The sequence below is a fragment of the Vigna unguiculata genome, chromosome 4 (assembly GCF_004118075.2).
Source record: "Vigna unguiculata cultivar IT97K-499-35 chromosome 4, ASM411807v1, whole genome shotgun sequence".
Classification (NCBI taxonomy): Eukaryota; Viridiplantae; Streptophyta; class Magnoliopsida; order Fabales; family Fabaceae; genus Vigna; species Vigna unguiculata.
The window spans coordinates 28,564,043-28,708,221 of NC_040282.1; the positions used below are offsets into that span (position 1 = coordinate 28,564,043).

At 31.9% G+C, this 144,179-nt stretch overlaps 6 protein-coding genes and 8 non-coding genes across 14 annotated transcripts; 7 read left to right on the plus strand and 7 right to left on the minus strand.

The window, feature by feature from the left end:
• Window positions 1–11,673: 11,673 nt before the first annotated feature.
• On the plus strand, window positions 11,674–11,746 carry TRNAR-UCU. The gene has a single exon. It is a non-coding gene; the product is annotated as a tRNA-Arg (tRNA).
• A 327-nt stretch (window positions 11,747–12,073) lies between these two features.
• Window positions 12,074–12,146, plus strand: TRNAR-UCU. Its single transcript has one exon. It is a non-coding gene; the product is annotated as a tRNA-Arg (tRNA).
• Window positions 12,147–12,281: 135 nt separating this feature from the next.
• TRNAR-UCU lies at window positions 12,282–12,354 on the plus strand. Its single transcript has one exon. It is a non-coding gene; the product is annotated as a tRNA-Arg (tRNA).
• Window positions 12,355–12,531: 177 nt separating this feature from the next.
• Window positions 12,532–12,604, plus strand: TRNAR-UCU. The gene has a single exon. It is a non-coding gene; the product is annotated as a tRNA-Arg (tRNA).
• A 5,444-nt stretch (window positions 12,605–18,048) lies between these two features.
• Window positions 18,049–18,573, minus strand: LOC114180678 (uncharacterized protein At1g43920, Chloroplastic-like). Its single transcript, XM_028066980.1, has 2 exons — window positions 18,403–18,573; window positions 18,049–18,318 (listed from the first exon to the last, which is right to left on the minus strand). The coding sequence occupies exons 1-2, from the start codon at window positions 18,571–18,573 to the stop codon at window positions 18,049–18,051; spliced, it is 441 nt and encodes a 146-aa protein (XP_027922781.1).
• A 12,438-nt stretch (window positions 18,574–31,011) lies between these two features.
• On the minus strand, window positions 31,012–34,537 carry LOC114182176 (aquaporin PIP2-2-like). The gene is made up of 4 exons (XM_028068973.1): window positions 34,024–34,537; window positions 33,504–33,799; window positions 31,691–31,831; window positions 31,012–31,560 (listed from the first exon to the last, which is right to left on the minus strand). The coding sequence occupies exons 1-4, from the start codon at window positions 34,322–34,324 to the stop codon at window positions 31,441–31,443; spliced, it is 858 nt and encodes a 285-aa protein (XP_027924774.1). The 5' UTR covers window positions 34,325–34,537; the 3' UTR covers window positions 31,012–31,440.
• Window positions 34,538–45,573: 11,036 nt separating this feature from the next.
• On the plus strand, window positions 45,574–45,646 carry TRNAR-UCU. The gene has a single exon. It is a non-coding gene; the product is annotated as a tRNA-Arg (tRNA).
• A 5,158-nt stretch (window positions 45,647–50,804) lies between these two features.
• Window positions 50,805–52,771, minus strand: LOC114182219 (aquaporin PIP2-2-like). Its single transcript, XM_028069036.1, has 4 exons — window positions 52,380–52,771; window positions 51,902–52,197; window positions 51,446–51,586; window positions 50,805–51,303 (listed from the first exon to the last, which is right to left on the minus strand). The coding sequence occupies exons 1-4, from the start codon at window positions 52,678–52,680 to the stop codon at window positions 51,184–51,186; spliced, it is 858 nt and encodes a 285-aa protein (XP_027924837.1). The 5' UTR covers window positions 52,681–52,771; the 3' UTR covers window positions 50,805–51,183.
• A 25,089-nt stretch (window positions 52,772–77,860) lies between these two features.
• On the plus strand, window positions 77,861–77,933 carry TRNAR-UCU. The gene has a single exon. It is a non-coding gene; the product is annotated as a tRNA-Arg (tRNA).
• Window positions 77,934–78,095: 162 nt separating this feature from the next.
• Window positions 78,096–78,168, plus strand: TRNAR-UCU. Its single transcript has one exon. It is a non-coding gene; the product is annotated as a tRNA-Arg (tRNA).
• A 7,318-nt stretch (window positions 78,169–85,486) lies between these two features.
• On the minus strand, window positions 85,487–87,989 carry LOC114182101 (aquaporin PIP2-2-like). Its single transcript, XM_028068858.1, has 4 exons — window positions 87,589–87,989; window positions 87,111–87,406; window positions 86,185–86,325; window positions 85,487–86,038 (listed from the first exon to the last, which is right to left on the minus strand). Exons 1-4 carry the CDS (start codon window positions 87,887–87,889, stop codon window positions 85,919–85,921), a joined length of 858 nt encoding a protein of 285 aa, XP_027924659.1. The 5' UTR covers window positions 87,890–87,989; the 3' UTR covers window positions 85,487–85,918.
• Window positions 87,990–119,489: 31,500 nt separating this feature from the next.
• TRNAI-AAU lies at window positions 119,490–119,563 on the minus strand. The gene has a single exon. It is a non-coding gene; the product is annotated as a tRNA-Ile (tRNA).
• A 2,245-nt stretch (window positions 119,564–121,808) lies between these two features.
• On the minus strand, window positions 121,809–122,522 carry LOC114180679 (vinorine synthase-like). The gene has a single exon (XM_028066982.1). It carries the CDS (start codon window positions 122,520–122,522, stop codon window positions 121,809–121,811), a length of 714 nt encoding a protein of 237 aa, XP_027922783.1.
• A 5,444-nt stretch (window positions 122,523–127,966) lies between these two features.
• LOC114180680 (vinorine synthase-like) lies at window positions 127,967–129,280 on the minus strand. Its single transcript, XM_028066983.1, has one exon. It carries the CDS (start codon window positions 129,278–129,280, stop codon window positions 127,967–127,969), a length of 1,314 nt encoding a protein of 437 aa, XP_027922784.1.
• Window positions 129,281–144,179: the final 14,899 nt, after the last annotated feature.

The following is a 144,179-nucleotide window of genomic DNA, read 5'->3' on the forward strand; positions in this document are numbered from 1 at the left end:
AGAGGTTAAAAGCTTTATCATGTTTTTCTTTTCATTATTCAGAGACCCTTGACTTAGGGGAGAATGACCTGAACGAGTATGAGAGTATCTTGAGGCCTTTGAAAGGTTAGTTGTGATTAACATTTGATAGCATTTTATATTTAAACAAGATATGATTGTATGCATGCTCCTTATTCATAATTAGTGAGTACTAATCTGTTGATGTTCTCAATTTTGTCATTATCAGAGAAAGACGAATTTAAATGGCCAACCAATTTGATCTCAAATAGTTTAAGCAAAAGATTTGTTTCATCTATCACTACAAAATAACATGTTTTTATTAGCAGTTAAATTTTGCTGGTTAGTTTACCCCGTTAAAAAATTATCATTTGTGTTGGTTTATTTTAACCGCAACAATTACTTATGTATTATTTGGATATTTTTAACTTTTTATAAGTAGAATGAACATAACTCTTCAACCCAATCTTTGTCCCTTATAAAGACTTTGTTGTTGTTGTTGAAATCTTAATACGTAGCTTCTACATATTCCAGAGTAGCAGCAAATGAATATAGATTTGCATTATAATGCATTGCATGTTTCATGTTATGAACCCCTTTCTTTTTGGTTTTTCAGCCTAAATTTCTTCAGTTTTGAGATCCCTTCTTTCAATTCTATCAATGTCTTCCATCTTAATGAAATCTTTGTTTACAAAATAGAAGTTATCTTGTATGTTTAAGTGTTTATGATTGATATTTTATTCTTTTTATAACTTTTCTTCATTTAGAAAAGTCAGAGTGTTGCTGAACTTGTTTAGGTTGTATCTTCTATGCTAGGAAGCTAGAAATTTGGAGCAACTTTGCTGTGATCCATCACGAAGGTTAGTTGCTGATTGCATTTCTATTAAATATTTTGCTTGCTCATGTAATATACAAAGTGGTCTTCCTAATTAATGGTGGAATCAATGCATTTTCATTTGAAAATACTAAATGCAACATGACACTAAGTTGTGTTTATTTCATGGCTGAGATTGGCTTGAGCGTCCAGAAGGTATATCCTTTAAATGTCATGGATGAATTTTGTTAAGTTGTGGTTAGAAATCCAAATGCAGATTTAGCACATTATTTTGATGTGATAGGATGAAATAGCATTGGTGGAGTCATAATAGCTATGTTAGCCATACTGAATTGGTCAAGCACGAATTGGTTAGGTCCAGGAATTGGTTTCATTGGTAGTGCTTCTACAACCATACTGCATAATGATTGGAAACTTTCTCGTGGTGTATATATCTTTGTTTTAATTGGTCTTGTGCTTCTGCTTGGTGTTATTTCAGCTTTGATAGTTGTTGTCAAGCCATGGACTGTAAGTGCAATTCAATTCTGTGTTGAATTCAATGTCTCTTTAACTGGACCTTACTTCTGTGTTGAATTCTTATTGTTGGCAAAATAAGAATTTTGTGGATGATTTATGACTTGTTTTTGGTATTAAAATCAATAAGAAAGGCCTTACTATATTTGGATCTTAGTTGATATGTGAGGTCTTCATTTGGATTTTAATTATAACATCATCAAACTGTTCATTCTTATAAATGAGATTCTGATTTTATTGTCATTCCCCAGGCTGATGAAAATTTGAGATTGATAAGATCGTCTCTTCCTGAGGCAGTTGAAGCTTGCGTTGATGCTGCAGGTCATGAATTTGACGTTTCACGCCAGCGAACTCTCTTAAGGGCAGCCAGTTATGGGTAGGCCTTTTGTAGGTGAGTTTGATCTGGATATACTAGTGATATTTATTTAAAAATGTTTTGTTGTGGATAGTGAATGTCTCAAGACTACAAAGGGACACACATTTTCTGATATTTGCTCTCGGTAATGATATCCAGTTGACTTTGACATCAATTTTCAACGTGATCGTATCCAAGAGATGTGTAAAATTCTGCGGGTCTTGAATGCAGTGCGCAGCCCTGAGATTGGCATTCCTCTTAGTATTCAGCAATACAAGGTTTTTAAGGCTTACTTGTCTATCTCAGTGCTGAAATTGTCTGTAGTGACACTGTACTGAATTAGCTTATTGCCATCAGTTGCTTACACCATCTGTTCTGATCGGTCGCTTAATTACTGCTCACCAACATCTGCTTGCACTGAAAATATCAGAATATCTTGGAATGAATCAAGTAAGTTTGTGTGTATTGTACGAATTACTGTATAGTTTGGCATTTTGTTTGTTGGCTGTGCAGCCATTGATTTTCCTTTTGATCCATCCAATAGCTCCTTACATCCCTCCATTCCCTTCATATTCACATTCCCTTCTGTGCTGCCAAGTGTCCAGTCTGTCAGTGCCACCTTTCTCTTTCATAACAACCTCCTCTACTACACTTTCCAAATTGTTCTCTATTCTATCGATGTGGATCGTCCTTTCTACATTATATGCAATTGGATGGAGGATGAGGTCCATTACCTTGGGTGGAGGGATGCATCTGAAGACACAGGCCCCGATTTCCCTATAACTGAACCTGGACCTAACTAATGAACCTGAACACTGAACTGACCTAAATTAATTACCATTAGACATTTCAATAACTCCATGACACTATTAATCACTCTTGAGGCATATTTTTAACCATTACTGCCACTACTATTGATAATTGTATTCAATCACATTCATTTACTCTTAACCACTTGTCACAAAATTAACTACTACATTTCTTCAATAACCTCATGATGCAATTAACCTCTTATGAGACATATTTAACTGTTAGTGCCACAAGCACAAATTGACTTATATATAATCACATTTTTTCCCCTAAACCTTTGTGAGAAAAAGTTAAACATATTTATATTTGTCCAAAGCATATAAAATAACCATGCTGTCATTTTCAACGACATGTTATGGGTGGACGCTGGGAGGAACATTCTCAGCAGTATGATAGTCACTACTCTACTTTACATGCGTGTGTTTAGTATAGGAGTACAACTGAACTTGTGTGAAAATAATAATGGGATCTAACAACTGCAGCAACTAAATAGATTGCTTTATTCTATTTCTCTCCCCCTCTTGCCATTAATATCATCAACACATTAGCAGTCTTCTTTAAGCATATATGTATTTTTTGATCTTCCTTTAAGTATACACGTGAGTTTGATATTTTGGCCACTGCTTTTGTTTAGGAGGTGGTGATAAAGCACTGGGCATGTTCAAAGATAACTGCTTCATTGGCAATTCCTGATGCAACTCTTTTGGAGATTCTGCTGGATAAGGTTATCCTCCCCCAACTTCAAACACTGATCATTCTATTTATTTTTTTGCAATAAGGCTTGAAATTTCTGTTTTTTTACTCAATTAAAACTGTGCAAAGGCATATCCTATGCAGCTGTTGCGGCTCATGCAGACAAAAGCGGCAGACGAAAGTTAGCTGCCTTACTTGTTGAACACGAGCCTCGATCACCAAAACAGGTGCTATTCTGATTCTCTTGTATTTATAGATACATGTTGAAATTATTGGCTTTTAATTCACACCTCACCTCCCATGCATCTTTCTACCCATTTTGTTGGCTTGTATCTCCTCACCTCCCAAGGTCAAACTTCTTTGGCTGAAACTCTTTGTACCGTAGATTAGGGTAGCATTTCTTTTGATTATTCTCCTTATGGTGTTAGTAAAGTGTCGTAGTTAGGAATGAAATATTATTAGAAGACAGTTGTATACTGAATTAATGGGATAGAAGGGGTGTCAAGGTATAGGGATTCATGTTCTTATTTAGCTTCTTTAAGACGAGGGTTCACTTTATAGGGTATAATGCAACCTCTGATTGAGGTGCAGAAAACTTCCATAGTGCACTTTATGGATGCACTTTAGAGGGTAAAAATTGTCAAAATGATAGCCAAATAGTATTAAATAGTAGTTTGGTGAAACTTTTTATCAACATGAAGTTTGTTGTGTCGACCGTAGGTGTAACCTTTTATTTAAGAAATGATATTTTTCATAGTTTAAAAATAAATTCACTTTTATTTTTCATGTATTTTTACTTTATTAAACAATTAATATTTAATGTTCAATTTTTTAAATTATTTTTTGCTAAAAATCAACCGCTTTGGTAACTGGGGTCTTTAAACCAAAATGCATGAATATTTAATATTACTACTTGTTTTTGTAGTTCCATTAGTTATTGGGCCCCACACTATGGTAACATGTGTATGATGCTCACGCAGATTGTGGAAAGAATGTCAGGTTTATCACCACACTCTAAACATGATTCAATTATTTTTAATTATGCAGTTAATGTTTTCTTTGATTGTATATGTTATCTAATTTATTACTTAATGTATTTACAGCATTTATCTGCTATGTACATTGTGTCCTTTCTCATTCTTTATGGAATTGCCCTCGCAACTGAAGGCTGGGAGTTGATGCAAGTTTAAAGATTTATCCGTCCTTTGCTGGTGCGGCTGTATCAGCAATTACTCTAGTTGTTTCATTTGGGTTTGCTGTATCTCGTCCTTGCCTAACTCTTAAGGTTTGTGAACTCATTGGAATAAGTACTGACTTTTTAAACTACTTTAAAATTGGATGAATGGATTCACAAGAATGAAACTGTGCCAAACTTTGTTCGACTTGAAGTTCTAACCTTTGTATATAATGTATAGATGATGGAAGATGCTGTACATTTTCTCGGTAAAGAAACTGTTATTCAAGCAGTTGCTAGATCGACTACAAAGGTGAGTACATTTACAGATAAGATTACATGGCCCTATTTTGCCAATATGTTTATTTTATTCTTGTGATCCTAGCTTTGTTTGGAGTAGTAGGCATACTAATATTCACAACAGTTATTTTATGCATGTGCATATAGCTAAAACATTTAATCCTTCACAGAAACAATTATTGTTAACCTTTAGTTTACTTCTCTGAAGTTAAATACTTTTGCTATCATTCTGAGAAATTTTTATACTGATTATAGTCGTGTCATGTGAGTATATTTATTTGATAGTATTTTATACATCATCACTCTGTTTCAGCATTTGGAACCTCAAACTTGAGCACGATCTTGATTCCTGTTACTGAATACTTTTCTTATTATTCTTGGGATTGAGTGAATTTTGATGTATCTTCAATATAGATCATCTTGTGGTTGTGTGTTGGGCTCATTTGATGATTCTTAATTAATTGATTGTTACAGGAGGTCAACAACGCTTCATGACAAAAATAGGGATAGTGATAAGGATGATTATCAAGACTGAGACTATGATGTTGCGACATTAGAAAATAACCTAGGTCAAGCCTTCCGTTATGGAATTTACAATAATGATGACATTGAAGAGGTACAATGCATTTATTTCAGGGGATCCTCGTGTTTGCATTTCGTAGTGTAATTTATTATATAGCTCTGAATGGAAGAACCAAAATATGTGGAATTTTTGTGAGATTATTAAGAATCACTTTCTGATATAGTGTTGGTTTATCCTCACAAAGCCCTTAGAATTGTTTTCTTCAAATGGTTTTGTGAACTATGATTCAAATGTTGTCCATTTTGTTGTTGCAAATTTGTGAACTATGATTGAACTTTAGAACACAGTAGATGTTTCTAAATGAATTATATATATATATATATATATATATATATATATATATATATATATATATATATATATATATATATATATATATATATAAAATCTTCTAAAGTCTAATATTAGGAATTCTGGGTTGGATGCTTCTATGATCAAAGGAGAGAAATAGGATGACAGGGTAGAGATATGTCTACTGATTTCATGTTATATATGCATAGAGGTGGTCATCAATGATATTATATGAATTTAACTTGTAGTGCTCACGTCAACCGGAAAACTATGAGTGTGGATATTATACCATGAGGCACATGCATAGAATTATATCCGCAAACATTGTTGACTCATGGGATATCGTAATATGTACAATTTATAAATCACATCTTAAGTATTTATCACTAAAAGATTGTTGACTCAACTATTCATTGTGTAGATTTTCAATGACACATCTCCAATGGATCAAGGAGTCTTGAAGGAAGTTCATGAGCAGTGGGTTTCGTTTCTTTTAAGTGTTTATATAAGATGATGTTAGGTGTTTTATGACTTATATAGTAATTCGTTTTGGAGTAGTATTATATTTCATATAAACATTAGATTCTATTTCATGTAAATATTAGATTGAATGAGATTTGTTTTTTGGATGTTTTGGGTAATTATATACAGTATATGATGTTAGGTGTTTTATGATTTATATAGTAATTCGTTTTGGAGTAGTATTATATTTCATATAAACATTAGATTCTATTTCATGTAAATATTAAATTGAATGAGATTTGTTTTCTAGATGTTTTTGGTAATTATATACAGGTTTGGTATGTGGTAAGAAGCATAAACGAATTTTTCATAAAAAAATAATAAATCACTTTTTATACCGGTTGAGGTCATACTTGGTGTAAAATGTGTAATTTTTTATACCGGTTGGAACTATAATCGGTATAGTAAGTCATTTTTTCTTACATAACTTTCCATTTCCAAGAGGGCTTTCTATACCGGTTCTAGAAATGGTATAAGAAATAATTTTTTTATACCTGTCATGAAACCGATGTAGAAAGGTCAAATCTTCTATACCACCTGCATCTATACCGATGCTAGAACCGGTATAAAAAACCTTTTTTAACCGGTATAAAAAGCCTATTTTACACTAGTGCGTTGTTTATTTGTTAGAAAACAAATCCAATAAAAACAACAATACTTAAAAATATTATCATTTATATTATATTATAACATTTATAAATGATACTATAATAATAATAATAATTATTAAATAAATTTTTTTCCTTCCACCTGTGACTTTACGATGTGAGCTTAGTTATCTAACACTAGGAACCAAACTAAAAAGAAAAGGAAAAGCAATCATATAAAGTAGATCATGTTGCTCAATGAGATGGTCATTCTCTCTTATACGAAATTTTGTTTACCAGAATAGCTGGCAAAGAGAAAAAAAATGTGTAGTGAAAATGAATATGGCAGCAATGTTAAGCTATAGGGTATATATTATTTAATGTCCTCACCAAGGAATTTGGAAGTTGGGGTCTTGAACAAAAAATTATATTTAATTGTAGAATTTAATAGTTTTGTATGGTAACGAGAAGTTGGTGGTTGTAGAGAGATTATACACTAACATAAAAAACCCTTATAACATAACACCATAATTTGAAAAAACCAATGCTAAAAATGATATTGGTCTCCTTTGTAACTGATGTCAAAAGGCTTTATGACATCGGGCACAACCCCGTTCGATGTTAAACTCGTTTTAAAAAACATAAAAGAAACAAGTGAGACAATTTGAGCAAAATCTCTACAGTGTTCTTTCTCTTTCTCGTTTGTGTGAAAGCTCTCCCAATAATGGAGCTTCATCTTCACTACAAGAAAAATGACTATTATCTACGAAAAATTATCTATGAAATTTTTTTCGTAGATAATTTATTTTTATCTACCATATAATTTCGTAGATAACATCAATTTCTATAAATCACAAGAAAAAAAATTATCTACGAAAATGATTTCATAGATAAATATGATATACTTTGATGAAAAATTTTTATACGAAAATTTATCTATGAAGATAAATGTAAAAAATATATATCGTAAAAAAAATATAAAAATTATTTTAAAAAACTTTACCTACGAAAATGTTTCGTATATAAAAATTATATAATTTGTTTAAATAAAAATAATATGGTATTTTAAAAAATGTTAACCTTAGGTCTCATTTCTCACTCCCACTTTCACATGCTCTCCCTTCCAGATATTTACTGTAGAGACGAAACACTATGTTCTTCATCAGAAGCTTCGTTGGCACAACGCCGACCATCATGAGAAGTTTCGTTAACAGCAACGCGTCCCTTTTTGTCTCGACCCTTCCGCTCCCGCCAATGCTCAACGCTCAACGCTCACGCTCACGTCGATGCTCAAAGCTCACATTCGAGAATGTGGTTGTCAGGCTCCTCTGCGGTTCTCTCCCAGAAGGGGAGGAGGATTCCGGCCATTGGACGAGGAAGGTCTTGGGTGATTCGGATTCAACGACCACTAGCCGCTGTCGCTGCTGGGTCGCCAGAAATTAGGGTTTTTATCGCTGGACACGGAGGCGGTTTATGTGGTGTGTTTTCTTTTCGCTACTTCTCTTTGTCGTGTTTGGTTACTTAATATTGATTGTGTGGGTGTAGGATTATGCAAATTATGGATTGGCATATCTTATTGACTTTATAGGCCATAAAATGCCTAAAATTTTGACAAAACAAAATGCATTGTGAGAGAATTCGTGGGTTGCCCTGCCTTGCTTCGCTATCATTTTGCCGACCAAAGACACAACAATTATTGTCGTTTCACTGTCTGCTTTGGACATCTCTTTCTTCTCTCTAACAGTTTTATTTGACAATTCACGATGAACGACCTTCTCACTGTAAGTTGATATCTGTAATTCCCTCTTTCGATTCCAAATTTCAATTTTGATAACTGGGTCTTGTAGTTTTTTTGCTAAACTTATTGTTTTTATGTTCTAATTTTCTGCCATCACAGTGTCAGATTCATACTCTGTTTCATTTCATTTTATTTTATCTTTTTTTTTAAATGACATTAAGAGGTGCCCAAATTTTTGCCTTGGATTCTAGTGGGATACGAATAGGAATCAACGTGTGTTCTGACATTGTAAGCCGTAAAATTCAGTTCATCGCTGAATCACTATATGGCTAGTGGAAAATTTCCGAAAGGCAGTGTCTTGCTTTAACTAAGATCATAGTTAATCCCCAATTAGATTTCAGGTGGCTATTTTGTTTGTGGCATGATTTTGGTTTTGGATTTATTCTAATAGTGATTTTGGTGTTTTTGTTTTGTTACTGTTAATTAATTAATTGGAAGTGGGTTATATTTAGTACAATGTTGTTGTGTTATAAGATCAAAATCTAAGGATATTGCAACCATTTTGATGGGATACAATCTCTTTTTTTTTTTTCATTCCCAAGTACAAACAAATGGACCCAATTTTAATGGTTGGGCATTTGGCAATAATCAATTTCAATGATTAGTTACTCCACTCCCTTGGTACCTTTATGTTATTCTTCATTTGGAATTAAAACTACATGTATAATAGGAATTTTAAAAATTAAAACTACCAGTTTCTATATACCTTTTATAATTTTTATCGATGGCTAGTAAGGTTTTGCAAATATGAGATTACAATCTCAGGTTTGTTTTTGGCATGCACTGTTTTGCATGAAATCAAGCTTGATAGGTAACATACGAAAACATTAGATGCTTAAACAATTTTAACGATGAAATTTCCGTAGTGTTTGTGGTAACTAGAAGTTAACTTATCACTATGTTCACTGCTTTTTCTTTATGATATTTTTTCGTTTCATCACTTTTTATTTCCAAGAAGTTATAATATAATATTAAGCTAAGTCCATTGATGAAGTTGTTGCCAGCTAGAGGCAAAGAAAGTTATATTCCCTAAAATGTTAGTATATCCTTCATTTTCTTGTCCTTTAATCTTTTCACTTTATTTATTTCTGCCAAAAGAAATGTTTTTGTCACTATTTGTTTCTTTTTAGGGTCGAAAGTTTTCAGTTCAAGATCTTTTGGGAAAGATATATGTTCTAGCGCTTTTGTTGATGGAACAATGGTGATTTTCTGTTTGGCACCACAGGTATTTGTTGCTTTCTTTCCAAGTTATTTTAAATTTTTATATAATTTGATTTCAAATTTTAATTCTAATATGTATTTATTACAGGATTATCACCGTTTCCACTTTCCAGTATCAAGAACTGTTAAGCAATTTGTACACACACATTGATGGTGGTTTTTTATGGGTTGACAACTTGATAATATAGATTTCTTTAATACTGTAAGTGTATAAATAACCACTAAATTCTCTCTCGATATACACACACATATATATACTCTCTTTTTTTTAATTCATACTTTATTTTTCCTGATAGTGTCGTACTCTTCCGGTCAATCCCATTGTTGTAAATAACAAGTACTGTAATGTTGTCTTTGTTTATAAGTGGCATTTGTGTGCTTAACTTATAGTTTGGATATTTCTCATTCGATGGGAGCACTGTCATTTGCGTTTTTGAAAAGGTTGGTATTTTTATTGTGAGAATGTGTGCTCCTTGGCATTTATATTATATATACAGGCCAAAATTAGTGTAATATTCAGATTGAAGGAGGATGCCATAATTGATTTTTTTAAGTTTAAGTTTTTATAGGATTGTACAAATGATGATGGAGATTGATGCGTTCTCACTTGCTATGGATGTCAAGTGAGTAGGATTTTTTTATTTTATTTTGAATTTGCAATATTATTAGTAATTTGTGAGTAGTAATTATCAGGTTCAGGATAATGATTGAAATGATTATTAAAGAAGAGAATCCACTACACTCAATCTTAATCAGGTTTTTTATTTTATTTTTATTTTTTGAAATTAAATTAAATTTAATTGTTCTCTTGTTGATGCTTGAATTATGGAATGGTGATTTCTCTGTTTCTCTCTTCAGCTTCAGAAGATAACAAGTCTCCTCCACAGTTAGGTGCTTTTAAGGACTATAATATCAATATGAACCCTATGGTCTTATTTATTTGTATTCTAGTTTACTAAATCATTATGGACATGAATATTGTGAGATTCACTTGTGGTTTAGTTACTAGATAAAATTTGTTTAGTTCTAGCAATTAATATCATGGTTTGTGGCAGATTTTTGTAGGGAAACGAAATGCTCTCTTTTTCAAGTTATATACTTTTTTTACCCTTTTATATTTTTCTAAGTCTACTTATTTTGTTGGTGATTTTTTCATACGGTGATTTTGAACCTGTTATTTTATTTTGGTTGTTGTTAAGCTATATGTTCAAAGATTTATTTTTGATTTTTTTATATTTAAGTTATCTACGAAAATTTTCGTAGGTAAATTATCTACGAAATTTTCGTAGATAAGTTATCTATAAAATTTTTCATAGGTAATCTACGAAATATTTTGTAGGTAACTCGACTCCTGGATGAGAAACTTTTCGACGAATATTTTCGTAGATAATTATGGACATCCCGATTTCGTAGATAATGGTTGTAGGTAAGTTATCTACGAAACTCATATTCGTAGATAAAGTTACCTACCAACTTAATACCTACGAAATTTACTTCGTAGGTAATTCGTAGATAAATTCAAATTACCTACGAAAAATGTTCATTATCTACAAAATATTAATATTGATTATTACCATGTGTGAAGAAAAGATGAAAATGAGCATTAGTCCATATTATGTGAGAAATCATATCTTGTGGTTATAGTCCATCACATATAGAACATATAATATGTATTTACAGTCCTTCTCTAAAACTTAATGATATGTTTTGTCAGAAAGATAAAATGTTTTTCAACAAATGGAGGATCTATATCATAATTGTAAAACATAAAATTATTAATGATTAAGCGCTTTTGGCCTAATGGATAAGGCGTTTGACTTCTAATCATACGATTGTGGGTTCGAGTCCCACCAGGCATGTTCTTCTTTTTGTATTTATAGTCCATCCAATCGAACATATAATATGTATTTACATTTTGTCAGAAAGATATAATGTTTTTCAACAAATGGAGGATCTATATCATATTTGTAAAACATAAAATTATTAATGATTAAGCGCTTTTGGCCTAATGGATAAGGCGTTTGACTTCTAATCATACGATTGTGGGTTCGAGTCCCACCAGGCGTGTTCTTCTTTTTGTATTTATAGTCCATCCAATCGAACATATAATATGTATTTACATTTTGTCAGAAAGATATAATGGTTTTCAACAAATGGAGGATCTATATCATATTTGTAAAACATAAAATTATGGGTGTGTTCTTATTTTTAGATTTAATAACTTTTTTATTATAATACTTTATTAATGAAGCAATAGACCATCACATTAAAATATATTATGTAGTACAATTCTTCTCTAAAAACTCAATGATACATTTTTCAAAAATATATAATCTTTTCAACAAATGGAGGATCTATATCATAATTGTAAAACATAAAATTATTAATGATTAAGCGCTTGTGGCCTAATGGATAAGGCGTTTGACTTCTAATCAAACGATTTTGGGTTCGAGTCCCATCAGGCGTGTTCTTCTTTTTATATTTATAGTCCATCAAATCGAACATATAATATGTATTTACATTTTGTCAGAAAGATATAATGTTTTTCAACAAATGGAGGATCTATATCATATTTGTAAAACATAAAATTATTAATGATTAAGCACTTGTGGTCTAATGGATAAGGCGTTTGACTTCTAATCAAACGATTGTGGGTTCGAGTCCCACCAGGTGTGTTCTTATTTTTAGATTTAATAACTTTTTTATTATAATACTTTATTAATGAAGCAATAGACCATCACATTAAAATATATAATGTAGTACAATTCTTCTCTAAAAACTCAATGATACATTTTTCAAAAATATATAATCTTTTCAACAAATGGAGGATCTCTAAAATTATTAATGATTAAGCACCTGTGGCCTAATAGATAAGGCGTTTGACTTCTAATCAAACGATTGTGGGTTCGAGTCCCACCAGGTGTGTCTTTGTTTTTTATATTTAGTAACTTTTTTTTTTGTAATTTTATCTATTAACTTTTAGCTTTTATACAATACAAAACTATATACATATACAACAACTATACTCATTCGATCATAAACCATTATGTAGACAAACTTCAATAACTACCTCTAGAAGATTTTGTGTATTGAATCAAACCTCATAGATTCTACACCTATCATAAAGATCCCAATAGCATTTTGGCTTATAAAATCATGGCTCTACCTAGCCTTCTTGTATGATAAGTCAATTCACCTATGGTAACCAAAAAAGGCCCATTTAGAACTAATTCCTGTCACGGAAACTCCATTGACTCTAACTAATTAGATATCTTACTCTATGTGAGTTAGAATACCAAATAAAGTTTGAATAATCTCCCATGAGTCCCTACTCAATACACCTAATACTAGAGTAAAATTCTTTCTCTCTTGAAACACATTCCACACTCATCACATCACAACCCAATCTTATCATTTCATTCAACATTAAACATCACAAACATTCATTCACATATATACATCTAATTCACAATAAACATTACCAAGATACTAAACACACTCACAAGAAAATAGCCACAGAACAACATATCACATATAACTCATTCATCACATTCTCATATAATCTTAAATCATCACACCATATCATACATATAATTTATCTTAATCTAAACTCATCTCATTACATCAATCACCTATTATTTATTTCAATTTAAATGTTAATAATTCATCATTTATTTTTTATTGCATTAGCATAATTAGAGCCGGCTCAAAGGTAAAACAAGTAAAATACTCGTTTTAGGCCTCCAAAGAAAGAAGGCCTCAAATTTTTTTTGCTAGTGGTATCTCTCTATTGAATTAATTATAATATTATATTTAAGAAAAAGGCCTCAAAAAAGTTTTTTAGTATTAATATACCTTTATTAAATTAATTATAAAATCATGTCTAAGAAAAAAAGCCTAAAAAGGAATATTTTACTACTAATATAGCTCTATTAAATTAATTATAGGTTTATGTTTGAGAAATAAATTAAATTATTATTAGTGTCTGTTAATTTTTATTGGTAATGAAAATGATATTTAATAAGTTAAAACCTTTTTTTAGTAAATTTTAATTTTGTTTACAAAAAAAAAGAATAATTAGTTATCTTTATTTTCTTATAATCGGTCTTTATTCTATTTTCTTCTTTTATCTCTATGTGCCTTCTCTTGTCTCTCCCTTGCTTTCTTCTATTCTAGAGTCCTTTTGATAGGGTTTTGGCATATTACATTCCTTGAATCACATGTTGCGCATATGTACCAATCTTTTCATCCTCATTTCTGGTTAGTATAATTTTTCTTTCTATTTGTGTTGCTTTTGTTGGATTTGTATTAGAATTAGGAATGTGTTTCTTTTACATAGTTTTGTTTTTTCGTACTTTTAAATTTACAGATTTCGAGAGTTTTTTTTTTGCATATATCTTGACGAGAAACTAAAACTTTTCTACAAAACTATTAATTAGATAAAGGTTTAGTATTTTTTTTTGGTGGATAACCTATTAGTTTGAGAATAATTCAAAGTTGAGTTTTATGTAGAAAGATTATTCAAATTTAGGGAAAAAAAGACTTACTATGAGATGAGAAGAACAATAATTTTTTGGGAAAAATATGTTTTTGGTCCCTGAAGTTTGACCAAAAATTGCAAATGGTCCCTCACCGAAACTTTCTCACCGTATGGTCCTCATAGTTTTAAAATGAGTGTTATTGGTCCTTCTGTTAGGACGGCGTTACAAAAAATGGTGAGTGGCAAACGGCGTTCCACCTCAGCATGTCAGATGTTGACACGTCTTCACGTAGATCGTTGACACGTGTCATTTAAATTTTTTTTTTTAAATCACTGATATATCAAAACGCACGTTTAACTTGAATGAGTGAAGTAAAAGTGAAAATCTGGAGCAGCACAGTGGCGACCTAAGTTAAACGCGAGCAACACTTTACCTAAGTAAAAATTGGAGCACCACAGTCGCGACGACCACCGTGAGGGAGAAGAATCTTCAACGCGCTCGAGAGAAATTGGTTCTAGGTTGTAGAGAAAGGGGGTTTCGTGTGGTTCTTGAGTCGAAGTGGGAAAGGTTGTTGTCGAAGGGCATTTCGTCCCTTATCCCGTGGTGAAGACGAAGTCGAAGGTATGGGTTTATTCATTTGAGCGATGTGTTTTCTTTGGTTTTATTTGATTCATGAACGTTGTTGTTTTCTGATTTAGCTATGGTTTGTGTTGGTTGCCATTTCTGTTTATTTTCGTGCATTTAGGGTTTTTATTTCTTTCATTTTTCAGAGATGGGTTTTTCGATTGCGTTTTACCACATGGGGAAATTCGAGGCATTTAAAGGAAGGTTTCTGAGATACAAGGGAGGGGAAGAACATGTGGTCCATGGCCTGGATGCTGATAGGTGGTCATATTTCGAGGCACTGTCCATCTTAAAGGATGAATTTAAATATGACGGAATGGTGAAATTGTGGTGGAAGCTTAAAAGAGGTAGGATGGACAGAGATTTGAGGCCTCTGGTAACAGATAAAGATGCATTGGATTTGTCTGGCTATGCTGAAAGCAGAAAAGAAGAGGTCCAGATTTACGTAGAACATGTTGTTAGTACTGCTGAGCCAATTGAGTTTATTGAAGCTGTTGTTGTTGATGATAAGGGTGGTCAGGATGAAGCTGTTGTTGTTGATGATAATGGTGGTCAGGATGAAGCTACTGCTAATGATAATGGTGGGCATGGTGGAGCTGCTACTGCTGCTGTTAATGATAATGGTGGACATGGTGGAGCTGCTGCTGCTGTTAATGATAATGGTGGGCATGGTGGAGCTGCTGTTGATGCTCACGGACAAGCTGAGTCAAATGTTGCTGCTGTGGATGATGGAAATGTGGCTGCTGCTGCTGTGGATGATGGAAATGTGGTTGCTGCTGAGCATGAGGCAAGTGTAGCTGCAGATGTGGATGTGCAAAGTGGTGATGATAGTGCAGTTGATAATGGATATGAAGTGTTGGACGAAAGTGAAGAAGAACTTCATAGAGACAGTGATGATGGTTTTGGATGCAGTGATACACCACGCAGGAACATAACATATGTTCTTCAAAGGTGGTCTAATATGAGAAAGAGTAGGAGAAAAAGGAAGCATTCAGCTAGTGCAAGTGCTGGTGGTTTTGAAACACCCCAATTTGGTGGAAATCATGACATGGATGCAACATATAGCACAGATGAATTACAAAGCGATGTGGACTGTGAAGGGGAGCAAGTGCATAAGTACCCAATGTTCAAAGTTGATGACGTGGGAAGAGATTTCAAATTCTGTCTAGGAATGGAGTTTTGTTCCCTTAAAGAGTTTAAACAAGCTTTAAAGGAGTATTCTGTATTGAATGGGAGAGAGGTAATATTTCTTAAAAATGATGATGTTAGAGTTAGGGCTATTTGTAAGAAGAAATGTGGTTTTTTGATCCTGTGTAGTAAAGTTGGAGGCAGCCACACATTTCGGGTCAAAACATTGGTTGATTCACATAGTTGTGGGAGGGTATTTGCGAATAGGAATGCGAACAAAGATTGGGTTTCAAAAGTTGTTGCTGACAAGTACAGAAATGTGGGCAAGATGACTGCAAATGAAATTGTAGATGACATAAAGAAGACTTACAGTGTTGGGATTAGTAGGTGGAGGGCTATGAAAGGAAAACAAATTGCCATGGACATTGTAGAAGGGGATGGGGAGAAGCAATATAGCTTGCTGTATGACTATGTTGCAGAGTTGAAAAGAGTGTCTACTGGTACAACATGCAAGATAAAAATTAATCATCCCCTACCCACCCTGCAGCCACGTTTTGGGTCTTTTTATATGTGTTTAGAGGGGTGCCAGAAAGGTTTCATTAATGGAAGAGTTGAAGAAGGTCAACCTTGCTGCATATGAGTGGTTAGTTGCTATTCCACGACATTCCTGGTGTAAGCATGCATTTAGTGTATACCCTAGGTGTGATGTGCTTATGAACAACTTATCAGAATCTTTTAACAGCACAATACTTTTAGCTAGGGATAAACCTATTATTACCATGATGGAATGGATTAGATCATACTTGATGACTAGATTTGCTACTTTAAGAGAAAAGTTTGCTGCATATCCTGGGGCTGTTATGCCTAAACCAAGTAAAAGGCTAGATAGGGAAGTGGAGAAGAGTGGCAATTGGATTGCTGTTTGGAGTGGTGATGCAATTTTTGAAGTTACTCAAGGATTTACTATGGAGAAGTTTGTTGTTGATCTTACAAATCATAGGTGTTCTTGTTATTTTTGGGACTTAGTAGGCATTCCATGTAGACATGCCATTGCTGCTATTAACTACAAGTTAGAACAGCCTGAAGACTATGTCCATCGATTTTATAAAAGAGAGGCATATGAAGCTTGTTATGGGCCTCATATTTCACCTATTAATGGACAACAATTATGGCCAAAGACAAATGCAACTCCACTACTTCCTCCTACATACAAGGCTCCTCCAGGAAGGCCCAAGAAACTAAGAAGAAGAGAGGCTGATGAAAATGTTAGTCACTCTAAAGCAGGGAAAAAACCAGTGAAGATGAAGTGCAGTAAGTGTAACCAATACGGCCACAATATCAGAGGTTGTAGAACTACAAAAAAACAGAAGGTAATCTCTGCACCATAATTTACAAAAATTTAGAGTTAAATTACAACCATTTAACTTCATTCTTGCATCTTACTTACAGGGGAAAGGACATCAAAAGAAGAGCAATGCTGGAAGTGAAAGTACCCCCAGTGCATCTGCAGCGAGACGAAGCAACAAGTTCAGATCTACCACAGGGAGCACATCACAACCACCAACTACAAGGGGAGGGCGAAGGCCTAATAAAGGAGTGGCAGCCACTGTGGTTTTAGGTTCCCAAGCAAGTTCTAGCAACCCAAGTTGACAGCGCATGTGACAAACATTCAGAAGTGTGTGCTTTTGTTGTTTCAATGACAGTGCTGGTTAATTTTAATTGTATTTTTGGAAGCTGTGTTTTGGGGCAAGTATTATTATGTTATAGCCAGCTATGAATCAGCTTTTGTGTGCACTTTATCAGACAAATATGGTCAAGTTGTTTGGACCACTTGTTACCTTTATGACTAAATTACTTGTTTTGTAATATCTTTATCTTTATGACTACTGATGTTGTTTCGAATTGCAAAAAAATATAGTTAGTTCATTCTGTAAGCGTTTTCATGTATTAATCTCTATACATGAGATTTATACCACAGGTTCAAATAACACACAGGTTCATAACAATTAACTACTAATAATCTCTAAAAAGAACTACTAATAACGGTCTAGTAACAATTTTAAGTTATATCACAATGCCTGCAGACATCTTAATTTAACAGCAAATGACCAATACTTCATAACATCTTCCTACACACTACCCGTACCCGTTACAGTTGATCTTCATCACAAAAAAAACACAAAACATAACAGTGAATGCCCATGATACAAGGAATGCACACATCTTCAATTGACCCATTTTTCTCTCTTCGATCAACTTCTTCTTCAACTTAGCATTCTTCTGTAACACATCTACAAGCATTCTTTCATTAACACAAACACTGTCCTCCTCGTTTTTCTCTATTGTTACTTCCTTTTCAGGTTCAACTTCATCAGCCCATTGGAAGAACCTACAATTTCTGTCATTCTGCAGTGAAAAAAAAAATCAATTCAACAAAAATATTTATCCCAAATCAAAACCCTGAACACTCAAAATGACTTTCTTACTTACAGCCCAGTTTTTACATCTCCAAAAAAATCTCCCATTGTTTTTCTGGGTAGTTGCTTTCAAAAGCAACAAAGTTTCCCCACATCCGCAAATTCTTGGCACAGATTCAGAACTTCGAATTTGAGAAGATGAAGATGAAGTTGTCGAACACTTGGATCCATAACTCCTCTTCATATTGGGAAAGCTTAAACAAAAAATATACAAACCCTAATCCCACCTTTCACTTCCACTGCAACTTCGAATCTCTATTCCACTTCACGGTTAATCAATTACGATTTGGATCCTGTCGCACGCTGGTCATCGTGATTCTCTCTTCTGGTGCTGGTCTTCCAATTCAAGCAGGGAGGTAAAACAAGGGGAAAGAAATATAGGTTAAAAATTCAAGTTAAACGTGCGTTTTGATATATCAGTGATTTAAAAAAAAAAAATTTAAATGACACGTGTCAACGATCTACGTGAAGACGTGTCAACATCTGACATGCTGAGGTGGAACGCCGTTTGCCACTCACCATTTTTTGTAACGCCGTCCTAACAGAAGGACCAATAACACTCATTTTAAAACTATGAGGACCATACGGTGAGAAAGTTTCGGTGAGGGACCATTTGCAATTTTTGGTCAAACTTCAGGGACCAAAAACATATTTTTCCCTAATTTTTTTCAGGTTTGTGAAAAAGTTGAGACTTAAGAAGGAGAAAGAGACTTGAGACTTTAAGACACTACAATTCGACTATCTATCAAGTTTAATTTCCTGACAACCATAACCATGTTTTATTGTATTAACTCATTCGTTTTATATAGTTGTCTTTAGTAATGTTTTATATATTATAATTTTTTATTTTATATAAAAATATAAACATATGTCAATTAGAAAATTTGAATCAGACTATTCAAAAATTGAGAAGAAGAGAAGAATTGAGACTTTAATTACATCATGAAAGGATCTATGAATAAATTTACAAAAATAGATAAAAAAATGAATTAGATAATACAGGTGAGTGCTCTTTGAATGAAAAAGATGATAACAATATAGGTATATGTGAAAGCAACAATAGACAAAAAAGCAGTTAGTGATGAGGATAATTTTGATTCTTAAATCCATGATCACGAGGAGGAGATTGATTATACTCTTTATATATATATATATATATATATATATATATATATATATATATATATATATATATATATATATATATATATATATATATATATATATATATATATATATATATATATATATAAGATCCAAACAAATGGAAGAATATTGATATATGTTTGGGAGATTGGTAGAAAAGGGTTCTATTAATATCAATGATATAGATTTTCCTAACGATATATATTCTAGGAACTTTCCTTCATCAAATTATGTTCAAAGGCCTCATTTTTTGCATAGAAAAAAGTTTGAAAAATAAATTTTAAATAAAAGACCTCATTTTTTAAGTTTGCATAATATTCAAATACAACATTTACATTAAGTACACCTAAATGGCGAAAAGTGAAGAATGATGTGTCTAGGACGAGTTGTCAAAATATTAGTTTGATCCATCGGTTAACAAAATGGGTATCTCAACTTTCCCAATATGACTCAACATAGAAAAACATAATGGCTCCCGACGTTGGGTACCCTCTTGTCCATGTTCATTTTTGTTTATGAAAAAAAAAGGAAGTTAAACACAAATTTATTATTTTTTCTCTCATTTCTTACATGTTCTATTCGACTTAAAATAAAAACTTAATATTATGCGTCTTTTCATAATCTGATTTTAATTGTGAGTTGATTATCGTAAATTTTTATTTTAATAATTACGTCTATAAATATTTAATTAGACTGCAATAGTTTATGTTTTATCTTGAAATTTTTTTTAAAAATACGTATACTTATGAAAAAAAATAGATTCATTTTTTAAAAGTGATAAAAAGGAAGTTACATGTGAAGATTAATACAACACAAATTCAACTTCTTTACTTAGCATGATGTGAATGATTCAATTATTTATTTTTGCTTTATTAATGATTGATTGAATATATATATATATATATATATATATATATATATATATATATATATATATATATATTGAGTATATTATTTTTGTTTCTCCAAAATTATTGATAAAAATCTGCCATTGTGCCTAACGCAATTAAGTCGATGAAGAATTGTTTGATTGGCGCCCAATGATACAACATGGGCACCCGACGCAATAATAGATATTTAAAATTTTTCTATGCGTGTTAAGTGTTCAATTTTACTCTTCCTTAGCTATTCATCACTTAATATACTTTATAATATCATAACATAACTCTATCTTAGCTCAAGAGGCACTAGTTTGAACCATTAATTGTCTCACATAGAGAAATCCCTTGTCAACAGCTAAAACATCGTAAAGAACCATTTCAAACACATATTGTCAGTTGCTAACCTATAATACCAATTTGTTAATATGATATACTTAAATGTCAACCATCTCTATGGCGTATGTTAGAAAAATATTAATCAAAATAAATAATAACAATTATATAACAATAAAATAAGGCATAGATATGGTTAACAAAAGATTCATAAAGTCAAACCCGTCAGATCGATTGAGTGCAGCGAAGATCTCTGAACCTTATGAACACTACTATTTTAAAAGAAAATATAGAGAAACACAAAACACTTTTGTACGAGGGGTAGTGTTTTTTTGTTGTTTTTTTACCATGCATATAAGTGGTATTTATAGGTAGAAAAGAGAGACTAAAGAGTCAATGATAATAAATCTGATTTAAACAAAATAAATATAATAAAGTTAAAAATTGTTTACCCATAAATAGCATTTGTCCGTAAAATTAATAGTCTATTAAAACATGAGTAATAGTTTAATTTCATTTTATTTATTTATTTTTTAAAACTATGGTAAATATTTTCAACATGACATACTCCGTTTAAATAGATGAAGTATGGAGTTCAAGATCTAGAGATAAGACATAGAGAAATGTTTGAGAAAAAGTGTTAAAAAAATATGATTCTTATAACATGAAACTCGATTAATAAAATTATTAACGACAAATAGCATGATGCCATAAAATTATACTTTGTTACAAGAGAAGGTGAAAGCAACCCAGTTTTCATTGTTTAATTGAAAGAAGAAATAAGAAAGAAGGATTTTTTTTGTGGCTTTTATAATCAAGTTGCCGAGAAATAGCTGTTGGAATAACCACAAACAAAATTTACGTTGAAATCGTTTTAGTACTATTATTGAAATAATGACAAATAATTTCAGACTGTTAACTCTCATTATTTCTTCTATTTTCTACTTTACTAGCTAGGCTAAGTTTTGTGGGAAAAAACAGTTTCATTGGTACATAGCTCCTGAATGTGACAAACATCATCGATCATAGATCCACAAAATGTGCATCAAACTCCAAAACCATCACTTCACTTCCACTGTCACTGTTGGTTATTATATGTTTTTTTGTCCCCCCAATTCTTGTCGGTGCCTATTTATTCACTCACTTCCATAACTTTTGGAACTCTTCTCAGTTCATTTCTTTTTTACTGATACCCTATAACTTTAAACAGAAGGAAGAGTTAAAAAAGATAAATGAATTAGAAAGGATGTTTTCTTATGAAAAGATGTATTTGGAAAAGGTCCGAGCATGGATAAGATGTATTTGGAAAAGGTCCGAGCATGGATCGAATTAAATTTAAATTTGAGTTCATGAATATGTGTCATCTTTTAGATATATTTAGAAGATAAAATTAAAAATAAATTTTATGGAAGTTAGTAGTGATTTGAGTGATATTATAAATTAAAAAAAGAAATTTGAATAAATAGAACTTAAAGATTACTAAAACATATTTAATGATAAAAGAAATTTAAATGATTATTGGATGAATTAAAAATATTAAAATTTAATAATTATTATTTAATAAATTGTAAAAGAAATTAATAAAATTAGAAAATTAACAGTTATAATGAAAGTTTTTTTATGAGTGGAATTAAAATTTTAATTATTTTTTGGTTTTCATGTGGAAAATATGTTAACATGCACTATTTATTTTTCTTTTCCAAATTAATTAAAAAGTTATTGATTTATTGTAATAAAAATTGAAATTTTTATTAAAGATTCAAATTAGAATATAATTAATTAAGTTATACGTGATTAATTTTAAAAGTTTGCTCAGCGGTAAAGACAACGTAAAATGTATAAAAGTGTGAAAAAAATTGGTAAATTGAAGAAGAAAGAGAATTTTGTTTCTGGTATATAATGAATAAAGTAAACTCGAAATAGTGAAACACATATCATGTCGGTACATGAAAAGAGAGGACATCATAAAACATATATGAAAGTTAACCTCTTTTATTGATATAAGAAAGTAACCTATTCATATGATATTGTATCGGTATCTTCATAATATGTCTAGTATGTCTAGTATGTAATGGGTGTGAACAAAGAAAGTCGTAACATTGTCTAAATAAGTTGTCATCTTGAATGTTCATACTTGATAACTTCTCAAAAATATGCTCTTTCGTGTATTAAAATGAAGGGTTTTGATGAATCATGTTATTTGACTAAGTAATGAGATCATTTCTCATTTGAAGAGCTACCTGTTAGTGGTAAAGAATGGCAACTAATATTCTATTCAAATTATTTGCTTCCTTTAGTAAATCCCTTATTGTTGAGTTCATCTAAATTGAACACATAGACATGAAAAGTTTTCAGTTACCTTGATGAAAAAACTATACTATAAAATATACTGAAAATGAACTTGTAAATTAACTTGTAATTGTTGGACTCCGCCCCTATTTTAGTTAAAAGTTCATGCTTTGTTGATTGGGGAGATTGTTGCAAAATGTCATTATAATAGTGGTCTCCTTCATCAGTGTCTTCATCAATGGGACTTTCAGCTATTGGTTGTGGGTCATCATCATTTGGGAGACGATGGTATTGCCATACACCATTCACATGAACTATATTCAACTTCTTCAAATAATTTACATAAAAATGATGTCTTAATGATATACTCGTGCTACATCCACAGAAAGGTCTACTACAACACATTGCATGATTGTAGTGATCAAAATTTGGTATGGAAGACCCAATTCAGTAGCCCTGCACTTAAACATGTTTTGCATGATGACATGTGGCCAATTAACTAAGATGTCATCTTGTAGAGTCCATATCATGAATATGTCATCTTGTAAAACGTCTGTTGAATTAGTAAGTTATGGTGTCAAAAAATCATTAACACATATTATAGTAGTCTATCATTTATGTTTAAAGCACCGAAGGTTTTAACAAGTTTAAAAAGACTGCCCTGTTTGAGCATGGAAGCCAATGCCATGTCATGGTCATAGTGAAGGTCTTCTGGTACCTCTAACAATGATAACTTTCGACCTTGATATTTCAGATGACATATTTAAACAAATCAATAGGTTTGAGCCTAATTTTTTTTTATCCACTTCATTTATTAGATAACCATTGATCGAGATTTGTAGGTTTGAGTAGAAGACATTAATTAGATCCAGAAAGTATAGATAGGATAAGGCGACATAGTTTGATAGTCCTTGAAAGAGAATGTGTTGATGGAAATAAAGACCGAAATCGATAAATGATTCAAAGTTCATTATTTTAGGCTCTATAATTCTTCTATGATAATAGTGTGCTCCATATTGTTCCATTTGATGAATACTGCTAAAGAATTGTGTTTGATTTAGGACGTCTTCCACTAAAGGTTTCTTTGGTTGGAGAGGATCTTCATCTACTGCGACCTGTTTTCCCTTGCGAACTTTATCTCTATACTTTCATGATGAAGATGCCATTAGGATGAAACTTCAAATTCATTAACAAAATAATTAGTCACAAACTATAAAGATAAAGCCAAACAAAACAATAAGCTTAAACATACAATGCAAATGTTTTTCGTAAGATAATTAAGTTCCAAATATTGTTCCATACAAATATACAACAAAATTGTTTAACACAAACAACCTAATCAACGCAACCAACCATCATACTATATAATTTATTAAGGCAAAGATGTGATGACATTCACATAAATCGCTTTGTGTTGATCGAATTTGAACAAAGGTAATCATGAATAATGGTGAGACCGATATGAAAATGTACTATAACATGGTTTCCCTTATGTTTTTAAATTACCTTGATGAGCTCATCTCAAACTTCATCCTCTGCTTCAAAAACCTTTGAAATGTTGTTCCATGCAAATCCACTAATGGAACAAAATAAGTTGTGCACTTCACGCCACTTCTCTTTCTAGACTTTTTGCCTATTCCTAACATTATTTTAGCTAAGACCGATAAACCCATATTGATGAAGATTATTCACTATATTATTGTATGCCTGTGTTATCCAACTGCTATCAACTTTGTCTCCCACTAGAGCTTCATCTATCATTGAATTCAAAATTCGTTCATCCATCTCGTTTGTCCATTTCGTGAATTCACGTCAAACTTCAAAGGCTGCTAGTCCCTTTCCCCTATTCATTTAGTACCCATGGCAAAGAAAACTTATTATGACATTTCAATAAACCACTAATTCAATACATGGACTTATTTATTTTCATAATCTGCCGACATATGATTTACTATTTGATCCCTAATATTACAATCAAGCCTATTGGCATACTTATTTTGTTGTGTATTCCTCGTATTGTCATGTTGTTCGGTCAACTCTCTATCCATCTTATCAAGTAATGATTCGTCATTATCCACAACGTGAAGGAATTTTTGTAGGATATAACATGTTAAAACTATATTTGTCATCGTTTCCAAGAAGTAATGAGGTTCAGTTCCACTTGCTATAATAGGAAATCATTTTTTAATCATAACAAATGTTCTTTCAATGACATTTCTCAGTGACAAATGATGATGATTAAACAATTCACGCAAATTTTGTGGTCTTTTACAAGCATATTCTTTAAGGTGATATCACACACCTCTGTATGTATCAACACCCAATTTCGTCTAGATAAGAAATAAAAGAATTTTGATATAGAAAATAATTAGGAAAAGGAGGGAACAATAAAAAAAGATAAACATTGATTTGAGTATGGATATATTCCTTTTTTTACATCCATCTTATTTTAACTATTTTTATTTTTATTTTTTATCTTGATTATTTTATTTTATTTATTTTAACTTTAATTTTAATCTTATTTTGTGTATTTTTTTATTTTATTTTGTCTTATTCCTTTTTAAAAAAATAAATATAAAGAAATTAAAAAAAGTGAAAACAGAGTCAACTAACAAAATCGTGACGGTATGGAGTTTAATTGATCTTTTTAGAATAAATCCAACTTTCCAAAGATATTATTTTCCTACAATATTATCCAAACATCGCTTATCAGTGACTTATAACCATCAAATAAAATGAAATAGAGAAAAAGCTAACCTTCCGATATGACTAGTGAATCATCTCTAACAAGAGCATATTTTAAAATTCTTGAATCAGATGATATTTGTAAGACCCGAGAAATTTAAATAATTAAATAAATAATTATTTAATAAATGCGGTTAGTAGAAGCCTTTATAGCATTTAATGTTAATTGTGGTAAATTACTAGCTCAAATGGTTGAGAGTACTTGGTTGCCTTGAAAGGACTTGGGTTTAAGTCCTATGTGTGTCAATTGTATGATATTTTGTTTTGTGCATTGTTTTAAGGTTACCATTGAATGTGAGTAGTGATAATGTAATCCTAAAATTATAGGAATTATCATGAAACATGTTTGGTTGAATTGGTTGTGCACTTGCTTTGTGAATTAGAGGGTGTAAGTTCAAACCTTGGTATGGATAAAATTAACTTCTTTATTTTTGCTAATATAATTGTGGCCTGAATGTGAAAGGGTAGGGAAACCCTAGTGACAATGAATAAAATTTAAGATCAATAATAAATATATAATTTAAAAAAAATTTAAGATCAATAATAAAAATAATTTTAACAAAAATAAGATATGTAAAAAGAAAAATTAAATAATAATTTAAAACAAAAGAGAATTGTAAAAAAATGATTAACAGTAAATTATTTATAAAATAATTAATTTTTAAAATAACTAAGGGTAAAATGGGTATTATGAAATGTGGACACAAAAAGAGGAATCCCCTTTATTATTATAGAATAGATATAGATTATAGATAGATGCTTTGAGAGTGTGATCGAAATTGTGAGAGCATTGAGGGAAGCCAATTTGGGTCAAGAAGAACTATCACCCTTCATTTTTTTTAAGCAAATTAAACCAGGTAAAGGGAGCTTTTCGTGTATTATGAATTGCATGTGCATGAATGTGTTTTGGCCATGACTTTTCGTGTGATTCTGAGGGTTGATTGTTTTGATGTTGTTTGAGCAATCCCTTATGTGTTTGTATGTATATGATGGGGAGTTTTGTGTGGTAATGTGATTCATGATTCCATCTCTTGTTTTAAGGGTACAACTGGGTTTAAATCATGCTCATGAATCGTGATCACTGTCACGGATTGATTGGTAATGTTTAAATTGTGTTTTGGACATGGTTTTCTGGTGTTTGCGTGCGTGAACAGGGAGGACATCTGTTATTCTCGCTTAAGCGAGCAAGGCTCGTCAAGGCAAAAATAGCGGAGCCTCGAACCTGGTTCTGCTTGAGCATCTCGCTCAAGCGAAGAGCCATTGTTTTGGGCAACATGTCATCTCGCTCAGGCGAGCATGCCTTGCCTAAGCGAGAAATCGTGAGGGTTTTGGAGTTTTGCTCGAGTATCTCGCTCAGACGGAGAGCCCTGTTTTGGGCGACTAAGCATCTCGCTCAGGCGAGAGGTCTTCGCCTAAGCAAGAAATCATGGAAGGTCTTGTGTTTCTACTTGACTCACCGCCTAAGCGAGGGACTTCGTATCGAGGCGATGGGCAATCTCGCCCAAGCGAGAAGGTCTCGCCTAAGCGAGACTTTGCATTAAGCCACTATAATGCGCTCGCTCAAGAGAGAGAGCTTATCTTAAGCGAGACAGGCCTGGTCGCTTGAGCTAAGACTTCTAGCTTAAGCGAGATTAGTGTAGTTTGGCGTGTGTTGTTTGTATGCAGTGATGCAGACTTGGATTAGGAGATGTTGTGCCATGAGCGGGTAGGTTCATGGATGGTGGTGAACACGTGATGATATGAGCAGCGAGGTTCATATCCAGTTACTCTAGTGTGAGGATACGAGCGAGGTAGGTTAGTATGTTCCGTGCTCACACTTGAGAGATGTTGCGTGCGGGGAGGTACGTAGCTGGTGAATCACGTGGGTTGGACTACGGGTTGGTAGGTTCGTAGAGTAGGACTACGAGTAGGGAGGTTCGTAGAGGTAAGACTACGAGCAGGCAGGTTCGTGTGAGCATCATAAATCATGAGTCCATGGCTAATTATGTTATGTGTTGTGAAGGTTGAAAAGCCTTGGGGATTAAGGTCTTGGCCAAGAACTAACTAGAATGAATCAGATGGTGTATTGCTTTTATTCTGTCATATTATATGTTAATTAATTATTTATAAGTTCACCCTTTCTGTTTGTGCTTGGCGATGATCATGTAATTCGTTACACAGGAGCAGATGATGCTACAGGTGATGTCGGTAATGCATAGAGACGAAGAGAGGGCTAGCTTGGGGGCTCTTGATATAGGGATTTGATGATGTTATTTCCTTATGTTGGATTTTAAGAACTTGTAAAAAAAATTATTATTTAGTTATGTTTAAATTATGGCGCTTTGAAAAATAATTTGAATATTTCCCGCGTTTGGGAATAATAAAATTTATGTCGATTGATTTTCTATATTTTAATTATTTATTTAATTAAGTAAAATCCAGTAGGGATGTTTCAATATTCCCTCGCATCCGGCCAACACATATGTAAATTTCATATCAAAATCGCAAACAACAAATATGTTTTGAGTTGATCAGTCCTTTCTCCCTCAAAACCTGGGAGCATCTACTCTTGGGACCTTTACTCAAACATGAGTTTTGTCAATAGCCCCTAATTATATTTTTTTAAAAATTAAATATGAACATTTTATCATTCATGTCACTGTATAAAATATCAATGTGGTTGATGACATTGTTAGTTAAAATATGGTAAAATCAACTATTATTTTGGACATGGGGATAAACCTTTGTGTATGATTATTGAATTAAAAATTTAAACTCAAAAGTTAAAAATGCATCCAACACATAGTGAAAATGCCTACTAACTGTCGACCTAGAATGGTGGAAAAAAAATGACACACTTCAATTCTTCACATTATGCCCAATAACGTGTAGAAATTTGGCAACTTGTTCCTCAACCGTTGACCTTATTACATCGTTCACAAACCTCATTGCCCTTAGTTGGTGACATAAGTTAATAAATGTCTTTGGTCTCATGCATATTATGTCACGACATAAGTCAGTGACATAAGTTAATAATTGTCTCTACGACGGTCTTTGTTTGGCAAATACTCATTAAGACTATTTGTTGTGCTTGAGTGCATATTCAAGATATTCAACGCATGCACAATGATATATAACATTGTTAGTGCAGCTAATACGATGCACAATTGTAATTGTCGATGTGAGTGTATAACTATATTAAAGTTCACACCCATAACGTCATTGACTACATCTTTACCATCCAAATATGTCATATCTAATTCTTCTATCTAAAATACCATAAATAATCAAAATAACTATTACATATACTTAAATAAGGCCACAATGTAAATTCATCAACAATTTCTACAAAATAAGAACATAATAATCAACACATTGAATTATTATATTTCACTTTAAAACATTACTTAAAATTCTTATCAATAGGGATTAACAAAATGGCAAAACAACAACTTAAGAAAATATATTTCATTCAATATTCTTTTCTATCAATAATAAATTAAAGAAAAAAAATAAACAACAAATTAAATAACACCCATTATTTATTACAAGCATTTACAACCTATTCAAAATTCGTTTACACATATACAACCAATTAGAGAAACATAAAAGACTTACCTTGTAGAAGTTGTTTATAGAAAACGAGTTTAGACTTACCAACCAGCAACAAGAAAAAGCACCAAAGATAGTAGGAAGAAGCACCAAAGATAGTAGGAAGAAGCACCAAAACAATGAAACCAACACAGCTTCCATAGATCTACCACCTACATCACACAATAATTAAAAGTAGATCATAGATATGTAAATCATAAAAACACAACAAAACATGCCAAGCACCAACACCTCAAACCAAGTCCACCAAAAGCCCCTAACGATACTTCTGTACAATGCAAAAGCCCTACACTAAAGCTCCAAGTACCCCTTCACACACAAATTCTAAGTACCCTTTCACAGTGGCAAACAACAGTAAAACTTCTTACCTATGCATGCAAATAACTTCACCAAATCAACCACCACATATGAATCATGAAGACACACCTTACAAAAACAAAGAGGAAGAACTTCAACTCCACTACCAACAACACACCACGACTTCAAACATTGCAAATCCACTCCACCACATGTAGGAACCTAGAAGTCCATGAATCAGCTCTTGTAACAGGAAAATGAAGCTCAGACCCAACCACGCCCAAACACTATCCGTTACACACACACACACACACCATCGATTACCTAACAGGTTATGCTATTGTAGACAAAACACGACATAAATTACATAATCGATACACTACACATGCAACACAGACTCAACCCAGCAACATGCACACACACATAAGCTTGAGCACTCACACACACATAGAGCTCGCACCTCAAATTACATGGACCACGAAAGGATTTTCGTTTACCACCATCCCATTTAGAAGAAAAATCACCTACAAAGCTTTCGAAAAGCTTGAACCATAAAACACAACACTTCAATACATGTACTCCCTCACCTCCAAAATTCACAACCATTCCACCAACATGCACAGACCCGCAAAAGGTGATATTTAATGGCAATTCAAAGATTTGTTCAATGAAAATTCAAAATCACAACTGTTTCATTCAAAAACTTTTACCGTATATAGCCTTTGTTAGGAATCATGACTGTGTTCAGCATGCTTTTTAAGGAATCTTTACCAACAAAGCAAAAGCAAAACAATATATAAGAGAGTTATAATTGTAAAATGGCACACCATCTCCACAAATCTTCTCAACCTTTGCATGATGGAAGAATTTATCAATCCCATATTTTTGCTCTCGCATTTCTTCACAAATCACCCTAAAAGAACACGCTTCATTTTCATAATCCGTTGTCCTTAACTCCTTTCAACGGTACAATTACACCAAACGAACATAGCAAAGGAGTTAAAATAAAATAAATTAAAAATTTAAAGAGACATTCCAGCTTTTCTTTTACCATTATCTTCTTCCTAAGAAATTTTAGCCTTTTAACCTTTGTCATAAGTTATTTCCACAAATGATGTAATTATCCATTACTTAAATAAGTTACTGTGGTTTCTAGCATTAGGAAGAAGGAAAAGAACACTTGCACTACAATAACTACTTATGATATTTTAGGTGATATTCTCCAATCATTTTGAAAGTTTCATATGTTTGTAAAATACAAAATATTTAATAAAAATGCAAATTACTAAAACAAAAAACAATACCTAACTAGTTGGTGGATATAATACAAAACATGTGCATGAACAAGAAAAAAGATTTGATGACATTTGTCTCATTAATAATTTTTCTACAGTGCATCAGAAAGTGTTTCATGATTCAGAATTTTCCAACACACATGTAGTGACATTTGCTTTTGCAAAAATACATAGTTACAAGCAAAAGATTGCAGGTGACATTGAATTAGCATAACCTCTCCCTTAAAACATGGGTTATCCTGCAATTTCACCAACTCCATTCTGACTTGACTTATTCATGACAACTAGTGAAAGTTCTAGAAATACTAAGGGTGCTTACTATTTACCAAAGGATCCCTTGTCTTGAAAGAACCTTCGATCTACATAGGGTCAAAGGACAAACATTTCCTATTACTATGTCGTTGTTGCAATATTAACTCATTTTGCTTCCAATTATGTTCCTTTTGAACCCATGAGAGGATATTGAGTAATAACTCATATGGTGGGGTTGCTCCTGAATGATCCAAGAGCCTTAGCAGCACCTGCTCTCAAGATGAATTGGTGGTAGAAGGCTGCAATGGCTGCTCCAATGAATGGTCCAACCCAAAAGATCCACTGAACAAACATCAACAACAACATATCAGACAATATTTCATCCTTTGTTATTTCACATGACAAGTTACAAATTTTAATATTTGATCATAGTACAAAACAATGTTGAATATGTAAGAAAAGAGTTACTTACATGGTCATCCCAGGCCTTCTCTTTGTTGTATATGACAGCAGCTCCAAAACTTCTAGCAGGGTTAATACCAGTTCCAGTTACTGGGATGGTTGCCAAGTGAACCATGAACACAGCAAAACCAATTGGAAGTGGAGCCAAAACCTTCAAAAACAGAACACAAGAACAATAACAAACTTATTATGTTGTTCAGTCAAAGCAAAAAATGTAGACAAAAAGTTGTGCCAAACATATGAATCCAAATTGATTATAAAGATTATTGCAATCTTTGGTGTTATAGGAAATTATGGATAAATGTGGCTGACGCAACTGCAACTATGGTCTGAGAGACTCAAAAATTCTAATTAATGTTGCACATAAATTGTGGTAGCAGACCCTTCTCTAAAACTTGCGAATAAAATAGGAAAAAAATGGAAATGGAAACCGATAAGCATTTGGGACAGATAGCACATGCCCCATGTGAGGAACATGGTTTTCTTTGTTTATTGATTTGGAGAATCTGAGAAAGTGTATGGAGGAACCTAAAGCTGATAATGACAAATGAGGATGATGCTGGAAACTCTCACGAGATTTGCCAGCTTGGGAAAATGGCATTTTGCATGAATGACACTGTTCTGAACACTTTAATTTTAGGCCTTAAATTTCCACATCAACAAAGACACATTTGCTTCCGAGGCAAAAAATTTGCAGAAGGAAAGTCCTCAAAGAATCCACTTTTCTCAAAAGAAGAAAGATAACAGACAAGATTCGTGGGACAAGGCTGTGAAAATCAAATACCTCCACAGAATCATATATGGTAATGGCCTAATGGGTCCATATTTGTAAAGAAATGGTGACATTTCTCTTCAACAGAAAAACATCATGCATTTGGAAATTTTAGAGAAAGAAAGGGATAGGTTCACCACTCTAGGATGCTTAGATGAATAAAAAATGTAACCTTTAAGTCAAGAAATCTGCCGACTTTCTTGTTTTGAGGACAAGAACTAGTAATAAAGGAAAGCCAAGCCAAGCAAGAAAAGTGGAATTTTCATCTACATTGAATGCTGCCAGTGCAATATTTATTACGGAAGAAGACTCTAGAAAAAGTAGCCAGAATAAGGATATTTAGATTACAAATTGAAAAGGAAATCCAAAAGGCTAACATCTTTAACTGTTTCAAATATTGAAAATAAAGATTCTATAACTATTAATGATAGTAAAAGTAATAGTAAACATAAATGTAGACTGTGCCAAAACTTTTTATGCAAATGGATAGCATAGACTGTAAACTGCATCATTTCAAATGGGAAATTGTTGAGTGGCAGCAGGTACAACTGCTTAAAAATGGAGTGGAATATTTTGTATTAATTGTGAAGTTCACTGAATCAGGAATACCCAGTTGGTGTGAATCTTGGTAACCATTTCAAGAACTACAACTAATATTCCTAATTACTTAAATGGCACTCTACCTAGTTTCACTTAGAAAGGATAACTAGATGCTTGAAGTTCAGATATCTAATAATAACTAAACCACTTCCCCTCCACTTTTTTGTTACCAATAACCAGTCTAAAGTAATTTCAAGGAACTTCAAGCTTCTATTTAAAACCAGAAAGAACTAAGAGTGAATCCGTGCTTGCTCAAAAGCAGGGTATATGACTATGACTATATGCTATGGAATTAGTATGCACTGTACCATTTAATCATTGCTTTCAGCACAACTCATGCAAGAAGCAATTTTCTCTATCTATTGTTTAACGTAACAAAAAATGTATTGTTCAAAAGGGGGCATAGAAGCATAAACAAAACTTCAAAGCAATAAAAAAATTGAGCACATACCGGGACATGAGAATCTCTAGCGTTCCTCTTGGGATCTGTAGCAGAGAAGACAGTGTAGACCAAAACGAAGGTTCCAATGATCTCAGCACCCAATCCAACACCTGTGCTGTAGCCTTCACTGAGCTCATTGGCCCCACCACCATACCTGTTGTAGTAACCCTTTTGGAAGGCCTTCACCAACCCAACTCCACATATGGCCCCCAAACACTGAGCCACCATGTACATTATAGCCCTTATCAGAGACACCTTCCGAGCCAAGAACAGTCCAAATGTCACTGCTGGGTTTATGTGACCCCCTACACTCAATACAAAATTCAGTTAAGTCACAAAACCTTGCTACCAAATCATGCTTAGTCATTTACTTTCACCCCACAAAACATCAGCATCCCAATTTGAAGGCTTTAGAAGGGGAATTACTAAACAAGAAAAACCACCGTTTTAGACCTAGAATTAGAGCTCAAAGATAGCAACTTTTCCTCTTTGGGTGCTGAGAAAGCAGAAGATGAGAAGGAAAGCAAACCTGAGATTCCAGCAGTGCAGTAAACAAGGATGAAGATCATGCCACCGAAGGCCCAAGCAATGCCAAGAATGCCAACCCCACCACAGAGATCACCACCAGCCTTGACATCACTCTGGCTCTTGTAACCAATGACAGTGAGGACTGTGATGTAAAGGAAGAGGAGTGTGGCAATGAACTCAGCAATCAAGGCCCTGTAGAAGGACCACTGTGTGAGTTCTTCACCATCGATCAAGGGTGCTGGAGGAGGGTCATGGTAGTCCTTTGCAGAGAAGGAACCACCCTCAACATCATGCTTCGCCATTGCAATCTGCAACCACCCTTTTCACTCTGATCAAGAACCTGAAAGAGAAGCTCACAGAAAAAGAAGCAAGCTTGTGTTTGATTTGATTAGTGTGAGATGCGAAGGGGTATATATTGAGGTGATAGAGTGACGTTGGAGCATTTGATTAGTGCCATTTTCACCGCAAAACAAAGACAAATAATAAACGCAATAAACTTTTTGGTTTCGGTTTGGCTTTCACCGACCTTGTCCCCACTTTCACTGCACCACCACCACCTCCCTAACATTCAAATTTGTATCTTTGTGTTTCTCTGTTTGTTTTGTCATTTTGTTCCCTTTGTAATGAATATGACACACTTCACTAGTTTTGTACCCCTTCTTGTCGGTATTTTTCTTCATTTTCCAAGTTTAGCAACTTAAACTTTATATAATTTAATGTTGTTTATTTTTAGACATAAGAAATAATTGATCTCGACCTTTGACCCGAGTCTACTTGTTTCAACATTCAGCCCATGTCAGTCCATCTCATCCTTTAGCATGAGCAGACCTGTCTTGACCTTTGGCCTGTCTCAACCTTTAACCGTGGTCAATCCATCTCTACCTTTTCCAGTACCAGCCTATCTCGCATGTTAGTTTGAGATGGACCGTCATGACCTTTGGTCTGAGATAACTTGCATCAACCTTCGATATGGTGGTCTTGTCTCGACCATCAACCTAGCCGACTCAACTAGAACTTTGATCTTTCCGAACTTGGGTCGACCTTCAAGCTAGGATAACTTGGCTTGATCTTCGATCACGGTTGAAGGTATTGTATTTAAGGAGGTAATTAAAGTATTGTAGTGAGACTAAGAGATTTTGGGAGTTGGGGTATTTTGTTTTTTTGTCATGATCCTTACCTACTTTAAGAGAGGGCTTTGTTGGTTGTAGTTTTTTTTACTACCTATTAAGTAGTCATATAGAATGGAGTTTATTCAGAAGTGAGTTAGGATTGAGTAATGAACTATGGATCAAATTGACACATATATCTATTGCTAAAAAATTAAAATAAAGTTCAAATAAAATTATTTTCACAAAATTTTTAATAATATGAACTATATAAAAGGAAAAACTTCAAACATATGTCTATATATTTGCGTGTTTTATTCAAAACATTGTATATTTCTATTGAGTATATGTTGTCTCTTGCTTTGTTAATTATAATAGAATGTAGTGTAAATAGGACATTGTAAGACTTTATAAAGGATTATCTTTGAAGTTGTAATTGGTTAATACTTCAGTCAAATCACATTGATGTGTTCACTTATTTTTCTAATTTATGTCAATTAATTTAAGCTAGGTTAAATTATACTTTTAGTTCCCATTTTCGTAGCAAAATTTGAATTTGGTCCCTCAATTATTTTTTATCTAAATCTGGTCCCTATTTTGGAAAATTTGACCAAATCAAGTCCTTTCTGTTAGTGGTGGAGTAACGGTGTTAAATAAGGTGCCACGTGTCAGCTTCTAGATTTTTTGAATTTTTTATTTTTTATTTTTTGAATTTTTTTTTGAATTTTTTTTGAATTTTTTTAAAAAATTAAAATTTTGCCACATGTTAAGCGAACATCATGCCACGTGGCAGTGACAGTGCCACGTGTCACTATTTGGGAGTTGTCATTTTCTCATCCTCAATTTGGTCCCTGTATTTTATTTTTTGTCTCAATTTAGTCCCAATTTTTGTAAAAATTGTGCAATTTTGTCCCTCTCCAAATTGAAACCAAATTTAATTTCTATATAAATATGCACAAATATTTCTATCAAAATTGATATTTCAAGTAAATATTTTTAACAAGATTAAGTTTATTTTAATTTATATTTTACGTTAAACTTTATTTAAAATTGTTTTAAAGTTGTTAATAGAAAATAATGTTAATAAAAAAATTCATAAATTATATTGATATTTTTATTACATTATACTTTAATATTGTTTTTTATTTGAATTTATATTTTAAATAATTGCATATTTTTAAAATGTGTAAAATTCAATAATTTCTATACAAATATTTTAGTTAGTATAAAAATAACAATTATATAATTTAAGAAAAATTAACTAGTTTATGTAACAATAAAAAACAAAAAATTTAAAATTTGAAAACAATTTTAAGTAAAATTTAATATGAAGCAAATTTAAAGAAACTTGGTTTTATTGAAAATATATAATAAAAATATCAATTTGAATAAAAAAATCAAATTTAATAAAAATATTTGTATAACATTTTATAATTTTTGTTTCAATTTTGAGGAGGACGAAATTGCATAATTTTTACAAAAATTGGGACTAAATTGAGACAAAAGATAAAATATAGGGACCAAATTGAGAATGAGAAAATGACACCTCCCAAATAGTGACACGTGGCACTGTCACTGCCATGTGGCACGATGTCAACTTGACACATGGCAAAATTTTAATTTTTTTAAAAATTTTAAAAAAATTAATAAAAAATAAAAAAAAAATAAAAATAAAAATTCAAAAAATCCAGAAGCTGACACGTTGCACCCCATTTAACACCATTACTCCACCACTAACGGAAAGGACTTGATTGGGTCAAATTTCCCAAAATAGAGACCAGATTGAGATAAAAATTAATGGAGGGACCAAATTCAAATTTTGTTACGAAAATAGGGACTAAAAGTATAATTTAATCTTTAAGCTATTTATGAACTATTCCTCAATATAATGTTTTGTGCTATTTATATTTATAAATATCTAAGTTAAAAATTATTATGATTAACTATTATATTTTATACTGATTCTAACTATTTATTTCCATGTTGGGAAAAGTTTAAGTAAAATCGTGAAACATATAAAGTAGAAATATGTCACATATTATTGAAAAAGTGATTTTTGTGAATATTTTACCTCTTAATTGTGATCTTTTATTATTTATTTACATAAACATTTAAGGCTTAAATTATCTCACATTACAAACATTTAAGGCATAACACATGTTCATTATGATTAAAAAAAATAAATATACATAAATATTTTATTCAAAATTTCAGCTTAATTATTTAATTTATTAACTACTTAATTTTGGGGGACAAAAGTTTTACCGAAGCCGAGATATCTAAGGTTCACACTAGGTTACACCCTTCTCTCTTGTCTTCGAGTTTGTTGGTTGTTGGCCAGTTCTACTTCTTCGTGTTGAGGTGTTTTCTTCTGGTGAGGGTGTAGAGTCCACAATGGCGGGTGTGCTTGCAAAGACATTCAGATGCTCAAGTTAGTTATTGTAGCAAATATAAGTGATTGTAATAAATGAGATCAGTCTCTTACCTCATTACAATGCTACTTATACTACCTGGATGGGCTCAGACCATTGGGCTGAATTATGCAAGTTTAGGTCATTTTAGGGTTTGTTAATTACACTTATTCCTTGAATCGTTATGTGATCATGTTCTTTGACCTAATTGTCTCCATACTTCAACAATGACATACGTGTCCGTCCTTCCTTCTAAGTCGAGACGTCCTCTTTCATTAGGTTGTAGGGATTTATTCGACCCTATACTTACAAGTTATAGGGGCCTATTCAGCCCTATACTCACAAAGTTGAAATCCTATACTCACAAAAGTGAAACTTATCTAAGTATTTAAAGTAAGGTGCTTTTGAGAATTGAAGTTCCTATGAGTCAATATAAAGTAAGATGTGTCCAAAAAGCAGAGTGATGGATTGTGCTTCTACACAACCATTTGATAAGTTTCAAGATTGAACATTTAATCACTTTTTTTGAAGGTATAAGCAAAATTTTCATTGAAGTGGATCTTAATATTCGTAAGTAGGACTCTTCATATGATTCATTATTAACTCAGTATGTTTAATTAATAATACACATATGTGGTTTGGATGTTAACGTACGGTGTATAGCTTTAGATTATCTATAGTTAATATTTTAAATTGAAATGAAAATAAAGTGTGGATTTATAAAGTATTTTGTTTGAAAGTAGATGAATATGAACGTTGCTAAGAACACTTCCAACATAGACAACGGAAAAGTTATGGCCCAAACATCATGGCGATTCCATTTCCTTACATGGAGTGAGTAATTATTTTTCTTCACCACTAAACTGATTTTATTGTGTCTATATAATGTTTTTCTTTTTCTTGTGAGAAACTTATATAATGTGTTTTACAATATTATATTGTATTGTTTTATTTGATGTTTTTCACGTATGGGGTTTTATAATTATAAAATTTTGTAGAATATTTATTATTGTATAAAATATATATTTGGTCTATGAGAGAGTACTGACAAAGAAGAAATTCTCTCGTTCGCGAATCTCCTCTTCAAAGTTTTTTTTTTTTACGTTAATGATTGTGGAAAGAGAAAAGGTGAAAATGATTGGCATTTTTAGGAGTGCCGACTAAGCAAACTTTTTCTTTTTACCGAAAATAGAAAATTTTATTAAAAAAATATTTATCTTATTAGAATACATAGTTTATAATAAAAAATGAGTTGGAGATTGAGAAATGATAATATTTAAAGTGAAGAAAAGCATGGTCGGTTTAGAGAAAATGCATGTGTACCATTTCATCATTGATTTAAGAATGAATGATGAGTTTGCTTCCAATATTCTTATCATAGCAAATAAAACACTATTATCCAACAAATAATTGTTAAGTTTATGAGGTAACATTATTTAATTTAACTCAAATTATTAGGGAGCTCCTTTTGTTTATAGCTAAAGGGGACCACCTGTTTGTTTTAATAGAATTATGAAATAAATAAACTTAATTAATCAATTTATTGATTTCTTTTTCATGACTTAACTAAAACAAAAACTTCATCTGTAGTCATGTATACAGAGGAATTTTACTTGTATTCTTTTGGTTTATTTATATATCTATTAAATTAACATGACAAATAAAAATGCAACTACATAAATTCGTAACGGATATTACTTAATAATTATTTAAATTGATTAGATTTACACTGAATAATTATAAATTAGGTATTAACACTGCAAAAATCATGTAAGTTGTATTGTTTTTTTTTATATTACGAAGTTTTTAAGCGTCACTATTTACGTGCGCAATATTCATTGAAAATACTATAAATTTTATCACCATAAAGTATAATTCGACGTTTTAAAATGAAATATTGCAACAATCACCATTTTATATATTATATAAAGTGGTGCTTTAAATAGGTAAATAATGACATTTTAAAAATGACGTTATTGACTTACTGAAAAACAAATGCAATGAAAACAACAATACTTAAAAATATCATTATTCACATTTATTACAATATTTATAAATGACACTATAATAATAATTATTATTAAATAAAATATTTTATTATTTATTATTTATCTACTATATTTGTAACATCTCGTTTTCATAGTTTTTATACTATTAAACAAAATATTTAAATTTCTAATTCAGAAGTAGATGATGACGTAGGCCAGCATAATGTATAATACAGTCATCCTCAAAATAACCATACATACTCTGCCCCATTACATACAGCTCAAACATTACTAAAGGGTTACAAAACACCAGGTAAGCTAAGCAAAACAAAAGGGCCACAACTACTACTGGAACGTCTAATGTACTCATCACCTGTCCCGGAGAGGTGTATCCTCACCTGCACCTATATCTGCTCACGCCATTCAATAAGGACGATCATAGCATAAACAGAAGACACAAGGAACACACAACATACAAGAAGGGTAAGCTAACTTGAATCAAGAGCAAATCATGCAATTGTTACACTTATGCAGAAAACAAAATTTATCACACAAAGAATCAGAATCATCCAATTAATCCCAACCATAACACAACACACCATTCTAGACTCGATATTCAGATTATGTAAGTGGCATTGGAGCTCTCGGTGACTTGCACTTGAGATGGTTCCCAAACTCTGCAGAATTTTAGGCACAAGGGGTATTCACCCAACTACTTTCAAGGTAAATCCCATCACCTCTATGACAGATCAGATTCATAGACCAAAACCTCCTGCTACTCCCCCCGACGTAATCCATCATACTCTACTTGAGTCTTAATGGTTACTAGGAGCGTCAGGATGCCACTAATATGAGTCCTCATGCCCTTACATTTACTAAAACCATTTCCTTAGAATTTCCCTTGAAATCCTAACTCCAACATATTCTCATTCATATCAAATTCAAACTCAATTCCATCACATTGTCTAACATGCATAAAGATCACATGCAATATCAATCATTATCATCTTAAGACAATCAATATAGCATCATGTAATCAAAACAGTGAGAAAACTAACTTCTGCAGGGAATCTCGCTTAGGCTAGAGGGTCTCGCCTAAGCTAGAGAGTTTATCTCGCTTAGGCGAGTTGCTCTCGCCTGGGCGAGACCTCATACAGTGGCAAACTAAAAATCCTGGGCGAACTCTCGCTCAAGCTAAACTGGCTCGCCTAGACGAGAAGTCATCTCGCTCAGGCGAGTCCAGCTCGCCTAGGCGAGATTTTACACAATGACAGAGGTGATCTTTTGGTATTTTTGCTCAGGCGAGAGCTGCTCACCTAGGCGAAAATACCAGGATTACTCATCTGTTCTACGCATGCATTCTCGCCCAGAACCACCGCGCACTCAAAATCACTCATAGGCAATTTCAAACACCAATTAAACGCAAAATCAGACAATTCTACCACCCAAGAACACATCTCCTACGAAAATTGAGCTAAAAGTTAGCTTCCCTTACCTTTTTGCCAAGAATTAGATTGGTGGAGTCAATGAATAGCAAGAGAGCAAAATTCTTCAATTTAACCTAAGAGGATCCATCATCAAGACAGGGAGGATGAAGAATAACATGATCAGGTCCATAATTCAGAGAGTAACTAGTGAATTCTAACTGGGATTGAACTCAATTTAGAGATAAAACCTACCTAGGAGAATGGAAGCTGAGGGAGGAACTGTTGAGGGTCCTGTTGGCTGGTCCTTCCAGAGTCTGAGTATGGAAAGGTTGAAATAGTGAGATGGCAGCACAGAGATGAGAGATTGGAAGAAGGTTGGGTTGCAGAGAAAATTGAGAGAATGAGAAGGAAGAGAGTGTGTTTCTATTTTTAGAAAAGAGAAGAAAAAGAGAGAGGGGTATCACAATATTTATAATCTCATAATTCAATATATATTTTTTTCATAATTCAATAAAAAAATTTAATAATGACACTTTAAATTATATAAAAATTATAAAACTAAAAAATGTATGGAAGTAAACAAAAAAATAACAAAAATTTTAGGTATAATTACTATTTAGTTCCCTAATATTTTGGGTTGGTTCAATTTGTTCCCCTTATTATTGGTTGGTTCAATTTAGTCCTCTAATTATTTAAGGGTTCAATTTGGTCATCTCCGTTAAGTTGGAGTTAACACTATATCTGTACAGGACAATGTCAAGCTGTGAAATTTTAATTTTTTTTTTATTTTTAATTTTATTCTAAAAATTAATAAACTGTCACGTGTCAAGTTACCATTGTCATGTGATAGTTTACAATCATTACACGTGACAGTGATAATAATTGTTTTCTATTTAGTCCTCTATTTAAATCTTTGGTTCAAATTAGTACTCCTATTTTTTCAAAACCATCCAATTTTTTTCATTTCCAATTTGAGACCAAATTAGTAAATAAACTTAATTATAACTTAGATATACATGTTAAAATATTTTTTTAATTTATACATTAAATCACTATACCTAAATATTCAAATTATTTAATTTTTTACTGTCCTAACTATACCTTGAATCAGGTACAAGTATACTAAGGAACCCTTTAGTACACAGTAAGCAACCATCAACAACCTTCAAGGCTGCTGCTTACTTTGTAGTACACAGTAAACAGCCACCAACAACTTTCAAGGTCACTTACTCTGTACTAAGGAACCCCTCAGTACACAATAAGCAGCCATCAACAGCCTTCAAGGCTGCTTACTCTGTAGTACACAATAAACAGCCACCAACAACATTCAAGCTGCTTACTATGTACTAAGGAACTCCTTAAAACACAATAAGTAGCCATCAACAGCCTTCAAGGCTGCTTACTTTGTAGTACACAATAAACAACTACCGAAAACCTTCAAGGCCACTTACTTTGTACTAAGGAACCCCTTAGTACACAATAAGTAGCCATTAACACTTATGTTGTTCACCCTACGTTGAGGAATACACCAGTACGCAGTAGGCGGCCCTAAGTGTCCAACTGACATGCAATAAGGAAACCTCCATAAATAATACACTATTACGTTGTACGAGTAAGAGGTAATCATCCCTATCCACTCAGCTAACTACGCGGCCCAAAGTATCCAACCCTCATATCCCACATGTTCGCTTACTAGATACTGTATATTTAGAATCCTCCATGAAATATGTGGTATCCAGTCATATTGACTCATAAGCTATCTACCGGCAACTATTAAGGGTTCTTCTTGTAATTTCACCCATTGCCACTAGACCCAGAAATAGTTAAAAGAGGTATTTTGGACCCACATGTAAAAAAAGGTATAAATAACATATTGTTCTATGCATTGATCACGCATTAAAATGTACTTTGAATCCCTGACATCATCAGTGCTAACTTAAGCATGGAAGTGTCTTTTGCAGGCACCCATGCGCCGTCATCAAAGCTTCATCGGAGTAGAAAGACATTAAGCCAGCAACTGAACACTAGAGCAATTAAGCAGACTTATAGAGTACAACTTGGTCCTATAAGAACATTTACAAGTGTAAAAAATTTCAAGTGTAAAAAATTACAAAGGTAAAAATGTATTTAGGTAGAGTGATTTGATGTATATATTCAAAAAAATTATTGTAACATGTAAATACAAGTTGTAATTAAGCTTATTTAATAATTTGGTCTAAAATTGGAGAGAACAAAATTGGATCGTTTTAAAAGATAGGGGTACTAAATTGAACAAAAAATTTAAATAGAGGACTAAATTGAAAACAACTACTACAACTACCACATGTCAAGATTGTAAACTGACATGTGGCACGACGGTAACCTGACACGTGGCAATTTATAGATTTTTAGAAAACAATATTAAAAATTTCACGGCTTGACCATGTCCTATATGGACACGCTAACCCCAACTTAACAAAGAGAACCAAATTGAATCTTTTTAAATAATTGGGGGACTAAATTGAACCAACCAACAATAAGGAATAAAATTGAATCAAACCAACAAATTAGGAGACTAAATTAGTAATTATACCAAAAATTTTATTACATTCATTCACTCAGACCAATAAAATTCCTCCATACCCTTTTGGCTCTCACTTTCAGCCTCATAATCTTTGCCAAATATTCAAAAGGCCCCGAGTTAGTTTCATTCAAAAACAAATTCAAACTAAGAATAACCAATATTAGAAAATATGGAATGGAATGAAATTAAAACCTGAAAGATTGACCAAATGAATTGATTTCTGGGGCATCAAATCCATCCTTTTACTCATTTTTTGGCACTTAAAATCCAACATCCAAAACAAGCTCATTGGTTTCTACAACCTGGACATTTTTTTTCCTTCAACTTGTGACTTTACAATGTGAGCTTAGTTATGTAACCTTAGGAACTAAAACAAAAAGAAAAGGAAAAGCAATCATACCAAGTATATCATATTGCTCAATGAGGATGGTCATTCTCTCATGCACCAAAAAAATAAATACCAGAAGAGTTATGCGTAAAGAAAATGAATATGGTAGTAATATTATGCAATATGGGTATATATCCTTTAATGTCCTCACCTAGGAATTTGGAATTTAGGAGTCCTAAAACAAATATATTTAATTGCATAATTTAATAGTTGTGTATGGTAACGAGAAGTTGTTGGTTGTAGAGGTATTCATTAACACAAAAAACACTTTTAACGTCCCTCATTCAAAGTTAGAATCTGAAAAACCAACGTAAAATATGACTGGTGACATTTTTGTAATTAAAATCTAAAAAATGATGCTGACTCCTGTTGCAACAGATATCTAAATCAAATTTGACTTCGGCCCCTGTGTAATAGACGTCAATTGACGTCGGCCCCCTCTATAACAAACGTTAATTGACGTCAATCCCCTCTGTAACTGATGCCAAAAGGTTGTATGACATCGGCCACAACCCCGTCTAACGTCAAAATCGTTTTAAAAACATAAAAGAAACAATGCGAGACCATTTGAGAGAAATCTCTTCATTGTTCTTTCTCTTTCCCATTTACGGGAAAGCTCTCCCAGCGATGGTGCTTCATCTTCAACCCATGAAGCTTCATCTTCAACCCATTTCACTCCATGGTAACGTTGTGGTTTTGTTTAGGCTCAAGCTTTCATTCTCTCTAATTATATTTCACAAATATTGGTGTTTTCTCATCTTCTTTCCCACTTTTAGGGTTTTGTAAAATAGCTAAAGTGTTCATAGATTATATATTAGTCTCAGATTTAGAGTTGTGGTGTTGAAAAACTCCAATAGGTCATAATTTTTGCTCAAACCTCAGAGGGAGAAGCTCTAAAATGGAAAGTTGTTGGAAGTGAGGTGACAATTAGGGTTCAAAAGTTTTTAAAAATTCATTGTTTAAGGTATTTTTTTATTTTCGTAGTATTTTTCTCTAATTATTTTATACTTTACAACTTTATTTGAGATATCCAGAGTACTTAGAAAATTTTGAAAAATTTTGGTGGATGTATCTTGTATTGTAGATTTATTTTCCATGGGTTCAGTGGAAGAAAATATTGGCGGAAAACTTTAAAAAACAAATCCACAAATTGACGTTTGTTATCACTGCAATAGACGTCAATCCACGTCTATTATAAATTGAACATACGTTAATTTATGTCTGTATAAAAATAACAGAGTCAATTTAACAACACCAGCTATGACATTGGAGCTTCAAAAGACGTCAAAAGCATAAAATACCAGACATTAAAAGTCTTTTTTATGTTAGTGATAAGAAATATTAATATTAATGATTAGCATGTGTGAAGAAAAGTTGAAAATGAGCTTTAGTCAGCATTACGTGAGAAATCATATCTTGTGGTTACGATCCATCACATAAACATATAATATGTATTTACAGTCATTCTCTAAAACTCAATTACACATTTTTCAAAAGTATATATATATATATATATATATATATATATATATATATATATATATATATATATATATATATATATATATATATATATATATATATATATATATATATATATATATATATATATATAACAAATGGAGCATTTATATCATAATTGTACAACATAAAATCATTAATAAACAAGCGCTTGTGGCCTAATGGATAAGGCGTTTGACTTCTAATCAAACGATTGTGGGTTCGAGTCCTACCAGGCGTGTTCTTGTTTTTTGATTTAATAACTTCTTCATTATAAATCATTTTTTAATTTTGTTTATTATGATTTAACTTTTATACAATACAAAACTATAGACCTATACAACAACAATACTCATTCGATCATAAACCATTGTGTGATTCAGAGAGAGAGAGAGAGAGAGTTTTCCATATATGAATGACTATTTTTCGTGCTCAAAAACTCAAAATCATGCCTCATCTGTATGAAAACCAACTTATATAGCTTGGTTGTAAGTGAATTTAATATGTTGATTTGTCCGTACAATTTGTTAGTTTCACTTGACTTAATTGAAATTAGTCGATTAAAAAACAAATCAACTGATTGAATATATTCATACAAAAACTATATGCAAAAAGTCTTTTAACCTATTAAAAACCATTTTAATATGTTGAAAAGGGCACACCAAGACTAAAAAAACATCTAACTTATGTCATATAGCCTACAAATGTAATACAACATATAATCTTCATAATCTTCACTTCATTTCTAGATTTAGCAAACGATGAACTTGATCATCAAAGCATCTTCATCAATTCTTCATCAACCTCATGTGAACTCATGCACTTTGCTTTATCAAATCCTTGCACCAAGGTTGATTGTACTAACAAATATTAATCAAAATAGATAATATGGTTAACAAAAGATTCATAAAGTCAAACAACACCCCCACTACACAGGACAAAACATATTTATATACGATTCTCTCTCAAGATACCATAGCTCATCAAAACGATCGAGTGTAGTGAAGGATATTCGAACTTTATAAACACCACTATTTTAAAAGATATTATAAAGAAGTATACAAAACACTTTTGTATGAGCTGTATTGTTTGTTGTTGTTTTTCCCCATGCAAATAGGTAGTATTTATAGGTAGAAGAGAGACTTAGAAGTTAATGGTAATAAATCCGATTTAAACAAAATAAATGTAATAAAGTTAAAAATGTTTATCCATAAATAACATTTATCTGTAAAATCAACCGTCCATAAAAACATGAGTAATAATAAACTCTTATTTTCATCATTTAATTTTTAAATTTTATTAAATATTTCTAACATGGCGTACTCCATTCAAATAGATGAAGTATGAAGTCCAAGATCTAGAAAGATGACAAAGAAAAGGTTTGAGAAAAAGTGTTAAAGAGATGATGATTCTTATAATAAAATGAAACTCAAATAATAAAAGATTTTATTTATAATATGACTTTTAGTAATAAAATAATTGAGATCATTTTTAAGACCATTACTATTCTTAACCATTTTCTAGGTTGATACAATACCAAAACAAATTATCAATTAAATGTTAAAAAATAAGATTAAGAAATAAAAGTATCCACCCTAAAATTTTCCATTTTATTCCATCTACAAACACATTTTTAAAATAAAAAAAATTATAGTAAAACTATCAAATTCTAAAGTAAATAATATTTCCAATACAATCACGAACTTAAAAAAAAAAAAGAAAATAAAATCATACAAGATATTTGTTTATATGGAATAAAGGAATTGAAAAGAAGATATTTCTTTTCAAAGTTAAAACGATAATCTCTCTACCATTCTTTTCGATTTTACTACTAAACCAATTTTATATTTTCGTTGAAAAGAAGATATAAAGCAAAAGATTAATGTTATTGTATTAAAACTATTAAATAAATTACTAGAAAAGGATGTGGTTGTTGGACAAGTTAGAATCAATCAAGGTAAAATTATACATTTTTACAAGAGAAGGTAAAAATAACTCAATTGTCATTGTTTAATTGAAAGAAAAAAAAAAGATGGATTTTTTTTTTCTCTGACTTTTATGATCAAGTTGCCAAGAAATAAGTGGTGAAATAACAACAAAAAAAATGAGATTTTCTTCCTGGACCCCCAATATTTCTTCAGCACCTCTAAAGATTTTTGGCATTCCATTTGTGCCATTTGAAAAATTAAATTAAAATTAAAAAATAAATAAGGTAAGAGTAATAATTAAGCAATGATGAAGTTTCAGAGGAGGTTGATAGTTGGCTCAACAAACAAATTAAATGATAGTAAATATTATATTATGATCCTGCATCCCCAAATCTCTCACCCTTTTATCGAAAGTCAACTTTTGAAAATTGTCCAACTTTTGCAAAATTACTCCCACTTTTGAAAAGTCAAACATAAAACATAAAACAAACAACATAAAAACTAAAAAAAATTAATAGTAAAAAAAAATTGTTCCCACTTACGGAAGTCGACTTCCGAAAAGAGATAACCGGAAGTTGACTTCCAAAATTCATAATTTTTTAATTAAATATCAAAATAAGTACAAATTAAAATAAATACAAATTAAAATAATTACAAATTAAAATAATTAAAAATTAAAATTATTACAAATTACAACTATTAAAAATTAAAATTAATTATAATTTTAAATTAAAACATAAAAACACAAAACAAAATTAACATAAAAACTAAAAAATACATATAAAAAATTACTTTAAAAAGTATAAAAAAACAAAATTGAAAGTTACTTTCGAACATTAAATTAACCGGAAGTCGACTTCCGAAACTCACCGATTTCACAAGTCCCCACTTTCAAATATTGTCCCCATTTTCCAAAATAACAAACATAAAAGTAAAATAAAAAATAACATAAAAACTAAAAAAATGCCCCTAATTACGAATTAAAATTATTGTAAATTAAATTAATTACAAATTAAAATTATTACAAATTAAGATTATTATAAATTAAAATAATTAAAAATTAAAAAAATTTCAAATAAAATTTTTAAAAGTTAAAATAATTACAAAGTAAAATAATTACAAATTAAAATTAATTACAATTTGAAATAAAAACATAAAAATACTAAAAAAATTAACATAAAAACCAAAAAATATATAAAAAATTTACTTAAAAAAGTATTAAAAGAACAAAACCGAAAGTCAATTTCCGAACATTCACTTAACCGGTTCCGAAACTCACCAATTTCACTTGTGTCTAGTTCTGGAAATTGCTCCATTTCTGTAAATGCCCTATTCACCAAATTATTTTTGTTTTATATTTCTTTATTGTTATAGGAATATTTTAATTTTTTTATATTTTTAATTTGATAAAAGTGGTATTGAAAAAAGTGGTATTAACAAATTTAAAAACATATTAAAATTATAATTAATTAAAATTAAAATTATTCAAACAATATAATTAATTAAAATTATCTAAAATTATAAATAGTTATAATTATAATTTTTCAAAATTATAATTAATTATAATTATAATTTTCAAAATTATAATTAATTACAATTATTATTATTCAAAATTATAATTATTAAAACTTATAATTAATTAAAATTATATTTACTCAACAATAGAGTTAATTAAAATTAAAATTATTCAAATAGTAAATAATTAAAATTAAAATTATTATAAATTATAATTAATTAATATCAAAACTTATTTACATTAAAATTACAAAAAATATTACAACGTGTTTACGGTCGCCACGTGCTTATGGAAGTCGACTTGCGGTGATAATTTTTGCACACCTACGAAAGTCTACTTGGCACAACATGGAAGTCACGTCTCCTACGGAAGTCACGCCTCCTACGGAAGTCACTAAATCACTCATCTCTCCTTACGGAAGTTACTTCCACTTACGGAAGTCATTTTCAACTATGGAAGTCAACAACTAAAGTCACACCTACGGAAGTCAGTTTTAATTACGGAAGTCGACTTCCGGTATTTATGGATTACAGAAGTTGACTTTCGTAAGTGTCAATCACGGAAGTCATACCTACGGAAGTCACCACAACTACTAAAGTCAATTTTAACTACGAAAGTCAACTTTCGGTATTGATGGCTTACGGAAGTCAACTTCCGTAAGTGCATTTTCATGCTATTCATGGTGATCTACGAATGTCCACTTCTGAAACTTATTTTTGTCTACGAAAGTCCACTTCCATCATTTTATGGCTTACGGAAGTCGACTTTCGGAATTAAATCACTTGCGAAAGTCGACTTCCAGTTTGTGGTTTACGTTTCACTCACAAATCTATGCTCCAATCAACACAAACAATGTTTAGAGCATGGCAAACATGGTAGCAACAACACTAAAAATGAAAAACTAGAAAAGGATATGATTACATGTTAATGTAGAGGAATGACGAAGAAAAGAGAAAGAGGGGAACCAGAGCAAAAAATAGAGAGGAGGATTGTGGCTTAAGGAACAAGTGAGGAGATTGAGGCAGTGGATTTGAGGGGTGAGGTGAAGACGAGACTAGGTTTATGTTAAAAGAGTGAGGAGTAATTTTAATTAAATAAAAGAGAGAAATGATTGATTTAAAACTTTAAAATAGTTAAAAGAGCAATTTTTGATTTTAAGAAAAATTTGGAGGTGTAGAAAAAATATTGGGGTGCAGGAAGAAAACCGCCATAAAAATTATACTTTGCCGGATGGTCCTACTAATAATAACAAATAATTTCAGACTCTTGTTAACTTTCACTATTTCTTGTATTTTCTTCTTTACTTTACTAGCTAGCCTAAGTTTTGTGGAAGAAACAGTTTCATTGGTAACATAGCTCCTGAGTGTGACAAACATCATTAATCATAGATCCACAAAATGTGCATCAAACTCCAAAACCATCACTTCACTTCCACTGTCCTGTTGGTTATTATATGTTTTTTAATTTTTCTCAGTTCATTTTTTGTACTGTTACCTAAGTTTTCTCACTACAACTTTAAACAGAGGAGGAGGAAGACTTAAAATAGATGAATTAGATGGAAAGAGTTAAAATAAAATAAATTAAAAGTTTAAAGAGACATTCCAGCTTTTATTTCACCATTGTCGTCCCTCTAAGCACTTTTAGCCTTTTAACCTTTGTCATAAGTTATTTTCACAAATGATGAAATTATCCATTGCTTAAATTAACCACTGTGGTTTCTAGCATTAGGAAGAAAAAGAACACTAACACCATGATAACTACTTATGATATTTTAGGTGATATATTCTCCGATTATTATCAATGTTGCAATTTTGTAAAATACAAAATATTTAATAAAAATACAAATTATTAAAATAAAAAACAATACCTACCTAGTTGGTGGATATAATACAAAACATGTTCATGAAGAATGAAGAAAAAAGATTTGAAGACATTTGTGCCACTAATAATTTTTCTACAGTGCATCAGAAAGTGTTTCATGATTCAGAATTTTCCAACATAGATATAGGGACATGCTTTTGCAAAAATACATAGTTACAAGCAAAAAGTAGCAGGTGACAATGAATTAGCATAACCTCTCCCTTAAAACATGGGTTATCATGCAATTTCACCTACTCCATTCTGACATGACTTATTCATAACAACTAGTGAAAGTTCTAGAAATACTAAGGGTGCTTACTATTTACCAAAGGATCCCTTGTCTTAAAAGAACCTTCGATCTACATAGGGTCAAAGGACAGACATTTCCTATTACTATGTCGTTGTTGCAATATTAACTCATTTTGCTTCCAATTATGTTCCTTTTGAACCCATGAGAGGATATTGAGTAATAACTCAAATGGTGGGGTTGCTCCTGAATGATCCAAGAGCCTTAGCAGCACCTGCTCTCAAGATGAATTGGTGGTAGAAGGCTGCAATGGCTGCTCCAATGAATGGTCCAACCCAAAACATCCACTGAACAAACATCATCAACAACAACAACATATCAGACAACTTTTTATCCTTTGTTACCTCACATGACATGTTACAAATTTTAATATTTGATCATAGTACAAAACAAGCATGTTGTTGAATATGTAAGAAAACAGTTACTCACATGATCATCCCAGGCCTTCTCTTTGTTGTATATGACAGCAGCTCCAAAACTTCTAGCAGGGTTAATACCGGTGCCAGTTACAGGGATGGTTGCCAAGTGAACCATGAACACAGCAAAACCAATTGGAAGTGGAGCCAAAACCTTCAAAAACAGAACACAAGCACAATAACAAACTTATTACTTGGTTCAATTACTTATCAAGGTTTAGTGGAATAGTACATTGTGAATGAATCCTTCACATAAATAGTGAAAATGATTTAGATTCCTATATCAAAAGGAAATCTTCCTATAAATATTATTAAAAAGTAAAATCTTTACAACTACTGCTACTATTGTTAATAGAAATAATAAGCGCACATGTTAACTGTGTCAAAACTTCAATGAAAATGGAACTCAGACCGAATCCATGCTTGATTAAGAAAAGAAGAGTATATTAAATAACAATTGAAGACATACCGGAACATGAGAATCTCTAGCATTCCTCTTGGGGTCAGTAGCAGAGAAGACAGTGTAGACCAAAACGAAGGTTCCAATGATCTCAGCACCCAATCCAACACCTGTGCTGTAGCCTTCACTGAGCTCATTGGCCCCACCACCATACCTGTTGTAGTAACCCTTTTGGAAGGCCTTCACCAACCCAACTCCACATATGGCCCCCAAACACTGAGCCACCATGTACATTATAGCCCTTATCAGAGACACCTTCCGAGCCAAGAACAGTCCAAATGTCACTGCTGGGTTTATGTGACCCCCTACACTCATCACAAAATTCAGAATATTAAGTCACAAAATACCAACATCCCAATTTGAAGGCTTTAGAAGGGGAATTACTAAGCAAGAAAAACCACAGTTTAAGACCTAGAATTCGAGCTCAAAGATAGCAACTTTCCCTCTTTGGGTGCTGAGAAAGCAGAAGATGAGAAGGAAAGCAAACCTGAGATTCCAGCAGTGCAGTAAACAAGGATGAAGATCATGCCACCGAAAGCCCAAGCAATGCCAAGAATGCCAACCCCACCACAGAGATCACCACCAGCCTTGACATCACTCTGGCTCTTGTAACCAATGACAGTGAGGACTGTGATGTAAAGGAAGAGGAGTGTGGCAATGAACTCAGCAATCAAGGCCCTGTAGAAGGACCACTGTGTGAGTTCTTCACCATCGATCAAGGGTGCTGGAGGAGGGTCATGGTAGTCCTTTGCAGAGAAGGAACCACCCTCAACATCATGCTTCGCCATTGCAATCTGCAACCACCCTTTTCACTCTGATCAAGAACCTGAAAGAGAAGCTCACAGAAAAAGAAGCAAGCTTGTGTTTGATTTGATTAGTGTGAGATGCGAAGGGGTATATATTGAGGTGATAGAGTGACGTTGGAGCATTTGATTAGTGCCATTCTCACCGCAAAACAAAGACAAATAATAAACGCAATAAACTTTTTGGTTTCGGTTTGGCTTTCACCGACCTTGTCCCCACTTTCACTGCACCACCACCACCTCCCTAACATTCAAATTTGTATCTTTCTGTTTCTCTATTTGTTTTGTCATTTTCTTCTCTTTGTAATCAATATGTCGCACTTCACTACTTTTGTTTCCCTTCCTTTCAAGGGGTCAGTTTTCCTCTTCATCTTCCAAGTTTAGCAACTTAACCTTTAAAATATAATTTTATGCTTTTTATTTTAAGACACAAGAAATAATTATCTTTCAAAATGAAAGTAAAATATTTATTACTCCAGTTTAAAACTTTAAATAAGTTTAATAAAATTTGATTAAAAAAATTTAATTCACAAATCTATAAAAGTAGAAATTAAATTGATTTAAAATTAAAAAAAAAATTAATTTTCACTGAAAATGAAAAGAAAAAACATATTTAATCCTATAATAAATATGTTTATGAAAGGATTTCTATTAATTTTGTATTTTAATCAATTAAATTTGTAAGACTATGAATCAAAACTGATGCATATGATGATTTTTTCTCTTTTTTTAAGACGTGAATTCTTAATTAAAAGTGATTTTTTGTTGGATATATTATTAATATTATGTTAAAACTATTGTATGCATTAGTTTTTTCTTCCATTATTAGTATTAAAGATATAAAAAAAATAAAAATATGTTTAACTTTTAGAAAAATCCAAATTTTATTTTTAAGTTTATAGAGATAAAAAATAATACAATTTTGGACACATATTTAACATATTTTAAGAATTAAAAAAAGGGAAAAGCATATTTTATCCTTCAAATAATATTCAAGTGTCTTGAACGAAAGTAGGAATTAATACATCTTAATTTTTTCTATAATTAAAGTAATTAAAAAAAACTATTTTAATGAATAGATGAGTCATTTCAAATCATAATTTATTTATTTACTTAAAGAATTTAAATTTGTATTATGTAAAATTGGAGTCTTATGGTTACACAAGAAATGTAGAATGGTGGGTTATGAGAGAATGTCACACCTTCTGATATTATTGTTGGCAAAAGAAGGAAGTCCAGAGATTTTGAATGATGATCAAGCAAGAATGAAGAAAAATTGTTAAATTTTTAAAGTTATCTTGTGAAATAAATTAAGTGTTGTTCTAGAGTAATTTTACTTAAATTAGAATAAGCAGCATAACTTCCGTCTCTCTAGGTTCTCTCATTTTTGGAAAAACCACAGTGATAATCGATTATCATTAATGATAATCGATTATTTGTGCAAACTTTTATTTTTCAAAAACCTACTGGAATAATCGATTATCTCCCAGGATAATCAATTATCCTGTTCAAAATTTGTTTTTTAGAAAACCTACTAGAATAATCGATTATCATAAGTGATAATCGATTATCCTTGTCAATTGGAACATGTATGTTCAGTTATTAACCTAATTTTCGAAACCCCTATTTAAAGAAATTGTAGTTCAACTTCGAACTTACCTTTTTGAGAAGCAAGAGTGCTAGTGTTGTGTTTGCAAAGAAGTTCTCTAAGTATTCTTAAAAGAGCTTTGAAAACCCTAGTGTGAGTAGAGCGACAACTTTTCCAAAGAGGGTTTCTAGGAGATTAAGTGTTGTTGTTGTTGCTAGGAAAGCTAGGTCAAATTCTCTGTGTGATTTAGAGAAAGTTACTTTCATCTCTTGTGTCTTCAAGAGGGGTGTTTTCTTTTTCCTATTCTTTTATAATCTGTTTGTAATCTGATTATTATAGTGATTGAGTTAATCTCTTTGTTTAAGAGATTAACAACTGGACGCAGGGTCTTTTGATCCGAACCTGTATAACTATATGTGTTTATCTTCTTCCCTAAACTCTTTATTTATCAGCACTTGCATTTAAAGCAACTGCGACTTTAAGTGAATTAGTAAAATTTTGAGAAAATTTTTGAACCTGTTAAGTTTTATAAAATCCAATTCAGCCCCCCTTCTTGGTTTTTGACCACTGTCTAGTCGATACCAACAATTATTTGGTGGTAATATTGATTATTGCATTTTTTGGCTATGGGCTAAGACATGTGGATTGATACCTGATGTTTGAATTGATGAATGTGAACTATTTACGTTTTTGGGCTGAGCTGATTCATTATAATTAAATGTATTTGTTGAATGTGTTATTGGACTGAAGTAATGGAAGGTATAAATGGACAAATGAGAAGGACTAAGTTAAAGATTGATTTTGAGCACATAAATGTTTTGATAATCTCTATTGTAAGTTACTACTGTTTTGATATCAAGCTTATCCTTTCAAATGCATTATGTGAGTTTTTTGTTGGTATTTGAAGATAATGTTCATTGAGTGAGTTTTTGTGTAGTAATGTACGGAGAGATGAGACAAGATGATTAAAGAATTTATTTTATACCAAATATACTTTGAGATTATTCATAATTAGTTTGATATGTTACTATTTCTAGTATATTAATTCTCATTAATTTTTTATGCATCAGTTTACCTTTAAATTTGTGTGCTCTTGTTTTCTTTCTAATGCGATGATCATATATTTTTATATACAAGAGCAATATTAGGAGCCGAAGATAACAATAGCTCAAGAGCAGAAATGGAAAACTGAAGGATTAGTATATTAATATAGTAAATAGTTCGTTAAAGTTTATTTTTAAAAAAAATGTATTGTTAAAGTTTTAAAATAGTTATTAGTTTTTGTTAATATATTTTGAAACACAATGTATTCTAACTTTGAGAACTATAGAATAAATTAATACATATCCCATTATTAATATTAATATCACAAGACCTAATGATTATTAAGTATTTAAATAAATATATATTAAAAGAAATTTGGATAGATACAAATAACTCTAAACATAAAAGAATTATATTTATAAAAAAAATCTAAAATAATCCTAAAATAGTCATTTCCACATATACTAACACATGTGGCTAAAATTTTCAGTAACTAATTACGATTGCTATATAACTTATTTATTGTAGAGAGTAATTTTTCTTCACCACTAAACTGATTATATTGTGTCTTTATATAATGTTTTTTTTTTTCTTGGGAGAAACATAAATAATGTGTTTTACAATATTATATTGTATTGTTTTATTTGATGTTTTTTACTTATGGGTTTTATAATCATAAAATTTTGTAGAATATTAATTATTGTATAAAAATTATAATTGGTCCATGAGAGAGTAATGACAAAGAAGCACTTCTCATCGAGAATCTCCTCTTCAAAGTTTTTCTTATACTAATGATTGTGGAAAAAAAAATGGTGAAAATGATTAGCATTTTTAGGAGTGCCGACTAAGCAAACTTTTTCTTCTTACCAAACAGAGAAAATTTTATTAAAAAAAAGTTTGTCTTATTAGAATAGATAATTTATAATAAAAGAATGAGTCGGAAGTTGAGAAATGATAATATTTAAAGTGAAGAAAAGTCATGGTCGGTTAAGAGAAAGTGTATGTGTACAATTTCATCATTGATTTAGGAATGAATGATGAGTTTGCTTTCAATATTCTTATCATAGCAAATAAAACACTATTATCCAACAAATAATTGTTAAGTTTATGAGGTAACATTACTTAATTTAACTCAAATTATTAAGGAGCTCCTTTTGTTTATAGCCAAGGGGGACCACCTGTTTGTTTTAATAGAATTATGAAATAAATAAAACTTAATTAATCAATTTATTGATTTTTTTTTTCATGACTTAGCTAAAACAAACTTCATCTGCAGTCATTAGACAGAGAAATTTTACTTGTATGTCTTTTCTTTTACTTATATATCAATTAAATTAGGATGAAAAATTAAAATGCAACTACATAAATTTGTAACAAATGTTATTTAATAATTATTTAAATTTATTATATTTACATTGAATTATTATAAACTAGGTATTAACACTACAAAAATCGTATAAATTGTAGGGTTTATTTTTACATATTTGGATGTTTTTAAATGTCATTATTTACATAGTTAAAACACTACTTTATATAAGGTATAAAGTGACAATTATTGCGGCATTTTACTTTGTGACATCCCATTTAATAGATAATTCTAATAAATAAAAAGTCTCATAATCATAATAAAATAGAGTCAAGGTAGAAGCATATCAGAGTTAACCTTTTACTGTCATCCAAAATATACTCAACAGGAAAATTAAGGCACAAAACATATGCCATAAACACAATTTAAACATAGATTACTTTAAATTGAAAAAAATTGCTCACAAAGCAAGAAACTACAAGATAACACTACTTAAAAAGGGACTCCATCATAGAGCAAAATTCTCGAGCATATATATATACCACATATATACATACACACACACACACATACACACACACACACACACACACATATATATATATATATATAACACTCAAAAGAATTGCAGAACAACGCACCGGTTAGTCCCTTTAACCGTCATAAGAACCCTGAGGTTATTCTTAAAGACAGGACCTCCTGCCCCTCTCACCACATGACTCATTCCACTCTACATGAGTCTTGAATGAGCATTAGAGTATCAGGATAAACCTCCAGTACTGACTCCTTACATCAATGAACACACTACTAATTAAATCAAATATGAACTCCCCCATGGAATCTACTATATTCTCACACAAGCATTTGAAGACACATATTAAAATCATACAACATATTTCTCTCTTGAAAAATAACTAATTCTTATAATTTTTATCCAATCCAACTTAAAAACACATTATGCAAACGATTTGGGATTTTAGAAATAAACCTACAGCTTGTGTAAAACTCTAAAAATTTTGTATTTATATTCAAATTAAAGATGATTGAATCAAGAACCAAATTCAACAAGAACTAACTTAATTGAATAACTATAGAGAAAGTTATGCACCAAACAAGCAATGAAGGTCAATGTTGTCAACAACCAAACTACAGGGACCTTGCGATAAAAACTGATCTCACTACAGTGCTATGATTCCAGATCCGACTGGTCAAAGCCAAGAACTAGGTGTTAAGGATCAACTGTTAATATTTCAGCTCGATCTAACGGTTAACGAAGTAGAAACCTTCAGTTTACGAAAAGTGAGCAATGTAGGAAAATGGGTATCACCAATATTAAAACCAATGATAGGATGCTCAAAATTGGTTGGTAAATATAAATTGCAAAGGAATAGAATATCGTTGAGAGGTGCTTCCATAAGGATTCACTGTTAAGAGATTTGTATTATAAAAAAATTGCAAAATGGCGTCGACTTCTGTTGCAAAAGACTTCTAAATCAAATTTGACTACGAACCCCGTGTAACAGACGTCAATTGACGTGGACCCTGTAACATCTGAATTTAGGATATCACAGAAATATATAAATCATACACATCTTAGCGTAAAATGATTATGGCTGGAAAAGTACTTAAGCAAAAGTTTATAATTTAATTTTAAATTTTGTAGTTCAAAACATCAATTGTCTAAAATTTTTCAAATAAAAACAACAAATAAAAGAAAATTACATCGTCTTTAATATTTATTTTAAAACCACTTATAAAATAGAAATTCCGAGTTCATCCCATCCTCTCCTTGATCTACTGTGCGCCAAAAACATTTGCATTCTCACTTGCTCTCATTTAGCACACACGTCATACGATTATCACTCACACACAAAACAAACATGGGTAAGATAATTATAGACAATGATATATAAGCGAAATAAGACATTACAAGTAATACTAAACATCACATCCAACCAAGTAAAAATACTTCAGCATGATAATCACAACCACGTGGTGGTTTTCCCGTCACATGTTTCCTACCACATCTAGTTTCCTAGAACCAAGTGGTTTAAGTCGTCTTGCCATCCCAACACTGAACTTGTCTCCCTTACTCCTCAAGGACTTACAAGTAACAACTTCAGTGATCACATACCGAGCACTATATTCAGCAATTAGTCGGAACTAAGGCGAAACATCTTTCCTCCCTCCACTGCCTCGCACAAGCGAGAGAGTACATCACTCCAACCCATTCTCTTCCACTACCTCACACAAGTGAAAAGGACCCATTTTCATTGCCTCGCACAAGAGAAAGAGTCATTCGTGTTTTTCTAGGTACGACGGTAAACCTCACAACAACATGTCCTTCTTACTCACTTCAATAGTCCAAAGTGAAATCCAAACGGCCTATCGGCCCACGAAAATGAACTAGAAGTAGCTACACTAGTACAACTCTTAACCCACCAGTAATTCACACAAGCAACTAACCGAAAAAATGGTATTCAAATCAAACGAAATCACACTATCACGCCATGCACAAGAAGCAAACCCACTTTAATTGTAACATCTCACCCGGATATTACTAATTTAAATAAAATAAATTAAAACAATAGTAAATATGCCCAAAACATAAAATAGTAAGGATACACACCCCATCAATTGCTTTGATTGAAAAATGAAATTTTAATCATCCATTCAAAACACAAGTTCATGCTTATGCTTCCACGGAACAAATAAAAGATAAGTCGTGAACGACTAAACAAAGCTAGAATTTATGGACATCTCGCACAAAGCATAAGTTTGATGCATTTTTCTTTCGCACATATAAAAATCCAAATTGTATAAAAATAACAATCACAAAATAAAATACACTCAAACTTCTATTTCATATCATAAATAATTTTCAAAGCATCCTTGAATAAAATGAATAATGTGAATACAAGGTGGAGCTCCCCTTACCTGGAAATCCCGCTCTAATTGTTCTCCTAACGTTCTTCTTTGGACCAAACTTGTCCTACCTTTGCCCTCTACCCTTGGGCACTCCTTCCAGCCTTCTAACTCTATCTTAGGTTCTGTTGTTAGGGTTTTGAAAACTCCCTTAGTCAGCCCCACGAAAATACTATGTTTCCTTCACTAATCCACTCCCTCACTTAGCTTTTCAATTCAAAACTAATTTAATTAAAATAAAAAAATAAAAAAAAATTTAATTACTTAATTTCACCCTTAATGTCTAATTATACCCAATTAAATCCCTTGTCTACGTCAAGATTCATGGAACCTACCTTCAACTCTTCACCTACCCAAAATGCCACTAAGGCTAAAAAAGAAAATATTATAATTCTTACTTTAACCAAGATTTTCTTGATAATTCTTATGCATATAAGATTATATTATCAGGCCCTATGGTCCAGCATATTATTAAAATAATAAAACCATTAAATTAACACCCTAATGGTATACACAAGATTTGAACACCAGTCCTTTCATAATAAAGACGTACTCTCAAGCACTTAAGCTAGTATTATTTCTTGTCTTCTTTCTCCACATTAATTAACTTAGGAATCTCGTCTTCGCATTTATTAAATAAATGTTTATTTATTCAATTTTCTCGAGTCCTATAACATTTATTAAATAAATAAATATTTATTTATTTAATTTTCTCGGGTCTTACACTAACACTATGGCCAAACCTATAACCCAAATAGGTGATTGCCCGAAACCATTATGAGTTATGCGATTAATTGCAACACGTGGCTGCACCGTAACCTAATGAGTTTGCATTTTGTCCAAAGAAAGCACTCTAAACAAAAATGTTTTCATGCAGGTAAATGCACATTATCCTACAATGCTGTGGCGGAACTTGGACAAAAAGTTTAGTGCCAAATTCAAATTTGTATATATAAATTATTCTTTTTAAATTAAAAAAAAAAAACTCTTCATTCTCTCTCTTCAAAACAATTACATATGATAATAGAAGAAAAAAATGAATATCATTCACTATCATAGCATAAAATAACCAATAAAATAAACATAAAAATTTCTAAATTTCTACATTTAGGATTATATTTCTTTGGAGAAAAATATAATTATGGTTTATATCAATTTCATAAAAGAATTCCTAAAATCGTAATCAAGATTCATACTAATTTGGGAAACACTTAATTTGGTAGAGATCATGTGAAAATGTGTTATTCAATCTCTCTCTAAGAGATAATGTGAGAATGCGTTTTTTAATATCTTTGTTCTTTAATATCGATTTCTCAATTTATCTTTTGTCTTTTTTTTCCTCTTACACTTTCTTGCTGGTTTACCTTATAACTAGAAATAGAACATTAATTTCTTACATTAACAAAGTCTTTATCAAGTTAATTTTTATTTTATCTTTATTATATTTTTTATTATAATTTTTTATAATATAAACTTAATTTAAATAAAAAAATAATGTATAAAAATAATTTTAAAAATATATAAATAACAATTAAAATAAAAAAAATTTGGGGGAGCCCGGGCTCCCCTTAGTCATAACCAAGGTTCGCTCTTGCTACCATGCACCTAACCACATGCTGAAAATACAAGCAAAACAAAGAAACACTCCTTCATCACGCCCAACTGCAACAACATGATAAAAGAGAAATAGAAACACAAAGCTGCCCACAGATGGACCAAGATGCAGCTATCCAATTAAAAGCCCTGGTTGCCTTATGAACTACATAGAGAACTAATAATTAACATCCCTAGTTGCCCCTAGAGGATGAAGATGATTCATATTCACTTGTAGTCATAGGCCCTTCCTCAACTATTATACCTTATATATATATATATATATATATATATATATATATATATATAAGGTATAATTACTCGTATAGTACCAAGTTTGAGACTAGTGTGTCAAATAGGTACCCGGTTTTAAAAAAGTGTCAATTGCATCCCAACTTTTGAAAATTGCTTCAATTAGGTCCCTTTTAGACAGAGTTGACTAACGCCGTTAGTCAACGTGCCACGTGTCAATCTGTGGTTTTTTTTTGTTTTTTTTTAAAAAAATTTAATTTTTTTTAATTTTTAATTTTTTTTTTAAAAAATAAATAAAAATGCCACGTGTCAAGTCCTTGTGTGTGACACGTGGCATTGTCAATGCCACGTGGCATTGTAATGCCACATGTCAGTGTCACTATAAGATGTCATTGTGTTGATTTTGATTTAAAACCGGGTACCCAATTGACACTTTTTTAAAACTGGGTACCTATTTGACACACTAGTTCCAAACTGGGTACTATACGAGTAATTAAACCTATATATAATACTAAAACAAAACAAAAATTGCACTCCAATCATAAATAAGGAACCAATTGCATGTGGCCTACGAGAAGAGATTGCGGATTGTATGGGTTTTACTTTCACTTAAAAACTCACGTGATCCAGAAGAGAGAGAAGTAGTAGAATGGCTTTTTTCTTTCAAATGTGGCAATGTGATGCAAGGATAGGTAAATATACACAAAGGCTGCCACAAGGTTGACCTATTAAACTAAAAAGGATTAACACTAATATAAAAGAATGAAGAAATAGATGTGGTATGCACTTAAATGTAAAATAATAGTGAAAATGATATTTTGACATAACTAATGTGTCACATTTTTTATTTATTTTAGAAATAGATTTGTTTTTCTATGAGAAATTGTCACACGTGTGGTAGGGAAGAAAAGGGAAAAGAAGAAAAGGGAAAAGAGGGAAAAATGTTTCGGAATTGGGAACCACCGAAAGTTAAAACCTTTGAAGAGAAGTGATTTTGATTAAGATAAAGAAATGATCACTCATTTCTACTTTCAATCATTGGGCTTCGTTATGATTTTGTAGGGCATTGTCGCCTTTGTGCCTCCATTCTGTCGTCTGTGTTTTTAAAGGGAACTTAGGTGGTGGTTCACTTCATGTAAGCATTTGTGATTGGTGTCACCTAGGGATGTCAACAGGGCAGGTGGGGTACGAGTAATAGCTCTTCCGTACCCTAGCCGCTAGATAAATATCTGCTTCGTACTCGTATCCATATCCGTTGGGTATCCATTATGCGAGTACTTGCCTATTTTTTTCATATTTGTGGATATCTACGGGTACCCACGAGTATTTACAAAATTATTTAAAAAATAAATATTTAATCTATCAACACTCAATTTCGTCCTGGTAAGAAATAATTTTTTTAAAATAATTAGGAGAAGGGAAAAAAATAGGAAAAAGTGAGCATTGATTTGAGTATAGATATATTCCTACTTTTACTTTCATCCTATCTTAATTTCTATTTAATTTTATCTTGTTTTATTTATTTATTTTTTTTTTAATTTTTTTAATTTTTGATTTTATCTTTAAATTTTTAATTTAAATTTTAATATTTTTGTTTACTTTTCTTATTTTATTTCGTTTTATTTTTTTGAAAAAAATATAAAAAGGGAAAATAATGAAAATGAAAAAAAGTAAAATGAAAGTCAATTGAATGTGAAACTGTCACTTTTAAGACTTGGCATGAGAACGGAAAGGATGGGAAGGTGTATCACTGTTGTGGCCCTGTTTTAAAAATCAACACAAAATATGAACGAAAGAGGAAACTGCCACGGTAATAACAACGGTCAAACCATTTGAAAAAAGGGACTTTCTGGCACAAGGGAGCAACTCACTCGTGGAGGAGAGGAAGGATAGATCTCGAACACAATTTCACATAAGGGAGGAGAACACGAAGAGGAGAAGATACACAATTTCAAAATACAGTTCAGAATACACAACAAGAACAAGAGAGGAAAGAAAATCTGGGCACACTCTCGGCTAGGAAATTGTATCCTGTAGGAGAATACAGTCAAGAGACTTTACAACAAGGCGCGGAGCCGTGTGCAGTAGATTTCATATGCAAGGTAAATGCCATAGCTACTTAACTTCTGTTAGCTTTATCTAATAATAATGCTTTGAATGCTTATGAATGTATGCAATGAACTGGTTTGAATTGAGTGTTGTTATTTATTATGTTTACTCCCTTCCCCGCTCTCGCACATCATCATCCATTCATAGCTTCACCTCCTCGACAATTCCTTCACCACCATTTCTTACTCTCAAACTCATCTGAATCACTATCATCATCTCCGTCCAACACACACGAAATCGTCAATCCCACCTTATCCATTACCACCAATCTTCGTCTGCTAGATAGAGAGGACAAAAACAATCATTACAGCCATGCAATTCCCATTTCTCATCTTCCAGCGTTGAACCTGAACCACCCTTCTCTCTTTTCATTAAGAACCTTCATCGTACTCACACTCCCACAGGCAAAACCTTCACGCAAAAAACCATACACTCTTCGTATTCTACACTCCTCTAGGGTACAAAAATCATCATCACTGCACACACTCTTCCACCATCAATTAATCTTTTTTTCTCATCCTTATCACACCTGCATAAAAACCAAAAACAGCGTACACGCCCACTGCTACCAACTCAAAGATTTCATCGTTCATCATCCTCGAGTCGCTGTTATGCAACATTCACATATACAACAAAACACCCAAATTCCCCATAACAACCCAACACAAAACAAAAACGGTGGTGACGAACTGCAAAGTCTATGGCACCTTTCTCTCTCGCGAAAGAGGAGAGTCGAGGATTGGGGACGAATGGCCGCCGACGTCCATGCCGGTGGTAGTTGAAACCACTGACGGCAGTATCTAGGAAGCTGGACCTCGTGGTCGTGAAGGGGATTAGTGCAAACCCTATCTTGAATGCGCTGGAGAAGCGGAGGAGGAGACGCTGGTCAGCGTTTCGCACGAGGTGGAGAGAAGGGTGATAGAAAAAATATATGTATAAGATACAATAATACAATATATTGAAGTATGAGTTAAAAATTGTGTACCTGGAACTAATGAAGGATCCATGGAAGCACGTAGTATGAGATGTTACTGTTCTCTTCTGATGGATATTTTCAAACCTAAGAGTATTTTACGTTGTTACATAAAAACTGACTAATGGATATCAGTTTTATAACCCCTCAGCAGAGACTAGGGACCTCTCAAAATATATCTGATTATTCAAGCCCATCACAGACCGTTTATTAAACAATCCAACCCCATCACAGATCGTTTATCATAATACCCAAAATTATATATATTACCCATACAATAATTAATATTAACGAATAACTTAATTTATTATTAATGCTAATCCATAATAATAATTATATAGAGAATAATAATTTTATATAATTTTATTATATAAAATATAACATTCTCCCACTTGGATAACATTAATAAATAAATTAATTATATCAATTGCAACATAAGTACAAATACCAATTAAGAAATATAAACATAAATCACAAAGATAATATCCGATAGGGATACTTACCATATGCTTAGATTTCTTAAATAATGGATAATATATAGAATAAAAACAAACATAATAAATATGTGATCCCAAAATGGTTCATAAATTCTCTATGTAGAAAGAGAAAAGATGTAATGAAACTGACGTCATTGACAAATTTACATCTCATGAAAACCATAATAATATAAAGTGTAAATCTCAGACTCCTACTAACCCAATACATCAAAAGACTTAACCACACCCATATGAGTTACATGATTTTGAAAAACTCCAACAGATAAGCCTTTAGTTAGTGGGTCTGCTAACATATTTTCTGTAGCAGTATGCTCAATCCGAGTTTGATAATCCAAAACTTTCTCTCTAACAAACAAAAATTTTATATCAAAATGCTTTGAGCGAGTAGAACTTCTGTTGTTTTGAGATAAATGGACGGCAACAGTGTTGTCACAATATATCACAAGTGGCCTAGAAATACTTTCAACAATTTGAAAGTCAGAAATCAAATTTTTAAGCCACACAGCTTGACAAGTAGCTTCATAACAAGCAACATACTCTGCCTCCATAGTGGAAGTAACTGTAAGAATTTGTTTAACACTCTTCCAAGAAATGGCTCCTCCTGCCATCATAAAAATAAAGCCAGAAGTAGACTTTCGGTCGTCAGGGCAACCAGCAAAATCAGAATCAGAATAACCAATGACCTGAAGTTGATCAGATTTCTTAAAGGTCAACATATGATCCTTAGTTCCCTGCAAATATCTAAAGACCTTTTTAACAGCTTTCCAGTGATCCAAACCAGGATCACTCAAGTATCTCCCTAAAGCATTAACAGCAAAAGCAATATCGGGACGAGTACAAACTTGAGCATACATTAAACTACCAATAGCGGAAGCATATGAGATTTTTTTCATTTCAACTCTGTCATTATCATTTTGAGGACACTGAGATTTGGAGAGTTTGTCACCCTTTTGAACAGGTGTTGCACATGAGGAGCAAGAATGCATGTTAAACCTCTTGAGGACTTTATCTATGTATCCTCTTTGAGACAAACCAAGAATGCCACGTGACCTGTCACGAGAGATCTGAATGCCCAGAACAACAGAAGCATCACCAAGGTCCTTCATATCAAAGTGGCTATTTAGTATAAATTTTGTCTTAATCAAAAGTTCAAACTACTACTAGCAAGAAGAATATCATCAACATATAAAACAAGAATGATGAAATAGCTCCCATTTTTCTTCAAGTAAATGCATTGATCTGAGGCATTTTCCTTGAAGCCAAAAGAAGTGACCACCTGATCAAATTTCAAATACCATTGCCTAGAAGCTTGTCTTAGTCCATAAATAAACTTCTTCAACCTGCAAACCAAATGCTCCTTACCTTTTTTAGAAAAACCATCAAGTTGAACCATATACACTTCTTCAAATAAATCTCCATTCAAAAAAGCTGTTTTGACATCCATTTGATGAAGCTCCAAATCAAAATGAGCTACTAAAGCCATAACAACACGAAAAGCATCCTTAGTAGAGACCGGTGAGAAAGTCTCCTTATAATCAATGCCATCCCTCTAACTATAGCCTTTTGCTACAAGTCTGGCTTTATACCTTTCAACTTTTCCATCTGGACTACGCTTAGTCTTGAAGACCCATTTACACCCAACTGGTTTACAACCTAGTGGCAAATTCACAAGATCCCAAACATCATTATGGGCCATAGAAGCTAACTCATCATGCATAACATTTAACCAATCATCACCATGAGAACTAGAGATAGCCTCTTCAAAAGTAGTAGGATCATCAACATTATTTAGATCATATTCATGCTCTTGAAGATACACTAGATAATCATCAGATATAGAAGATTTGCGTACTCTTTGAGATCTCCTCAAAGAAATTTCTTCAACAACATAATTGTGAACTTGTTCATCTACTACAGGTGATGTGGCATCAACAAGATCTGGAACAAATTCATTTTCATCACGGACAACTGGAACGACATTATCTGCGGGAAGATAAATGGATGGCACGGGAATAACAACACGATCTTCTCTAAAAGTGACTGGTCGTGGTGTATTGCTCCCACTGTCCAAATCATCCTCAAAGAATACCGCACGGTCAGACTCAATAACCCGCATAGAGTGAGAAGGACAATAAAACCTGCTACCACCAGAACCCACACAATAACCAATAAAGAACCCACTGATAGTCTTGAGATCAAGTTTTTTTAATTGAGGATTATAAGACCTCACCTCCGCCTTACTGCCCCACACATGGAAATGTCTCAAACTTGGCTTCTTCCCAAACATGAGTTCATAAGGAGTCTTTGAAACAGACTTGCTAGGTACTTGATTAAGAATATACACAGCAGTTCTTAAAGCATCTCCCCAAAAGAAATCTGGTAAAGAGGAATGATTCAACATACATCTCACCATCTCTAAAAGAGTGCGATTTCTCCTTTCTGCAACTCCATTTTGCTGAGGAGTACCAGGCATAGTATACTGAGCTTCAATACCACATTCATCAAGAAATCTAGCGAAAGGTCCAGGATGTCTTCCAGTCTCATCATATCTGCCATAATACTCTCCACCTCTGTCAGACCTTACACATTTTATCTTCTTTCCTGTTTTCAACTCAATAGCAGCTTTAAAAGACTTAAAAGCATCCAAGGAACTTGATTTTTCCTGTAGGAGATCTATCCAGCCAAAACGGGAATAATCGTCTATAAACGTAATAAAATACCTATATCCGCCCATAGAAGTGGGTGTGATAGGTCCACATATATCAGTATGAATAAGCTCCAACACATTATCACTCCTGTTTGCTCCTGTATTCCTTACTTTTGCGGTAAGCTTGCCCTTAACACAATCAACACAAGTATCAAAATCAGAAAAATCCAAATCATGCAGAATACCCTCTTTAATCAACCTCTCAATCCGAGGTCTAGAAATATGTCCCAGACGTCTATGCCACAACATAGAGGAATTTTCACCAACTCTACTACGCTTATGTCCAATAACAGAATTAACAGACATATCATTTAGATTCAGCATGTAAAGTCCATCATATAAAACTCCTGAGCCAACAATAATTGAATTGAAATAAACAACAAGTTTACCATTGCCAAATTCAAAAGTGTAGCCACATTTGTCCAAAATTAAAACTGAAATCAAATTTCTTCTCATAGAAGGTACATAAACAACGTCTTTTAATAACAAAACATGTCCAGAAGGTAAATTTAAAGAAACTACTCCTATGTCTTCAACTAGTGCTCTAGCTCCATCTCCCATGATAATCTTGGACTCGACATCACTTGGTTTTCTCAGACTTATGAACCCCTGTAAAGAATTCACAACATGAATAGTAGCACCCGAGTCTAACCACCAAGAATTGGGAGGAACATCAATAACATTAGATTCAAAACAAGCTAGAGCATATAGGAGTATACCTTCCTTATCAGCATTCTTCTTCTTAAGAATATAACAATCAGCTAGCTTGTGTCCAAATTTCTTACAATAGGCACAATTTCCCTTGAAGTACTTCTTCTTAGGCTCCAAAACCACTAGTGCTTTCCCTGTGTTCCCTTTTTCAGGACGAGCTTTACCTTTGAAGCCCTTTTTCACAGGTTTAGTGCTTGAAATAGTAGCTGTAAACTGCACACTATGAGACTTGGTCTTTTTAATCGATGCTTCCTCTTGAGAAATAATAGCTATTGTAACATCCCTAGGGAATATTACTTAAAAATAAATATTAAAAGAAATTAATTATATTAACAGTCGTCTCGATAAAAATCCCAACGCGGGAATATTCAATTTCATGAAAGCACGCGCCAAAATGTATATCATAATTAGTCAATGGTTACAAGTTCCCATTATTCGTGTTCATAATAAAACTTAAAATAATACATGTAAGAGAAAAATCCTAGCTCTAATCCCAGGCTAGCCCTCACTCCGCCATCTGAACATCCTCAGCACCACCTGTATCAACATCTGCTCCCGTGTAACGAATTACACGATCATCGCCACACACAAACAGAAAGGGTGAGTTGAGAAAATAAAATAACAAGTATATAAAACACGAGATAAATCATATACCCATTTTATTCATTATATATAATTCTTGGCCAAGACCTTAACCCCAAGACTTATCAGTCTTCAAATCATACAATTTGTTAGCCTTGGACTCGGGAACCTGATGCTCACACGAACCTGCCCGCTCGTGGTCCTGCCTCTACGAACCTCCTCGCTCGTACTCCTGCTCTACGAACCTCCCCGCTCGTAGTCCTACTCTACGGACCTGCTCGCCCGTAGTCCAACACATGTGATCCACCAGCCCCCGTACCTCCCCGCACGTGGCATCTCTCAACGTGAGCACAGAACATACGAACCTACCTCGCTCGTATCCCCACGTGAGAGTAACTGGATATGAACCTCCCCGTTCATACCATCACATGTCAAACACCATCCATGAACCTACCCGCTCATGGCACAGCATCTCCCGATCCAAGCAAAGCATCATTGTCAGTTAAAACAACACACCAGAAAGCAAAGAACAATAGCATTTTCGCCTAGCTCGGCCCACACGCCGCCAGGCGAAACTGTTCCAGACCGTCTGGCGGTATTCACTCGCCGCCAGGCGCCAGCGTCCTTCCAGACCCACTGTTTTCTCGTCACCGCCTGGCGGTCCTCACCGTGCCGCCAGGCACCATCCCATACAGGGACCCCTGACGCTTATCCCACTGCCTGGCGCACCTACCCGTGCCGCCAGGCGCTGTATCAGTAGCGAAACCCCTTTGGTTTTTTTTTTCTTTTAACAACTCAATTAGTCTTATCTGATACGTGGCTCCACTCCAGGGTCCCGAATAAACTATTTTATAAAATGTACATTATGGTTAGTCTACAACTAACATAAGTATCAACACCTAAACTTTACCATAGTCACCCCTTTATACAAGTTTCTACTATATATGAGCTTTGTTACAGTAAGGCAATTCATCCCCCTCTAAGGACACAATCCACAATTTAATACCCTAAATTACACTTTAAGGTACATCCCGCTGCATTAAGCCAACCTTCCCTCTCAATCGGTTTAGAATTGTTCCCCATAATTCCCCATGCTATATGACAAAATCAATTATCATCACTCCTGGCTATCCCTTCAACCCTCTCATAAAATACGTTTAGTCATAATCAGCCCTAGTTAGTCGCCATTTTCACCAATACCCTGCTTCCAGAAACCTGATATAGTAATTACAATTCTCCCCTCTCCCTTTTCTCCCTTATGCACGATCCAAGCCCCTAATTAATTATACATCTACTCTTTACCACCCCTTAAATCAATCATCCCAATATTCTATTCCCCCAATTTTCTATGTTGCCAAATTACCAATACCCTCATCTACTCCAAATCTCTACCCTCAATTCCGCCACCAAGACCTCACGAAATAGCCTCCTGCCGCGTCATCGCCTGGCGGCGCCTTGCTTGCCGCCAGGCGGAGTAACAGTGCCTGCACGAACCAGGTTTCTTTCACACCTATGACAGCCTCCATCTTTTGTTCCAGTACTCAGTTCCACTACATCCATTTCCCCAGAAATGATCCCATCTCTATTAAGGAATAGTTTCCTATTCTTAATTCAATGCATACAGACTCCTGGGCCTTTACCCTCTTGAATTCTCCCACATCGGTTTATTCACGATTATACCTAGAACATTGCCATACTTCGAATTCCAATTGACTTCCGCCCAATCAAACATTCAATAGCAACCAAACATATCAATTCCAATAATCCAATAGATTAACACGCAAACAACATTTCAAATCACCAAAAAAAAGGAACGCAACAGTGTCGCACCGCCTGGCAGAAATTCATCGCCGCCAGGCGGTTCATGCCAAAACAAGAACAACACACCAGTCTGATGTGCCGCCTGGCGGTAGGGAATGAACCGCCAGGCGGTTTCTGGAAAAATCCAGAAAATTCAATACAACAGTGCAGAAAACGACGCAGTGATCATGCTATGATTCAAGGCATTGTACAATTATTCGATTGCAAACAGAAAAACAATAAAACAACTCCCCTAACCTCTTATCCTCGCTCCAACCTGAATTGGTGAGTGTGCTTTGAAGCAAAACCCTCTCTTCTCTTGATTTGCACCCGTTACACCGTTTTTCCTCTCCAATTCCTCCCTGCAATACGTCCACACCAGCTGCTCTCCACCCAACGCTCACACTCTTGTCTCAATACCCCTCCTCTTGCTAATTCTCTTCCTTTTCTTTACTCACTACCTTTCTAATTACCTCTTTTTACCACTAAACGAAAATTTAAATAAAATAAAGCTTAATAGTTAATTAAGCCCCCTCACATGCTGCATCCAGCCTCTGAATTACCTATTCATTGGCGGCTAGGGTTCTTAAACCCCTTCATATTCATGTTAATGAAATTTGGCAAAAAGAAAAATAGGTTAGTTCTCAACAAGGTTTGAACCCACACTCATGCACATACCAAACCAAGGCCAAACCATTCAACTAATCCAGATTTCATGATGACTCCCACAATTTTAAAGATTTATCATCATTCCTACGCACTCAATATATAAACACACAAAAACGCATAATTTAAATAATACCCAAGTGGCACACATAGGACTTGAACCCAAGTCCTCACACACAAGAAAGCACTCTCAACCACATGAGCTAGTACTTTTCCACACCATAGTCCCTCACATTTATTGCTTTAAATATTCTCGCTACCCGTCCTAATTAAATAATTAATTAAATAACTATTTAATTTTCCCGAGTCTTACAGCTATCATTTCATCAATTGTCCATTCCTCCTTTTGAGTGTTGTAAGAAGTCTTCAACACATCAAACTAAGAAGGAAGAGATTCCATAACCTGCCAAATCAAGTAACTATCACCAAGATCTACCTTTAGAGATTTGATTTTGTTATAATAGTGCACAAGCTTCATCATATGCTCACGAACACCACTGACACCATCATATTTGGTCTTCTCAAGAAGTGACAGATATTGACCCTTTTGAGCTTTATCAAAAGTTTTAAACTTCTCACCAACTGATCTCATAAAATCCTTAGCATTGTCATTATCCGGAATGCTATGTCGAATAGACTTCTCCATGGTATATCTCATCACCATCAGGCACACCCTGTTTGAGTGTTCCCATTTTTCACGAGAAGCTTTCTGGACAATAGTGGACTCAGGCGTAAGAGTTGAAGGTTCTGCTTCTCTCAAGGAAAAATCCATGTTGGTAATTGCTAGATACAAATCCAAAGATTCTTTCCAGTCCTAAAAATTTGTCCCATTTAAAGTTTTGACCGAAGTCAAGGGCATAGGCAAAGAAGCTGGTATCAAAATAACAAAGAAACATTTAATACACACTTATTGTGTAAATAAACAAAATAAATGTTTCTGAATACACAGCAAAATATGCCTATGATATCAAATTATTTCTTATTCACTATGATCCCGCCTAAGGGTCCCGAATCATAATAAATAAGAAATAAAACAAAATATAAAATATAATAAAATACAATGCACATCTCATGTCAAAAGAAATCTAATACCGATAGGGTACAAGACAAATAATTCACAAAAGCAATTCAAAAAATACATTGTATCAAGAAAAATAAAATACATTAATAATAAAATACCGACAGGGTATAATTAATATTAATGTAATATCAAATTAATTAAAAAAATATTTGAATTATATCATTTCCATAAAATTTCATACAAGTGTACCCACGATAGGTGAGTTAACAATTATATAAAATTATATCATGCTTAACAAAAAATATAATAAATTATATAATGCATGAAATAATAATAATAATAATAATAATAATAATAATTGTTATTATTATTAATTTAATTTTTATTTATTTATTTATTTTATTAATATTAAATGTAATTATTTTATTATTATTTTTTTTAAGGTGCCGCTGCAATTTTTAGCCACAGTGCACGTGGCCATTAATGTTTTGAAAGATAATTAATGCACGTGGCCATCATGCATAGCAATTTTTAGCCATAGTGTACAGTGAGGATGGTCAATTGATAGATAATTAATGTTTTGAAAGATTAAAAAAGAAACTGACGGATAGTGCACGTGGCCATTAAGGTGCGAAATATGTGCCACCAAAAGTGCCGCGAACAAAAGACCTCCGATGAACAGTGCGAAAAAAGATCTACACCGATGCAGTGAACAAAAGATGACCACCGCGCACAAACATGTTGTGCACTGTTCAAATATGTGCCGCGAACAAAAGATGACCACCGCGCACAAACAAAAACGACCTCCGATGCAGCATCGTGATCCTTGCAGACATGGCTACCGATTAGGATTTTCAAGAACAATTAGGTTTGCACTGTGCAAACATAAAACCCACAAAATTGGGTCTGCCGAGAGAGAAACTTATCATTATTGGGGTTTACTTAATTAGGATTTTAAACATAATTAGGGTTTTAAACAGTAATTAATCCTCTCTATTAAATTTTCAATATTATGATACACTTTCCAAAAGAATAATGAATAATTATATTTTGTATCTTGATAGCTCTGATACCAATTGATAGAAAAAATATATGTATAAGATACAATAATACAATATATTCAAGTATGAGTTAAAAATTGTGTACCTGGAACTAATGAAGGATCCATGGAAGCACGTAGTATGAGATGTTACTATTCTCTTTCTGATGGATATTTTCAAACGTAAGAGTATTTTACGTTGTTACATAAAAACTTACTAATAGGTATCAATTTTATAACCCCTCAGCAGAGACTAGGGACCTCTCAAAATGTATCTGATTATTCAAGCCCATCACAGACCGTTTATTAAACAATCCAACCCCATCACAGATCGTTTATCAGAATACCCAAAATTATATATATTACCCATATAATAATTAATATTAACGAATAACTTAATTTATTATTAATGCTAATCCATAATAATAATTATATAGAGAATAATAATTTTATATAATTTTATTATATAAAATATAACAGCTGGACCTCGCGGTCGTGAAGGGGATCAGTGCAAACCCTATCTTGAATGCGTTGGAGAAGCGGAGGAGGAGACGCTGGTGCAGCAGCGTTTCGCACGAGGTGGAAAGAAGGGTGATGGTGTCGCTGGTGAAGCCTCCGGCGGAGGTCGTTGGTGGTGGCTAAAAGGTGAACGCGTTTTAGGGGTTGGAGTCGTGGTGTTGTCGAGAAGAAGGAGTTGCCACGCAGTGGAGAGAAGAAGCTTTAATTTTTTTTTAGGTTTAGTTTGAATGGAAATTAGTTTGAATGTATACATATATATATATATATATATATATATATATGTGATATATATATATATATGTATATATATATATATATATACATACATATATATATATATATATGTATATATATATAAGGGCATTTTTGTGAATTAAAGTTTAGTGGGTACGGGTATCCACGGGTACGGGTATCCACGGGTACGGATACTATGATACACGTACCCGCCCCGTTAACATGCGGGTATCAAAAATACTCTTACTCGCGGGTAGCGGGTATCCAGTTTTAATATTTGTTTCTACTCATTGCGGGTTTTATCCGCGGATACCTGCATGTACGGATATTTTTGACATCCGTAGTGTCACCCTTCCTATTCATCTTCGTTCTTAAATTGGTAGGGCATTCTTACGTTAAATGTATATTTTGATTGGTAGGCTGGGATTTGGTGTTTTCCATTTTGTTTTGGTTAGTGTGTGTTGTGGTATGGAATGTTTTGTTGGTGTGTGTAGTTAGGGCATTGACGCATGTATGTTTTAATTGTTGGGGACGATTTTTCCTTTGTTCTTGTGTTTTTTGGTGTAATGTTTTGTTGTTTGGCGTTGTGTTAGAAATGTGATTTGCTTGCGTTTATTATTTATTTATGTTTTTTTTGTAGTTGATAGGATCTGTAAAAGTAATGGTTAGGAAGATTCCACATAAGGAAAAGGTAATTTGAATTTTTTTTTATTTCTGTTATGCATTTTGCACATTTTTTGGCTTAAATATTGTGTTTTGTTGTGAGTGAACAATATGTAGTTGTGCAGAAACAACTTCAGCATATTCCGGAGGAATACATAGATCAATGCACATTAGATGGAGAGAACAGTAGAAAACAACAAGTTCTTCGTGAATATGACTTATTAGTTAAAAGTTATTGGTGTAAATTTATTGTATTATGGACTATAGTAATGTAAGAGAACGACAACAAGAGACATTTAAATTATAAAACATTGAATATGAAGTTTAAATAAATTGTATTTAGTGGAGTAATTGTAAATGCCAAATGAATACCTAAGAAATTTAGTGTCATTTATGAGCTCCATATTAGGGATGTACAACATGTTGACTAATAATTTTTGAACTATCCATAATTTCTACAAATACGCTAAAGAAACCCTCCCTTATTTGCACATACATTCTCACATATTATTGCTGTCATTTTATTAATTAGTTAAGACTGGCTGCAATGGACTATTGTGTTATACCTAATAACTTTATTGTCATTTATGAGGTCCATATTTGGCACAAACAACATGTGTCTCATAATTTCAGAATTGTCCATAGTTTGTACAAAACTCCTAAACCAATGTCTCACTTAATTGGACATTGCTCCCCATATGTATTTCACTTCAACTGTCATTTTATTATTTGGTTAAGACTGTCTGCAATGGACTATAATGTTATACCTAAGGACTCCAACGTCATTTGTGAGGTCTATATTAGGTATGTATAACATGGTGTCTCATAATTTAAGAACTACCCACAATTTGTATTAAAATCATAAAGCAACTCTCTACTTAATTGAACATGATTCCATATGTATTTCACTTCATCTATCATTTTATTATTTGGTTAAAACTCATTGCAATTGACTATTGTGCTATAACTAAGAACTTCAATGTCATTTATGAGGTCTATAATGGGTATGTACAACTTTATGTCTCAAAATTTCAAAACAGTTTGCAATTGGTACACAAACCCTAAATCAACTCCTTACTTATTTGCACGTGGCTCCCCACATGTGTTTAACTACAACTGTCATGGAGTATTTTGGTTTTCACGAGGTGTACAGAACATAGAATAGTATTATTTGATCTAACCATAAATGGTTAATCAATTTAGTCATTCATTTTTTGTTCAAAAAGTAAATATTATTACACATTATAACATCATATGGGTAATAAATTGAAATTCATTCATTCATTCATATGAACTACATGAAGACATAAAAAGTAAATTTTGCACATTGCACATTACAGACATTGTTTTCTAACACAAAACAATTACAACTAACAACATTCATCAACACAAAAGACATCTTAATATGAATTATTCCAAAAACACTAACTGAACAATGTCACAATAGCACTCATTAACAAAGACATCTATTATTGGTTTTGTTTCTACATTGTCTACTTCGAATATTGAGATGTCTCCTTCCTTAAGGTCATATTCAATGAAAAATTGCTTCAAGCCCTTCCCAAATTTGGTTAAGTTCCTAGTCTTTGACTCCACTCTATTCTTATGTCCTAGAAGGATGACCTCATTCAATTGTTTACGTCTTATGATTTCGGAAAAACCAATTTGTAAGTCTTGCACCAATTATATCAACAACATTGTCAACCATGGACATTATTTGTAGTTGTGGTAGGATAATGTAATAAGATAATATAATAGGATAATGTTAATCCCATTACTTTTAGCTCTAATTCTAAACAAACATCTAATAAATTAAATTCAATTATACCTCCCTACCAACATCAAATCCACCTCTCCTTTCAACCCATTTAGAACATGAGAGTGTTAAGATGTTTCTACTTGTAAGACTAGAGAAATTTAAATAATTAAATAAATAATTATTTAAAAAATGCGGGTAATGAGAACCTTTATGACATTTAATGCTGGGGTTTATGATGTGAAATAATACTAACTCAAATGGTTGATAATACTTGGTTATTATGGAGAGGACTTGGGTTTGAGTATTGTGTATGTCATTGATGAGTTATTTTTTTAATAATATGTTTGATCGTGATGAGTGATAATATAATCTTAAATTTATAAGAATTATCATGAAACATGAATTGATTGAATGGTTATGCATTGACTTGGCAATGGTGTGGTAATGTGCTCGAACCTTGGCTAGAGAAAAATCTTAATAATTATAATTAAAATTAGTTTCGGGTTAGAAAGGGGAGAGAATCAGAATTGTGGCTGCCAACTAAGGAAAGGGGCAAGTAGTGGCGTGTAGTCAAAGGGGCAAGTAGACACTCGTGGCAGCAAAGATTGATCAATGTAATCATCAAAGGGTGTTTGTCGATGATCATGTAACTTGTTACATGGGAGCAAATGATTTTGCCGGAGGTGCTGGTAAGACTTAGCGTCGGAGCGGAGCAGCCTAGGGATATTTTTGTTTCTACAATTATTATATTATTTTTTGTAATCTAGATTTAAATTTGGATTTAGATATGTAAGGTTGAATTAAATTTTTTGTTTTTAACATTTTGGTGCTTATAATAAAGCTTTTTATTTCCCGAGTCTTGGGAAATCAATTGAATAAATGTTATCTTTTGATTATTTATTAATAAATTTATTTCAATAAGTAATATTCGGCTAGGATGTTACACTACTTATATTCGCTAAATCGTTTAATATCCTTAACCACCAAAACGATGTTCCTTTAATATATCATTGTTGTTTCATAATTATTCTCTCATTGACAGCTCCAAGATACTTGGATTTGTACGAATGGCGGAAACAAATCTGCATAAAAAATTACATAATAAGGACTTCAAATGTGAAAAACTAAATGCAAGATCTATACCATTATTGTAAAACATAATATTATGAATAATTAAGCGCTTGTGACTTAATGGATAAGGCGTTTGACTTCTAATCAAACAATTGTGGGTTCGAGTCCCACCAGGCGTGTTTAATTTAATAACTTTTTTTATTATAATTTTTTAGGTTAAGCAATAGACCATCACATATAATATGTATTTATAGTCCTTCTCTAACACTCAATGATACATTTTTCACATCAAACGGAGAATTTATATCATAATTGTAAACCACAAAATTATTATTGATTAAGTGCTTGTGGCCTAATGGATAAGGTGTTTGACTTCTAATCAAACGATTGTGGGTTCGAGTCCCACCAGGCATGTTTTTGTTTTTGTTTTTAGATTTAAACTTCTTTATTGTAATTTTATTCGATCATAAATCAAACCTCATAGATGTTACACCTATCATAAAGATCCCAATAATATTTTGGCTTATAAAACCATGGCTCTTCCTAGAATTCCTATATGATAAGTCAATTCACTTATGATAACCAAAAAACGCCCAAGTCAATTCACTTATGGTAACCAAAAATCGCCCAAGTCAATTCACTTATGATAACCAAAAAATGCCCATTTAGAACCAATTCTGGTCATAGGAACCTCCATTGACTTTAACTAACTAGATATCTTACTCTATGTTAGTTAGAACACCTAGTAGAGTTTGAATAATCTCCCTTGATTCCCCACTCAATACACCTAACACTAGAGTGAAATGCTTTCTCACTTGAAAGACATTTCACATTATCACATCACAATCACATCTTATCATTTCATTCAACATTAAACATCACAAACATTCATTCACATATATACATCTAATTCACAATAAACATTACCAAGATATTAAGTAGAGTCTCAAGAAAATAGCCAAAGAACAACATATCACTATAGCCCATTCATCGCATTCTCATATAATCTTAAATCATCACACCATGTCGTACATATAATATATCTTAATGCAAACTCATCTCATTACATCAATCACATATTATTTATTTAAATTTAAATGTTAATAATTCATCATTTATTTTCTATTGCATTAACATAATATTCAAAATACAACATTTCCATTAAGTACATCAAAATGATGAAAAGCATTACTCTAACCACAAACCTCTAATCAAAGATAGCAATGGTCAAAGTGACGAATCAAGTGTATAGGAGGAGCTATCAAAATTTCAACCTGATCTAACGATTAAAAAATGGGTATCCCAACTTTCCCAAGATAACTCAACATAGAAAAACATAATGGCGCTCGACGTTATGTACCCTCTTTTCCATGTTCATTTTTGTTTATGAGAAAAAGAAGGAAGTTAAACACAAATTTATTATTTTTTTTGCTCTCATTTCTTACATGTTGTTATCAACTTAAAATAAAAATATAATATTATGTGTCTTTTCATAATCTGATTTTAATTGTAAGTTGATTATCGTAGATTTTCCTTTTAATAATTACGTCCATCAATATTTAATTAGATTTTAATAGTTTATGTTTTAGTCTTGAACCTTCTTTTTAAATAGATATACTTATGAAAAAAAAAGTATAAATTTTGTACCCGTCCAGAAACAGTGCGTCGATATATTACTGATAATAGGGATGATATATTACCGATGATAAGAGATGATCAACAACGAACGAAGATATGAAGTGGCATCGCCATCAAGTCGACACTTGAGCAAGGATGAGCGGAGGTGTAGAGTTGTATCGCAATAGAGCCAATGTCACTAAGGATAGCAAACCAACCTCCTTATAGGAAGCTAAGATTAAGGAGATAATGCTAACGAATATTATGTAATTATTTTAGCTGAGAAGATATTTAAGGAAGATATTCTAATTATTATTTAGGGAAATCTTATAGTCGAATCTTTTAGTTGTTATTTTAGGGAATATTTTGGTTGTTATTTGTTAGACTATCTTTTAGGCAGTATCTGATTATGTATATTGACAACATTTGTAAACGATTGGACCCTATAAATAAGAGTGTTACTCCCATGGTCAAGGGACATATAGATTTTGGCCTAAGTAAGTCATTAACTAAGGTTGAAATTTGTCTTTCTTTTTGTTTTAAATTGAAGGTTATTTTACACCTTTCTTGACCGGAACATTGGCGGCCACCGTGGGGGCTTGGTAAACTTACCATAAGAAACTTACCACCTTGAGAAATAGAAGAAACAACTCCAACCACCAAAAGGAGAATGAGAACGACAGCACTCCCATCAATGTAGCAGATTACGCCTCCATAATACTCACAAGAAGCTTTTGACATATGCTAATCATGAGAAGATGGTTGATTTATGCTCAATCTCCACTTACAGATCAACAATTAATCCTTGCAATTGAAGCTTACGCTCTTTCTCAATATAGGTAAAAAAAAAATCAAAGTTCCAGGTATGTTGCTATTTTTTGACATAAAAAATTTTGGCAAAAATTACAAACCGAAAAATCTAAACAATTTCTTGATCATAGTCATAAATCATTCTACCCTTCTTGTATTATGTAGGGTTCACAAGCATAAATTTAATAGTTTTACAAATTTGATTAAATGATTTCTATAGGACACTAAAAATAAAAAGTACTATAATAAAAACCGCTTTAGACAACAACACAAAATTGTCAGTTAAACTACAAAAATTGTGGGCTAAAGCTTAAACAACAATTTTTTAGGTGTAGTCTAGGTGAGCGTAGCTGTAGGTAATAAGCCACAATTTTCAGTACGACAACAATTTTAAAATTGTTGCTTAAAATCCTCATAAAAGGAAACAATTTTGATGTATGTGTTTTTCCAAACTTCACATTATCAACACTGTGAACTCTTGGCGTTTTCAGTCTAAAATCAAAGGGAGGGAAAAATTCAAATTTTTGCGTTTTTTGAACTAAGTTTTGCATTTTCAGTCAAAAAATGAGAGAGGGAATATTCCTAATCTAAAAACTTTAATTTTTAGTGTATTTTAGACCACATTTTTATGGATTAGCCTATACTTTTTACAAGTAACATTTATATAAATGTTGCTTAAGATTGTTTTTAAGCCACATCTAAAAAAGTGTTGCATTTACTATGTTTAGACCACATTTTTATAGTTGTGGTATCGTTTAGTGTTGTCTAAAGTCATTTTTGTTGTAGTGAAGCTAGAATGATTAATTTAAAGAAAATATTAATTTTTGTAATTTATAAAATATACGTTGTAATGTTGTTTTAACTTAAATATATTGTCGGATAATATGATCTTAATTATGCGTACAAGAATAATAAATTGATTTGCTAAAAGATAAAAAAATATTTTTATATAACAAAATTATTATTATCGGTTGTTCCTTTTATTTTTAACCATCTTATTATCAAAAGAGCAAAATAGTGAAATTAATGAATAATACAAGTTTTATGAATTAATTACTTGTCGTCCTTTTCAATGCACAAAGCTAAATGTATTTTACATTAAAGTTTGCCTTTGAAATATTAAATTAAATATGTTGTGTTATTTATACTAAAATATATGTTTCTCATGAATATTTTGTTTAATATTATTAAATAAATAATTTTAGTGTGAAGTATTTTATATTTGAAGGAGTTTTAAGTAAGATATTCTTAACAGAATAATTTAGAAAGAACTAATCTACCATAAAGTTGTTTCAAAATGTCAATATAATTATTTTATATGGTACTGGAATCATAAAATAAGATTGTTTAAATGTATAGACTAAGATTTCGATACATATGGTAAAATGTGAGTATTTTAATAAATATTGCTAGTTGTTATCTTTAAAATAAATTTATTATTACTAGATATAAATATTTTTTGGTGCTATTTTATTCTAATAATAAACATAATTATTTTATAATAGTATGTTATTTTAATCAGCTTAAAAATTTTGATGATATCTTATAATTCATTCTTTATTTGGTATGATTTTTACAAGTGAAAATTATTTAATTAGAATTAAGATATCTATAAAATGTTTTACATATAAATATTACAATTGTCATATATATATATATATATATATATATATATTATGTGAATTATTAACAAGGATTTCGTAGATATATTAAAAGTTCATTCATCATGTTTAAATCAATTAAGACTGGCTTCAGCTTGGAAAAAGTTCAGGAAAATGGTGGAATAACCAAAACCATCAATTCGGGCCACGATGCTCGAAGGTAATTCCGAGACGCGACGCTCGATGATATTTAATTCTGGGCCCCGATGCTCGAAGGCAATTCTGAGACGCGACGCTCGATGATATTTAATTTAGGGCGCCAATGCTCGAAGGCAATTCCAAGATGCGACGCTCGATGATATTTAATTTTGGGCCCCGATGCTCAAGGCAATTCCGAGACGCGACGCTCAATTATAATTAATTTCGGGCCCCGGTGCCCGATTCGAAACATAACATTTGATGATTTATGCAGGTAAATGAGAAGATCAATTCTATACTAGAGAGTGCGCGACTAAGTGAGAATATGCAGCACTAAAAGCTCGGTGTGTTAACGATGATGTGTTAATTGCAGGTGTTGGAAAATTATAATATGCAACACTGAGAGCTCGACTCATGATTGAGTGATTAATTAATTTGAGTTTTATAATGTGTTTGCGGGATTGAGAGCTCGGTTCATGACTGAGTGATTAATTACTTTGGAGTTTTATAATGTGTTTGCAGGATTGAGAGCTCAGTTCATGACCGAGTGATTAATTACTTTGGAGTTTTATAATGTGTTTGTAGGATTGAGAGCTTAGTTTATGAATGAGTGATTAATTACTTTGGAGTTTTATAATATGTTTGCAGGATTGAGAGCTCAGTTCATGAACGAGATTGAGAGCTCGATTCATGATCGAGTGAAGATAAATAATTAACCAGCAGCCATGAAGATAAATAATCAGCAAAATAGTGGGGAGTGAAAGCAAAGGATTATACAAATATAATGAAAAATACCTGCGAGAGTGAAATCGTGCAGAGGTAGAAGAAGGATAGTGGCAAGGTTAGGTAGAATGCAATGATGGATCGTGGGAAGTGGTGAATGACGGTATTTGACAACTATCCGAAAAGAGGAAATTCAAAAAGTTGGAGAGCTATACCCGTCCAGAAACAACCCGTCGATATATTACCGATGATAAGGGATGATCAACAAAGAACAGAGATATGAAGTGACATCGCCATCAAGTCGACCCTTAAGCAAGGATGAGCAAAGGTGTAGAGTTGTATTGCCATAGAGCCGATGTTAGTAAGGATAACAAACCAACCTCCTTGTAGGAAGCTAAGATTAAGGAGATAATGCTAACGAATATTATGTAATTATTTTAGCTGAGAAGATATTTAAGGAAGATATTCTAGTTATTATTTAGGGAAACCTTATAGTCAGATCTTTTAGTTGTTATTTTAGGGAATATTTTGGTTGTTATTTGTTAGACTATCTTTTAGGCAGTATATGATTATGTATATTGATAACATTTGTAAACGGTTGGACCCTATAAATAAGAGTGTTACTCCCGTGGTCAATGGACGAATAGATTTTGGCCTAAGTAAGTCATTAACTAAGGTTGAAATTTGTCTTTCTTTTTGTTTTCGGTTAAAGGTTATTTTACACCTTTCTTGACCAGAACAAATTCATTTTTTAAAACTAATAAAAAGGAAGCTAAACCCATGAAGATGAAAACAATAGATTCAATTTCTTTACCTATTCTAAAGCATGATTCTAATGATCCAATTATTTATTTTTTCTTTATAAATGACAATGATTGAATATATAAATTTTGAGTGTATTATTTCAACTCTCCCAAAATTATTGGTCATGATCTGCCATTACGCCCAACGCAATTAAGTTAGTGAAGAACTGTTTGATTCACGCCCAACAGTACAACATGGCACCCGACACTACAATATATATTTAAAATTTCTCTGAGTGTTAATTGTTCAATTTTACTCTTCATAAGCTATTCATCACTTAATATACTTTATAATATCATAACATAACTCTATAATAGCTCAAAAAGCACTAGTTTCAACCATTAATTGCCTCATAGAGAAATTCCTCATTAACAACTAAAGCAACATAAAAGAACCATTTCAAACACATATTGTGAGCTACTAACCTATAATACCAATTTGTCAATCTGATATACTTAAATGTCATCCATCTCTATGGCGTGTGTTAGGAAAATATTAATCAAAATAAATAATTATTATTATGTAACAATAAGAATAAGACATAGATATGGTTAACAAAAGGTTCATAAAGTCAAACAAGATCCCTACTGCACAAGGCAAAACAAATTTATATTCACTTCTCTTTCAAGATACAACAACACGTTAGATCTATCGGGTGTAGCGAAGGATGTCCGAACTTTCTAAACACCACTATTTTAAAAGATAACATAGAGAAGAATACAAAAACATTTGTATGAGTTGTAATGTTTTTTTTTTCTCCATGCAAATAGATGGTGTTTATAGGTAGAAGAGAGACACTTAGGAGTCAATGATAATAAATCTGATTTAAACAAAATAAATGTAATAAAGTTAAAAACTATTTATCCATAAATAACATTTATCCCTAAAATTCTCCATTTTTTTTATCCACAAACACATTTTAAAAATAAAATAAAAAATTATAGTACAACTATCAAATTCTAAAATATATAATATTTTAAATACAATGACGAACTTAAAACAAAAAGGAAAATAAAATCATATAACATATTTATTTGTATGGAATAAAAGAATTGAAAAGAAGATATTTCTTTTAAGAGTTAAACTCATAATTTTTACCACCATTCTTTTTAATTTTACTATTAAACCAATCTTATATCTCCATTCAAAACAAGATATAAAGCAAAAGAATAATGTTATTGTATTAAAAATGTATAAATGAAATATTGTTGAAGTTATAATCAAGGTATAATTATACTTTTTTACAAGAGAAGGTAAAAGGGTCCCTACTAATAATAACAAATAATTTCAGACTGTTGTTAACTCTCACTATTTCTTCTACTTTCTACTTTACTGGCTAGCCAATGTTTTATGGAAGAAACAGTTTCATCGGTAACATAGCTCCTGAGTGTGACAAACATATCAATCATAGATCCACAAAATGTGCATCAAACTCCAAAACCATCACTTCACTTCCACTGTCATTGTTGGTTATTATATGTTTTTTTTGTTCCCCCAATTCTTGTCGGTGCCTTTTTATTCACTCACTTCCATAATTTTTGCAACTCTTATCAGTTCATTTCTTTTACTGTTACCCATGTTTTCTCACTATAACTTTAAATAGAGGAGGAAGAATTAAAATAAGATAAATTAAACAGAAAGAGTTAAAATAAAATAAAGTAAAAGTTTAAAGAGACATTCCGGCTTTTATTTCACCATTGTCTTTTCCCTAAGCACTTTTAGCCTTTTAACCTTTGTCATAAGTTATTTCCACAAAGGGTGTAATTATCCATTGCTTAAATTAACCACTGTGGTTTCTAGCATTAGGAAGAAGGAAAAGAACACCAACACCATGCTAACTACTTATTATATTTTAGGTGATATTCTCCGATCATTTTCAATGTTGCAATTTTGTAAAATACAAAATATTTAATAAAAAATGCAAATTATTAAAATAAAAAACAATACCTACCTAGTTGGTGGGTATAATACAAAACATGTTCACGAAGAAGAAAAAAGATTTGATGACATTTGTGCCATTAATAATTTTTCTACGGTGCATCAGAAAGTGTTTCATGATTCAGAATTTTCCAACATACATATAGGGACATTTGATTTTGCAAAAATACATAGTTACAAGCAAAAAGTAGCAGGTGACAATGAATTAGCATAACCTCTCCCTTAAAACATGGGTTATCATGCAATTTCACCTACTCCATTCTGACATGACTTATTCATAACAACTAGTGAAAGTTCAAGAAATACTAAGGGTGCTGCTTACTATTTACCAAAGGATCCCTTGTCTTGAAAGAACCTTCGATCTACATGGGTCAAAGGACAAACATCTCCTATTACTATGTTGTTGCAATATTAACTGATTTTGCTTCCAATTATGTTCCTTTTGAACCCATGAGAGGATATCGAGTAATAACTCAAATGGTGGGGTTGCTCCTGAATGATCCAAGAGCCTTAGCAGCACCTGCTCTCAAGATGAATTGGTGGTAGAAGGCTGCAATGGCTGCTCCAATGAATGGTCCAACCCAAAACATCCACTGAACAAACATCATCAACAACAACAACATATCAGACAACTTTTTATCCTTTGTTACCTCACATGACAAGTTACAAATTTTAATATTTGATCATAGTACAAAACAAGCATGTTGTTGAATATGTAAGAAAAGAGTTAGTTACTCACATGGTCATCCCAGGCCTTCTCTTTGTTGTATATGACAGCAGCTCCAAAACTTCTAGCAGGGTTAATACCGGTGCCAGTTACAGGGATGGTTGCCAAGTGAACCATGAACACAGCAAAACCAATTGGCAGTGGAGCCAGAACCTTCAAAAACAGAACATAAGCACAATAAGAAGCTTATTATGTGGTTCAATTACTTATCAAGGTTTAAAACTGTGGTCAAGTTTGTAGTTTCTTCAGGAATCCTGATATTGCATGAAACTACTGATAAGCTTGGCTAATGTTATAATTGGATTTGATATGAGGACCATGGTTTCTTTGCTTTATTAATTTGGAGAATATGAAAAAGTGTTTGGAGATATCTGAAGCTGACGATGACAAATGGGAATGAGGATGGAGAGTCTCACTAGATTTGGCAGCTTTGGCAAAGTGACGTTTAGCATGAATGACACTGATATGCATACTTTAGTTTTAGGCCTTGAAGGTCCACATTAACAAAGATACATTATGCTTCCAAGAAAAAAACATGCATGAAACTCCAAAAGAATCCACTTTATTAAAAAGAAGAACGTAATCAGATAAGATTAGTGTGATAAGGCTATGAAAATCAAACACATCCACAGAATTACTTTGAAATTTTGCCCACAGAAAATATGCACACAATAAAACAGAGTAGTAGAAAGAGAGAAAGGTCCAGCAAGAAAAGTGGAATAGTATATTGTAAATGAAGCCTCCACATAAAGTAGTAAAAAGGATTTAGATTCCAATATCAAAAGGAAATCTTCCTATAAATATTATTAAAAAGTAAGTTTTGTACAACTACTGCTACTATTATTGATACAAATTTTAAGCATACATGCTTGGTTAAGAAAAGCAGAGTATATTAACAATATACGAGGATAACAATTCAACAACAATTGAGCACATACCGGGACATGAGAATCTCTAGCGTTCCTCTTGGGGTCTGTAGCAGAGAAGACAGTGTAGACCAAAACGAAGGTTCCAATGATCTCAGCACCCAATCCAACACCTGTGCTGTAGCCTTCACTGAGCTCATTGGCCCCACCACCATACCTGTTGTAGTAACCCTTTTGGAAGGCCTTCACCAACCCAACTCCACATATGGCCCCCAAACACTGAGCCACCATGTACATTATAGCCCTTATCAGAGACACCTTCCGAGCCAAGAACAGTCCAAATGTCACTGCTGGGTTTATGTGACCCCCTACACTCATCACAAAATTCAGAATATTAAGTCACAAAACACCAACATCCCAATTTGAAGGCTTTAGAAGGGGAATTACTAAACAAGAAAAACCACAGTTTAAGACCTAGAATTAGAGCTCAAAGATAGAATCTTTCCCTCATTGGGTGCTGAGAAAGCAGAAGATGAGAAGGAAAGCAAACCTGAGATTCCAGCAGTGCAGTAAACAAGGATGAAGATCATGCCACCGAAAGCCCAAGCAATGCCAAGAATGCCAACACCACCACAGAGATCACCACCAGCCTTGACATCACTCTGGCTCTTGTAACCAATGACAGTGAGGACTGTGATGTAAAGGAAGAGGAGTGTGGCAATGAACTCAGCAATCAAGGCCCTGTAGAAGGACCACTGTGTGAGTTCTTCACCATCGATCAAGGGTGCTGGAGGAGGGTCATGGTAGTCCTTTGCAGAGAAGGAACCACCCTCAACATCATGCTTAGCCATTGCGATCTTCAACCACCCTTTTCACTCTGATCAAGAACCTGAAAGAGAAGCTCACAGAACAAGAAACAAGGTTGTGTATGATTTGATTAGTGTGAGAGGAGAAGGGGTTTATATTGAGGTGATGGAGTGACGTTGGAGCATTTGATTAGTGCAATTTTACACAGAAAAACAAAGCCAAACCATAATGGCAATAAACTTTTTTGTTTTCGGTTTCGCTCCACCGACCTTGACCCCACTTCTGCTGCACCACCACCACCTCCCTAACATTCATTTGTATGTTTCTTTCTCATTGTTTTTTTTCTCTCTATAAACAAGAAAATCTAAATTATTATCCTCATTCTTATTGTAATAATTAAAGAAATACTTTTCTTTTATCTTGAATGAAAATAGAAAAGAAAAATGAGTGGTTAGAAACTATTAAAATATGTTGTAAGAATAATACACTTTTTAAAGTTGAAAGCAAGGTGTTTGAGAAAAGCAAAGTGAAGTTTGAGAGTTTCGTAGAAAGCATTTGAAAGTTTGAAGAGATTGGTGCTTAACGTGGCTTTTTTTTTTCCGAGTTCAAGAGAATTTGGATGTTTAAGGTGACATTTTTTTAAGGTTTAAGGAAACTCCTCATTAAAGTGAATCTTAATACTCGTAAGCAGTACTATTCACATGGCTCATTGAAGTGACCCAGTTTTAAATAATTTTGAATTAAATTAAATACTTTTTTTTTTCATTTTGCATGTTTTGGACGTGTCCTCCAAAACTTATATTAAGATTCACTCATGTTTTGAATTATGATTCACTCATGAAACTGATGTTTGAACCCTATTTAAATAAGCATCAATAAAATAATATATGAAATAAAATTATGAAAATATGATATCGCGACTTAATAATATTAAAAACAAAAAATAACATATTTAATAAGTCTTTATCGATTAAAATATGCACATAAAAATAAAGTATATCTGGTGCGACAATACATCTTAATATTTCTTAAAATATAACTAGTTTCCTAGAAAAAAAATGGCGAATACTTTATATTTAAAGAATAATAACCTAATCCTTTATATTTAAGTAGGTTTGATCTAATTGTGACAAGAAAAATCATGTAATTATTTATTATTATTATTATTATTAAATACTTTGAACTTATTTCAATTATTTTAAATTAACAATAACATTAAAAAATTATTTCAATTGTTTACATATTCGAAAACTAATTTAATAACATCTCACACATTTAAATAACAAATCCTTCATTTGCCCAAAAAACTTATACTATAGTTAAATGACATGGTACTATTGGGATAGTAGAATTGAAATTTTTTAAGAACAATTATTGATGACTATTGATTGCAAAACCATGAAAGAAAAAAATTGTATATTATATTTATTGTTTTTGATGTTAATGGTGTTAATAGTTTACGTTATCATAATGTATATTTAAAAACGTGGGTGAGTAGACGCTAGGTGGCCAAAAACTTGTGGCTCCGAATTCCTGGGCGGTTCCGCCGTTTAACGTTGACCATCAGACCAAAACCTAACACATTTATTTTTCTCTTACATCTGCTCTTTTTCTTAACTATTCTTTTCAATGTTTTATCGGACATTAAATTCTGGGTACAACTAGTAAGAATTTTAATTTTAATTCATCATATTGTAATGAATTATTATTTTTGTATTAAATTTAGATTTTGTTGATTTTTTCTTTCAATTTAAGATTAAAAATAGGGTTAGTGAAACTAAATTGGATATATAAAATTAGAAATGTATTTTTTTTAGAATTAAACTAAACTTCAAAATGGTTTGCAGGAAGTGAACTAAATTTCATCCAACTATATTAAATCATGTTTAAACGTTATATTAATCACGTAATAGTCTCTAAAGTTTTAAATTAGTCCCTAATTTAATAATAAAAATTTAATTTATCTCTAAATTTGATTACTATTTGATACATATTTTTTTTAATGAAAATAGGTGCATGAAGTGACTGAATGTCATTAAACTATATTAAATCATGTTTAAACGCTATATTGATCACATAATTATTTTATTGTATAGATGCTATAAAGTATATTGTGAAAAATAATGTCTTATAATAAAATGTATTTGTTGAAAAAAAAAGATTCGACAATGATTTAATATGATAGGTGTCATAGTTTAAGGTTTAAACAGACTATTATAGAGTACAATATTTTTTTTTTTAGAATATTAGATCATCTAAGAAAATAATATGGAAAGTTTATAATAGTTCACCACAAATATTTAAATTATTTTTTAATTTCTCTTTAATTTTTTTAAGGATTGCCACTAATGAAATATTAATTATAAAGAAAGTATACAGGACACTCTTAAAAGTTTGTTTATTTTAAAGATGAATAAAGAATGAGTAGATAGGATAGAAAACGAAATCACCGAGAAAAAAAAATTATTTAAATTTTGGTATTCCTATCATGATTTTAAGAAATATTAATCAAATAAATGGTGTTTGTGATGGTACAAGATTGCAAGTTAATAATTTGAGAAAGAATGTTATCTCTTAGGGTAATAGCAGGCAAAATTGTTGTTGATAATATTCATATCATAAATTAACTTAATTGTTCTGATTCCGACATCTCTCTCAAGTTTTAAAGGAGATAATTTCCTATATATTTATGCTTTGCAATGACAATAAACAAAAATCAAAGACAAACTCTCTCTAAAGTTTGACTTTATCTTCTTTATCTCGTATTCAATCATGCACAACTATATGTAACAATTTCTAGAGTAAAAAAAAAATGATTGAAAATGCCAATTTCGAATGAAGATAAAAATATAATCACTACAACTACAAATACGATTTACAAAGAAATATTATAAAATCTTTAATAAGAGGTATACAAATTAATTTTATACTATTATGATTATTTATCAATTATAGTATTCTTTTATTTTTTGAATCTCATTTCAAATGTAAAAAAACTGTATATATTTTACATGTGCATATTATAATAACCTTCTCCACACAAAAATTGAGTATACAGTTGTATGTAGATGTTCATAATAGGTACACACAAATGTTCAAAAATTAAACCTTCATATTGGACAAAAGAATGATTATGAAGTTAATGTCTTTCATTTTCAATCATATTTATTATCATTATTTAAAATTTAATATCTACTTTTAATCCAGTGTGAAACATAATCCAGTGTGTTGCACAGGTCAAGAAACTAGTATAATATAACATTTGAAAAGAAAGTACCTATTTAGTTGGCTGAGTAAGATGATAATCGATCATATTGGTTAACATTTTGATTATAATTAACCTTTTTAAATTAATAATTAAAATTAAAAGAATTGAAATAATAAAAATATAATTTAAATTTTAACAATTTTAAAGAATTCTATTTTAATATGTTATTATTATTATTATTTTAAACATATTTTTATTCATTAAATTGTATACTTTTTTATTATAATTTAAACTTTATTTTAACTCTAATTTGTATTTTCAAAATTATTTATAAAAATTATTTTCATTAATTATTTTATAAATATATATTAATATATAGAAACATTATTTTATTATGTCGATCACATCTACTACAAACTTTCTACTCTTCTCTTTCTTTTCTTTAATTTAAACAATCTCACTTTTTACCATCTTTTCCCACCTTGCTTTCTTTTTCCACTCACCTTTTAATTCAAACAAAGCACGATAACAAATAGTTATCATGAGTACCCAAGTTTCTTAATGTGTCTTAAGTTTTTGTTGAGATTAAAAACTCTAAGTATTAATAGTTGTCACTTATAATTGTAAATAAAAATTAATAAATGTGAAAAACTCTAAGTATTAATAGTTGTCACTTATAATTGTAAATAAAAATTAATAAATGTGAACTTAAAAAATAACTCTGGCAGAAAGAATAACGAAAGTTTTTCTATATGGGTCTAGCTTCACATATTGAAAGACATTACAAGGTAAGACATAAACCTCTTTTTTATGATAAGATGCAAGTCTTAATTTATTGTCAAGCCTAGAACAGCCATATTTTGACAGTAACAAATAAACTGACATGTTTGGTGTGTCTGATAATTTGTTTAAAACAACTGTTAGATGTTACATATAACTAAGATGTTTGGTTATAAAGCTTGGATGAGGACTTTCTTACATTTGTCAAGACAAGACCAATGTTCCTTAAGTCATAGAATAAACATGTTCGAAGCATAAGACACACACCTTTAAATGAGGAAGACTTTTTGAGATGCAAAATTGAGACAATAGCAAGATGTAGTAAACATAAAATGTTTCAATGAAGACACAAGACGTTTCTCAAGATATAAATCACTATTAACCTTAAATGTGTCTTACATGTATTTAACTCAAGACACATTACAAAATGTGAGACATATAAGAGTTATTAAAAGTTGATCTGAAACTCATCCCAAAGATTATTCTCACATAGTGCACCAACCATATGAAATTACTTATTATACACTCTTCAACTACATGAATTTCTATTTTAGAAAGTTCTTACATTGTTTCACTAATCAAATACTTATTATAAAATGAGTACACAAAATCACTTTTTGCTATCCTATCTTACTTTTCCTTGATGTTAAGAACACTTAAGTATTATTGCCGCTTTTAATTACAAATAACAATCATAAAAGTGAACCTAATGAATAACTCTCGTAGAAAGGATATACAATGAATACTTTCTTGTAAGGTATAATCTCACATAATGAAGAGTGTTACAAGCTTTCTCTCACCAACTATACAAAGACTAAAGATAGATAATATACACTTATCACTAGTGTAAAAAAGTTCATTTAACATCGCCAAATATGTCTCAATTTTAAATAAAACCAAAACCTATCAAAACGTGGTGATATTTTTAAAATTATTGAGAATGTTTAAGCTTTAGTTCTAATAAAAAACTGAAGCATATATACATTTCAGCTACGGTTGTTCGAGAATCGTTGCCTAAAAGTTCCCTTTAATTTAAAAAATGCCACTAGTATTTTTTTTATTTAATTTTTGGACCAAGGATTAACCTTCAGTTACTTTTAAAACTGAAGCCTAAACGTGTTTAAGCTTTGATTTTATGAATAACCAAAGTCTAAACATCTACTTAGGACTATTTTTTTTTCTGAAATTTTACACTCGTGACAAGCATTTCAACCTTGTAGAAGTTGCTTTCCTCCCTCCTTCACCACTCCTCACTCCTTCCTTCCCCCTTCTTATTCTTGAGCACCTCCACACAATCGAACCTGAGTCATCGTCATTACTCAACGTCGAGTGAACAGTGAGTGAGTTTTCTTTCTTTCCCATTTGATTTGTTTTCTTGGGTTTTTCATTGAGTTTGTGTTTCTCCTTGAGACTCCACGATAGCGAAGGTGACCCAAGTGGGCATTCATTGGGATTTCTGGTTGTCCTACTTTTTGCAGATTGAGATTTTTGGTTGCCCTAATTTTATAGCTTGAGATTTTTTATTGGATTGGAAGTTTTGTAACGTGAGCTGGGTTTTCAATGCAGAGATGAAGATGATGGATCTCATGCCCTTTTTTTTTTTTGTGTGAAGGTGAAAATATGATGGAGAGAACAAAGATTGTTGATGAGGATAGGAAGAACAAAACAATGAATGGATTATGGGAGAGAAGACACAAAATAATGAAAAAAAAGATCAGGCTTCGGTTTTTGACTATAGAAATTTAGGCTTCAATTCATAATCAAAGCCAAAAATTCACCCTTTTTTACTTTGTCTAGTTATGTTTTGTTTGTATAACCAAAGCGCAATGTCCAAAATAAACGATACCAAATCCCTTTCCTGCATTATATGTGTTAGAATGTATTCTTTGCATTCATTTTCATATTATATTTATAGTTATTCAAAAATATCTCTATTGTAGAACACTCAACATCTTAATATTGTTAAGTAATTTGGATATTGCCTTCCTTGAATCTTGATGTGCATTTCTGAATCATTTTACTCACGTAATTGATATAAAAAAATAAAATAAAGCACAATATAAATAATATATGTTTATCATTGTAGCATTATAAACATTCTTATCATTTCGTATACTCTTTTCATGTATGGCATAATATTTATTCAAATACAGTTTAGTTTAATTGTAGAAGATTATATTTTAGATGTTATTTTTAAATGAATGATTAAATCAGAAAATGTGATTACTATTAAAAGTTAATTTTATAAGTAAAAATAAAATTAGTTACAACTTTGGCTTCATTAAGTATATGATACTGTTCAAGCATAAAATGTTTTATCTTAAATGTAGGTACAAACTAATTTTATCAAAAGATATTAGTATGAATACCTAAATATATTTAAGAATATATACTTAACATGATATTATAATAAAAGATATTTATCTTAATGATTAGTTATATTTATTATTATCAAAATTCTTAATGTAAAAATTATTTAGGAATTTTATATTATTATGGATTAATCGGGTCTTAGGAAATATGTTTCAATTGAACACTTTAATATTCGTTAACAAAGTGATGAATAAGTGAAACTAACCTTCAAAAGCATTTCAATGATTCTAAGAAATTGAAATGTATTGTATTTGAAATTCTTACAATTGAATTTTCTTCATTTTTTAATTAATTTGTTTGGATAAAGTAATTCAAAATACCTTACATCTCAGTTTCTTGTTTGGATAAAATAATTGGATTTCTCTTGTGAGATAAAATTTCATTTTAATAATATTTATTTTAATATATAAATTTTGAAATTAAATTTACAAATAAGTTATCAACTTAAAATATTTAAATTCAGTCAAATTTCGATCGAACCGACTCGATTAAATTCAGCCAAATTTTGGTCAGTGTAAACTCGATCCAATTTGGCCAAATTGAGGTAGAGCCAACTTGGTCACATTCGGTCAAATTTCGGTATGTGCTGACTCAACCCAATTTTGGTCGAGGTCAACTCGACCAAATTTGCACGAATTTAAGATGGGGTCATCTCAACCAAATTTATCTTGAGGTCGATTAGGTTATATTTGGAGAAAATTTTGGTCAAGGTCGATTCGGCCGAATTCGGCCAGGGTTCACTTTGCCTAATTCAACCACATTTCGACTAGGGTCAACTCGACCAAATTTAGCCAAATTTTGGACATGTCCAAATCGGTGGAACTCTATCAAATTTTGCTGAATAATGACTTCAATAGAACTTTCAATTTGGCCCAGCTCATAAGGCTTGGCATTGTCCCACATGGGCTAAGGCCAAAAAAGCCAACAAAACAAAAGAGTCCCATATTAAAGAAGCTCATAAGGTTAAAAAACCCAAAAAAATTTCTCGATCGCCTGAATTTTCTCGATCGCTTGAGTCGTCGGGCCAATCAAGCTTGTCAACGTTGTCGGGCTTGTCTAGGTCATCGACCTTACTCGACTCGTCTGAGTCATTTGGCCGGTATAGCTCGTCAAGGTCAGTGGCTTGGCCCAACCTATCTGTCTGAGTCATTGAGCCTACCGTACATGTTTGAGTCGTCAGGCTCATTTTTGTAGTCGGGCCTGCCTGCTTTGTCTTGATCGTCGGCCCGCCTAACCCTTCGGTGTCATTGGGCCCTCCTGGTCCGTTTGGATCGTCACGTCAGCTAAGCCTGTCTAGGTCACTTGGTTCATCTTGGCCAAATTGACACTTCTAATCTTGAACAATGAGGCATTCCACAAATTGTGGAATTTCAATTTCCTTTCTTTTTGAGTGAATTTCAAATTCTACTATTTTAGTGATTTAAAATACCTTCTTAAAATTCCTCAATTTCAATTTCCTTATCTAAACAAGTCATTCTAGTTAAAAGATATTTAAATTCTCCAAATAAATGAATTACTCTTTTACATTGCCTCGTCCAAACACACCATAATGGAAAATGTGAATGGAAATCTCTATGTGGTTGCTAATGAGTTAGATTGCTATAGTTGATTCAGTTTCACATATATCAGCAAAGAAAACTCATGATTGCATTCTTATTAGAGATCATGGCCAAACACTATTAGTAAAAAACTTTATGGTGTAACTTTTAATCAATACTTTGTTCTTAAATTTCCTTGTTTGAATTTGACTTTAAACCTATCTAAATCCCATAAAACTGACTTATAAGATGATGGTTGTCAGGTCAGTTTGACCCGTCTCTATCTTCGAGCCCACCCGACTCATCTAGGTTGTCAGTCTTGTTTGGGTCATCGGGCCCGCCAACCCGTTTATGTCGTCGGGCCAGCCTAGTCTGTCTGGGTTGTTGGGCTAGCTCGATACATCTTGGTCGTCGGGCCCGCCCGGACGGTGTGGGTTGTCGGGCTTGACCGACCTGCCTGAGTTGTCAAGCCCGCTCGACCCATATGTGTCATTAGGTCACCTAGTCCGTCTAGGTCATCGAGCCTGTCCCACCCGCCTGGGTTCTTGGGCTTGCTCGACCCGTTTGTGTCGTCAGGTCGGTCTGATCTGTCTAGATCGTATGGCTAGCCCAACCTATCATGGTTGTCGGGTTTGTTGAGTCCGTTTGAGATTGAGTCCAAAGTGTGAGGTTGAGTGAAAAGAATTTCAAATTTCACCTTTTTTAAGGTTTTTGAATTTATTCTAATTTAACTAATTGAAATACTTAAAAAAAAATGCATGTATTTTAAATGTTTTTTAATTTCTCTATTCAAACAAAGCATTTCATTACAAAGAATTTCAAATTCTCTAAATAAATGAATCACCCTCTTGAATTGTCTCATCCAAACACACCATTAAGGAAATCTTACATAGAGTTTACAAATATTTTTTACAACTTCTATAGATGATATGTTTTAAATTATAGCAAATCAATATATGAATTAAGCTAAAAAAATCACTCTGACATTCCAAAAAATTCGGTGTCATCTAAATTATTTTAGATTCTACACATAAACCACATTTTTTTTTCATTCTAATCTATCATGCCATAAGAGTTAATAATATAAGTAAATGATTTCGAAGAGTGTCTTTTCAAATGTGAGCTTCAAATTAACTTTTCATTTTCCTGAAATCGAAATTACATTTATTTATTTATTTATTTTAAATGAAACATGGATGCTCCCATTAATAATATAATTTTATTATGCTAAGTTTTTAAATGAAAAATTAAATCTTAATGATAAGTTTGGTATAAAGAAAGGAATTAAAAACAAAAGTTTTGTGGAAGCAGCACTTAGACTTCATGACAACAAAGTGACGGTGCCGTCACCTATTTCTATTGAATCATAGGACGACACATTAACACCGAAACACACGCATCAATTCACAACAATGTCATCAAAATTCTAAACTGTCACCATTGTCGATCAAATTATTGTTGCTCGCTCACTGCCATAATTTTTCCAACTGTTTTCACTTTTCTATTTCTCATTCCACTTTCATCATCACATCATCACATTTTCACTGTTAAACCACATTTTTTATGTTACATTATGCAGTTTCTATTCAATGAAAAAGAGATTAATTTTTTAAATACGGACAAAATCCATATATATTGAATAAATTCCGTATGTAACAGGATATTTTTCTACGGACAGTATTGTGTTTTTCCTATCAAAATGGAAACATATGACTGTTTTTAAAGTTCTTTGATGGGTTCTTGTGAGCCTTTTGGTTGAGAGCTAATTATCTTCTTTGTGTGGAGAATTAAAAACAACTGAATAATGAAAAGGAAGAGTGTACTTGGCTGATCATCACACAAAAAATGTAAAGTTAAAATGAGTTAATAAACTTTTTATATTTGTTTAGTTATTTTTTTTACTTTAGAATGTTAAAATTAATTGACGAATTAATTTTATTATATGACTCGTATTATGATAGGTCCAAATGTGATTTAGTACGATATAAAGACCTTGGTTATTATGAAAAGTTATAAAAAATAAAGATAAAATAAAGTTCAACTTGATAGACGTTGGTTTATAAAAAAGATTAGAGTTTTGTATCTAACCATATTTCACAATAAGTCCTCAAGAAGGACCTCTGAGAGGAGAAAGAAAGACAAAAAGATAGATTGAAAAAATGAGTTGGAGAATAGAGATTGAAAAATACATTCTCATTGGATCTCTCATGAATAATATTAGTATTTTCTATTATGATTTATGTGGAGAATCATATATCTTAAGATCCTAGAGTAGTTTTCTGGAATGAATTAGAAACATAGAAAAACTACTAATTAATTTACATATGTTATTAAAGCATGTATTGTAGGATGTATGATTTATAGTAGTTAAGGATATTTATTTATTTGAAGTGAAGCATGATCAATTTTTTTAGTCACCAAAGTGGTTAAAATTTTAAAGTTATTTGGTTTAAAATTATTAATGTTTTTATTTCAATTACCCATAGTATGGATGCTAAATTATAAATAATTAATTTATGAGTTAACTAAAATTCATTATTATAAGGCATTTCAGCATGGTCCAAAAGTTGATTAATTGTTCTTATAATTAATGAGCATGATGGTAAATGATTTTGTATGAGTCACTAATTTTATTTATATACCCAAAGGTAGTAAGTGATTCCAATGGGTGCATATTTTAATGTTATAATATGATTGACATCATTATGTTTCTGTATTAGTGGATCTCCCTAAGGAGAACATTACTATTTATAGAATGATTATTTATGTATGATTATGTATTTATGTTATTTTTGTGAGTCAAAGCATTAATGTTAGACATTTAGTAGATGAAGTCTTTGTTTCAATATCTTTATATTCACTCGCTATGTGTGTTCCAGTTTTTAATGGGTTGAATTTCCCTGATTGGAGTTTATGCGGATTAGCATAGCAAACAACATTATGTTTGTTCTTCCCAAAACTGGAAATGGGAAAGAGTTTATGAAAATTATGGAAGAGTGCTCCCAAACTATTGATAAGTCCCTCGTTTGAACATTGATGTGTACCTTGACCACCATGAAGTTTGATGGTTTGTGTACTATGCACAAGCACGTAATTGAGATGACAAACATCATAGTAAAACTCAAGTCTTTAGGAATGGCAATGGATGAAAGTTTTCTTATGCAATTCATTTTGCACTCATTACCACTTGAGTATGGTTTGTTTCAGATAAACTACAACACCATGAAAGACAAGTGGATCGTGCATGAATTGCACAATATATTGACTTAAGAGGAAACCAAACTCAAGAATTTATGAAGCCAGATTGTTCATTACATGAGCCGGAAAAAAAGTTGTAAAGAAAATGGAAAGGGTAAAATATCATTAAAAATTGATGAGTCCTCAATCAAACTCTAGAAGAAAAATGACAAATGTCATTTATGTGGGAAGTTTGGAAATTTCTAGAAGGACTACATAAAGCTTAAAGCTTGGTTCGAAAATAAAAGTGAGCATAATGCTTACGTATGTTTTGAATCAAACTTAACTAAAGTTCCCCATAATACTTGGTGGATTGATTCTGGGTGTACAACTCATGTTTCTAATGTGATGCATGGATTTCTTTCAACCCGAACCATAAACCCAAATGAGAAGTTTGTCCTCATGGGATAAAAATAAAGTTCTAGTGGAAGCCATCGAGACTTATCGTTTATGTTTGAATCGCGCAATGGAATGTTTGCATTTGTATAAAAACCAAGAGGAAGGGTGAATTGGATTCATAATAAAAATTGTGCTTTTAAAATTTTCCCTTTTAATATCAAAGTTTAATTAAATTTTTTTCCTTTATTTTAGTAACTACAATAAAATAAAGAGAGTAGGAAAAAGAAAATTACACAAGGTATTTATACTAGTTCGGATGAAAAGATCCTACGTCTAGTTGTTAATCTCTCTAACAAAGGTGAACTCAAGAAAGTTAAGGGTTTATAAAACACCTCTCTTGAAGTCACAAGATATGAAGACACCTCCCTTGAAATCCACAAGGGATGAACACCTCCTTTAAATCACACAAAGGATGAAGACATCTCTCTTAAATCAAACGAGAGATGAAGAAACACCTTCCTTGAATCACACACAAGGAATGAACACCTCCTTTGAATCACACAAAGGATGAACAGTTTCACCTAGCAACAATAGCAACACTCAATCACTCAAGATCCCACTTGATGAAAGTTATTGCCTACCCACACTAGGTTTCCAAGCCTTTGACAAAGAGTTTTCAAGTACTCAAACATCTCTAACTTCAGTGTCTTGTAAAATGAACTCTCACTTTCATTTGTAGAAGCCATTTTCGAAATTAGGTTAAGAATATGAAAAACCAAGTCACAACTGTTAGAATTATAATCGATTATCACAAAAGGCTTTTCTTGAAAATCAATTTTTACTACGATAATTGATTATCACTGAAGATAATCGATAATTCCAAAACTTTTCTCAAAATCATTTTATTTTAGATAATTGATTATTGTTGAAGATAGTCGATTATTCTAATGAGTTTTGCAAAAATTAAAACTCTCTTAGTGTTGTGTTGCTTGGGTTCTGCCTTTTGACTCTTGACCTACTAATTTAACTACTTTAAATAAGATACACAAATTACAATACTTTAACAACTAAACTCTTAAGTCTTCAATGTATCTCTTAAATCCAAACATTCTTTAAGTCTTCAACATTTTTACATGAATCATCATTAAGTCTTCCATACTTCTTCATAAGTCATCATCATCATTAAAACTCCTTATTGAAGCAAGATGTCCATCTTCTTCTTTTTGTCGACAATTTAATCCTCGACATTGGATATCACTTAGATATGATGGATACTTTTTATGTACCTAGTATCACTAGAAATTTAATTTCTTTATCTAAGCTTGATGTTATTGGATATTCTTTTAAGATTGAGAATGGTTGTTTCAATTTGTTTAAGCGTACTTGTTTATTGAATTTGATACAGTTTATAATGGTTTATATAAATTGAATTTGGATTATTTATATGTCTTACGACTTTGCATCACAATGTTGACTGATACGAAAGGATGCAAAGATTAGTGAAGAGTGAAATCCTTCCGGATTTAGATTTTACTGATACGAAATTGTGTGTTGATTATATTAAAGGCAAACAGAAAAAACACACAAAGAAAAGAGCCATAAGAAACACTTTGTAAAACCCGAGAAATTTAATTAAATAAATAATTAATTAATTAATAAATGCGGGTAGTAGGAGACTTTATAGCAATTTATGTTAGCTTGTATGATGTGGAAAATTACTAGCTTAAATGGTTGAGAATACTTGATTGTGTTGAAAGGACTTAGGTTTGAGTTATGTGTGTTATTTAATTGATTATTATTTTAATAATATGCTTCATCATGATGAGTGATAATAAAATCCTAGATTTATAAGAATTATCAAGAAACATGAATTGGTTGAATGGTTGTGCATTGATTTGATATTAGATGGTTGTGTGTTCGAACCTGCGTAGACACGAATTGAGCTTTATTTTTGCTTAAATTACTTTTGGCATGAATGAGGGATTAGAAACCCTAGCCGCAGAGGGTAATTGGAAGGGTTGAATGAGTCAGTTGTTTATGGCATTTGATGGCCACTAATGTCACTCTTAATGCCATTTTCGTTTTGGTAGTAATTAGGTCTAATTAATTGAATTTAGGGAGAGAGAGAAAGAGAGAGAGGAGAACTTAAAGGGAAAAGACTAAGGAAACCAGAGAAATCAACTAGAAAATTTGGAGGGCATTGGAACTGTAAAATAGAGGAAGGTTGAGAGGTGAATTGAGGAAACACTAGGAGGCCATTGTGGATTAAGGAAGAAGCCAAGAACTATAAATTTTAAGCAAGGAAACCAGGTTAGGGGAGCTGAAAATCGTTGATTTTATGTTGTGGATTTAATTGCATGATGTATAGCCTTTTAATGCATGATTATTCTCTGCCAACGTTAAATTTCTCGGTTTCGGGCAATTTTTCCAAAAACTGCCTAGTGGGCTGTTAAAGCCGCTAGGCGACACATTGAATTTTTGTGTGGTTTTTGTGTTCCTGTGAGGAACCACCTGGCGATATGAATGGTCCGCCAAGCGACACATCTCTTCTTACCCAGTTTTCTAGGTTTTTGCATGAACGGCTTGGCGGTGATGATGATGAACACCCGCCAGGCAATGCAAGTCAAATTGACTCGATTATAAGTTTTTGAGCTTTTTGGGTGGATTCTAGATGGGAAAGAATGGAGTATTATTCATGGGTTGATTGATGGACACTATGAATTATTGAATTAGACTATTAATAAAGATTGGTTGAGAAAATTGTAAGAACGACCTTTAAGGTTTGGAAATTTAGGGGTTTTATGTTCCTAGGATAATTAATGTATGAATTTCGGAAAGAATTGTTATGTTCATAATTGATTTGATAACAAGAATCTCTGAATGTATGATTACATGAGTAGATTGCGGAATTTGGTAGAAAGAGGCGTTTTGGGATTTTAGGGTTTTGTAGGGGTGCAACAGAATATGGGTTTCCTAGAAACTGATGTACCGCCTGGAGGGATGTAATCTACTGCCAGGCGACATTGCATTTTAGAGTGACTGTTTTGCTTCTGGACGTGAGGGGCACATGGGAAAAGCAATGATGCGTCCTGAATAGAATAATACGAATCAATTAGAGCAATGATAAACCATGAGTGTCTTGGTGTTGATGAGGAAATATATGAAAGTTAATAGGAAATAACTTTGGGCTCCAAATAATAAATGGGAAAATTGTGATATTATAAATGAGACAAAATAGTCATTAAACCAACATTAGAAATGGAGTGGCTGGACCATAAGTCTTAGGAAATTTGGGTGGATAAGTTAGGCATGGTTTATTTCAAGTGTTAGAATGTGGTATAATGTGGCAAAGGACTAATAGAGAGATTAGTAAGGTTAAATAAGTGCTGTGATTTTTGTTGGAAGGAAGAGGGCAACTTGTATCAATTAATAATGAAAGGATAAGTGTGAATACTTGAGATTACACACGGGAAAACATTTAGGGAATGAATGTACATAAGATGAATTATTATAATTGCATGTGGTGTTGATAGAAAGGAATTAGAATTGAGGGACGTTGGATGAGTGACAAAGATGGGTTGGTGTGTGAGCAAATGTGACTGGACCAGAACAAAAACCAATACTGCATGAGTACTGGTGTAGCGCTTGGCGGTGAGGTTTGACCCGTAAGGCTATAGCTATAATTCTAGGGGCTGATGTGACGTGTGACGCCTGGTGGTAAGGGTTGTCCCGTTAGGCGATACCGTAGAGGTAGTGTGTTAAAAGACACTTGGCGCTTGGTGGCAGAAAGGTTTCGCCAGGCAATTTGGAACGTGATTTCGCCTGGCGGCTTAGGAGTAGTGCCAAGCGATAATGCAATAGCAGAATGGTTGTTTGCTTTAGATGTGCATGGTCTACAATGCTTTGGTGATACCTTAAAGATCGACTTGCTGGAGTGTTCCTTGAGTTGTGGCTTGGAACGTATCCCTTGAGTTGTGGCTCAGGATAGGGGTTAAACATGTGGCATTCCTTGAGTTGTGGCTCGGAATGACATGTGTGGTCCGTTGCAGGTTTCCCACGTGTGTTCTACAAGTTGTGGCTTGTAGGTCTGGCAGCAAGTGCATCTTGAGGAATTCATCTAAAGACGTAGAAGATGGATAACATGGTGGTGGCCGTATGGTATGAAATCAAAGGATAAGAGTTCCTTTGATGTGTGTGTGTGTGTATGTGTGCATATATTTGAACTTTATGCATATACATTTGGTCCCTATTTTTGTTGTTTTTATTCAAATTTTTGTCAATTTAGGCATTTTCACTAATGATGTTTAAATAGTTAACATTTTTGAACAGTACATGTCATGTGTCAGCTCTTGATTTTTTTGATTTTTTTAATTTCAAAAAAAAATTTCACGTGTCAAACCACAATTGTGCCACGTGTGAATGCTAGTGTCACGTGTCAGTTTGTGGTTGTATTATTTCTTTTTATTCAATTTAGTTCTGATATTTGATATTTTTGTTTAATTCACTTCCTATATTCGTTATTGTTGTTTAATTTTATCCAAATTTTTGTTAAAATGTAACAATTTAATTTTTAAAATTGAAATTATTATTAATTATTTTTTAAATTAAATTATAAATTATTATATTTAATTATAAATTGAATATAATTATTATATTCAATTGTTAAATAGAATATAATTATTAAAATATTATTAAAATATAATTATTAAAATTTTAAAAATACATATTAACATTTGTAAAATTAACATTTAAATCTAAAATATTTAATATTTTTATTGTATTTTAGATATTAAAATCTAAAACATTTTATATTTAAATGGTAATTTTACAAATATTAGTTTACTTTTCTAATATATTTTGAATAATTAAAATATTTTTAAATATCAATTTTAAAATTATTTTAGAATATAAATATTAGAAAAAACATTTCATAATTATATTCTTATAATATTATAAATAATTATATTTTATTTAGCAATTAAATATAAGATTTTTATTGAATTTATAATTAAATTTAAAAAATAATTTATAAAAATGTTAATTATAGAAAAAATATTAATATAATTTCTATAAAATATTTAAATTTTGATGTCAATTTGAAAAGGACAAAATTGATTTATTTTAACAAAAAATTGGACTAAATTGAACAAAGATAACGAATATAAGAACTAAATTGAACAAAAACAAAAAACACAACCACAAACTGACACATGACACTAGCATTGACACGTGGGTAATATTTTTGAAATTAAAAAAATTAAAAATTAAAAAAAATTAAAAAAAATCAAAACAAATTTAAAATAAATAAAAAAACCAAGAGCAGACACGTGGCATGTACTATTCAAAAACGTTAACTATTTAAACACTGTTAGTGAAAAGGACTAAACTTTACCAAAATTTGACGAAAATGAGGACCCAATTGAACACAAAATAAAAATCAGGACCAAATTGAATAAAACCAACGAAAATAGGGACCAAATGTATATGTAAGCCTATATATATATATATATATATATATATATATATATATATATATATATATATATATATGTATAACATGTTAGCTCACCCTATCTACTTGTGTTTGGCGATGATCGTGTATGCGGTACACGAGAGCAGATGATATTGCAAGTGGATCTGGTGAGGCATAGAGCTGGAGCGGGGATAACATGCGCAAAAGATTTCAGGATTTTTATTAATATTGTCTTTTATGCTTTTGAATAATTTTGTAAACACTTATGTTATAGACTTTAATATTTTATTTGAGTTTTATACATTATGAATTTTAGATCCTTTCCGATGTAATAAATGTTTTGATTTTCCTGTGTTTTGGGAAAGGACAGTATAATAAATAAGGATTATTTATTATTTCAATTTTATTTTAATAAAATTCATAATATTCGACCGGAATATTACAAACTCAACTTTTTGAAATTATAAACACTGGTATATGTCATCCGTTTGATGTAAAATATTTTAATAAAGAGAAGTACTTCATCACCTTTATTGATGATTTTTCGCATTATGGACGTCTATCTACTGCATGAGAAATCACAATCAATGAATGCCTTGGAAGTTTATATAAATGAAGTGGAAATGTAGCTAGACGGAAAGGTGAAAATCATAAAGTCAGATATAGGTGTTGATTATTATGGAAGATATGATGAAAGTGGACAACACCCTTGTCTGTTTACTAAGTTCCTTAAGAAACGTGGTATTTATGCTCAATATATAATGTCAGGTGCACCACAACCAAATATTGTATCAAAGAGGTGTAATTGGACCTTAATGAATATGGTTAGGAGTATGTTAAGTAATTCATGTTTACTTATTTCATTGTGGATGTATGCTTCAAAGGCTGCCACGTATTTGTTGAACACGATTCCTAATAAAGTTGTTCAAAAGACTCCTTTTGAGTTATGAACATATAGGAAACCTGGTTTGAGATACCTACATGTTTAGGGTTGTCATGCAAAAGTAAGAATTTACAATCCGTGAGAAAATAAATAGGATGAAAGAACAATTAGTGGATATTTCATTGGTTGTCCATAAAAAATAAAAAAAAAAAGGTATATGTTTTACTTTTCTACACATAGTACAAAAATTGTTGAAACTGGAAATGCTCAGTTCATTGAGAATGGTGAAACCAATGGGAGTGAAGATTCATGAAATGTGAAAATTAAGGAAGTTCAAGTTCAAGTTCCTATTGCTAGTACCTTTTCTTTAAGAGTTATTATTCCTTATGTTGTAGAACCGTACAACAATCAAGAAGAACAACAAATTAATGATCATGAGGTTAACAATGAGCCAGTAACAGAACAACCATAAGAAATATTATTAAGAAGATATCATAGAGAAATAAAGTTTGTTATTACGAATGACTATGTGGTTTATCTACAAGAGTAAGAAAATAACTTAAATATTGATAATGACGTATTTTCACATTCAGAAGCCATTAATGGTGATAATTCTGCTAAATGGTTAGTTGCTATGAATGATGAGCTTAAATCAATGACACATAATGATGTATGAGATGTTGTGGAATTGCCAAAAGGATGCAAGAGAGTTGGGGTTAATGGGTCTTTAAGACTAAGTGTGACTCTCATAGCAGTATCAAATGTTACAAGGCCCTACTTGTTGCTAAAGGTTTTACTCAAAAAGATGACACTGACTATAAAGAAATATTTTCGCCTATTTTTGAGAAAGATTCTCTTAGAATTATCATGGCATTAGTAGCTCATTATGATCTTGAGTTACATCAATGAATGTTAAAATTGTCTTTCTTGATGAGGATTTATAAGAGAATGTTTATATGGACCAATCAGCAGGGTTCACTAAAGAAAGAAAGGAGCACATGGTGCATAAACTTAAGAAATCAATATATGGACCAAAGCAAGCTTTTCGATAATTATATCTTAAGTTCAATGATATTGTACTGTCCTTTGGATTTAAGGAAAACACTCTTGATCGGTGTATATATTTGAAGGTCAGTGGGAACAAATTTATATTCTTGATTTTGTGTGTTGATGATATCTTTCTTGCGACTAATGTCTTGGTCTATTAAGTGAGGCTAACATGTTTCTCTCTAATAACGTTAAAACGAAAGATATAGGTGAGGCATAATATGTGATATACATAGAAATATTCTGTGATAGATCACAAAGATGGATAGGTTTGTCTCAAAAAGCATATATTAAAAAAGTTTAGAAGAGATTCAGACTGGATAAATATTCAGCATCTCCTATTCCAATACAGAAAGGAGACAAGTTTAGTCTTATTGTTACATGTTGGCAAGCGTACCAAATCACACAAGTAATAAAGTGGACAAGTCTAGATATAGTATCTCATAGGGATTAATGTAGTTTAGATTAATTAGTTAGTGAATGGTAAAATGGAGAGAATAAAAAAGCATTTTGGGTTGAGATAAAATAAAATAATTTCAGAATTAAATTATAAAAACTAAAAGGAATTGACACAATGGAAACAAAGAACGTGATTGAGAAAAATATCAGATAAAAGCTTTACTAAGATTGGGTTTCATGATCCAATTCAAAGCAAAAACACCAAACAATATTCTTCTAATTCCAACTCTCGCATTCACACCTTATATAACAAACCCTAATGTCTTAGTGACAAGTCTAAACTTTAATAAGGACCCTAATGTCTTAGACCTTTCCTTATTAAGAGTTCACATTAATGATCAAAATTTTGATGTTATGAATGACCAATGATGTACTCTATGACTAGATGCACAATCAATTAGTTGTCCATTGTATTCTAGGTTCTAATATCATGTCCAATTAGATACCCACAAATATGCAATCAATAATTATCATGAATTTAAAGCAAGAATAGAACACAAAAGTGATGAAAAAGAATTATATTGATAATGGAATTTACAGAGAATTAAGAATACATTACACCCAACCCACATGAATAAGGGAGTTGGCTACTGTTACACATAGTGAATACTTGACTAATGTTGAAATTGAATGCCTCCATCCTTCAGAATGCACTTCTGCCTGTGCCAGACCCTCAATTTATAGATTTTCATAATTGGACTAGGCCTAAGATTTGGACTTGATTAAATTCTAAGAGATAATCCTTGATATATAACTTTTAATGTTTGGAGATTCCATATATTTGAATTATTCTTCAATTATTCTGATTTATAATTAGAGTAATCAACTTTGTGGATATATGATGTTGTTGATAATCTTTGACTATTCAATATTCCACTCATTATATTGATAATCTTTCCAAATTTTTGAGATTTCCATTTATTTGCAAAATATAATCCCCACATTTATCTTTTCCACTTTTATTGAATGAAACCTAAAATATCAAATAAAATCCAAAAATAAAATAACAATAAGATATAAAAATAAATAAAATAAAAACATGATAATGTTAATTATGAAAATACCTCAAACTTAAAAATTTTCATGTCCTCATGAAAACTTAAAATTTTTGGAATTTGAAAACTCTTATAAACTGATCAAAATATTTGAAAAGTAATTGACTTTTTAATCCTAATTGTGCCACATTAAAGAATTTTCATTGTAGTTAGGAGTTTGAGACAAAATAGTATGAATTTTCATGCATACACTCCCCAATCATAATAAGAAGTAATAACTAGACTATTGAATACTCACACCAATTTAGTGTTTCACTTAACACACATGTGTATAGTATTAATAATGATCACTCACACTCAACGTGTTATAAGACCACTTCATCAACTTTTGCCTATCATCTAAGTTACAAAATGCACATAATTGGTGAGATCAAAAGATCTTTCATAGGCTTGTAATAGGCTTGGTTAGAAAAAAAATATTGGTTTTTCCAAGAATTCAAAATCACAATTGAGAGGGGGAGCCTGCTCAATCCAATGAAGATGATTTTGATGATGTCCAAAGTCATACAAACACCTTGTATCATTATTTTAGGCTTAGTCCCGAACTTATCATTTGTATAAGTGTTGTATATCTAGGATTACATGTAAGCCAAGCTTGAATTGAAATAGATCAGTTGTCAAACTCTTGAATATGTCAAATGCAGAACTCATTAATGGATAAGATAATTAACTAATAGATTATCAGAAGGCACTGCACTGATGTAGTGAAAATTCACCCACGATACTTGATTAGGTAAATTCCCTAATCCACTAATCTCCATAACAAAACTCTGATTTAAAAACAGATTTATAACCAGTTTGAAAGTTACGCATCTTTGAATCAAGAAGAGATTTTTTTGAGAGGTTTTTCTAAGATTGAGATTTGCAGAGTTCTTGCGCTTTTTTGGGAGATCATTCAATTGGACATTCAAGAAGATTGATGGTAGATTCAATCTTGGAGGGTCAAGCTTGGCTTTAGGATTGAGTGTCACATCTGCACATCCATTAGGTGTATTTGTTCCTTGCTCTCTTTTGAATTGTATTTCTATTTACTGTTGATTCATTGTGTGAGCGAAGGTCTAGGTGCAATTGTGTGGAGGCATTTCATATTGGGGGAGTTCTTGATTTGTAGATCAAGCTCATTAGTCTTTAGGGTCTTGAATTTTATAGATGCTCTTATAATTCTTGTATCTCTATTGATTTAGTGGAATCCTCCTAAGCTCGAGTTACTTAGGAGAAGACTGGACGTAGATTCTCTCAAATCAAACCAGTATAAAAGTTGTTGTGTTCTTTTGTTTCTTTCATCTTCTATGCCTTCCTAATTGATTAAATCATTCCATTTACTACAGATTAGGAAAACTGGTGATTAGGGCTTTAAAGATTAAGATAATATTCAAGATTCTTTCAAAAATAGTGAAAAACCAAAACAACCAATTCACCCCCTCTTGGTTTGGTTATATAAGACAAATATGTTTTAACAATTGGTATCAAACATTTGCTGATCGATTAGAAAGATCCTAAATATGTCGAATACATCTCAAACATTTGCTGAAGGGGAATCCATCAATAGACCACCTTTGTTTGCTGGTGAAAACTATCCTTTTTGGAAAATTAGAATGAGAATCTTTCTTCAATCAGTGGATAAAGGGGTATGGGATGCTGTGGTAAATGAACCTTTAACCAGTTAAAACTATGGAAGACAAAATTATCCCCAAAGAGTTCTTATAGTGGACTCTTGATGAAAATAAGAGAGCATACTATGATGTTAGTGCCAAAAACATTATATCTTCTACACTAACTTTGGATGAATTTTACAGGGTATCTGTGTGTGAATTGTTAGGAATCCAAGTGTGAGTCTAAGTCCCACATTGGCTAGAAATGAGAAAGTAGAGCACTATATAAGGATAAAAACCCATAAACCCATTGCCTTAAGGTTTTGGGTTGAGAGTGGTGTCAATGCCTTATGTGGTTAGGCTCAGGTCTCCTTATTGTTTGTTCTCCCTAGTGAAACCCCCTCTATAAACCTAACATGAATTGACTAAGGAAATGTGGGATGTCTTGGAAGTAACTCATGAGGGCTCGGATGAAGTCAACATATCAAGGAAGAACACTCTCATTCAAGAATATGAAATGTTCAGAATGAAGGCTGGAGAAGACATATGTGATGTTTAAAAAAGATTTACACGTATAGTAAATCACCTTCTAGCTCTTGGCAAAACCTTTGACAAGGAAGAACTCAACATTAAAATATTGAAGAGTTTAAATAGAACATGGCAAACCAAAGTAACAACAATATCTGAATCTAGAGATCTCACTAGCATGAACATAACCACTCTCTTTGGAAAATTGAGGGAACATGAACTACAACTTGGGAGACTCAAGGAAGAAGAGGATGGAGAAAAGAGGCACAACATCTCTTTGAAGAGTGTTGTGAAAATTGCAGCAAAACCCAAGAAGACAAAATCTGCAAATGACTCAAATGATTATAATTCAGATAGTGAAGCATTGAGACTAGAGGTTCTCAAAATTTTTGAAATACAAGAACAAACCTGACAATAATTTTGTAGGAATTAAAAGATCCTCCAAGAAGCAAGAGAAACATGGTGTTCCAACCTGCTATGAGTTGGCAAAATGGGACACACACACCAAACCTGAATGCCATGTCCTCAAGTTGAAGCAGAAATTACAAAGAAAAATGAGGCAGATAAGCACATGAAGAAAAAGAAAGCTTACATTGCCTGGGAAGACAATGACTCCAACACATCCAGTGAATCTGATGAGAGCACTGAGGAAGAAACCAATCTATGTCTGATGGTTGGAACGGGATCCTCCAAAAAGTAGTGTGAGTAGTTTCAAATTCAATGATGATGAAAATAGCTATTGTGAATTACTTGATGCATTTATTGGACTGCTTGAGGAAGCCACAAATATGCAACAGTCAAATAATAGGCATAAAGGAGAAATTAAATGGCTAGAGGGCAAAGTAAAGCAACTAGAAGAGGAGAATGAAAATATGACAGTAAGTCTTGAAAAATTAGAAAAACCTAAGAAAGATTCTAGGTCAAAATATGGCACAAGCTATCTCAAATGTGAAAATCTCCCAAGACAATTAAAAATGATAGATTATCTAATGAAAACTCTTTCAAAATTCACCTTAGTTAGATTAAATCTTGATGCAGTGCTATGATCTCAAAGAAGTGTTCTTAACAGAGAATGAATAAGCTATATTGGCAAATCTAATAGATTAGGCTCTAGAAATTTTCTCAATGTGAGCAAACCATCATCTATCATTTTCACATACTGTTCTCAACTTCGTTATGCATCAAATTCCTACTATTTTAAAAATTATTGGGTTCCTAAAGGATAGTACAAAGTGGTACCTAAAGGAACACCTCAAATCACTAACATGAAAGGACCCAAGTTCAATTGGGTACCTGCATCTTCTCTTTAATCTATGTTTCAATTATGTCTTGATGCAAGGAAAACAATGTAGCTTCTATATAATGGATGCTTAAGACACATGAAAGGAGATGTGAAGAACTTCTGCAGGATATCTTACAAAGCCAATTAATGGTAATGTTACAAGAGGTGATAATAACAAAGGTCAAATTTTAGGCATTGCCAAGGTGAAAATTTCCTCTTCTATTGTGATCAAGAATAATTGTTGGTTGAAGTACTCCCATATTTTGAATTTATTGCATGTTTGTTCACTAAAAAGGAAGTAAAATATACATTATTCATATTTCTGCATAAATTAATCCATTAGAATAGCTTCAAATTGATTAAAATGGATTGTTGTTGTGATTATATGTTTTGAGGGCTTAATTAAAATTGTGTGCCTTGATTGCTACTAAATCACCTTCTGTTGCTGTTATACTATGTTTTGATAATGTGATTGAAATTGCATACTTTGATTGTTATTAAACCACCTTCTGTTGATTTGTATTATGTGTTTTACTTGCTTGTTAATCCATTAGGTAACTCTCTAATTGATTATCGTTTTCCTGTTATGGCTCATTTACTTTTGAACACTACATAATCCATTAGATTAGTCATCTGCTAGTACTGCAATCCTTAACTGACTGTATGCACTCTGATCTTAACCTGGTTTCATATTATGTTTCTGATTACACTTGTTGCGCTTTTAATAATGTCATAATCTATGCTGTTATTTTGTGATGTTCCATGCCTATGCATATTTGGTTATGTCACACCCTTAAGCTCTTTTTGCTAATGTCCAAAGGGGGAGAAAGGTTTATGTCTTGTTTCTCTATTGCAGGATCAAATTGGCCATCATCAAAAAGACGAAGATTTTTTAGAGGGGGAACCTGTTCAATCCAATAAAGATGATTTTGATGATGTCCAAAGTCACACAAACACCTTGTATCACTATTTTAGACTAAGTCCTGAACTTATCATTTGTATAGGTGTTGTATATCTAGGATTACATGTAAGCCAAGCGTGAACTAAAATAGATTAGTTGTCAAACTCTTGAATATGTCAAATGCATAACTCGTTAATGGATTAGATATTTAACTAATAGATTATCATAAGGCACTACACTTATGTAGTGGAAATTCACCCATGATAATCGATTAGGTAAATTCCCTAATCCAATAATCTCAATAGCATAACTCTGATTTAAAACAGATTTGAAATCAGTTTGAAAGTTACACATCATTGAATCAGGAATAGATTTTTCTGAGAGATTTTTCTAAGATTGATATTTGTAGAGTTCTTGCGCTTTCTTGGGAGATCATTCAATTGGACATTCAAGAAGATTGATGGTGGATTCAATCTTGGAAGTTCAAGCTTGGCTTTAAGATTAAGTGTCACATATGCACATTCATTATGTGTATTCGTTCCTTGCTCTATTTTGAATTGTATTTCTATTTATTGTTGATTTGCTATGTGAGCGAAGTTCTAGGTGCAATTGTGTGGAGGCATTGCATCTAGGGGGAGTTCTTGAATTATATATATGCTCTTATAATTCTTGTAACTCTATTGATTTAGTGGGATCCTCCTAAGCTCGGGTTGTTGAGGAGAAGACTAGACATAGATTCATCTTGAATCGAACCAGTATAAGAATTGTTGTGTTCTTTTGTTTCTTTCATTTGCTATGACTTCCTAATTGATTAAATCAGTCCATTAACTACATATTTGGAAAACTAGTGATTGGGGCTTTACAGATTAAAGATAGTATTCAAAATTCTTTCAAAAACAATGAAAAACCAAAATAACCAATTCACCCCCCTCTGGGTTGGGTTATATTAGACATATCTATTTTAGCAATCACTATTAAGTCTAAGAGAATAATTACATGTGAATGTTTTTATAAATATGGTCCACTTTTTTTTCATGCATTTTCTACAACCCTTTTCATCACATAAAACTATTATCTTTCCTCTTTTTCTTTTTTCTAGGGTAGGGTTTTTACAAAAGCCTACTCCAAACTTATTCACTTTCTTAGGGTAGGGTTTGTTTACAAAGTCTACCCCAAACTTATTCAATCTCATACCCTAATCGGTGGTAATAGATGGTAGGGTGTTTATGCCCTACCCCAAACTGATCTCCTCTCATACCTTTAATTCATTCAACATGTACCTGTTCTCTATGCTAAGGTGTGGGACACGATATATTTTATTTAAAAGCAAGGGGTAAAAAATGAAACAATTAGGCTCAAAGAGGGTAACATCAGATAATTAGTTTTCAGATTAACTATTTGGCTTAATGGCTTAACATACCAAACAATGCCTTTATTCTTTCTAACCAATTATGTGATTTCATTAACAAGAATAAGGAAAAAATCAATTTCATGGCAATAACTGCTCCCCTTACAGCTCTCTACACATAAGCACATAATACTAAAAAAAGTTTCAAAAGTCTAGTTTTACTCTCATGTTTGACAAAGGACTAACTATCATATCATCATACTAAACTATCTTTCACTCAAAACATATCACAAAATATTTTAATTAGTATGCACAATCAAGATGTAAAACAATCAATGCTTTATGTGTGTTTCATTTTAACTGATCATTACATTAGTTGACAATGCACATTGAGAACATGGTTAACTTAAGATAAAGCTTAAGATAATGGCACATACATGTAAACATAAATACATTGCATAAACTAAAGACAATAATTAAAATGACTCAAAGCAACAATACAAATCAGGAAAACTCCTTATTCTTCGTTGGGCGACTATAGATGACTCCTTGTGCGAACTACCTCAAATCTTTCAAATTCTAAAAATATTTGCCATGTCTCCCTCGTTGGGCGAATCTATTCTAATCGCTGGACAAGCGACTTCGTTGCACAAGCAAAAATATAGAGTGCAAATGTTCATTGGGCGAGCTCCTTCGCTGGATGAATGATAAAACAGAGGCTAAATGTTCACTAAGCGAATGTATTCGCTTAACGAATAAGACTTTTGGTTTTCTTTATGGACTAAAAATTAAATGCAAAATTTAAAATGTTGGGTTGCTTCCTAGTAAGCGCTAGTTTCACGTCTAATAGCTTGACCCTTCTTCTTCTTATTCTCTAGAGGTCCCTTTTCTTCTTCCTTCATTTGTTGTGGAGAAAAGCAACTAGAATAATTTTTTGGTAGCCCGGAAACCTATTCTAGCTTACTCGTCACGAACAAGACTTCCTTTGTAGTATTAGTATCCTTTGGTTCCAGATGGTAAATTCCTTCGAACATTTTGAAGTTTACCTCTTCCTCTTGATCTCCGATTTTGAGCTTGTCGCCATCAACATCTATGATAACTTTGGCGGTTTTCATGAATGATCTTCCAAGAATGAGAGGAACTTCAATATCTTCCTCCATATCAAGTATAGGGATGTCAAAAAAATCTGTACCCGCAGGTATCCGCGGATAAAACCCGCAACGGGTAGGAAATGGATATTAAAAATGGATACCCGCTACCTGCGGGTATGGGTATTTTTGATACCCGCATGTTAACGGGGCGGGTACGGATATCATAGTATCCGTACCCGTGGATACCCGTACCCGCTAAACTTTACCTTATATATATATATATATATATATATATATATATATATGAGTAAACAACATTATGAGTCTTCATTCAATAATGGTGGTCAGATTCTTACCCCACAAATGAGTAAATTACTTCCATATACTGTGGAGGTATTGATGTGTCTCTAAGACCGGTTATGGACCAACATGGAAGGTAATAGAATTAACACTTTTACTTAGATATTTTAATTAAGTGATTGTAAGAAATTTTTACTGAACTTCTTATGTTTTAAGGCTCTTCTAGATTAAAATTGGACAACATGAAACTTTATACAATGTTGCAAGAGGTGGACATTGATGAAGTTAGTAATTTCTTTAATATTTTATTCAAAAATAAACTACAATATAAATTGGTAGTGATTTTTTATTTGTTTGTTTTTCAAGAATCAATCGGATAAAGGAGACTTGTTGATCTAAGCACTAATTATGGTTAAATATTTATTTTTTAAAATACCCGCGGATACCCGTGGATACCCGCGGATATGAAAAAAATAGATGGGTACCCGCATAACGGATACCCGACGGATATGGGTACGGGTACGGGGCAAATATTTATCCAGCGGGTAGGGTACGGGGGAGCTACTACCCGTACCCTACCCGCCCCGTTGACATCCCTAATCAAGTATGATGAAAATTGATTTTGGACTTGATTTTGTACTTGAATAAATTGTAAGAGATAATCATATATATATATATATATATATATATATTAATCTTTCAAGATTCCATATCTTTGAATTATTCTTTAGTTATTCTAATTTATTATTTGAGTAACCAACTTTGTGGATATCTAATATTGTTGATAATTTTTTACTATTCCATATTTCACTCATTCTATTAATAATCTTCCCAAAATTGAATAAAACCTAAAATATCAAATAAAATCCAAAATTGTAATAACAATAAAATATAAAAATAAATAAAATAAAAACATGATAATTCCAATTATCATTCATGGAATGTCCAAATAATGACTTAGAATGGAAACATTGGAACATAACCCTTATGCATTTGTTTTTGGGATTTTGATATGTGCTTTGTAAGACCCAGAAAAATTGAATAAAGAATAAATATTTAATTAACCATAATTGTGGATTCGAAGTATATATAAAAGAATTGGTTTGTTAAGTTAGGATAAGGGCAATGAATTCTCAAGTGGTTGAGTGTGTTTGGTGGTGTTGAGAGGGCTTGTGTTTGAATCTTGTGTATGTCAATAGTGTAATGTTTAATTATTTATTTTATTTTGCATGTAGGCATGGTTGTGTGGTGTGATAATATAATTAATTATGTGTATGAAATGTCATGAAACATGTGATGGTTTGATGGTTGTACATATGATTGGTAATTGGGTGGAAGAGAAGTCGAACCTTGGCTATTGTTAAATAGTCCATTTTTCGTGTGAATTATTTTTTTCTACATTGGTAGATGAACAAAAATCCTAACTGTCTCTAGAGGGTAGAGGAGTAGCATTTACAGGATTTGGACGGACAAAAAAGCTTTAGGTTAATGCTTATTGAAGGCAATTAACTTTCAATTTTCGTATTTTAATCTTAATAAATTATTTTAAGGGCTGAAAATGAACATTTAGAGGAAGAGGTTAGTGGAAATTGAATGGGGTTTGTGTGGTAGCTGAGAGAGACTTGTGAGAGCACTGAGTTTGTGACCTAAGGAGAGCAAAGAGGGCTAGTGAGTGTTCTTTTTGGTAGAGGCAACGGTTGGACCAATTTCGAATCAAGAAGGATTCTAGTAATGTTTTTGGAGCGGGAAATCCAAGTAAGGGGAGCTATACTTACATGTTATTTCATGAATTATGAGTTTTGTGATATGTTGAAGCATGGATGCATGTTTTCTTTCATTTTGTGTTGGAAAACCATGTTGGAAAACTACCTAGTGGTGTTCTTGGCTCGCCAGGCGACGCATGTTGCATGCACCTGATTTCTGGGTTCTGCCTAGAAACCGCCTGACATCAATCAAGGCCCGCCAAGCGACGTAAGTTATGTTGATCTTTTTTTGCATTTTGGTTGGTGTTATGGCTGTATTGATCTTTTGAATATGTTTCTTGCGTTTTGTTGAGTGATCAATGATATAAATTGGTGAAATGGTACTGTGTGATGTTGTCTTGGGTGAATTGTTGCATGAACAAACATGAGGGTCACGTTAAGGTTTGGGGATGAATTGGAAACATGATATTCATGGTTTGATTGTTGTAAATTTGAAATTGTATGAGTCATTGGATATGTATGATTGTTGGAAACATGAATTCATGTGGTTTTCGTGCAATTGGGTGACTGATCGAGTTTTTGGGGGATATAAAGATATTCCATTCCTTCATTGTTTATCTCAATATGATATCCACTTAGACGAATATCCTTGAGACTTAATAAGTTTCTATTAGACTAAGGAGAATAAAATTCATTTTTAATGTGCAACCTTATACCTATTGGTAGAAGTATAATAGTTCTTCTAGAGCCTTCAATTGTAATACTAGAAATAATGCTAATAGTGACTTCTAATAGTACCAAACAAGAGAAAAACTTATTACTCTGGAGAATTGTATGAGTTGTTTCATTGTCAACAAGACTCAAATATTCATCATTGGTGCTAGTGCCAACATTCATTCTTCATATAAACAAAAAATATCAATATTAGATATATTACTATCCAAAAAGGAAAAAAATATTTAGAAGATTTAAAATATTTATTGATTAGGAAAACTTATATATAAGCAACATGAAACATGAAACATTATTTTAAATTTCAGAACATAATATGAAAAAAATCTATTTCTTAACACTTTCATCACCAATGAGATGATCAATGTTTCCATCTTTTTTAGCAAAGAAGTCAAAATATCAAGATGAGTGACATCCATATGGCTATAATCAGAATCACCATCTTCACAAGCAAAATATGTTTCTATGTTATTCTCATTATTTTTAAGTGATTCTTGGCAGAGTTCAACAAGATGCAACGACAAGTACGACTCCAATAAACTTTACCATTGCAATGATAACATATATTTTCATCTTGTTTGTCATTATTTTCACCTTTTTATTTTCCCTTTTTTGTCTTTCTCGATTGGCAATACTAACATTTAAATGTATTTCAGCATCTAATATAAAAAATAAGTAATTCTTCCTCATAATATCAAGGGCCACAATTTCAAATTTTGCAAGGTTTGACATGTTTAAAACTAGCTCATAAAAAAATATTAATAATAATCATATTTCACTTATGAAACTATAAAATTAGCAAAACAATATTAATTTACAGTAAACAATGTAACCATAAAATGTGAACTTAAAAATTCTATAATTCTATAAATACATAAATATTTTTTTAAAAAAAATATCATTGTAATATGTGTGCATCAAGAATTTAGAATTTTAAAGCATGTAAAAAAAAATCTTGTATCTCAATTTTTATTGTATTTTTTTTTATATAATACATTTTTACAAGAAAAATAGAAACATAACAAATAACATTTGTCAGCTTATGAAGAATACAAAAGAAAGAAAATTATAATTCGTTTATATAGTTAGAATATGGTTTAAAATCTATGATACACCGATACTATAACTTGAGTCACGTATCTGTGTCTGACACATATCCGTGTCTGACACGTATCCGTGTCTGATAATTTAGGATCTTTTACGATACTTATTAATGAAGTATCTAATTTATAAAGTCGTAGTACACTACAAGAAAATCTTTGAATAATGACCAACTTTGGTGACAAAAAATAATTAGTCACTATATAGTGTCCAATTTAGGTACCAATTTAAAAACTAAAATTTATTGACAGCTAAAATAATTCCGGAAAATTATAATTGGTCTCTAAATTGATAATTAAAATAGTTTATATTATGAATTGATTTCCAAATTGGTCACTAACATTAGCTACCAAGATTTTGACTACCAAAAAAATTTGTTTCTAAATTGGTCTCTAACATTATCTACCAAGTTTTGACTACCAAATTAATTGGTATCTAAATAGGAAATTGGTCTCTAACATATTTTTGGTTACTAAAATTTGTCATTATTTAAGAGTTTTCTTGTAATGGTACTTTTATGATGGCAATAATTTATATCTTTTTACTTTAGTATCGTATCCGTGTATCCGTGCATCATAATTTGAAAATTGAATAATTATAAAAGGAAAAAAAAAAAGAAAACAAAAAAGACACAAAAAAGACAATGGTAGCATGACGCTCTAACCGAAAACAGATGGCCTATACAGGTCTCGAACCTATGACCTTCGCATTATTAGCACGACGCTCTAACCAACTGAGCTAATAGGCCATGCATTTCTCTATTCTAAATACCTGTTAAACTTGTTTATTGAAAAAAATAATCCGGTAAACTTTTTATTGGAAAAATAATTGGATACCAACTAATTATAAAAGGAAAAAAACAAAAAACAAAAAAATTGTATATTGACTAATCTATTACATAATAAGAAAAGAAGATATTACCAAAATTACTATATTACCCATTGTCTTTTATTGACAAGCTATGATGCACTGATACTTCAATTTGGGTCACGTATTCGTGTCTGATACATATCATTTCCGATACTTTAGGATATTTTATCGATTCTTATCAATGAAGTATCTAATTTATAAAGTCGTAATATACTACAAGAAAATATTTGAAATAATGATCAAATTTAGTGACAAAAAATAATTAGTCATTATATAGTGACCAAATTGACAACTAAAATAGTTTCAAAATAACTATAATTGGTCTCTAAATTGATATTTAGAATAGTTTTAATTATGAATTAGTTTCTAAATTGGTTACTAACATTAGCTATTAGGAAATTTGGATTCATACAATAACAATCATATAATTATTATATTTTTTAAGAATTATTGTACATTTTTCAATATTCATATATCACGTATCATATCTTGTTATTTTGAAAATAAACGTATCGACGTATCAGATACGTGTCGTATCCAATACACGTATCGTATCTGTGCATCATAGTTTATAATGTATAACAAATTTATATTAACAAACTTATATTAAATGAATAATGAAAAGTGAGTGCAACAAATATAAAAGGAAAAATAATTAATATTATATATATAAATATAGAAAAATAATTACCTAGCTCAGGTTGTTAGAGCATCGTGCTGATAATATGTTATAAAATATAAGGCTAATAATAAAAGGAATAAGAAAGAATAAGAAGAGAGAATAAGAGAGAATGAAAACTAACATTCAGTATCTCATTACAAAGATGAAAAATCCTATTTATATACTAGCGTAAACACAAGCGCTATCGCGACTGTGTATATATTTTTTAAATATGTGTGATACTATATTAGTAGGTGATAATATTGTAATATTATTAAGTTAATATATAAACTAAACTTATATTTATTAAATAAAGTGAAATATATAAGAAGATTTTATAAAAAGTTTATAAAAATAAAAGTCAATTTTTAAAAATTTAAAAAATTATTATATTTAAAGGATAAAATTGGTATTTTAAAATGTGGATATAAAAGAAGAATCTCCTTTATATATTATTATAGATATAAAAAATGCAACCCAAAATATACAACTCAAGACATACATCTAGTTAAGACAAATAATTAAATTTCATAAAGACTAATATGAGTAATTGCAGAAAACCAGATGGATTACATTAATTCATAACATTAGATCCATTAAAAGTGTACAATGAATGAAAGAACAAAAAATCGAATTCTAGATTAAATAAGATTTTTTGATACATGTCTAAGTAACCTTCTATATTCATGAGTAACACTCGTTTAAGGCTTTTACTTTCTGCACCTCCATAATTTTGTGGACCCTCAAATTTTCAAAATGAAGATTTTATCCTCTTTAAAAGTAAATTTGTTCTAAAAGTTTGAAAGAAGTTTTCCAAAATGATGATTTTCGAGAATTTTTGGAAGTTTATTTAGAATTTTCGAAAGAAGATGTTTGGAATATAACTTATAGAAAAAAAAATGCATAAAATTCATTCTAGAACAAATGTTTCAAAATAGAACAAACTTTTAACAACATATACAATATTTTCCAAAACAAGTTTTCCGGAACATCCCACATGAAATGCATTTTAGTAAGACTTTTATGAAACATCAAGTAAAAGTAAGAGTTTTCTTAAACATAAAATATGTTTTAGAAAGAGCTTTCCTGAACAAGATTTTTTTCACGTTCTCCCTCTTTTTTTCTTCCTCTTCACTAGCAGTGATGATAGAAGCAGAGATAGTCGCAACAATGATGAAGGATACTTTAGTCTTTTCTATTACTATGGAAGTTAGTAACTATGGAAGTGTAAGAAGAGATAACCCTCATCTAATTCTTGAATTGCAGAAGTATTGAATAAAATATCTACATTAAAATTTTAGAAAAAAGAAATCAATCTTCTAATATAGATAGCAACTCTAATTACACCATTTTTTTTCTTCTTGTTGTGAAGATAAAACAATTTAATTTATTTCAGCATTGATGTTAAGAAAATCGATACAAAAGAAACTCTCATTACATTTTATCTTTATTGGCTTAAGATTTAAAGTAAAACACTAGGATTAAACAATGCAAATCGAAGGAAATCCACATCATCTTCCAAGATAGCTATATGTTGCTCTGACATTCTGATCCATGCCTCTATTCCCTCTCTTGTTTCCATCAATATCACTGTGTTTGAGATACTTTCTTTAGTACCTCCTCTATGAGATAGCCAAAAAGGTTTTCCACAACCAAAATCCACTTCATTGAATCCCATATTAGCCCAACTTGTGAACACCAATGAGATTGGTTTATTTGATGCAATACCTTCAAGCATTAGTTCTGCATACTCATCACTCCACAAAAAACTAGGATCATTTTGCAGTTTCAGAAACAAATCCTTTGTGAGTTTTGCAAGTCCTTCTTTCAGAATTTTAACCAAATCTATGATTTCAGTGTTCTTGTTGACACCCTCAAGAACAACCAATGCAGGCCAAACAAGATTTCCAACAACACCTTTTGAGAAAGGTTGCCCCATCCTTCTTCTAATGTCCACAGTATGACATGCAACCATTGGTCTTGTTTTGTCACAACATTGCTCTTTGATTGCTACAATCATATGTTTGCTTATGAAGGAAGATACTACTTGGTATCGTGTTGGTTTTGTTTCATCACTTGTTGACATGGATTTTAGCTCATTGATGGCTTTGTGATCAAACAAGAATCTTCTTGTGCTGCAATTTTCTTCTATTTTTGAGTCCTTCTTTATGTTCATTATGCCAGCACGTATACCAGTGGTGTTTCTTGGAGGGAAGGCAGAAGCAGCAGAAGGGAAATCTGGCCATGAGATTTCTCCCTTTGACCCTTTGCAAATTGCAAACCAGGTTTTCAAGAAGGCACTGCAAGAATATACATCCAAGAGAATGTGGAGGTTGCACAACCCAATGGCTATTCCTCCACATTGGAATTTGTTTACTTGAACAAGTAACTGGGGCAGCACTTCTTCGTGAGGATGGCACTTGTTAGGCTCACATGTAGGGGTGGGCAAAAAATCTAATTTTCTTGATCCAATCCACTTTTGTTCCAATCCAATTCATTTATAATCTATTTTATTAAAAATCCAATCCATTTAAAATCCATTTAATGGATATGGATTTCAATCTAATCTACATTTTATATATTTTATGGATTGGATATCCATTTTATAAATCAAGATTTCTAAATATGGATAATCCAAAAAATCCAATCCAAATTTTCAATTTAAATTTTTAGTTGGGTTAGACTAAAGGTTGAGATGCACTATGCTAAATTCAGACTAGGACGGGCCTTGCTCGACGACCTATACGGATCGAGCAGGCCCAACGATCATAAGAGGTTGGGCGGGCCTAAAGATATGAACGGACTAGGCGAGCCCGAAAAACCGAACGAGTCGATCGGGCCCAACGATCCGAAAAATTCGAGTGAGCCCAATGAACCGAACGAGGCAGGTGGGCCCGAAGATCCGAACGGGCCAAGCGAGCTCGAAGACCCGAACGGGCCAAGCGGGCCCGATGACCCAAATGACTCAAGCGAGCTCGAAGAACCGAACGGGTCAGGCAGGCCCGAAGACCCGAACGACCCAAACGGGCCTGATGACCCGGACGGGCTCGACGACCCGGACGGGCCCGAAGACCCAGATAGGGTGGACGACCTGGACGGGCCCTGGCGACCCAGATGGGCATGATGACCCGGACGGGCCAGACGAGTCTAACGACCTACACGGGCCTTATGACCCGAATGGGCACGACGATACGAACGGGCCGAACGACCCATGGGTCGAACGATCCGAACGGACCTGACGACTCAGACGACCCAGATGGGCCCGACGACCCAGACGGGCCTGACGACCTACACGGACCTTTACGACCCAGATGGCACAACGACACGAACATGCGCGTCTACTTGAACGTGCCCTACGACTCAGACCGGCTCGACGTCTTGGATGAGCCCTACGACCCGGACGGGCCCGACGACCCAAACGGACTTGACGACCCGTACATGATCGACAACCTGGATGGGCTCGACAACTCGGACGGGTCTGACGACGTTGACGTACCCGACGACCCAGACGAGCCCCACGACTCGAACGCGTCTGACTACCCGATTAGGCCCGACTGTTTAGACGGGTCTGTCCGGCTCGTCGGGCCCATTCGGGTTGTCCGACCCGTTCACGTCGTCGAGCCTGTTCGTGGTGTCGGGCCCGTCCGGGTTGTCCGGCCCGTTCGGGTCGTCGAGCCCGTTCGGGTCGTCGGGCCCCTCTGAGTTGTTGGGCTCGTCCGGGTCGTCGGTCTCATCCGGGTCATCCGGGCCTTAATGACACAAGTTTTAAAAAAATCAATTTAAATTTATTTTATAAGAAATGGATTCTGGATTTTGAACTTGATCTAAATATTTGGATTGGATTTAAATCATTATCCAAATATTTGGATCTGGATTTTAAAAAAATCCAAACTACTTTTGCTAAAAAAATGGATTTGGATCAAAAATCTAATCCAATTATTTGGATATAAAATGGATGTGGATTGGATCATTAAAAATTCAATCCATGCCCACCCCTACTCACATGGAAGTAACTGGTTTAGCAGTTCTAATTTGGGTGGTTTTAAGAACAGTTCCATGGTGGTGTTCACCGAAGCTTCCATGAAAATTGCACCTTCATCGTTGCAATCAATGGAAACGTAATCTCTTCTTCTACCTGCAAGAGGGTAGAAAATGGTTAGTGCCTCGGATAGTGATTTCTTCAACTGAGTTGAGACATCTGAGAATCCTTGAAGGTTGGTGGTTTTGCTGTAAAAGAGGATCAATGGAAAATAGGTGTTGTGTTGAAACCCATCCAGCAAGCATAATTTTAAGGTTTTGCATTCTGCAGAAGTTGGCACTGATGGTTTAATGGCTTCTCTTGATGTGATGTTAATTTCCATTCTCAAACTATCACTACACAAGCTTAAATTTAGATATGAACAAGAGATCTCATAAGAATTTTGTTCATTGGTATTTGTTTATATATACTACTTGAGGAATGTTAGAAAACGATGTAGAAAATTAATATAAATAATAGATTAATTTTGTGTTTTTAGTAATTGAACTTTAATGATAAATACTTATTCGAAACTTTAATATATTTTAATTTTTAAATTTTAAAAGTAAAAGAATATAATTCTTTTAAACAATTATAATGAATTTTTTTGATATGTCAAATTTGTTTCTTAATAAATAACAAATGAGAACGACGTTGTACATAACTCAAAAGTTATTATAATTATTATTATTAATATCATAATTGATATTATTATTATTATTATTATTATTATTATTATTATTATTATTATTATTATTATTATTATTATTATTATTATTATTATTATTATTATTATTATCACTTTTATTAGATCCTTCTAACTAGTGTAAGGTACTGGTTGAGCACTAGTTAAGAATTTAAATTTTACAAAAAAATTTGTAGTTAACTATGACATTAATAATCATTAATATAGTTTTACTGTAAATAACAAAAATATTCATAAGTTTTCTAGTTGTACTTGACAATTTATTTATGCACCCAAACAAAAGTTAAAAATTAATTAAATATAAAAATAAGTTTAATGTTGTTGTACCATTTCTCTTTCTTTTTAATCGTTTCTTTCAGTTTAATGTTAACAAAAATCAAAAGATAATTAAACGTAAAAAAAAAAACTTAAATTAACATAGAAAACAACAAACGAAAATAAAGAAAGTATACAATCCGGTGTATCAACTATCAAGTAATAATGTGTTAAACATCTAATTAAAAAAACAATTAAAATATGAATTTTAAACTTCATTGAGTTTCTTTTCCCTCACTTCATTTAATTAGTGAAATTAAATATTCCATTCTTTAACATAAAAGTAGTGATTATTAATTATATTTTAACCACTCCCTTACTCTTAAAGCATTGGTTAGCTTTCCCTTTTTTTTTTTTATTATTATTATTATTATTATTATTATTATTATTTCATTATAATTATTATCATTATTACTATCATTATTATTATTAAGATTATTAATTCATTATCATTATTATTATAATTATCATTATTGTTATTATCAAACAGTATAAATATCTCAAATACTATCATCATCATTATCATTATTATTATTATTATTATTATTATTATTATTATTATTATTATTATTATTATTATTATTATTATTATTATCATTATTGATATCGCTATTATTATAATAATTACCATTATCATTATCTAGTGGTGTCAAATAAATAACTCAAATTTTAACATTATTATTATTATCATCATCATTATCATTATCATTATCTTTATCATCATCATTATTATTATTATTATTATTATTATTATTATTATTATTATTATTATCTATATATTTAGTATTGTTATTAATTATTATTATTACATAGATATAGATTATTATTATTATTATTATTATTAGATTAAAATACTCTATTAGTCATCGATTTTGTAACAAAATCTCAATTTGGTTCTCATATTTTTATCAGTCTCAATTAGGTCAACATATTTGTAAATGAGTAACAATTAAGTCATTTCAGTATGAAACTAACACCGTTAAGGAGGTACCACGTGTCAACTCCCTATTTTTTTATTTTTTTATTTTTTTTTTAAATATTTATGCCACATGTCAATCTAGTATGGTGACACATGTCAAGTTATTGTATGAATCTCAATTTGATTCCCATATTTGTTAATTTGATTTGATTTCAGTCCCAAATTTTTTTAAAAAATTTCAATTTCTTATGCTCCAAATTTAGACCAAATTTAACTTTTATATAGATGTTATGATTATTTTTATTAAAATTGATATTTTATTAAATATTTCGATAATATTAAGTTTATTTAATATTAAAATTGTCACAACATGAATCGTGTGTTCTGAAAATTTTTAATGTGTCGATTTTACAAAAACAACACATAGATTTCACTTAAAATTGCCACTGCACTTAGTCTACATGACTTAGAACATTTTAATCGACTGACTTTGTATTTTTATGTGTTGATTTCACTTATGTTGATGTGTAACTACTTGAATTAAATTGAATTGATTGACCTAGTTAAACAACTCATCGCGTGACACTCTATGATCTATGGTAGTAGTAAATAACAACTATTTCATCAACTAAAACCACCTTTTCAAATTGCATTGATTATAAAGCACTTTTATTACATGATTTCCACTGTGCATGCATATGTTGTGACTTGCTTTGAGTAGATAGCACATAGAATGCTTAGGAAACATCAGCTTTATGATCATACATAGAATCCAATGCATTTAATTGGCTATGATTCCGTACTGCATTGAATTCAAAATATTTGTGGAAATCAATTGACTGATTATTAAAATCAACACGTTGATTCTATAAATACATGCATAAGCACCATGCATTTGCACTCATATCTACTAGTAAGAGTCATACCAAGATTCAATATGCCTCATAGACAAAGAAATGCTCCATCAGATCAGGAGAATTTTATTCCACCCACTTCATCCCCTCATATTGCCTTGAATCATGGAAGGCTTGAAGCATGGTTTGAAGGTCATGAAGATAGGATTCAAACCTTCTTGATTGAGATCACTAGGAAGCAAATCATCATCCTTATTCGAGACCACGTGATGAAGGCCCAAAGGCTAACTGATTTCAATTTGCCTTATGTTGTGCTTATCTCCAAGTTCATTGAGCATTTTGGAGTTGATGTGGAAGGAGAACTTGAGGAATCAACTGGATGTTGAACCATGTTTACGCACACAACATGCACAATATGGGATTCACAAAAATTGGCAACACGTGGCCAGTAGAAGGAGAAGCTGCATCAGATGTTGAAGTTGGAACCAATGATCATCAGGCTGGAACAAGTGGAACAAACCAAGGTGAAGATGATGCCTTTGATCCACACCTATGGCCATTGAGATATCATCCTCCATAGGATAATGGACCTGCATACTCATAGTTTGAAAGGATGGTTCTTAATCAACTTCAAGAGTTGAATGTGTCACAGAATGCTCACCATGCCTACTATCCAATGTTTCAAGACCTGGACAGTTTCTTTATTCTTATTATGAAGATAAAGCGATTTAATTTATTTCGGCAATGATGTTAAGAAAAACAAAACAAAAGAAACTTCCATTACATTTTATCTTTATTAGCTCAACGTTTAGATTAAAACACTAGGATTAAGCAATGCAAATCGAAGGAAATCCACATCATCTTCCAAGATATTCATATTTTTCTCCGACATTCTGATCCATGCCTCGAATCCCTCTCTTGTTTCCAGCAATATTGCTGTGTTTGAGGTTGTTTCTTTAGTACCTCCTCTATAAGATAGCCAACAAGGTTTTCCACAACCAAAATCCACTTCATTGAATCCCATATTAGCCCAACTTGTGAACACCAATGAGATTGGTCTTTTTGTTGCTATACCTTCAAGCATTAGCTCTGCATACTCATCACTCCACAAAAAACCAGGATCATTCTGAAGTTTTAGAAATAAATCCTTTGTGAGCTTACCAAATCCTTCTTTTAGAATCTCAACCAAATCTATGATCTCAGTGTTCTTGTTGACACCCTCAAGAACAACCAATGCAGGCCAAAGCAAATTTCCAACAACACCTTTTGAGAAAGGTTGCCCCATCCTTCTTCTCATGTCCACAGTATGACATGCAACATTTGGTCTTGTTTTGTCACAACATTGCTCTTTGATTGCTACAATCATATGTTTGCATACGAATGAAGATACTGCTTGGTATCGTGTTGGTTTTGTTTCATCACTTGTTGACATGGATTTTAGCTCATTGATGGCTTTGTGATCAAACAAGAATCTTCTTGTGCTGCAATTTTCTTCTATTAGATTGAACGTGCAACCACGTATACCAGTGATGTCTCTTTGAGGGAAGGCAGAAGCAGCAGAAGAGAAATCTGGCCATGAGATTTCTCCCTTTGACCCTCTGCAAATTGCAAACCAGGTTTTCAAGAAGGCACTATAAGAATATGCATCCAAGAGAATGTGGAGGTTGCACAACCCAATGGCTATTCCTCCACATTGGAATTTGTTTACTTGAACAAGTAACTGGGGCAACACTTCTTCGTGAGGATGGCACTTGTCAGGCTCACATGGAAGTAACTGGTTTAGCAGTTCTAAATTTGGTGGTTTTAAGAACAGTTCCATTGTGGTGTTCACTGAAGCTTCCATGAAAATTGCACCTTCATCGTTGCAATCAATGGAAACGTAATCTCTTCTTCTACCTGCAAGAGGGTAGAAAATGGTTAGTGCTTCAGATAGCGATTTCTTCAACTGAGTTGAGACATCTGAGAATCCTTGAAGGCTGGTGGTTTTGCTGTAATAGAGGATCAATGGAAAATAGGTGTTGAGTTGAAACCCATCTATCAAGCTTAATTTTAAGGTTTTGCATTCTGCAGAAGTTGGCTGTGATGGTTTAATGGTTTCTCTTGATGTGATGTTAATTTCCATTCTCAAACTATAACTAAACAAGCTTGAATTTAGATATATACTACTTGAGGAATGTTAGAAACAATTTTCTAAATGAATATTTTTAAGAATTAAATATGATTTTATAAGAATTAAATATGATTTTATTCTTTTAACTTTGATGTGAGATGTGAGGTTGAAATTTATTACTGTCGGGAAACATTCATGTATTTTAGTTCTCAAACGTTAACCAATTACATTGAATAATTTAAAGTGTCCAATGCGTTTCACATCTCATGTTGAAGCAAGAACACGTTAATATTCACTTTTTTTATCATATTAAAAAATAAAATTTGTATCATTATACTTATAAAATTAAATATAAATAATTTTTATAATTTTATTATAAAGAATTTTTATTTATTTTGTATATAAATTTTTAATTGAAAAATTATTAAGTTTAAAAAAATGGTCAAATTGAGAAAAACTGTTAAATTTAGAAAAGAAAAGTTATTTGGAGGATAAAATTGGTAAAATAATAATCTTTATTACTGTTAAATTTAGAAAAGAAAAGTTATTTGGAGGATAAAATTGGTAAAATAATAATCTTTATTTAGAAAAACTTTTATTCAAAGGTAAAACTGGAAATAAGATATGGACACCAAGAAAAGAAAAGTTATTTGGAGGATAAAATTGGTAAAATAATAATTTTTATTTAGAAAAACTTTTATTCAAAGGTAAAACTGGAAATAAGATATGAACACCAAGAAGAGGTATCTTTTTATATATAGGTATAGATAATTATCATTATTATTATGATTATCATTAGTATTATCATTATTAAATCATTATTATCATCATTATTATTATTAACATCATTATTATTATCATTATTATTATTATTATTATCATATCATAATTATTATCATCATTATTATAATTATCGTTATTATTATTATCATTAATAGTGTAAACACAAACACGATAGCATTTGTGTGTATGTATTTTGTAAATAATAATTGAAAGGGTAAAAAATTATAGATATAGGTATATTATTATAGATAATTATCATTATTATAGTGATTATCATTAGTATTATCATTATCATTAATAATAATAATAATAATAATAATAATAATAATATTATTATTATTATTATTATTGTTATCGATTATCATTGTCATTATTATTAATATTATTATTATTACTATTATTATTATTATTAGCATGAACACTGGAACAATAACACTTGTGTGTATGTATTTTTAAGTATTTATAAATTATTTAAATTTTCAAAGAAGTAATTGAAAGGTTAAAAAAGTGTAGATATAGTTATACAATTTTATATATATATATAATTCTAAAAGGTGTATATAGTTATAGATATACAATTATATATAGAGTGATAAATAAAATAATTTTTAATTATTGAAATAAAAAATATTTTTTAAATAATCTTTTCGTTAGGAGTAACTATTTAAATTTAAAAAAATAGTTACTAATAAAAGAGTAAATATTTTTTTTTTATAAGGAGTAATTATTTGAATTCAAAAAAGTAGCACTAAAATAATATAACTGAAAAATATAAGGTTTTTATCATAAATAATTATTTAGCTTTAAAAAGTAGTAATTAGGATGGTAAAATCGAGAAAATAAAAGACAATACGGAATAAGTGTATCTCTTTATATAGTTATAGATTGTATATTATCATTATTTTTAATAGTAGATACACAAATGTTTTCGCATTTGTGTGCCTGTGTAGAAACTACAAATATGATGAAGAAACAAAAAAGAGAAAAGAAAATAAAACTTATGACAATTTTTTCAAGAAACAAATTCAATATAAAAGTTACTATTAAATAGTCAACTAACTATATTATAAAGGGTAAAATTAGAATTATGAAGTGTGTACACAAAAGATCATAATTGTTCTGCATGTCCAGCAAAATTTTCGCGCTAATCTCGGTAGCACGATCACAATTGTTCTGCATGTCCAGTAAAATATCACACCTATCAAAATATCACGGTAAGGCTATTGTTATTAGGCGAAACAGGTAATGGCATTGACTTTAACATCATTTGGTCAAACTAACCGAAAGGATCAAATTAAATCATTTTGACAAATTCAAGACCAAATTGAGACAAAAAACAGGAGGATCAATTTGAAACTTCTTGACAAAAACAAGAAACAAAAGAATAATTTAACCTATTTATTATTATTATTTTAACATCAAATTTAATAGTATAAAACATTAAATATTGATAGAATAAAACAAGTAGTCACATACATATATAAAATATTAATATAGTTATCTAAAACAATAATTATAATAATATAAAATATATACATAACCAAAACAAATATTTAAGAGGTTTTTTAAAAACTAAATCTATAAAGCTCCACAACCCTCAAAACTACTTAGCAGCCTCACTATTGTCCCTCAAAGGTGTTTCTCACTTGCATTCTTCTCTGCTCACACAATTAAGTAATCATTCCAAAAGAGACAACCAAACATAAATTAAGTAATCATTCCAAAAGAGACAACCAAACATAAGCAAGGTAACGCCTAAACAATCCCACTAGAATGTAGTGCCCTGGACACAAAACAAATGCTTTAGGAAGACATTAACAAAACCAAACGAAAAAAAAAACCAATAGAGAAAAGAACGAACTCTGACAGTGGTGGAAACAAAGGAAAAATGGAAACAAAACGAAGTAGTGGCAAAAATGGGGACGTTTTCCCAATAAGGGGAATGGGGAGGAGTTCGTAACGACAAAATGGAAGAACAAGAGTGTTGCCTTCGGAAATGGTGCAAGAACGGCGAGAGAATGGAGTTATAGTGACAGAGTGCGACTGGCGCGTTTGAATGATGAAGAAACAAGAACGCAAGATGAAAGTGGCAAAGAAGGAGAAAAACACAAGTGGAATGAAGAAGGAACATGAAATTACACTAGTGGAGGAATAGAAAACATAAGTTCTACAACGACACTGTGCAACAAGCCCTTGGTGTGTATGTAAAATTTCCCAAAAATTAACCACAAGCAGAGGTATAGGCTTGAGTTTTCTATAAAACTGAAGTTTATACCCTAATATGCTTCAATTGTTTGAGAGAATTGAAGCCTGTTATAATATAGGCTTTGATTTTATAGAGAATGAATGTCTAGACCTCTATCACTTAGGTAAATTATTTTAAAATACCAGTGGCATTTTTAAAATTATTGTGAACCTATAAACAATGGTTCACCTCCAAACCGAAGCCTATTGAGTCAAGGTATAGGCTTCATTTATTCAAAAAACCGAAGCCTATACATATGACACTCGAGTAAAATATTTTAAAAAATAGTGACATATTTGAAATTACTAGAAATATATAGGCTTGGGTTACTAAAGAATTGAAGCCTATCAAGAGAACCAAAGCCTATATTGTCCTAGAAATTTCAAAAATATCACCATATTTTCAAATATGTTGTTTTTCTTAAGTCCGAGGCATATTAGGCCTAGTTGATATTTAATTTTTGTGTTTTTCTAATGTTTGTAAATATACATTATATTAAAAAGAATTTAAAGGTCGAGAAAATAAATAATAAATTACTTTTAAATTTATAATTAAGTATTGAAAAAATCTTCATAAAACATATTTATACTCTTAAAAAGTGAATATGTGTGTAAAAAATATAAAGAATAGACTTTATAAAAATATAAAGTAGACTCTCTAAAGTACAATGAGGATATACTATGTATAGATATGTAAAGTATGTTAGAATTATTCACGATTTAATTTTATTAGTGACTCATTTGAAATATTATGATGCGTTCAATTGTGATTTAATAAAATTTAAAGACCTATATTGGTTATTATTATGGGAAGTGATAATAAAAGAAATTAAAGATGAAAATAAAAACCAACTTGATGGATGTTGGTTTGTAAAAGGGATTGGGGTTCTGTATCTGGCCATAAGGTTCTTTTCACAGTAACCTATCAAGAACGTGTGAGAAGAGAAAATAGAGGCAAAGAGATAGATTGGGAAACGGTGGTTGAAGAACACACCAAAGAATACAGATTGAAGAACACATATTCACATGATCTCTTATGGATCAAAGTTAGTGCTCTATTATGTTTTATTATGTGAGAATCCTAAATCCTAAAGATCCTTAATTGTTTTACATGTGGTATCAAAGCAAGTGTTATAGGATTTATGATTCTCCTATTATGTGATGTTTCTCCTTTATAATGTTTTTCCCTAATATTATAAATCCTAATTTAAGTTTATTCCCATTTTTTCATGAACTCTAATTATTAATCGAGGGTTTTTAATCACAGTGTCTTTATGAATGTTTTCAAGTTGTGCATGTACGATGTTTCTGCCATTGATTGGAATTGCTGCCATTAATTGGAATTGTGTGTGTGTTTTTCACTGTTACGTGTTTTTAATTCTAATTGCCATTGAATGATTTAATTGACATTGAATGAAAGTAAAACATTGAATATTTTAATTTGGAATGAAGTATAATGAATGGCATAATGTGAAATCTAAAAATCGTTACCTATGAACGTGCCAATTGCAGGTTTTCCAATCTTTTTTCCTCTTTCCACAATTGAATTTATTTGAAATTAAAGGAATGTTGTGCCATTCAATTACGTGTTATAGGTTACGGTTTTTTTTCTCTTTTACATATAACCATATAACGATATATTGGCATATAATATTTTTATTATATGAATAATTTTATTTTAATTTACAATAATATGTATGTTTGTTATTGTTAAATTAAAGTTAATGAGAATGTTATGTATGGTTTATAGCAATTAAATGTGTATTTATTTATTTGAAATCAAGTATTAGTTACCAAAGTGACCAAAATTTTAAAGTTTTGTGATTTCAAATTATTAAAGATTTTATTTCAATTACCCATAATATAGATGCTAATTTATGAATAATTATATTTATGGGTTAATTGAAATTCCTTAATTATAAGGCATTTCAGGATCGCCCAAAGGTTGAATAATTATTTTCATAATTAATGAGCATGATTGTAGATAATTTTGTATGTGTCACTAGTTTTATTTATATACCCAAATGTAGTAGGTGATTCTAGTTGATGCATATTTTAATTATCAATAATGTTATAATGATTAGCATCATTATGTTCATGTTTGTGTATTAGTGGATCTCACAAAGGAGAATATTAGTATGCATAGAATGATTGTTTATGTCTCAATTTTTATTTATGTTTAGTTTTATGACTCAAAGCATTAATGTTAGACATGTGTTAATTACAGTCTCTGCTCTGGTATCTTTACACTCGCACGCCACGTATGTTCCAATTTTTAATGGGTTGAATTTCCCTGACTAGAGTGAATAAGTCCAATTTCACTTAGGTGTGTTGGATTTTGATCTAGCTTTTCAAGTTGAAAATATGGCTGCTATCACGGATGCTAGTAACAATGAAGAGAAAGTCCATTACAAAGCTTAGGAAATGTGAAACAGACTTAGCTTAATGTTTATGAGAATGAGTATAGCAAGCAATATTAAGTTAGCTCTCCCCAAAATCGATAACGCAAAATAATTTATAAAATTTGTAGAAGAGCGCTCCTAAACTGTTGATAAATCTCTCGTTGGGACACTGATGATTACGTTGACAACCATGAAGTTTGACAGTTCATGTACTATGCATGAGCATGTGATTGAGATGACAAATATCGTAGCAAAACTTAAGTCTCTAGGAATGACAGTGGATGAAGGTTTTCTCGTGCAGTTCATTCTAAACTCATTACCGTATGAGTATGGTTCGTTCCAGATGAACTACAACACCATGAAAGACAAGTGGAATGTGCATGAATTGCACAATATGCTAGTTCAGGAAGTGACCCGATTGAAGAACATAGGAAGGCACTCTATTCATATGTGAAGTATCAAGGAGATGTTGGAAAGAAAGTTGCTAAGAAACATGGAAGGGGTACAGGGCCATTGAAGATTGACGAGTCTTCAACCAAAATCCAAAAGAAAAATGACAAATGTCATTTTTGCGGGAATTTGGACATTTCTAGAAGGACTGCATAAAGCATAGAGCTTGATTCAAAAAGAAAGGTGAACATAATGCTTATGTAACATCCCTAAGGAATATTACTAATTTAAATAAATACATAAAGAAAAGAAAATAAACGTCACGATATTATTATTCCAAAATCGCGGGAAAATTAAATTATTTAAACATCGCGCCACATTTATTAAAATCGTAGCATTTAAAACTTTACAATTTCCAAAACAAATCAAAAACATAAGTGATAACATAAATAGAATCCTAGCTTAATCCCAACTAGCCCTCACTCTGTAGCCTGAGCGTTCTCAGCATCACCTGTATCACCATCTGCTCCCGTGTAACGAATCACACGATCATCGCCATACACAAACAAAAAGCGTGAGCTTATACAAGATTAAATAACATATAATAATTCAGAAATAACAACAACACACCCATTTATTCTATTCCATTTAGTTCTTGGCCAAGTTCCTATTTTCTTAAGGTTTTACAACATTCAATTCACTTAACATTGTTAGCCTTGGACTCAGGGTTTATAATGCTCGCACGAACCTGCTCGCTCGTGGTCCTACTTCTACGAACCTCTCCGCTCGTAGTCCTACTCTACGGACCTGCCCGCCCGTAGTCCAACACACGTGATCCACCAGCTACGTACCTCCCCGCACGCAACATCTCTCAAGTGTGAGCTGAACCAAACGAACCTACCTCACCCGTATCCTCACATGAGAGTAACTGGATATGAACCTCCCTGCTCATATCATCACGTGTTACCTCCATCCATGAACCTACCCGCTCATGGCACAACATCCCCTGATCCAAGTTTCACCTCAATTGCATCCAAAACAACACACACAAACCACAATTCTCGCTTAGGCTAGAAGCTTTAGCTCAAGCGATCAGGCCAGACTCGCTTAAGCTAGGCTCTCTCGCTTGGGCGAGCCTGTGACAGTAACAAGATACGAAAACTCGCTTAGGCGAGACCTTACTCGCTGAGGCAAAAGCTCCCTTCGCCTGAACCCCAAAATTCTCTCGCCTAGGCGGCGAGTCCTGCAACCACAAGCCATCCATCACGATTTCTCGCTTAGGCGAGTACCTCTCGCTTGAGCAAGGTGCTTTCTCGCCCAATTCATGGGCTACTCGCCTGAGCGAGCCCCTCGAACACAACCTCCACACTTCACGATCTCTCACCTAGGCGAGATACCCTCGCTTGAGCAAGATGCTCAAGCAACACCAGGGTTTGAGTTTCTGCTATTTTCGCCTAGGCGAGCCTGGGTCGCTCGAGCGAGATTACAAACATTCTCCTTTGATCACGCACCCCGATACCAATTCCAACCCAATTTCCTTCCCTTCTCATTTACCAAGCAATCCAAAACACTTCGAGAGTTATATGGACATTATTTAGACCTAGATTGACACCAATTTTTTGATATTGCACATAACACATCATACAACACAAATAATACCTTCATCATATTCATAACAGGGTATATGGCATTGCCCAACAAACATCCAAATAACCAACATCCCAATTCATAGCACATAGGCACGAGAATTCAGGCAAACCAACATACAATCATGGGAATATAACTCTTACTCATACACATAATCTAAAACACGAAAATAGCTCCCCTTACTTGGTTTCCAATGCTTAAAACAAGAAAGGATGATGGTTCTTCTTGCCCAAAATTAACTTCTCTTGGTGCCCTCCAATTCTAGCTCTCTTTTTAGGTTTTAGACTCCAAAAACCCTCCTAATTGCTTGGTTTTGCCCTTTTATATGGTCATTTAATTATGGTAAATGGTAAAAACGAAATTCTGATTTTTAAGTGTCTCTAAATGCATTTTAAAGACCATTATGGGTTGCCTTTAGGGTTTTCCCACTCTTTCACATTTAGACCACTATTTTATTAGCAAAAATAAAGAGAGCAATTTCATTATGAACAAGATTTGAACACACACCCTTGCAATTCCAAAGTTAAGACACAACCAAGTCATGTTTATGTTAAATCCTCTAATTATATAATTATGTTAATACCCAACATAATCATGCAATTTATTAAAATTAATAATCAATCAAATAACACACATATGGCATACATAAGACTCGAACCTAAGTCCTCTCACATGATTAAAGTACTCTCAACCACTTAAGCTAGTACTTTTCCACATCACAACAATTAACATTAAATGTCATAAAGGTTTCTACTACCCGCATTTATTAAATAATTATTAATTTAATTATTTAAATTTCTCGGGTCTGACACTTACATATGTTTTGAATCAAACTTAACTGAAGCTCATCATAATACGTGCTGGATTCATTATGGATGTACAACTCATGTTTGTAATGTGATGCAGTGATTTCTTACAACCGGGACCATAACCCAAATGAGAAGTTTGTCTTCATGGGCATAAAGAGAAAGTTCTAGTGGAAGCGGTCGAGACTTATCGTCTAATCCTAGACATTGGATATCATTTAGATCTTATGGATACTTTTTATGTACCTAGTATCACTAGGAATTTAATTTCTTTGTTTAAGCTTGATGGTGCTGGATACTCTTTTAAGTTTGGGAATGGTTGTTTCAGTTTGTTTAAGCATACTTTTATGATTGGATCTAGTACACTTTATGATGGTTTATATAAATTGAATTTGGATAATTTATATGTTAAAACTCTTATGACTTTGCATCACAATGTTGGCACTAAACGTAGTTTAGGGAATGAACGATCTGCTTACTTGTGACATAAGCGTTTGAGACATATTTCCAAAGAAAGAATGCAAAGATTAGTAAAGAATGAAATCCTTCCGGATTTAGATTTTACTAATCTGAATGTGTGTGTGGATTGTATTAAAGGCAAACAAACAAAATGCACAAAGAAAGGAGCCACGAAAAGCACTCAATTTCTTGAAATCATACACATTGATAGAGAAGTACTTCATCACCTTTATTGATGATTTTTATCGTTATGAACATGTCTATCTACTACATGAGAAATCTCAATCAGTGAATGTCTTGGAAGTTTATATAAATGAAGTGGAAAGACAATTAGATAGAAGGGTGAAAATTGTAAGGTCTGATAAAGGTGATGACTATTATGGAATATATGATGAAAGTGGACAACATCTTGGTCCATTCGCTAAGTTCCTTGAAAAATGTGGTATTTGTGCTCAATACATAATGTCAGGCACACCACAACAAAATGGTGTATCAGAAAAGTTGAACCTTAATGAATATGGTTAGGAGTATGTTAAGTAATTCATGTTTACCTATATCATTGTGGATGTATGCTTTAAAGATTGGCATGTATTTGTTGAACATGGTTCCTAGTAAAGTTGTTCAAGACTCCTTTTGAGTTATGGAGTAGGAAACCCAGTTTAAGACACCTGCATGTTTGGGGTTTTCAAGCAGAAGTAAGAATATACAATCTGCAAGAAAAGAAACCGGATGAAAGAACAATCGGTGGATATTGCATTGGTTATCCAAAAAAATCAAAAGGGTATATGTTTTATTGTCCTACCTATAGTACAAGAATCGTTAAAACTGGAAATGCTCGGTTCATTGAGAATGGTGAAATCAGTGGGAGTGAAGCTTCACAAAATGTGGAGATTATGGAAGTTAGAGTACAAGTTCATGTAGCTAGTACTTCTTTATCAAGAGTTGTTGTTCCACATGTTGTAGAAACTCACAACAATCAAGAAGAACAACAAATTAATGATCTTGAGGTTAACAATGAACCAGTAGTAGAACAACCATAAGAAATAGTATTAAGAAGATCTCATAGAGATAGAAAGTCTGTATTTCAAATGACTATGTGGTTTATCTACAAGAGTCAGAAAATGACTTAAGTATTGATAATGATCCAGTTTCATTTTCAAAAGCCATTAATAGTGATAATTCTAATAAGTGGTTAGATGCCATGAAAGATGAGCTTAAATCAATGGCACATAATGGCGTGTGGGACCTTGTGGAATTGCTAGAAGGATGCAAGAGAGTTGGATGTAAATGGGTCTTTAAGTCTAAACATGACTCTCAAGGCAATATCAAACGTTACAAGGCCCGCTTGTTGCCAAAGGTTTTACTCAGAAAGATGGCATTGACTATAAGGAAACATTTTTGCCTATTTCTAAGAAAGATTCTTTTAGAATTATCTGGCATTGGTAGCTCATTATAATCTTGAGTTGCATGAAATGGATGTTAAAACTGATTTTTTGAATGGGGATTTAGAAGAGGATGTTTATATGAACCAACTAGTGGGGTTCACTGAAGAAGGAAAGGAACACATCGTGTGTAAACTTAAGAGATCAATATATTGACTTAAGCAAGCTTCTCGGCAATGGTATCTTAAGTTCAATGATATTATTGTGTACTTTGGATTTAAGGAAAACACTATTGGTCGATGTATATATCTAAAGGTCAGTGGGAGTAAGTTTATATTTCTTATTCCGTATGTTGATAATATCTTGCTTACGACTAATGATCTTGGTCTATTAAGTGAGACTAGAAAGTTTCTCTCTAATAACTTTGAAATGAAAGATATGAGGGAGGCATACTATGTGATATGAATAGAAATATTTCGTGATAAATCACAAGGACTGTTAGGTTTGTCTCAGAATGCATATATTAATAAAGTTTTAAAGAGATTCGGAATGGATAAATGTTTAGCATCTCTTGTTCCAATACAGAAAGGATACAAGTTTAGTCTTATGGAATGTCTAAAGAATGATTTGGAACGAAAACAAATGGAAAATATTGGGAGTTTGATGTATGCTCAAACTTGTACGAGGTTAAATATTAGCTTTGTACTTGGTATGCTTGGTAGATACCAAAGTATTCCAACACTGGAGCATTGGAAAGCTGCAAAGAAAGTTTTAAGATACCTACAAGGAACAAAGAATCGCATGCTTACTTATAGAAAATCTGATCACCTTGAGTTGATAGGTTATACATATGTTATACAATTCAGACTTTGCCGATTGTGTGGATACAAGAAAGTCTACATTTGGTTATGTGTATCTATTAGCTGGAGGAGCGATTTCATGGAAAAGTGCAAAGCAGTCTGTCATTGTTGCATCCACCATGGAAGCTGAATTTGTGGCATGCTTTGAGGCCACAGTTCAAGCTAATTGGTTGCGGAACTTTATTTCAAGACTTACAGTAGTTGACAGTATTTCCAAGCCGCTAAAAATTTATTGTGATAATTTTGCAGCAGTCTTCTTTTCTAAAAACAAGAAGTATTCCAAAGGTGCTAAGCATATGGAGTTGAAATACTTTGTTGTTAAAGAAGAAGCTCAGAAATGTAGAGTGTCAATAGAACATGTTAGCACAAATCTTATGATTGTTGACCCTTTGACAAAAGAGTTACTGCCCAAATTGTATGTTGGCCATGTAAAGAATATGGGCATTATGTATACTAGTGAATGTTAAATGTTGATTGTTAATGTTACTAATGTTTATGTGACACTATGAGCTCTTTAATGTATAAGTTTCTGAAATCTGTGTTTTCTTCGTTATGTTTGTGCATGCAAATTATGATGAAGAAAACAAATTATGCTATGTTATTATTTTGGAAAAATGATATTATGTTTGAACCCATTATGTCATATTAAGGAGAAAATGATGATATAGTAGTACATGGAAAGGATCATGTCGACCGAATGATGAGTGATCGCGATAACTCTTATTATTTCTATATCTTTAATTATGAATAATAATGAAACCAATTTATGTAAGGTCTTTTAATATGCATTATGTTTATATATTAAATCACATGATGTTATGACATCATATGAGTCAAGTGGGAGAATGCTAGAATTAATTGACGAATTAATTCTATTAGTGACTCATTTGAAATATTATGATGGACCCAATTGTGATTTAATAAAATTTAAAGACCTATTGGTTATTATTATAGGAAGTGATAATAAAAAAAATAAAGACAAATAAAAACAAACTTGATGGACGTTGGTTTATAAGAGGGATTGAGGTTCTATCTCTGGCCATAAGGTTCTTTTCACAGTAACCCATCAAGAACGTGTGACAAGAGAAAAGAGAGGCAAGATAGATTGGGAAACGATGGTTGAAGAGCGCACGAAAGAATACAAATTGAAGAACGCATATTCACAAGATCTCTTATGGATAAAAGTTAATGCTCTATTATGTTTTATTGTGTGAGAATCCTAAATCCTAAAGATCCTTAATTGTTTTACAAAGTAGACTCATCAAAACTACAATTTAGTGCATGAAAAGACTGATATAATGTGTACACTCATCTTATTTATGTATAATAAAACTTGTCTAATATGTACTATTAGACTTGTTTAGTCAGTATATGGGCACATTTACTCAATTTGTATTGTTACACTCATCTAATCAATGTATGAACATACTCGTTTTATGTGTATTGCAAGACTTCTATAACATGGATATAATTGTCTAATGTCTATGAATAAACTCATGTAATACATATTCGTATACTTATCTAATCAATTTATGAATAAACTCGTCTAATCAGTACATGAGTAATTACTATTTTGTTTGATAAAATTTTGTAATATTAAAAATAAAAAATAACTGAGTTTATGTTATTTTTATTTAAGTGTCTAAATTTGATTGATCATTTTCACATATATTTCTAAATATATTTATTATTATTATGATTTCAATTAAAGTATTAAATATAATTAACATTATTCAAGAACTAAAATGATAAGTTATTTAAAAGAAAAATTAGGAAAAAATATTGTTTATAATATATTAAATAAAAAAAAATGGATAAAAGAGTAAATATATTATTTTTGAAATAATATTATTTTAAAAAATAAAAGTAAAAGCTAACTATATTTTTCTAAAAGAAATAAATTGGGTAAAAGAGTAAATATATTATTTTTTCAGATAATATTATTTTAAATAATAAAGCTAAAAATAAAATATTTTAAAAATGTAAAACAAAAACAAATGGATAAAAGTGCAAATTAACTCTTTAGAAATAGAGTGATTAAATGTGTACACTCTTAGACCACGTAATTAGTGGATGAACAAACTTATTTAATGTGTATTAATACACTCGTCTAATCTATGTACGAACATATTTGTCTAATATATATATATTGTTAGGATCATTTAATCAATATATAGACAAACGTTTCTAATATATATTGCTAGACCCGTATAATAAGTGTATAGACAAAGTGTTCTAATATATATAAGTACTAATCAATGTATGAAATGACTCATTTAAATATTTTTTGTATACTTACCTAATGAGTGTATGAACAAACTTGTCTATTATATATTGTAAGACTCATCATATAATCAGTGTACGAATATATTTGTCTAATGGGTGTTGTTAGATTCATCTAATTAATGTATATTAATAGGTCTTTTGTGTATTTTTATACTCGTCTAATCAATGTATGAACAAATTTGGATTCTCTACTGGGTTTTCTATGATTTTTCTCTGTGTGCCTTCAAAAAACACTAATGGCCATTGATTTTAAAATTTTAAAATATATTACTTATATTTTTAAAGTACCAATATAATGTATTTTTAATGCTCAACAGAGGGCAACACCGACAAACTCAGTAGAAAATATGGACTCTATATGAACTTGCTTATTTAGTTTTTTTTGTTATATCTCTAATCAATGTATGAACAAACTTTTCAATACGTATTGCTAAACTTGTATATTTAGTGTAAGGACAAACTTGTCTAATATATATCATAAAACTCGTTTAATCAGTCCATAAACAAATTCATATACTTATATTAATAAACTCATCTAAATTGTATATGAAGAGACTCATTTAATGTATATTGTTAGACTCGTCTAATTAGTGCATGAACATTCTTGTATAATGTGCATTTTTAAACTCGTATATATTGTGTATGGACATACCCATGTAACTTGTATGGTTATACTCATGTATTCAATGTATGGATAAAGTCATCTAATGTGTATTTCTAGATTCGTATAGTTAATGTCTGGTTTAAGTGGTATAATCAATGAACGGAGTAACTCATTTAATGTTGTTTGAAATACTCATCTAATTAGATTACCAAAAAGCTTATCTAATGTGTTTTGTCATATTCATCTAATTAGTGTATGGACAAAATGATGGCGAAAACAACAACAAACAATATATCAGAGAATGCAGCAGATATAATTTCCCCTAACTTGCAAGAATCTATGAGGAGCAATAATCAAAGAGCAGCAATAATAAATCACCAAAAGCACAAATAAAGGCACCAAGATTTTTAACGTGAAAAACCCCTCAAATCAAGGGTAAAAATCACGAGTCGTCCAGACCAAAGAAATAGCTTCACTATGATCAACAAGAGTACAAAAGAGTCTAAATCAATAGCACAAATTAGTGCCAACACCCAACCAAATAACAAAGCAACAAAGCTTTCAAATAGAGAAGAACAAGAGAGGAAAACCTCTACAAATCACTGCTGCAGTGCGAAATTAATATCTCCCAACTCAGACCTCGTATCAAAGATCCGACTGGTTAGAATGAAGAGCAATGAGTTCCGAACCTTCTGTAAAAATTGCAGCCCGATCCAACGGTGAACGAATCCGCAGCGCCGATTCTACTGTGACAGCTCTGTGAAAAACGTGAACAGAATTTTCCCTCTACCTCTCCCTCTATGTGTTAGGGCTTTCAGTGTGTTCTTACTCTATTGTTCTGCCTCTCTCTTTATTTTATAGCCCCCTCTCCACTAGGTTAAGTGAGACATGAGCTTCTCAAGTTTTGGGCCTTTTCTCCACATAGGAAGGGAGCCTAATACCCAACAAATCTCCCCCTCACAACTATGTAGAGATAACCGCCAAACTGGCGATCTCACAACAAACTTCAAACTTCCCTCTTGGCAATGCTTTAGTCATCATATCAGCA

What these genes read in the sequence shown, in the direction of transcription:
- LOC114182101 (XM_028068858.1), bottom strand. Translation starts at nt 87,889, where the DNA reads ATGGCTAAGCATGATGTTGAGGGTGGTTCCTTCTCTGCAAAGGACTAC. An exon ending in CTGCACTGCTGGAATCTCAG is followed by an intron (nt 87,407 to 87,588) that starts GTTTGCTTTCCT and finishes TGATGAGTGTAG; the next exon opens with GGGGTCACATAAACCCAGCA. An exon ending in AGAAGGCCTGGGATGACCAT is followed by an intron (nt 86,039 to 86,184) that starts GTGAGTAACTAA and finishes ATGTTTGTTCAG; the next exon opens with TGGATGTTTTGGGTTGGACC.
- LOC114180679 (XM_028066982.1), bottom strand. Translation starts at nt 122,522, where the DNA reads ATGAACATAAAGAAGGACTCAAAAATAGAAGAAAATTGCAGCACAAGA.
- LOC114182219 (XM_028069036.1), bottom strand. Translation starts at nt 52,680, where the DNA reads ATGGCGAAGCATGATGTTGAGGGTGGTTCCTTCTCTGCAAAGGACTAC. An exon ending in CTGCACTGCTGGAATCTCAG is followed by an intron (nt 52,198 to 52,379) that starts GTTTGCTTTCCT and finishes TGATGAGTGTAG; the next exon opens with GGGGTCACATAAACCCAGCA. An exon ending in CTAGAGATTCTCATGTTCCG is followed by an intron (nt 51,587 to 51,901) that starts GTATGTCTTCAA and finishes CTGTTTTTGAAG; the next exon opens with GTTTTGGCTCCACTTCCAAT.
- LOC114182176 (XM_028068973.1), bottom strand. Translation starts at nt 34,324, where the DNA reads ATGGCGAAGCATGATGTTGAGGGTGGTTCCTTCTCTGCAAAGGACTAC. An exon ending in CTGCACTGCTGGAATCTCAG is followed by an intron (nt 33,800 to 34,023) that starts GTTTGCTTTCCT and finishes TATTGAGTGTAG; the next exon opens with GGGGTCACATAAACCCAGCA. An exon ending in CTAGAGATTCTCATGTCCCG is followed by an intron (nt 31,832 to 33,503) that starts GTATGTGCTCAA and finishes CTGTTTTTGAAG; the next exon opens with GTTTTGGCTCCACTTCCAAT.
- LOC114180680 (XM_028066983.1), bottom strand. Translation starts at nt 129,280, where the DNA reads ATGGAAATTAACATCACATCAAGAGAAACCATTAAACCATCACAGCCA.
- LOC114180678 (XM_028066980.1), bottom strand. Translation starts at nt 18,573, where the DNA reads ATGAAGAGGAGTTATGGATCCAAGTGTTCGACAACTTCATCTTCATCT. An exon ending in GGAGATGTAAAAACTGGGCT is followed by an intron (nt 18,319 to 18,402) that starts GTAAGTAAGAAA and finishes TTTTCACTGCAG; the next exon opens with AATGACAGAAATTGTAGGTT.